Here is a 121,896-nt window from a genome sequence, read left to right on the forward strand (position 1 = left end):
GGGGCACACGCAGCCCCCTGGCTGCAGCAGTGTGCCGAGGCGAAAAGGGGCTTTGCGGGTAGCCGTGGCCAGTGCGGAGACCCTGCTGCCACTCCCACGTGTGACCCGGACCGCATGTCGTCCCGCGCACTTGACACTCGCTGCCTCTGGGGACGATCCAGCCCAGGAGGAGCCCACCCTCAAGCGGGCTGCCAAGGCTGTGGCGATCACCGGGGCATGAGCGTCGTCGCCACTCCCACCCCGGGACGGGCGGGGAGCGTTCACCAATGCTGTCCGAGGGATGCCCATACCCCACAGCGCCCCTGCCCTCCTCACGGCCCGCTTGGCTCCGGCCCCCCCACCCCCAGCCCCCCACGTCCCCCCCACCCCCGTCACCTTGGGGTCCTTGCCCCACAGCAGCAAGGATACAGCCTTGGCCCAGAAGCCACGGATGCCCTGCATGTGGGCGCTTCGCTGTTGCAGGCGATGGTGCCTTCTCTGACCCAGCCTGAGCTGGAACGGAGCAAAGGAGCGCCTGCCTCTTCCATTGGTGGGCTCCATGTCTGCCCGCAGCGCCTCGAGAGCCTCCAGCGGGCACTCCAACGGACTCGGCCCTGCCTCTGGATGCTCTGACCCTTGCTGCTGGTCTTGCAGCTCCCTGGCGCCTTCCTCTCCCTGGCCCTCCTCCATGGCCTCCTCCGGCTCATGTTCCTCTTCCTGAAGATTCGCCTCCTCCTCCAGCATGTACTCCGTCTCAGACATGACGGCCTCCTCCTCAGCCTCCCCCTCTTCCTCGTGAGCCATCGCCACATCCTCGGCGTCGTCCTGCTCGGAGTCATCGTCCACCTCAGGCCTGTCGTCTTCAGTCTCCTCGTCGTCGTCAGTCCCGGTCTCCTCATCAGATTCCTCGGGGTCAGTCTTCTTCTCATCGGCCTCCTGGTCGTCCGCTTCAAACTGCGTGCCCTGCTCAGATTCCTCCCCCGAGTCCTCCTCATGCTCACACTCCTCCTCCTCTCCCACCGCCTGAGACTCCCCCTCCCTCTGCCCCTCTTCCTCTGCCTCCTCACGGTTGTCAGCCGCCGCCCCGTCTACGACCTCGACCAGCACCATGGCGTCTTCCACCGCCAGCACCAACTCCACAAGCAGCGGGGCCTGCTCGGTCTCCCTCCCGGCGCTGGCTTCATGCACACGCTCCTCCACGGTCCCAACGCCTAGGGACTGCAGCGTCCCCTCATCCCTCGGGGTGCCTACGTCCCCGCGGGCCCCGGCTGCCTGAAGTCTCCATTCCAGCACGAAGCAGGGCCAGGATGCCGGGGCAAGCCCGGCTTCCCGGGACCCCGTCTCGCTCTCCATGGGGCCCCGGCCCGGTTCCCAACGCCCCCCCGCCCCCCGGCCCCCCCCCCCCCCCCACCGCGCCACCGGCCTGTAGGGAGCTGGGCCGCTGTGAGGGAAGGCGCTGGAGAGGTCCGAGTCCGCGAGTCCCCGCAGTGGCCCGGCTCGTGGCTGGCGGAAATACGCCCCCTAGGGCCGCCGCCGGGAGGCGCGGGCGAGAAGGCGGCGCAGGCGCAGAGCGGCTCCTGGCCTGCCGCCTGCTGCCAGGCACCTGTGCCCTGACTCACCGGGAGCTCCACCCCCGGGAGTGGAGTTACGTGCTGGACCTTGGCCCCAAGGAAGGCCCTGCCAATCAGGGGCAAGGCGGTGGGAGGGGCTCTGGGCGGTCCCGCCCTCCCACGACTAGCCCTGAGCCAGGGAGTCCAGGAGACCGAGCAGCCGCCTGGGCGGAGGTCGGGTCGGTGTCCTCCAGCCCCCGTCCGTGTCTCTGGCCATTTTCCTGGCCGACATCTGCCAGACGATGCCCAGGAGATCCCCGAGAGCGTGCCGCCCACTGCGTCCTGGGGCACCACCTGCCGGCACCGGAGCCTTTACATCCAGGAGGTCTCTTGAGGATGTGAAGAGCCAGAAAGAGTGTCACTCCCACTTTGCAGTTAAGAAGGAGAGCCGAAAACAAAGCCTTTGAATTCATAATTTGTCACTAACTCGTGAGGGATTTGAGGTTGCAGGGCAACCACGCGCGCGTCCTAAAGCCCGAGGAAAAGACGGGAGCTCTGGCTTACTTGGAGAGGACAACAGGCAGATGATGGTGACTAGAATTCATCCAGGGGAGTGTTCACTTGCAAGACAGTGAATCCCATGATGACCACAAAACCTGGGGAAGTCTGAAACATCTTGAGGGCTTTTCTCGCCTCGACCTTACAAGATGCATCACAGACAGCATTGGACAGAGTCCTTGCCGTGGAAAGTTCCCTTGACGGTACACACCAGGAGCAAAGGAACAGCAGCCGCCACGAGAGGAGCCGGAGCAAGGCTCAGATCATGACCCCTATTATCCATATTGAATAACATCCTTCCGTCTGGGCCGAAAGATAAATAGCGCACTGAAACTTAGGGCATTGGTGAAAATGTGTTGTTGTTGGAGAAAAGGAAGAGATTTTGTAAAAAAAATCTATTCGGGGGAGGGACAGGCATGAGTGCCGTTGTTGGAGGAACGTTGGAGGAAGAATCAGGAGACTTCTCAGTCCAGAGCCTTGAGAGCTGACCACGCTGTCTGCCTGGGAGGCACAGAGCAGGGTATGACGTGATCAATTTCCCATCCCTGGCGTTTTTGCCCAAAAAGAGAGCACAACTCCTATCTACACACGAGAAAGCATCAGATACAAGTGAACTGAGAGACAGTCTACAATCATCGGTTGCTAGTATTCTTCAAAATTGTCAACATCTTCAACAATTAGGAAAGACAGAAGAAGTGTCACGGAAACGAAAGCCATGTGACAACTAAGTGTAATGTGCTATCACACACAGGTGTCCAGCGGAAGAAGCACCTTCCTTGGAAAACCTGGCGGAATCTGAGTGCCGTCTGTAGTTTAGTCCTAGTGTACACATGTGGGTCTCTTCGTTTTTATCATTGGAGCGTGGTCAGGAGATGTTCACCTCTGAGGGAGACGGATGAAGGGTGTACAGAAACTTTCTGCACTGCGTTTACAAGTCTGCACTTTGAAAATCATCCCGACCATATGCAGTACCTTGTGGTCTCAGCTATGTATTTCAAGGGTTTGGGTTGATTCTGCCTTGCATTTTTTTATGTTTTATAGAGGGTGGCTGTTCAGGTTACCTGCTCTTTCTCTGTTGTTGGAAATAAAAGCACTCATCTACCAAAAAATGAATGAATGAATGAATGAATGGAAAAATCAATCAATCAATCAATCAATCAATCAATCAATCAACCAATCAGTCAGTCAGTCAATCGAGGAAGTCTGGCCGGAGGCAGGCGGCAGGCCATGCAGGAGCCCTTCCTTACTAGGCCTGGGGGAGGGCCCCGCATTCACTGGGCGGTGCCCCGGCCCCTGCGCCACGCTGTGTGGTTGTGTACCCCTCCTGGACCTGCACGATGGGGCAGGCAGTCCTAAGTGAGCCAGGTAGGATCTGGCTCCCACGGACACAGTCCCCCATCCACCACAGGCTCTCCTGCCACTCACCACCCTCAGCCACACAGCCAGGGTGGTGTGGAGTGTGCGGACCTTCAGGGGGATCGGGGGCCAGACCTCATGCGCTCTGCGAGGTCTGCTGAGTCCCTGAGGCCTCTATGCTCCCTGCCCCTCCTTGACTGGAACCATATGGGACGCCTCGGGCCGCCACCAAACAAGTAGTGCACCCCGTTGCAACAGTACAGGCACTGGGTCCCGAAAGGAAAGAATTGGGGTCTCCTTCAGAGGCAGACGGACTCAGACGCCCAGCTCATCTTGGTTATTTTTATTTACTCAAATTCTCGTTCGTTTGTTTATTGATTGATTGATTGATTGATTGATTAGTGAGATGCATACACACAAACACAAACACACACAGGATCTTGTGTTTCTAACTTTTAATGAAAGTTACATGGCTCCTGGAGCCCCATCATGTGTCTGACGTGTCAGCACCACAGCGTTGTCCTCAGTGATCTCCTCTGCAGGAGAGCCGTGTTGACCGCTGGCATCCATCTGTATGTGTGCGACGGCTGTGGACAAGTGTGCCGTCGCCTCATATTCATCTCGGCATCTTGAAGCTCCCTGGCAGGGACAGAAACACCCAGGGCCTCAGGTACACGCAGAGACACAGACAGCCAGGCGGCCATGACACAAGTCTGTATGGTCTCTGGGCCAAGGGGCCGACGCACGAGTGATTCTCGGCCTGGCTCCAATGGCTATGATTCTCCTGGCCCCCGCAGCGCCCCCACGAGCACGGGGGGTTCTGCCTTTAGGTTTCCTCCACGCACGCGCCCACGCAATTCAAACTCGTGCTCCTTAATGTCGGCATGCTGGCCAGGGTTCTCTGTGTGCCTTTTGGGCGGCGGAGGGGACGCCAATGGAGACTGAGGGGATCGCTGCAGTGATTCCACCCCCGCCTAGCGCCTCGTTGCAAAGTTTCGCCTACGCACGGTGTCAAGGGCGGCAGGGACACCTTGGCCGTGCCCACACGTCTGGCGGTACTCGGGCACCGGAGGACGGGGTTCAGGGCCCCGCCAGGACCATTCGCACAGGCGGTGCGGCTCGGCTGGCTTTGTTTCTCTGGCACGGCTCATTGCAATGACAGAGCCCTTTCCCAATGTCTTGAGCTTCCCCAGGCACGAGCCCTTTGGCACGGCCCTTCCCCAGCCTCCCGGGTTCAGGGGGATGATGCCAACTTGACCTGGGGTCACTCCCCGTCAGGGCCACCCGCAGCCTCAGTGTGTCAGCCAAAGTCCCCCGAGATCCCCCCTTTCCACGCCCACACCCTCGGCTCCTCACCTGTCCTCCTGTGGCTTCCCTCTCCCGGCGCCTTCTTCCTCTCGTAGTACTTGAGGACATTGGGCCACAGGTCATCCATGATGAGCTGGCAGGAAACAGAGAGCGGGACTCACATCCCCACCCGGAGCAGCTGGGGGACCCAGCGAGCTCACTGACCCAGTCTGTCACAGGGCCCCACCTCAGCGATCCTGCCTGACCCGGCAAGGTGGTGGCCACAGAACCAGTTGAAGAAGTTAAGGCCGTTGTCGTGGGTCTGGCGGCGGTAGGCCTCCCGTTCGTAGTGCTGCGACCACTGGATGGGAGTGGAGTGCGACGCTCTGTAGCCTGCAGGGCAACGGGCACGTGAGACGGTGCTGCACGGTGAACCCGGTTCCACCGTCCACCCGCCGCTTCCAGGCAGGCCTGCAGGCCGGCCGGCAGGCAGGCAGGCAGGCAGGCCGGCAGGCAGTCATGCCGAGCTGTCTTACCAGCAGCACTGACGACATACTCCTTCACGAGGACTTCGTTCTGGAAGTAGGAGTTCTTGCCAAAGAACAGCAGGATCCTGCGGCAGGCACTGGGAAAGGTGACTTCCTGCACCTGCCGACAAATGGGGGACACGGGGACGGGGTTGGGGGTTCCCGGGGAGCGTGGTGACACCTCTGTGCTGAGGCCTCCCCCTTGCAGCCTCAGCTCGCCAATCACGTGTCCTAGCCTCTCGCCTCCCGACCCAGGACCCTCTTCCGCGCCCTGGGCCTGACCTTCAGGTTCGTCATGAAGCGAAGCATGCGCAGATCTTGCTCACTGATCACGGCTGACAGCTGGGGGTGGTTCCCAAACTGCTTTAGGTCAAGGAGCCTTCCGGGGCTGGAGATGCGAGAGCTAGAACAACACCGCAGGCCCGCACAGCAGCGTGGCCCTGGCGCCCCTGCCCTCCCGCCGGCTCCCGGGCCATCCGCACAGGCTGCACCGAGCACGGCCCGCTGGGCCTCGGGCTGCTGCCCATGTGCGCGCTGCCACGGGACGGGAGCTGTGTATCCCGAGACACGCCCCTCCCCGCACCCCGTCCACCGCACATGCCTGTGGGCCCACGGCAAGGAACAGTGGGCTGCTCCCGGGACGGCGCACGTCCCTGGCTCTGGGCGACCAGGTCAGAGGGGGGCACACGCAGCCCCCTGGCTGCAGCAGTGTGCCGAGGCGAAAAGGGGCTTTGCGGGTAGCCGTGGCCAGTGCGGAGACCCTGCTGCCACTCCCACGTGTGACCCGGACCGCATGTCGTCCCGCGCACTTGACACTCGCTGCCTCTGGGGACGATCCAGCCCAGGAGGAGCCCACCCTCAAGCGGGCTGCCAAGGCTGTGGCGATCACCGGGGCATGAGCGTCGTCGCCACTCCCACCCCGGGACGGGCGGGGAGCGTTCACCAATGCTGTCCGAGGGATGCCCATACCCCACAGCGCCCCTGCCCTCCTCACGGCCCGCTTGGCTCCGGCCCCCCCACCCCCAGCCCCCCACGTCCCCCCCACCCCCGTCACCTTGGGGTCCTTGCCCCACAGCAGCAAGGATACAGCCTTGGCCCAGAAGCCACGGATGCCCTGCATGTGGGCGCTTCGCTGTTGCAGGCGATGGTGCCTTCTCTGACCCAGCCTGAGCTGGAACGGAGCAAAGGAGCGCCTGCCTCTTCCATTGGTGGGCTCCATGTCTGCCCGCAGCGCCTCGAGAGCCTCCAGCGGGCACTCCAACGGACTCGGCCCTGCCTCTGGATGCTCTGACCCTTGCTGCTGGTCTTGCAGCTCCCTGGCGCCTTCCTCTCCCTGGCCCTCCTCCATGGCCTCCTCCGGCTCATGTTCCTCTTCCTGAAGATTCGCCTCCTCCTCCAGCATGTACTCCGTCTCAGACATGACGGCCTCCTCCTCAGCCTCCCCCTCTTCCTCGTGAGCCATCGCCACATCCTCGGCGTCGTCCTGCTCGGAGTCATCGTCCACCTCAGGCCTGTCGTCTTCAGTCTCCTCGTCGTCGTCAGTCCCGGTCTCCTCATCAGATTCCTCGGGGTCAGTCTTCTTCTCATCGGCCTCCTGGTCGTCCGCTTCAAACTGCGTGCCCTGCTCAGATTCCTCCCCCGAGTCCTCCTCATGCTCACACTCCTCCTCCTCTCCCACCGCCTGAGACTCCCCCTCCCTCTGCCCCTCTTCCTCTGCCTCCTCACGGTTGTCAGCCGCCGCCCCGTCTACGACCTCGACCAGCACCACGGCGTCTTCCACCGCCAGCACCAACTCCACAAGCAGCGGGGCCTGCTCGGTCTCCCTCCCGGCGCTGGCTTCATGCACACGCTCCTCCACGGTCCCAACGCCTAGGGACTGCAGCGTCCCCTCATCCCTCGGGGTGCCTACGTCCCCGCGGGCCCCGGCTGCCTGAAGTCTCCATTCCAGCACGAAGCAGGGCCAGGATGCCGGGGCAAGCCCGGCTTCCCGGGACCCCGTCTCGCTCTCCATGGGGCCCCGGCCCGGTTCCCAACGCCCCCCCGCCCCCCTCCCCACCGCGCCACCGGCCTGTAGGGAGCTGGGCCGCTGTGAGGGAAGGCGCTGGAGAGGTCCGAGTCCGCGAGTCCCCGCAGTGGCCCGGCTCGTGGCTGGCGGAAATACGCCCCCTAGGGCCGCCGCCGGGAGGCGCGGGCGAGAAGGCGGCGCAGGCGCAGAGCGGCTCCTGGCCTGCCGCCTGCTGCCAGGCACCTGTGCCCTGACTCACCGGGAGCTCCACCCCCGGGAGTGGAGTTACGTGCTGGACCTTGGCCCCAAGGAAGGCCCTGCCAATCAGGGGCAAGGCGGTGGGAGGGGCTCTGGGCGGTCCCGCCCTCCCACGACTAGCCCTGAGCCAGGGAGTCCAGGAGACCGAGCAGCCGCCTGGGCGGAGGTCGGGTCGGTGTCCTCCAGCCCCCGTCCGTGTCTCTGGCCATTTTCCTGGCCGACATCTGCCAGACGATGCCCAGGAGATCCCCGAGAGCGTGCCGCCCACTGCGTCCTGGGGCACCACCTGCCGGCACCGGAGCCTTTACATCCAGGAGGTCTCTTGAGGATGTGAAGAGCCAGAAAGAGTGTCACTCCCACTTTGCAGTTAAGAAGGAGAGCCGAAAACAAAGCCTTTGAATTCATAATTTGTCACTAACTCGTGAGGGATTTGAGGTTGCAGGGCAACCACGCGCGCGTCCTAAAGCCCGAGGAAAAGACGGGAGCTCTGGCTTACTTGGAGAGGACAACAGGCAGATGATGGTGACTAGAATTCATCCAGGGGAGTGTTCACTTGCAAGACAGTGAATCCCATGATGACCACAAAACCTGGGGAAGTCTGAAACATCTTGAGGGCTTTTCTCGCCTCGACCTTACAAGATGCATCACAGACAGCATTGGACAGAGTCCTTGCCGTGGAAAGTTCCCTTGACGGTACACACCAGGAGCAAAGGAACAGCAGCCGCCACGAGAGGAGCCGGAGCAAGGCTCAGATCATGACCCCTATTATCCATATTGAATAACATCCTTCCGTCTGGGCCGAAAGATAAATAGCGCACTGAAACTTAGGGCATTGGTGAAAATGTGTTGTTGTTGGAGAAAAGGAAGAGATTTTGTAAAAAAAAATCTATTCGGGGGAGGGACAGGCATGAGTGCCGTTGTTGGAGGAACGTTGGAGGAAGAATCAGGAGACTTCTCAGTCCAGAGCCTTGAGAGCTGACCACGCTGTCTGCCTGGGAGGCACAGAGCAGGGTATGACGTGATCAATTTCCCATCCCTGGCGTTTTTGCCCAAAAAGAGAGCACAACTCCTATCTACACACGAGAAAGCATCAGATACAAGTGAACTGAGAGACAGTCTACAATCATCGGTTGCTAGTATTCTTCAAAATTGTCAACATCTTCAACAATTAGGAAAGACAGAAGAAGTGTCACGGAAACGAAAGCCATGTGACAACTAAGTGTAATGTGCTATCACACACAGGTGTCCAGCGGAAGAAGCACCTTCCTTGGAAAACCTGGCGGAATCTGAGTGCCGTCTGTAGTTTAGTCCTAGTGTACACATGTGGGTCTCTTCGTTTTTATCATTGGAGCGTGGTCAGGAGATGTTCACCTCTGAGGGAGACGGATGAAGGGTGTACAGAAACTTTCTGCACTGCGTTTACAAGTCTGCACTTTGAAAATCATCCCGACCATATGCAGTACCTTGTGGTCTCAGCTATGTATTTCAAGGGTTTGGGTTGATTCTGCCTTGCATTTTTTTATGTTTTATAGAGGGTGGCTGTTCAGGTTACCTGCTCTTTCTCTGTTGTTGGAAATAAAAGCACTCATCTACCAAAAAATGAATGAATGAATGAATGAATGAATGGAAAAATCAATCAATCAATCAATCAATCAATCAACCAATCAGTCAGTCAGTCAATCGAGGAAGTCTGGCCGGAGGCAGGCGGCAGGCCATGCAGGAGCCCTTCCTTACTAGGCCTGGGGGAGGGCCCCGCATTCACTGGGCGGTGCCCCGGCCCCTGCGCCACGCTGTGTGGTTGTGTACCCCTCCTGGACCTGCACGATGGGGCAGGCAGTCCTAAGTGAGCCAGGTAGGATCTGGCTCCCACGGACACAGTCCCCCATCCACCACAGGCTCTCCTGCCACTCACCACCCTCAGCCACACAGCCAGGGTGGTGTGGAGTGTGCGGACCTTCAGGGGGATCGGGGGCCAGACCTCGTGCGCTCTGCGAGGTCTGCTGAGTCCCTGAGGCCTCTATGCTCCCTGCCCCTCCTTGACTGGAACCATATGGGACGCCTCGGGCCGCCACCAAACAAGTAGTGCACCCCGTTGCAACAGTACAGGCACTGAGTCCCGAAAGGAAAGAATTGGGGTCTCCTTCAGAGGCAGACGGACTCAGACGCCCAGCTCATCTTGGTTATTTTTATTTACTCAAATTCTCGTTCGTTTGTTTATTGATTGATTGATTGATTGATTGATTAGTGAGATGCATACACACAAACACACACAGGATCTTGTGTTTCTAACTTTTAATGAAAGTTACATGGCTCCTGGAGCCCCATCATGTGTCTGACGTGTCAGCACCACAGCGTTGTCCTCAGTGATCTCCTCTGCAGGAGAGCCGTGTTGACCGCTGGCATCCATCTGTATGTGTGCGACGGCTGTGGACAAGTGTGCCGTCGCCTCATATTCATCTCGGCATCTTGAAGCTCCCTGGCAGGGACAGAAACACCCAGGGCCTCAGGTACACGCAGAGACACAGACAGCCAGGCGGCCATGACACAAGTCTGTATGGTCTCTGGGCCAAGGGGCCGACGCACGAGTGATTCTCGGCCTGGCTCCAATGGCTATGATTCTCCTGGCCCCCGCAGCGCCCCCACGAGCACGGGGGGTTCTGCCTTTAGGTTTCCTCCACGCACGCGCCCACGCAATTCAAACTCGTGCTCCTTAATGTCGGCATGCTGGCCAGGGTTCTCTGTGTGCCTTTTGGGCGGCGGAGGGGACGCCAATGGAGACTGAGGGGATCGCTGCAGTGATTCCACCCCCGCCTAGTGCCTCGTTGCAAAGTTTCGCCTACGCACGGTGTCAAGGGCGGCAGGGACACCTTGGCCGTGCCCACACGTCTGGCGGTACTCGGGCACCGGAGGACGGGGTTCAGGGCCCCGCCAGGACCATTCGCACAGGCGGTGCGGCTCGGCTGGCTTTGTTTCTCTGGCACGGCTCATTGCAATGACAGAGCCCTTTCCCAATGTCTTGAGCTTCCCCAGGCACGAGCCCTTTGGCACGGCCCTTCCCCAGCCTCCCGGGTTCAGGGGGATGATGCCAACTTGACCTGGGGTCACTCCCCGTCAGGGCCACCCGCAGCCTCAGTGTGTCAGCCAAAGTCCCCCGAGATCCCCCCTTTCCACGCCCACACCCTCGGCTCCTCACCTGTCCTCCTGTGGCTTCCCTCTCCCGGCGCCTTCTTCCTCTCGTAGTACTTGAGGACATTGGGCCACAGGTCATCCATGATGAGCTGGCAGGAAACAGAGAGCGGGACTCACATCCCCACCCGGAGCAGCTGGGGGACCCAGCGAGCTCACTGACCCAGTCTGTCACAGGGCCCCACCTCAGCGATCCTGCCTGACCCGGCAAGGTGGTGGCCACAGAACCAGTTGAAGAAGTTAAGGCCGTTGTCGTGGGTCTGGCGGCGGTAGGCCTCCCGTTCGTAGTGCTGCGACCACTGGATGGGAGTGGAGTGCGACGCTCTGTAGCCTGCAGGGCAACGGGCACGTGAGACGGTGCTGCACGGTGAACCCGGTTCCACCGTCCACCCGCCGCTTCCAGGCAGGCCTGCAGGCCGGCCGGCAGGCAGGCAGGCAGGCAGGCCGGCAGGCAGTCATGCCGAGCTGTCTTACCAGCAGCACTGACGACATACTCCTTCACGAGGACTTCGTTCTGGAAGTAGGAGTTCTTGCCAAAGAACAGCAGGATCCTGCGGCAGGCACTGGGAAAGGTGACTTCCTGCACCTGCCGACAAATGGGGGACACGGGGACGGGGTTGGGGGTTCCCGGGGAGCGTGGTGACACCTCTGTGCTGAGGCCTCCCCCTTGCAGCCTCAGCTCGCCAATCACGTGTCCTAGCCTCTCGCCTCCCGACCCAGGACCCTCTTCCGCGCCCTGGGCCTGACCTTCAGGTTCGTCATGAAGCGAAGCATGCGCAGATCTTGCTCACTGATCACGGCTGACAGCTGGGGGTGGTTCCCAAACTGCTTTAGGTCAAGGAGCCTTCCGGGGCTGGAGATGCGAGAGCTAGAACAACACCGCAGGCCCGCACAGCAGCGTGGCCCTGGCGCCCCTGCCCTCCCGCCGGCTCCCGGGCCATCCGCACAGGCTGCACCGAGCACGGCCCGCTGGGCCTCGGGCTGCTGCCCATGTGCGCGCTGCCACGGGACGGGAGCTGTGTATCCCGAGACACGCCCCTCCCCGCACCCCGTCCACCGCACATGCCTGTGGGCCCACGGCAAGGAACAGTGGGCTGCTCCCGGGACGGCGCACGTCCCTGGCTCTGGGCGACCAGGTCAGAGGGGGGCACACGCAGCCCCCTGGCTGCAGCAGTGTGCCGAGGCGAAAAGGGGCTTTGCGGGTAGCCGTGGCCAGTGCGGAGACCCTGCTGCCACTCCCACGTGTGACCCGGACCGCATGTCGTCCCGCGCACTTGACACTCGCTGCCTCTGGGGACGATCCAGCCCAGGAGGAGCCCACCCTCAAGCGGGCTGCCAAGGCTGTGGCGATCACCGGGGCATGAGCGTCGTCGCCACTCCCACCCCGGGACGGGCGGGGAGCGTTCACCAATGCTGTCCGAGGGATGCCCATACCCCACAGCGCCCCTGCCCTCCTCACGGCCCGCTTGGCTCCGGCCCCCCCACCCCCAGCCCCCCACGTCCCCCCCACCCCCGTCACCTTGGGGTCCTTGCCCCACAGCAGCAAGGATACAGCCTTGGCCCAGAAGCCACGGATGCCCTGCATGTGGGCGCTTCGCTGTTGCAGGCGATGGTGCCTTCTCTGACCCAGCCTGAGCTGGAACGGAGCAAAGGAGCGCCTGCCTCTTCCATTGGTGGGCTCCATGTCTGCCCGCAGCGCCTCGAGAGCCTCCAGCGGGCACTCCAACGGACTCGGCCCTGCCTCTGGATGCTCTGACCCTTGCTGCTGGTCTTGCAGCTCCCTGGCGCCTTCCTCTCCCTGGCCCTCCTCCATGGCCTCCTCCGGCTCATGTTCCTCTTCCTGAAGATTCGCCTCCTCCTCCAGCATGTACTCCGTCTCAGACATGACGGCCTCCTCCTCAGCCTCCCCCTCTTCCTCGTGAGCCATCGCCACATCCTCGGCGTCGTCCTGCTCGGAGTCATCGTCCACCTCAGGCCTGTCGTCTTCAGTCTCCTCGTCGTCGTCAGTCGCGGTCTCCTCATCAGATTCCTCGGGGTCAGTCTTCTTCTCATCGGCCTCCTGGTCGTCCGCTTCAAACTGCGTGCCCTGCTCAGATTCCTCCCCCGAGTCCTCCTCATGCTCACACTCCTCCTCCTCTCCCACCGCCTGAGACTCCCCCTCCCTCTGCCCCTCTTCCTCTGCCTCCTCACGGTTGTCAGCCGCCGCCCCGTCTACGACCTCGACCAGCACCATGGCGTCTTCCACCGCCAGCACCAACTCCACAAGCAGCGGGGCCTGCTCGGTCTCCCTCCCGGCGCTGGCTTCATGCACACGCTCCTCCACGGTCCCAACGCCTAGGGACTGCAGCGTCCCCTCATCCCTCGGGGTGCCTACGTCCCCGCGGGCCCCGGCTGCCTGAAGTCTCCATTCCAGCACGAAGCAGGGCCAGGATGCCGGGGCAAGCCCGGCTTCCCGGGACCCCGTCTCGCTCTCCATGGGGCCCCGGCCCGGTTCCCAACGCCCCCCCGCCCCCGGCCACCCCCCCCCCCCGCGCCACCGGCCTGTAGGGAGCTGGGCCGCTGTGAGGGAAGGCGCTGGAGAGGTCCGAGTCCGCGAGTCCCCGCAGTGGCCCGGCTCGTGGCTGGCGGAAATACGCCCCCTAGGGCCGCCGCCGGGAGGCGCGGGCGAGAAGGCGGCGCAGGCGCAGAGCGGCTCCTGGCCTGCCGCCTGCTGCCAGGCACCTGTGCCCTGACTCACCGGGAGCTCCACCCCCGGGAGTGGAGTTACGTGCTGGACCTTGGCCCCAAGGAAGGCCCTGCCAATCAGGGGCAAGGCGGTGGGAGGGGCTCTGGGCGGTCCCGCCCTCCCACGACTAGCCCTGAGCCAGGGAGTCCAGGAGACCGAGCAGCCGCCTGGGCGGAGGTCGGGTCGGTGTCCTCCAGCCCCCGTCCGTGTCTCTGGCCATTTTCCTGGCCGACATCTGCCAGACGATGCCCAGGAGATCCCCGAGAGCGTGCCGCCCACTGCGTCCTGGGGCACCACCTGCCGGCACCGGAGCCTTTACATCCAGGAGGTCTCTTGAGGATGTGAAGAGCCAGAAAGAGTGTCACTCCCACTTTGCAGTTAAGAAGGAGAGCCGAAAACAAAGCCTTTGAATTCATAATTTGTCACTAACTCGTGAGGGATTTGAGGTTGCAGGGCAACCACGCGCGCGTCCTAAAGCCCGAGGAAAAGACGGGAGCTCTGGCTTACTTGGAGAGGACAACAGGCAGATGATGGTGACTAGAATTCATCCAGGGGAGTGTTCACTTGCAAGACAGTGAATCCCATGATGACCACAAAACCTGGGGAAGTCTGAAACATCTTGAGGGCTTTTCTCGCCTCGACCTTACAAGATGCATCACAGACAGCATTGGACAGAGTCCTTGCCGTGGAAAGTTCCCTTGACGGTACACACCAGGAGCAAAGGAACAGCAGCCGCCACGAGAGGAGCCGGAGCAAGGCTCAGATCATGACCCCTATTATCCATATTGAATAACATCCTTCCGTCTGGGCCGAAAGATAAATAGCGCACTGAAACTTAGGGCATTGGTGAAAATGTGTTGTTGTTGGAGAAAAGGAAGAGATTTTGTAAAAAAAATCTATTCGGGGGAGGGACAGGCATGAGTGCCGTTGTTGGAGGAACGTTGGAGGAAGAATCAGGAGACTTCTCAGTCCAGAGCCTTGAGAGCTGACCACGCTGTCTGCCTGGGAGGCACAGAGCAGGGTATGACGTGATCAATTTCCCATCCCTGGCGTTTTTGCCCAAAAAGAGAGCACAACTCCTATCTACACACGAGAAAGCATCAGATACAAGTGAACTGAGAGACAGTCTACAATCATCGGTTGCTAGTATTCTTCAAAATTGTCAACATCTTCAACAATTAGGAAAGACAGAAGAAGTGTCACGGAAACGAAAGCCATGTGACAACTAAGTGTAATGTGCTATCACACACAGGTGTCCAGCGGAAGAAGCACCTTCCTTGGAAAACCTGGCGGAATCTGAGTGCCGTCTGTAGTTTAGTCCTAGTGTACACATGTGGGTCTCTTCGTTTTTATCATTGGAGCGTGGTCAGGAGATGTTCACCTCTGAGGGAGACGGATGAAGGGTGTACAGAAACTTTCTGCACTGCGTTTACAAGTCTGCACTTTGAAAATCATCCCGACCATATGCAGTACCTTGTGGTCTCAGCTATGTATTTCAAGGGTTTGGGTTGATTCTGCCTTGCATTTTTTTATGTTTTATAGAGGGTGGCTGTTCAGGTTACCTGCTCTTTCTCTGTTGTTGGAAATAAAAGCACTCATCTACCAAAAAATGAATGAATGAATGAATGAATGGAAAAATCAATCAATCAATCAATCAATCAATCAATCAACCAATCAGTCAGTCAGTCAATCGAGGAAGTCTGGCCGGAGGCAGGCGGCAGGCCATGCAGGAGCCCTTCCTTACTAGGCCTGGGGGAGGGCCCCGCATTCACTGGGCGGTGCCCCGGCCCCTGCGCCACGCTGTGTGGTTGTGTACCCCTCCTGGACCTGCACGATGGGGCAGGCAGTCCTAAGTGAGCCAGGTAGGATCTGGCTCCCACGGACACAGTCCCCCATCCACCACAGGCTCTCCTGCCACTCACCACCCTCAGCCACACAGCCAGGGTGGTGTGGAGTGTGCGGACCTTCAGCGGGATCGGGGGCCAGACCTCGTGCGCTCTGCGAGGTCTGCTGAGTCCCTGAGGCCTCTATGCTCCCTGCCCCTCCTTGACTGGAACCATATGGGACGCCTCGGGCCGCCACCAAACAAGTAGTGCACCCCGTTGCAACAGTACAGGCACTGGGTCCCGAAAGGAAAGAATTGGGGTCTCCTTCAGAGGCAGACGGACTCAGACGCCCAGCTCATCTTGGTTATTTTTATTTACTCAAATTCTCGTTCGTTTGTTTATTGATTGATTGATTGATTGATTGATTAGTGAGATGCATACACACAAACACACACAGGATCTTGTGTTTCTAACTTTTAATGAAAGTTACATGGCTCCTGGAGCCCCATCATGTGTCTGACGTGTCAGCACCACAGCGTTGTCCTCAGTGATCTCCTCTGCAGGAGAGCCGTGTTGACCGCTGGCATCCATCTGTATGTGTGCGACGGCTGTGGACAAGTGTGCCGTCGCCTCATATTCATCTCGGCATCTTGAAGCTCCCTGGCAGGGACAGAAACACCCAGGGCCTCAGGTACACGCAGAGACACAGACAGCCAGGCGGCCATGACACAAGTCTGTATGGTCTCTGGGCCAAGGGGCCGACGCACGAGTGATTCTCGGCCTGGCTCCAATGGCTATGATTCTCCTGGCCCCCGCAGCGCCCCCACGAGCACGGGGGGTTCTGCCTTTAGGTTTCCTCCACGCACGCGCCCACGCAATTCAAACTCGTGCTCCTTAATGTCGGCATGCTGGCCAGGGTTCTCTGTGTGCCTTTTGGGCGGCGGAGGGGACGCCAATGGAGACTGAGGGGATCGCTGCAGTGATTCCACCCCCGCCTAGCGCCTCGTTGCAAAGTTTCGCCTACGCACGGTGTCAAGGGCGGCAGGGACACCTTGGCCGTGCCCACACGTCTGGCGGTACTCGGGCACCGGAGGACGGGGTTCAGGGCCCCGCCAGGACCATTCGCACAGGCGGTGCGGCTCGGCTGGCTTTGTTTCTCTGGCACGGCTCATTGCAATGACAGAGCCCTTTCCCAATGTCTTGAGCTTCCCCAGGCACGAGCCCTTTGGCACGGCCCTTCCCCAGCCTCCCGGGTTCAGGGGGATGATGCCAACTTGACCTGGGGTCACTCCCCGTCAGGGCCACCCGCAGCCTCAGTGTGTCAGCCAAAGTCCCCCGAGATCCCCCCTTTCCACGCCCACACCCTCGGCTCCTCACCTGTCCTCCTGTGGCTTCCCTCTCCCGGCGCCTTCTTCCTCTCGTAGTACTTGAGGACATTGGGCCACAGGTCATCCATGATGAGCTGGCAGGAAACAGAGAGCGGGACTCACATCCCCACCCGGAGCAGCTGGGGGACCCAGCGAGCTCACTGACCCAGTCTGTCACAGGGCCCCACCTCAGCGATCCTGCCTGACCCGGCAAGGTGGTGGCCACAGAACCAGTTGAAGAAGTTAAGGCCGTTGTCGTGGGTCTGGCGGCGGTAGGCCTCCCGTTCGTAGTGCTGCGACCACTGGATGGGAGTGGAGTGCGACGCTCTGTAGCCTGCAGGGCAACGGGCACGTGAGACGGTGCTGCACGGTGAACCCGGTTCCACCGTCCACCCGCCGCTTCCAGGCAGGCCTGCAGGCCGGCAGGCAGGCAGGCAGGCAGGCAGGCCGGCCGGCAGGCAGTCATGCCGAGCTGTCTTACCAGCAGCACTGACGACATACTCCTTCACGAGGACTTCGTTCTGGAAGTAGGAGTTCTTGCCAAAGAACAGCAGGATCCTGCGGCAGGCACTGGGAAAGGTGACTTCCTGCACCTGCCGACAAATGGGGGACACGGGGACGGGGTTGGGGGTTCCCGGGGAGCGTGGTGACACCTCTGTGCTGAGGCCTCCCCCTTGCAGCCTCAGCTCGCCAATCACGTGTCCTAGCCTCTCGCCTCCCGACCCAGGACCCTCTTCCGCGCCCTGGGCCTGACCTTCAGGTTCGTCATGAAGCGAAGCATGCGCAGATCTTGCTCACTGATCACGGCTGACAGCTGGGGGTGGTTCCCAAACTGCTTTAGGTCAAGGAGCCTTCCGGGGCTGGAGATGCGAGAGCTAGAACAACACCGCAGGCCCGCACAGCAGCGTGGCCCTGGCGCCCCTGCCCTCCCGCCGGCTCCCGGGCCATCCGCACAGGCTGCACCGAGCACGGCCCGCTGGGCCTCGGGCTGCTGCCCATGTGCGCGCTGCCACGGGACGGGAGCTGTGTATCCCGAGACACGCCCCTCCCCGCACCCCGTCCACCGCACATGCCTGTGGGCCCACGGCAAGGAACAGTGGGCTGCTCCCGGGACGGCGCACGTCCGTGGCTCTGGCCGACCAGGTCAGAGGTGGGCACACTCAGCCCCCTGGTTGCGCAGTGTGTCGTGGCGAAAAGGGGCTTTGTGGGTTGCCGTGGTCAGTGCAGAGACCCTACTCCCATTCCCACGAGTGACCCAGACCGCATGTAGTCCCGTGCACTTGACATTCGCTGCCTCACCCTCAAGGGGGCTCCCAAGGCTGTGGCGATCACCGGGGCATGAGTGTCGTCACCACTCCCACCCCTGGACGGGCGGGGAGCTTTCACCAATGCTGTCTGAGGGATGCCCATACCCCACAGCGCCCCTGCCCTCCTCACATCCCGCTTTGCACAGCCCTGTCATCCTGGCATTCTTGCACATAGCATCAAGGATACAGCTTTGCCCCAGAAGCCACGGTTTCCCCGATATGGGCGCTTTCGTGTTCCAGGGAATGTTGCCATCTCTGACTGGGTCTGATTTGAACCGTGTAAGGGAGTGCCTGCCTTTTTCATTGCTGGGCTCCATCTCCCCGGAGTGCCTCTTTTGCCTCAGGGGGGACTCCAAGGGACTCAGACCTGCCTCCGGATGCTCTGAGCTTTCCAGCTTCTCTTGTATCTCTTGTCCTCCTTCCTCCCTCATGCCCTCCTTGGTGCTCTTTTCCCGCTTCTCTTCCTCCTCCTCAGCTTCTTCATCGGCCACTTCCCGCTTAAACTTAGCTGGGTCCACAGCTGCCCTCTTTTCTAATGTGACCTCCTCCTCATGTTCGTCCTCTTCCTGTCTTCTTGTTCACCCTCCTTCTCCTTTTCAGTGTTCTTCATCTCTCAGGCTCCTCCACCTTCATCTCCTCCTCAGCCTTCTCCCCAGCCTTCTCAAACTCTTCCTTCTCACCCTGCTCTTCATCTCCATCTTCCTGTTCCTGTCCCTCCTCAGCCTGCAGCTCCTTGTCCTCTTGTACACTTCTATCCTCCACCACCTCCTCAGCAGACTCCGTATCCTCCACTACCACCAAGTTCATTTCCCTGATTATTTCTTCAACCTCCGGCACCAAGTCCTCACTGGGGCGGGCCTCCTCTGTCTCCTCTCCGACCCTGGCTTCTGGTTGGGGCTCCTGTGTCATCCCAACCCCTAGGGATTGCAGCGTCCCAACCTCCCTTGGGGGGCTACAACCCCTTGGGCCCAGGTCACCTGATGTCCCAATTCCAAGAAGGAGGGCCAGGATTCTCATGCAGGTCCCAATTCCCTGGACCCTGCCCTGCTCTCCATTGCCCCCTTCCCAATCCCGAGTCAAATGTTTGGTGGCACCTGGACCCCTTGGAGCACAGGAGCTGAAGGTGCAAGTTCTTGGTTCCCGGTAACTAAGGGGAGGTTGGCAACTGGAACCCTGCCATTCGTAGCACTGTGCAGAGGCACGAGGCCGGAATGTTCGCACCCGCACAGTGGCTCATGGCCTAATGCCGCAGGCGAGCGGTGTTGTTATTGGCATAGCCCCTCATCAACTCCCCCAACCACATGCTGCCACCAGAGACTTCATATCTAGGAGGTCCCTTCGGCGGCAGCCACCCGCCATCCAGGAGCCTCACCAGGCCCTTCCTTACTGAGCCTGGGGGTGTGCTCTGGATTCACTCAGGGGTGGTCCGGCCACTGCACCTCGCTGCGCACACGTGTATCCCTCCTGGACATGCATAGGGTGGGGACGGCTGGGAGGGGGTGTCACAGGCAGCCAGGCAGGATCTGGCATCCAGGGACACGCTCCCCCATCCAGCGCAGGCTCCCCTGCTGTCCACCGTCCCCAGCCCCTGGTCCCAGGTTCCAGGCCACCAGCACCCCTGGCAAAGAAATAATTGGCCAGAAATTAGGAAGAGCAAACCCAGAGCAAGGTCCATGGGCCAGCGGGCTGCCTAGAAACCTAGTAACATAACCCCACTGAGGTTGGCGATTGGATATCAGTGGCATAATTAAAGGGCAGGATATGTCACCTAAAGCGTCATTCTGGATACTTGTCCTCAAAGCCAATGGTAGGACTGGCTAATACCACCTCCTTTTCTGTCTGCCCCTTTTGAAAGGCTTGGGTTCCTCCTTCCTTGTCTGACTTTCACACTAGGCTTCTCCTCTGGGTCATTACCAGTTATGATATACCTCCAGCATCCTGGTGCACAGAGCCCACTTCATCCACCTTCCTGAGGAGCACCTTTGCCCTCTCTGTTCCTCCCCTGTCCTGCAAGTTCTCCTACAGTGGTTCGGCCATGGAATGCAGGATCACCGACGGGCGGGATGGCAAAGGGAGCATTTGCAGCACACTTGCCATTCTGAGGTTCTCAGGGCCTTCAGGACTGTTACACAGCCCATGACGGTGCGCTGCAGCAGCGAAGGTAGAGGCATAGGATGCACACCTCGTGAGTTGCAAGGAAGGCCCCGTGGTTACTGGAAAGCACGTTTGTCATAGAAGGACCTCATTTCAAAGGAATGGGCCAGGATGCCTGGGGGATTTGGACTTAGCTGGGATCCAGTGCACCATTTTTGAGGGTCACAATGTCACTAGTTTAAAAATCTGCTTTCCAGGATGCTTGGGTGGCTCAGTGGTTGATGATCTGCCTTTGGCTCAGGGCGTGATCCTGGGCTCTAATGTTGAGTCCCACAGTGAGCTCCCTGTGGGAACCTGCTTCTCCCTCTGCCTGTGTCTCTGCTTCTCTCTGTATCTCTCATGAATAAAATGAATAACATCTTAAATAAATTAATCAATTAAATAAAAATCTAATTTCAACGAAAATGCGGAAGCCTGCGGGGAGGAAAACTGACACACTCCTGCAAGACAAATGGGAATATTTCTGACACTGTCCCTGGGAGAGCCCAGATTCTGGAAGTGCTGATACAATGAAAACCAATGCAGCTCTTGTGAGAGTGCCCCACACAGCCTCCAGAAAGGAGGGTCCTGAGGAAATATTGCACCTGAAACAGCACTACCTTGGGGAGCCAGAAGAGTGATTTTGATTGTGTGTGTGTGTGTGTGTGTGTGTGTGTGTTTGTCTGAGTGGAAGGGGTTTGGGGATGTTGGAGAGAGAGGGAGAAATAGGGAAAGGGTGGGAGGAATGGAGAGGAGGATTAGGCTGGGCAAGAGGCTGTGAGACAGAGGAGGATGGAAGCAGGCAGGGAGGGTGGGGGAAGGAAGCAGGATAGTAGTGACGGAGGGAGGGAAGAGGGGAAGAGAGGGGCATGGATGCACGAGGGGACTGTGGAGAGGAGGGATGGTGGATGGCAGGTTAGCAGGGCAGAGGGAGGGCAGGCCCGCAGGGTGGAGGGCCGCAGGCTGAATTCTGAACATTGCCAAGGACAGAGAATGATAGGAACCATCCCCTGCGAGACTTTAAGAGGATGAGAAGGAGAAACAAGGTGACAAGGACATGAAGCGCACGTGTCCTCCAAGGTCTGCAGGATCACCTCATGCCTACGATGAGCACTTGGGAAAACAGGACTGCCAGAAAGGGATGGGAAAGAGGAAAGGGCAGCATGTGCGTGAAGACCTAATGTGCCGAAGCTTTGCGAATTCTCTGGAAAACGCTGAGTCTGCCCATCCAAGGACCCCGGTGTGCTCCTGGCTGAGGGAATTACCATCCCAAGAGATGCCCTGTGCAACGGGCTCACCTCAGCTGGCTGAAAGGCAAAGAACGACTCTCAGAATCTGCATGGGCAGCAGTGACCCAGAACTCAGCCAGGTCCTTCTGAAGACCCTCAGCGGGAGGAAGAGACAACCTTCTGGTGGGATGCCTGGAGGCCAGAAGGCAGTGGTTGAGTGTTCACCAAGTTCAAAGTAGAATGCTGTAATATACGTTACATTAACTTACATGAACATAGGTGATATTGGGCAAGAATGACTGAGAAAATGCTCACCAGATGCAAGGTCAAGGAGCAAGAGAATGAGCCCAGGGGGCCTCTATGCTAAGGACTGTGTCATGCTGAAAAGAGCCTTGGTGAGACGGTTAACTGAAAGTGCTGGCCTGAACTAACGCCTCCCCAGAAAGTACTGGCAGAAACAGGAGAGCAGGACCTGCGTTTGGAAGTAGTCTGCATTGCCTACGTGGGCTGAAAGACAAGGGCGTCCAAGCAGACGTACATTTATTTTCCTCGGCTCGGCTCACACAAAGCTACATCTAGTAAAGCGAAGGAACATACATGGAGTAATGTGAGACACACAGGGGCCGGTTCCCCATGCACTGTGCTAACTACAAGTACACAGAGCAGCAACCCCGCATTCCCCCGGGGTAGTACGCTCACTGGAACTCTCTGTGGGGAGAGCCCTCAAGAAGGCCTGTTAAGCGTCATTATGGTAAAGCACTGTGCTGAAGCAGAAGAAGCCAACCCCAGAACGATGTGTGCTGGAGTTGAGCACCCATGTGGAAGGAAGGTAAAAGTGTCAAAGGTGCGCAATGAGCCAGAAGGGAGAGCAGTGGTTACCTGGTGTGTGTGTGTGGGGGGGGGGGGCGGGACCCAAGCAGAGGATGACGCGGTTGTGCACACCTAACCAGCACGGGGCGGGGGGGCAAGCAGTACGGAATACTTTCCCTGCCTACTTAGCGTTTTTGATTAGCCAGGTGTCTGCAGAGACATTTCAGAATGAAGGGGCAGAAGGACCTCCGAGAGGTGATGGATGCGGGCCCATGTGGGATGACCATCACGTTCCCCCCTTACCTACCACTTGTCACCAGCCAAGGGGAGCATAACCCACTGGTGTCACAGAAATCAGCGTGTTCCCCAAGTCATGAATCAGACACCTCAGTGGGAAGCCTTGGGGCTATTAAGGATTCAAACAGGAGCAGGGTACAGAGAACACAAACAACACAGTGGCACGAGAGTCTGTCCCAGTGAGCAAAGACCTTAGGCAGCAAAGACATGAGGCAGCAATGGAGGAAGGTGCATAGGAGGGCCCCACATTGTTGAAACCCTGGCGACGACCAGGCTGGGAGCAGCAGACAAACCTCTTAGGCCTGAGGCCACAAAACAGTGGAGGGTGGGGGCCAGGAGGGTGGGGACTCGGGGTGGGGTTGGGGTGTGCGGACCCTGTAGGGACATATGGGCCAGACAACTTGCACGCTGCAAGGCCTTCTGAGTCCTCTGAGGCCTCTTTGGGGCTCAACAAAATAAGTGGTGTACCCCGTTGGAACAGGAGAGGCACCTGGTCACGAAGGAAACCATCAGGGTCTCCTTCAGAGGTGCACAGACTCAGAGGCAGCAGCTCTTACACCTAAAGCCACAGGTCCCCCCAGAGGTACTGTGGCAGAGCAGAGACTCGCCAAGCCCAAGGCACTTTCGAAGGCACAGCTGTGCATGTCTGTGCACAGGCACAGCTGCTAGATTGCAGACGAACGGCATAAGCAGACAGAGGCAGGCAAGGGCATGGTCAGGGAATCAGGGACCCGGAAGCAATGGGGCGGGGGGCTGTGGTCAGACAAAATCCTTTCTCTATCTGGAGAAGAACATGAAGAACCCGAGAGGCTGGGGGTACATTCACGTGCTGCCGAACCCCAGAGCCCTATAAGCCTGCCAATTCCTATGGTGGGCCTCTCTGAACAGGCAGCACAAATGCCGGCAGGCGTGTGTGTGTGTGTGTTGGTTCTCGCGAGTGGTTGTGCCTGTAGGACGGTGTGATAGTAGCTTTAAGTGATGCCTCAGTATATGCTGGTGAGTGAGAGTGTGGGAAGGAGCATGTCAATGGGTCTGTCGCTACATGCAAAGCTATGCGTCAGTACAGGTGAGTGAGCAGGTGTGTCCTAGGAGCATATCAGCATGTGTGTCAGTTCCAGCAGGTGAGTGTGAGGGTCAGTTGGCGTGTATGAATGTGTCCGGCAGTACATGCGATTATGCATGTCGACAGGAGCAGGGGAGTGTGTGTTAGGCACACAGGCGCCCATGTGTGTATGTTTGAAGGTATGAGTGTGTACTTCAGGATGTGCGAGTATGTGTAACCATAGCCATGTGTGTGGGTGGTTTGTGTGCGTATGTGTGCGTGTGCCGGTGCGGGCGCCTCTGGTAAGTTTGAGCGTGTGGGTCCGTACCAGTGAGTGAGTGAGTGCCAGTATGGGAAAGCGTGTCACTCACCAAGGGCCAGTGTGTGTGTGTTTGTTGGTTTGAGCGTGTGACAGACAGTATGGGAATGGGTGTCCATTTGAGGGAGAGAGTGTGTGTTGTTAGGAACTGGTGTCAGAGAGCTGTAACGGGTAGGTGATCAAGTGCCAGTGTGAGTGTCAGCTGCAGTGTGCTGGTGAGGTTGTAGTAGGAACCCTCCACCTCCACTTTGGAGAACAACCCTAACACTGTATGCTAAGTAAACATGAACAGTAAATATCTCCTACCAAATATCTCTTAATCTTACCCCTGGTAGGGTGGGCCTCCAAAAATATCCCAAATTTCCACCTGAAAGTCCCCAAATCACACTGACTACACATCCTCTCCAAGGCAGACATCCTCTTAAATGGCATCCTGGCTCCTAGGCCCATATATACATGTCAGAGGGTTCCTGAAGTCCATCCTTCTTCCACAGAAGTTTCTCTTGGGCTTTAGGGGCCCCATTCTCCTGCTACTCCATGCACAGGCCAATGTGAGTCTTTCTGTTGGTCATAAACCAAAGCTACAAAGCAGCAAAGCCGCAGCTAATGCTGTCATCACCAGCAACACGGGCCTGGATTCAGCCAAGTTCAGCGCATGAAGCCAAAGAGGTCCCAGAGGCTGTCTGTCTGTTTACCAAACAGGGGCCTGAACCTTAGTATCCCTTCAAATCTACATACTATCATAAGGAGTGATTCTTTGTGGGTGTTGTACTCCTTCTAAACCATCTTCCCTAGGGTTCAAATGAGGGCTGTCGTAGGCACAGTGCTTTGGAAGTGGGCAGAGTCTACAAGACGACAAGACACAGTGGGCAAGACACAGGTAAGACTGAGGGTTCCTCAATGCCATCATGTCCTAGCAGCATGCTTAATTAATATGCCTCTTCATGGAGTGATATTCTAAATGAGGTGATGGGGGCAGTTTAGGGAAGTTACCAAGAAGGATTCCCGAGTTCACTGCGTCCCATGTTTACAATCAGGTGTCACCCACATCCAAGTCCATAAACCAGAGGGCAGTCTGAAGGCTGGCAGGGCAGAGTGTACTCCACAATGAAATACAGAGGAGAAGTTGCACCTGAAAGGTTAGGGATGTCAGAAAGTTGGTGGTGGGGGGGTTGCTGCGGGCAGGAGGAGGGAGGGAATCGCAAGAGGTGCAGGCAGAGAAATGGACCCTCCCACCAGGGGACTCAACGGGGATTAATAATCCCATAATATTGGGCTTTAAACACCAGAGGGACTAAATTCCATTAGTTCATATAACCAGTGGGACTGGGAGCCTCGAGATTTGGAGGTTGGTAGATGTGGCACTGGGAGAGCTGGATGGGCAAGTGATAGCTAGGTTACTGTGCTTAAGGAGACAGACCCTGCATGGAGAGACAGCATACACAAAGCAGTTTACACAGTGTCATGGGCAAACAGGGCATAGATCTGTTCAACTGATTTCAAAAACAAGGAGCTGGCAGCCCCATTATGCTCCCCCACTAGGCAACATAGGTACCGAGATGCCTGCAGGGGAAGGACTGCACAGACGCTGGCTATCTGACCTGCTGATAGTGCTTCATCCCCAAGTTCTCCTGGGGACTGCATACTGCAAGCATGCAAAGCACCTCAGCCTGAGGTTAGGGCAAATGTTGTTGAAATCATACGGGTACCATGCCCCTCTGCTGGGCACACAGCTGCCACACATGCCATGACCAGCTACCATGCTGCAGCTGGCCTCATACCCTGGTGCCGCGCACCAGACACCTTTGTGTTCAGGTGCCAGCTGCCACAGTGTGCTTCAGGACATCTAGCACAGGGCCAATGGCTCAGGGAGGCCTGGGTGGCTCGGTGGTGGAGCGTCGACCTTTGGATCAGGGAGTGATCCTGTGTTCCTGAGATGGAGTCCTACATTGGGCTCCTCCTGGGGAGCCTGCATCTCCCTCTGTGTCTCTGCCTCTCTCTGTGTCTCCCATGAATAAATACATAAAATCTTTTTTAAAAAACGACTAATGGCCCAGCATGAATTTTGACAACACAACCACTCTGCTCCCTAGTTGCCCGAAAGGAACCCCCTGACTGCCAAGACCTAGCCTGTCTGGGTCTTACGAACAGTGCACCACGAACAAGCACAGTGCACAACAGGCAGAAAGTCACTGCCTCCAATGGCACTGAACACAAAAGCCACTCAGACACAACAGTAGGCCGGGAGCAGCTAACATACAATTCTCTCCTGATTTGTCATGTTCTGGAACAGGGGACAGTGCACTGCGGGACACTCGTGATCTCTTCTTCAGAAAGTCACTACTTTCAAAACAACACAAGAAGTTGTTCCTGTCTCATGACCCTGAGATGAAGAGTCACATGCTCTGCTGACTGAGCCAGCCAGGCACCCTCAGAATGAATTTTTTTTTTAAAAAAAGGAGACCCAGCAATATGCCTCTTTGCTAGAGAATGATTTTGTACCCAAACAAAATGTTTGTTTCAATGTGAAACATTGAAAGTGAGGGAGTAGAGAACCTTGATAATGCAAAGGACATCAACGTAAAGCTACAGCAGTGTCGGACAAACTAGACTTTCAACCAAAGGCTGTAGTAAGAGATGAAGAAGGACATTATATCATTCTAAAGAGGTCTATCCAACCAGAAGATGTAACAATTATAAATACACTTATGTCCCTAATTAGGGGGTAGCCAAATTTATAAACCAATTAATAGCAAAATTAATGAAACTCACTGACACTAATATAGTAATAGTATGGGACTTTAACATTCACTCAGAGCAATAGAGAGGTCATCTAAGCAGAATGTCAACAAGGAAACAAAGGCTTTGAATAACACATTGGACCATATGGACTTTGCAGATATATTCAGAACATTTCATCATAAAGAAGAGGACTACACATTCTTTTTGAGTGCACATGGAAAATTATCCAGATGAAATCACATACTGGGCCACAAATTAGCTCTCAATCCCGTACAAAATATTGAGATTGTACTACGTGTATTTGCAGACCACAATGCTTTAAACCTTAAAGTCAAGGACAAGGAGAAATTTCAAAGGGACACAAATATACAGAATGCCAAAGAGCATCCTAGTAAAGAATGAATGGATCAACCAGGAAGTTACAGAAGAATTTAAAAAGTAGATAGAAACAGATAAAGATGGGTATGTGACAGTTCAGAACCTTTGGGATACAGCAAATGCAGTCCTAAGAGGGAAGTATATAGCCATATAGGGCATTCTCTAGAAACAAGAAAAGTCTCAAGCACATAATCTAAACTTAGCCAAAAGGAGCTATGGGAAAACTCATATAAAGCCTAAATCCAGCAGAAAAGTGATAAATTATAAAGATGAGAGATATAGAAAACAATGATATAGAAATATTTTAAAAAATGAAAAGCAAGAGCAGATAAACTAAGCTAGGAGTTATTACTTTGAAACAAGTACTAATACTCAATAAACCCCTAGCCAGACTTATCAAAAAAGAAAAGAGAAAGGACCCAAACTAATAAAATAATGAAAGAGGAGAGATCACAACCAACACCAAAGAAACACAAACAATTAGAAGAGAATATTATGAGCAATTATATGCCAACAAATTAGATCTAGAAGAAATTGATAAATGCCTACAAATATACAAACTATCAAAATTGAAACAGGGAGAAGTAGAAAACCTGAAACAGACCCATAAGTGGCAAAGAAATTGAAGCAGTAACCAAAAATCTCCCAACCAATGAGTCCAAGAAAAGATGGATTTCCAGTGGAATTCCACCAAACATTTAAAGAAGAACTAATACCCATTCTTCTGAAACTATCTCAAAAAATAGAAATTGAAGGATTACTTCCAAGCCCATTCAAGAAGACAAGCATTGCCTTCATCCCAAAACCAAAGACCCTACCACAAAGGAGAATTACAGAGCAATAACCCTGACGAACATGGATGCAAAAATTCTCACCAAGATATTAGCCAAAAGGATCCAACAGTACTTTAAAAGAATTATTCACCACGACCTACTGAGATTTATTCCTGGGCTGCAAGGGTGGCTCAACACCTCCATTTCAATCGATGTGTTACACCACATTAATAAGAGAAAGGACAGGAACCATTGATCCTCTCAATCGATGTAGAAAAAGCCTCTGACTATGTACGGCATCCTTTCTTGATAAAAACTCTCTGTAGTCTAGGGATGGAAGGAACCTACCTCCATATCATAAAAGCCCTCTATGCAAAGCCCGCAGCAAATATCATTCCCAGTGAGGAGAAACAGTTTCCCAGTTGGGAAAATCCAAATCAAAACCAGTGAGTTAAGTTACCACCTCACACGAGACGGGATGTCTCAAATCAACAATTCATGAAGGAAGAGACACTGGCAAGGATGTGGAGAGGAGGAACACTCTTACACAGTTGGTGGGATTGCAAGCTGGTCTAGCCATACTGGAAAACAGTGTGGAAGTTCCACAAAAATAGTAAAAAATAGAGCTGCCCTATGACCCAGCAGTTGCAATACTAAGGTATCAAAGGGTACAAGCATAGAGTTTTGAAAGGGGAACATGCACTGTAGTGTTTCTACAGCAACATCCACAATAGCCAAACTATGAGCAGAACCCAGATGTCCAATGACAGATGAATGGATAAAGAAGAAGTGGTATACATATACAATGAGATATTACTCAGTCAGTGAAAGGAAAGAAATCCTGCCATTTGCAATGATGTGGATGGAATTAGAGGGCATTATGCTAAGAGGTGTAAGTCAGTCTGAGAATGACATATGATCATATGATTTCACGCATATGTGGAATTTAAGAATCAAAACAGATGAACATGGGGAAACAGAGGGAGAAATAAAGTAAAACAAATTCTGAAAGGGAGGCAAATCCCAAGACAGGCCGCACTCTAGGAAACAAACTGAGGGTTGCTGGAGGGGGGGAGGTGGATGGGGGATGGGATAACTGAAGAGATGGGCAGTAAAGAGAGTACTTTAATGTATGCAATTGATGAATCATTAAGACCTACCTCTGAAGCTAATATAACAGTACTTTTTAATTAAATTTAATTTAAACATAAAATAAAATTTTACAAAAGGAAAACTTTGTGTTCCCAAAGGAGATGTGATAGAGGTTAAAGCAGAAAACTCATTTAGAGAAATAAGTGCTGAAACTTTACAAATCCAAAAACAAGAATTGAACAGAGAAGTCCGTGAATCTACTAGAACACCCTGTTATGTCAATGTGAAAATACCATCTTCAAAATGCATATATTAGAAACGTTAAAAAGCAAGAATAAATCAAGATTTATAAAAGCATCCAGGGAAACAAGGAATAAACTACAGAAGAACACCCATTAAGCTCTCAATGCATTATATGTAGAAAAAAACAGAACAGGAGAGATTGGAAATTCTTATCCAATGGATGTTCAAAGGGGATATTTTACACAGCAAATTTGTCTGGTCAGGACACGTGGGGTGGGCAGAGTTTTCTGCTGGTCCTCTGGGAAGGGGCTCCCATACTGGGACTGAGGCAAACTTGAGCCAGAAGGGTAATACTGCTGGTGTGCTTGGGTGTGGGACCTATTATAAGCAAGTAAGGCAGTCGTTGGCATTGTGCTTTACTGGAGGTATGTGGCTCTGTGTTTATGCAGAGGTACAGGGGAGGGAAAGGGTCCCAGCTAGCTCCTTTGTCCTTGGAGATGGATCTCTGGTGCTTGCTGCTCTCAGAGAAGCACTCCAAGGAGAGCAAATTATCTGTCTCCTGTGTGTCCCAAGTATTTTTCAGATCACTGTTCCTGTGCTATCTGGCTCCAGTTGCTCTTTGCCTGCCTTCTCTCCAGGAGCAGAACAGTGTCCTCTGGATCCCATCCCCCAGCCCAGCATAGTGGCTTGTAAAATTCTAGGTTTGGGACCCCTGAGTGATCAGTGGCTGAACATCTGCCTTCAGCTCAGGGAGTGATTCTGGGGTCTGAGATTGAGTTCTTCATGGGGCTCCCCGCAGAACTCCCCTCCCTCTGTGTCTCTACCTCTCTCTCTGTGTGTCTCTCATAATCAAGTAAATACAATATTTTTTAAAAACAAAAAATAATAACAAAACTCTAGATTTTAGGGACATGGTGTGGGCAAGGATCTTCACTGGTTTTCTGGGGCTGAGGGAGGTTTCAGACAGAAGGGCAGTCATGTCAAATCACAGGTGTGTGGGACTGAAGCATTTCTTCCCCACACCATGTCTCTACATTTCCCACCTTCTTCAGTGTACCTTCTTCTTGCCCTTCAGTTGTGGAGTTTGTTCTTTCTGTCTTCAGGTCCATACTAGGGTATTTAGGATGATTTGGTTGTTATCCACCTGTGGTAGAAGGATAAGAAAACCCTAGGGTCCTATATCATCATCATCTTAGCTCTTTCTCCACTTTCTTTGTTTTAAAAACAACAAACAACAACAACAACAACAACAACACCCTTAATTTCAGTGTTCATTCTATTGTTCCAATCTCCATTTCATTAATTTCTTCTGAATACTGTTACCTTCTTCCTTCTAACTTTGGTCTTAGATTGTTTCTTATTTTCTAGGTTCTTCTTTTTCCTTCTTGCCTTGCCTTTATTTTTATTTTTAGTATATTTTTAAATTTGATTTTGACTTGCCAACATATAGTATAACACTATACTCATCCTGTGATGTGCTCATCCTGTCCAGTACCCCCCCTCAGTCCCTAGGTTCTTGAGGTATAAAGTCAGGTTGCTTATTGATCTTCTCTTTAAAAAATTGGTATTTATTGCAGAAAAATTCTTTCCTAGAATTGTTTTTCTGCATTCCCTAGGTTTAGAATAGAAACATGCTTTATTGGTATTTCATTTGTTTAAACATATTTCCTATGTCCCTTATAAGTACTTTTTGGACTTACTGGTTGTTCAGGCAAATATTGTTGGTTTTCCACATACTTGTAAATTTCCTGGTCTATCTCCTGTTATTGATTTCTAATTTCATGGCTTTGTGGTCAGAAAAGGAGCTTCATATGATCTCAATCTCCTTAAATTTGCTGAGAATTGTCTTGTGGCCTCTCATACAAACTATTTTGGAGAATGTTCCATGCCAACGTGAAGAGAATAGTGTATTCCACTATTGTTGAATGGATTGTTCTATAAATGTCTGCTAGGTCCACTGGGTCTACAGCATCTTTCAGATCCAAGCTTTTGTGTTTATGATCTCTGAATGACTTATGCATTTATTGGCAGCTTGGCTCACTGGCTTGTCTGCCTTCCTCCCTCCCTCCCTTCCCTCCCTCCCTCCCTCCCTCCCTCCTTCCCTTCCCCCTTCCCCGCTTCCCTCCCTCCCTCCCTCCCTCCCTCCCTCCCTCCCCCCCTTTCCATCCTCCCTCCCTTCCTCCCTCCTACCTCCCTCCCTTCCTCTCTCCCTCCCTTCCCTCCCTCCCCCTTCCTCCTTTCCCTCCCTCCCCTCCCTCCCTTCCCTCCCTCCTTCCCTTCCTTCTATCCTTTCTTTTTGATGGTCTCTCTCAGTTAAAATCTTTTTGTTTTGAGATACATCCATTTGCTTATTTTTCCTTCTGTTTACCCTGAGAAAACATTTTCTAAAAACATCGCTAAGATCAATGTCAAAGAGCTTAAAGTCTATGTTTCCTTGCGGAGTTTTATAGTTTTCAGTCTTACATTTATTTCTTAATCCATTTTTATTCTATTTTTGTGTATAGAGTAAGAAAATAGCCCAGTTTCATTCTTTTGCGTGCACCTCGCACTTTTCCCAATACCACTTAGAGAAGAAAGTATCTTTCTGAGCTGTATTTTCTTACCTCCTTTGCCATACATAAAATGATGATATAAGTGTGAACTAATTTCTGGGCTCTGTACTCTTGAGCTGTCTGTTTTTTGGGCCAGTATCATACTGCTACAATCACTATTAGTATTGCAGTATATATCCAAATCCAAGAGGGAGATACCTCCACGTTAGCTTTTCATTCTGAATATGGCTTTTCTACACATCCATGCCAGTACCTGTTTGTTCTTGTGGAGTTAATTTTAGGCTGTGGAAATTTAGGCAGGTGTGAGATGAAATTACTTTTTAAAAAAAATTTAAATTCAATTGGCCAACATATAGTACATCAATAGTTTCAGATGTAGCTTTCAAGAATTCATCAGTTGTGTATAACATGCAGTGCTCATTACATCACGTGCCCATCACCCAGTTACCCTACCTCCCCCCCCCCTTCATCTCCCCTACGGAACCCCTCAGTTTTCTTCTCAGGAATAAGAGTCTCTCATGGTCTGTCTTCCTCTCTGATTTTTCTCCATTCAGTTTCCTCTCCTCCAATAATCACTTGCAGTGTTTCTTATCTTCTGCATATGAGTGAAACCATATGATAACTGAGTGGTTATCACTGAATGACTATTTCACTTAGCATAATACCATACAGGTCCATCTACATCAGTGTAAGTGGGAGGTACTCATTCTTTCTGATGGAGGAGTACTATTCCATTATATACATCTACATATCACATATACACACTCTGACACACCACATCTTCTTTATCCATTCATCTGTCAATGGACATAATGGCTCCTTCCACAGTTTGGATTGTGAACATTGCTGCTATGAACACTGGGGTGCACGTGCCCCTTTGGATCACTACATCTGTATCTTTGGGGTAAATAAGTGGTAGTGCAATCGCTAGGTGGTAGGGTAGCTCATTTTTAACTTGAGTAATATCCACACTGCTCTCCAAGTGGCTGCACCAGCTTGCATTCCCACAAACAGTGCAAAAGGATTCCTTTCCCCACATTCTCTGCCACCATTTATTTTTCCCGTCTGTTGACTTCAGCCATTCTCACTGGTATAAAGTGGTGTATCTCTGTGCCTTTGATGTGTATTTCCCTGAAGGCAAGTGAAATGGAGCATTGTTTCATGTACCTGTTGGCCATTGTTTCTGTTGGCCATCTGTCGGTTTTTTGTTTGTTTGTTTGTTTGTTTTGCAGAAATGCCTGTTCCTGTCTTCTTCATTTCTGCCCATTTCCTGACTGGATTATTTGGTTCAGGGCTGTTGAGTTTGATAAGTACCTTTCTTCAGAATTTTATTTATTTATTCATATCACACACACACACAAACACAAACACACAGAGGGAGAGAGAGGGGCAGAGGGAGAGGGAGGCTCCATGCAGGGAGCCCAATGTGGGACTCAACCCTAGGACTCCTGGATCACTCCCTGAGCCAAAGGCAGATGCTCAACCACTGAGCCACCCAGGTGTCCCTAACAAGTTCTTTGTACATCTTGGATACTAGCCATCTATCTGATCTGTCATCTGCAAATAACTTCTCCCATCCTGTAGGTTACCTTTCAGTTTTGTTGACTGTTTCTGTTGTTGTGCAGAAGATTTTTATCTCGTTGAAATCCCAAAAGTTCATTTTTGCTATTGTTTCTCTTGGCTTTAGAGAGGTGTGTAGCAAGAAGTTGCTGTGGCTGAGGTCATAAAAGTTGCTGCCGCCTTATTAAAAAGAAGAGAGAGAAGACTCAAATTAATAAAATCATGAATGAGAAAGGAAGATCACTACCAACACCAAGGAAATACAAACAATTTTAAGAACATCGTATGAGCAGCTATATGCCAATAAATTAGTCAATCTAGAAGAAATGGATGCATTTCTGGAAAACCACAAACTACCGAAACTGGAACAGGAAGAAATAGAAAACCTGAACAGGCCAATAACCAGGGAGGAAATTGAAGCAGTCATCAAAAACCTCCCAACACACAAAACTCCAGGGCCAGACATCTTCCCTGGGAAATTCTATCAACATTGAAAGAAGAAACAACACCTATTCTACTAAAGCTGTTTGGAAAGATAGAAAGAGATGGAGTACTTCCAACTCATTCTATGAGGCCAACATCAACTTAACTCCAATACCAGACAAAGACAACAACATAAAGGAGAATTACAGACCAATATCCCTGATGAACATGGATGGAAAAATTCTCAACAAGATACTAGCCAATAGGATCCAACAATACATTAAGAAGATGATTCACCATGACCAAGTAGGATTTATCCCTGGGATGCAAGCTGGTTCAACAACTCGTAAAACAATCAATGTGATTGATCATATCATCAAGAGAAAAAACAAGAAACATATGATCCTCTCAACAAAGATAAACTCAAAATGGATGATATATCTAAATGTGAGACAAGATCCCATCAGAATCCTAGAGGAGAACACAGGCAACACCCTTTTTGAACTTGGCCACAGCAACTTCTTGCAAGACACATCCATGAAGGCAAAAGAAACAAAAGCAAAAATGAATTATTGGGACTTCATCAAGAAGCTTTGGCACAGCAAAAGAAACAGTCCACAAATCTAAATGACAATCTACAGAAGGGGAGAAGATATCTGCCAATGACATATCAGATAAAGGGCCAGTATCCAAGATCTATAAAGAACTTATTAAACTCAACAGCAAAGAAACACACGATCCAATCATGAAATGGGCAAATGACATGTGAGGAAGACCTAGACATGGCCAAGAAGCACATGAGAAAATGCTCCACACCACTGGCCTTAAGGGAAATACAGATCAAAACCACAATGTGATACCACCTCACGCCAGTGAGAATGGGGAAAATTAACAAGGCAGGAAACCACAAATGTTGGAGAGGATGTGGAGAAAGGGGAACCCTCTTGTACTGTTGGTGGGAATGTGAGCTGGTGCAGCCACTCTGGAAAACTGTGTGGAGGTTCCTCAAAGAGTTAAAAATAGACCTGCCGTACGACTCAGCAATTGCACTGCTAGGGATTTACCACAAAGATACAGATGCAATGAAACACGGGGACACCTGCACCCTGATGTTTCTAGCAGCAATGTCCACAATAGCCAAACTGTGGAAGGAGCCTCGGTGTCCATCGAAAGATGAATGCATAAAGAAGATGTGGTCTATGTATACAATGGAATATTAATCTGCCATTAGAAACAACAAATTCCCACCATTTGCTTCTACATAATGGAACTGGAGGGTATTATGCTGAGTGAAATAATTCAATCGGAGAAGGACAAACATTATATGTTCTCATTCATTTGGGGAATATAAAAATAGTTTTCACTAAGGGAATAAAGGGGAAAGGAGAAAAATGAGTGGGAAATATCAGAAAGGGAGACAGAACATGAGAGACTACTAACACTACTAACACTGGGAAACGAACTAGGGGTGGTGGAAGGGGAGGTGGGTGGTGGGTGGGGGTGACTGGGTGATGGGCACTGAGGTGGGCAATTGATAGGATGAGCACCGGGTGTTTTTCTATATGTTGGCAAATTGAACACCAATAAAAAATAAATTTATATAAAAAATAAAAAGCGTTATGCCCTCGTTAAAATTTTTTTTATAAAGTTGTTGCCTCTGTTCTTCTCTAGGATTTTTTTTAAAGATTTTATTTTTTAAATTTTTATTTATTTATGATAGTCACAGAGAGTGAGAGAGAGAGAGGCAGAGACACAGGCAGAGGGAGAAGCAGGCTCCATGCACCGGGAGCCTGACGTGGGATTCGATCCCGGGTCTCCAGGATCGCGCCCTGGGCCAAAGGCAGGCGCCAAACCACTGCGCCACCCAGGGATCCCCTTCTCTAGGATTTTGATGGATTTCTGTCTCACATTTAGGTCTTTCAACCATTCTGAGGTTATCTTTGTGCCTGGTGTAAGAGAATGGTTCTTTTGCAAGTGGCTATCCAATTTCCCCAACACCATTTGTTCAATATTCTCTTTTTGGCATCATATATTCTTTCCTGCTTTGTCAAAGATGAGTTGGCCATAGAGTGAGGGTCCATTTCTGGGTTCTCTATTCTGTTCCACTGACCCATGTGTCTGTTTCTGTGCCAGTACCCTACTGTCTGGATGATCACAGCTTTGTAATACAGCTTGAAGCCAGGCATTGTGATGCCACCAGCTTTGTTTTTCTTTTTCAACATTCCTCTGGCTATGTCAGGGTCTTTTCTGGTTCCATGTAAATCTTAGGATAATTTGTTCCAAGTCTGTGAAAAATGTCCATGGTATTTTGAAAAGGATGGCATTGAACGTGTAGATTGCTCTGAGCAGCACAGACCTTTTCACATTTGTTCTGCCAATCCGTAAGTGTGGAATGTTTTTCCATCTCTTTGCGTCATCCTCAATTTCTTTTAGAAGTGTTCTGTAGTTTTTAGGGGACCTTTGCCTCTTTATTTAGGTTTGTTCCTAGGTATCTAATGGGTTTTGGAGCAATTGTCAATGGGATCAATTCCTTAAAGTCTCTGACTTCTGTCTCATTGTTAATGTATGGAAATCCAAATGATTTCTGTGCATTGATTTTGTGTCCTGTCACTTTGCTGTATGAGTGCTAGCAGTTTTGGGGTGGAGTCCTATGGGTTTTCCATATGCTGTATCATGTTGTGTGCAAAGAGTGAGAGTTTGCTTCTTCTTTGCCCAACATGAATGTCTTTTATTTCTTTTTGTTGTCTGATTGCTGACTTGTCTGATTGTTGTCTGACTGGCTGAGACTTTTAGCACTATGTTGCACAACTGTGCTGAGAGTGGGCATCTCTGTCACGTTCCTGACCTTAGGGGAAAAGCTCTCAGTTTTTCCACTTTGAGAATAATACTTATGGTGGGCTTTTCATAGAGGGCTTCTATGATACTGAGGTATCCTCACACTGTGGAGAGTTTTGATCAAGAAATGATGCAGTACTTTGTCAAATACTTTTTCTGCATCAGTTGAGAGGATCCTATGGTTCTTGTCTTTCTCTTATTAATGTGAGTTATCACATTGACTTATTGTGAATACTGAACCACATCCTTACCCAGGAATGACTCCCATTTGCTCATGGTGAATAATCCTTGGAATGTTCTATTGGAGCCTATTGGCTAGTATCCTGGGGAGACTGTTGACGTCCATGTTCATCAGGGATATTGGTCTGTAATTCTCCTTCTTGATGGGGTCTTTGGTTTGAGTATCAAGGAAATGCTGGCCTCATAGAATGAGTTTGGAAATTTTCCTCCCATTTCTACTTTTTGAAACAGCTTCAGCAGAATAGGTATTACTTCTTCTTTAAATGTTGGTAGAATTCTCCTAGGAAGCCATCTGGCCCTGGATTTTTGTTTCTTGGGAGTTTTCTGATGACTGTTTCGATTTCATTGCTGGTTATTGGCCTGTGCAGGGTTTCTATTTCTTCCTGTTTCAATTTTGGTAGTTTATAAGTTTCCAGGAATGCATCTATTTCTTCCAGATTGCTTATTTTGTTGGCATGTAGTTGCTCACAGTAGGTTCTTAAAATCATTTGTATTTCCTTGGTGTTGGTCACGATTGCTCCTCTTTCATTCATGATTTTATTAATTTGGGACCTTTCTCTTTTCTTTTTGATTACTCTGGCTCAGCGTCTATCTATCTCATTAATTCTCTCAAAGAAGCATCTCCTGGTTGTGTTGATCTGGTTTCTATTTCACTCATTTCTGCTCTAATCTTGATTCTTTGTCTTCTCCTGTTTGGGTTAGGCTTTATTTGTTGTTCTTTCTCCAGCACAGGTAGGTGTAAGGTTAGCTTGTGTATTTGAGATTTTTCTAATTTTTTTGAGAGAGGCTTGTGTTGAAATGTGCTTCCGTCTTAGGGACGCCTCTGCTATATCCCAGAGGTTTTGTACAGTTGTGCTCTCATTCTCCTTAGTTTGTATGAATCTTTTTAATTCTTCTTTAATTTCCTGGCTAACCCATTCATTCTTTACTAGGATGGACTTTAACCTCCAAGTGTTTGTGTTCCTTCCAAATTTCCTCTTGTGATCAATTGAGTTAAAATTTCAAAACACTGTGGTCTGAAAATATGCAGGGAAAAATCCCAATCTTTTGGTATAATTTAGACCTGATTTGTGACCCAGTATTTGATCTATTCTGGAGAATATCCTGTGTGTATTCAGGAAGAATGTAAACTCTGCTGCATTAGAATGGAATGCTTTGTATCGATCTGTGAAGTCCATCTGGGCCAGAGTGTCATTCAAAGTCCTTGTTTCCTTGTTGATCTTCTGCTTAGAATAATATGTCTATTGCTGTGAGTGTGGCGTTGAAGTCCCCCTACTATTAATGTATTATAGCCATATGTTTCTTTACTTTGGTTACTAATTGGTTGATATAATTGACTGCTCCCACGTTGAGGACCTAAATATTCGTAATTGTTGACTAGACCCTTTAAGCATGATATAATGTCCCTCTTCATCTCCAACTATAGACTATAGTTTAAAAATCTAATTTTTCTCATAAGAAAATTGCTATCCCAGCTTTCTTTTGAGGTCCATTTCCATGGTAAATGGTTCTCCCCCTGCCACACACACTCATTTCCAGTCTGATGGTGACTTTAGGTCTAAAATGGGTTCTTGTAGACAGCATATGGATGGGTTTTGCTTTTTATCCAGCCTGGTACCCTGTGTTTCTTAACTGGATCATTTAGCCCATTTACATTCAGAGTAACTAGTGAAAGATAGGAATTTAGTGCTGTTGTATTACCTATACAATCCCCGTTTCTGCAGATGGTCTCTGTTTCTTTGGGCTTCCCCTTCCCTTACAGGATCCCCCTTAACATTTCTTACAGGGCTCATTTACTGGTCACAATTTTTTTTTTTTTTTTTTTTTTTTTAGTTTCTGTCTCTCCTAGAAACTCTTTATCTCTCCTTCCATTTTGAATGAAAGCCTTGCTGGATAAAGTATTCTGGCTACATGTTTTTCTCATTTTCTACCCTGAATATATCATCCCAGTCCTTTCTGGCCTGCCATGCTCTGTGGATAGGTCTGCTGTTAATCTGATATTTCTCCCTCTGTAGTTAGGAACCTTGTCTCAAGCTGATTTTAGAATTTTCTCTTTATCTCAGAAATTTGGAAGCTTCACCATTATAATTTGGCATCTTGATTAGTTTTGATGATTTTGGGAGGTTTCTCTCTATCTCTTGGATGTGAATGCCTGTTTCTTTCCCCAGTTTAGGGAAGTTCTTAGGTAAAATTTTCTCCAATACACCTCCTGGCCCTCTACGTCCCTCCACGCCCTCTGCAATCCCAGAGGATTTATAATGGATTTTATAACGGATTTTTTAAAAATAATAAGTTTATTTTTTATTGGTGTTCAATTTGCCAACATACAGAATAACAACCAGTGCTCATCCCGTCAAGTGCCCCCCTCAGTGCCCATCTCCCATTCACCCCCACCCCCCGCCCTCCTCCCATTCCACTACCCCTAGGTCGTTTCCCAGAGTTAGGAGTCTTTAGTTCTGTCTCCCTTTCTGATACTTCCTAACAATTTCTTCTCCCTTCCCTTCTATTCCTTTCACTATTATTTATATTCCCCAAATGGATGAGGCCATACAATGTTTGTCATTCTCCGAATGACTTATTTCACTCAGCATAATACCCTCCAGTTCCATCCACATTGAAGCAAATGGTGGGTATTTGTCGTTTCTAATGGCTGAGTAATATTCCATGTATACGTAAACCACATCTTCTTTATCCTCTAATGCATTTTTTAAAACTATCACTTAACTCTCAGAGCCTGTCCTTATAGACTCTTACTTGTTTTTATCTTTTCCTCAGCTTCCTTATGTCCCATCAACTTGTCTTCTAAGCCACTTTTTCTCTCTATTGAGAATAACTACTCTAGCTACTAGAGCATCCAGTTTAGACTGCATCTCAGAGTGTTTTAACACTCTGATTGTATCTCATTTCTGCACTATGAGGTTCTCTAGAGTCTTTCAAGTTTATTTTCATGTCCAGTTAGTAACTTTATAATTGTGATTCTGAATTCTGTCTCCAACATCTTACTTAAGTCCATATCCATTAGATCTGTGGCAGGGAACATTACCACTGATTCTTTCCTTTGTGGTCAATTCTTTCTTGGATGTATGAGTGTGCAGAGTCAAAAATAGCAACCATGACCCAAGCAGAATACTGGGCAATTCTGAGGAGGTCAGGAACCAGAAAATAAAAGGAAACGACAAGAAAAATAAAAGCAAATTTTTAAAAAGGGGGAAAGTAAGTGGGGGAAAGTGAATACAATCTCATACACGGACCAAATTGGCGATCCATTTGTTGCTGAGTGTATTTTGGTCTGTACATGTTAGAAGGTACTAAATTCCCAATTTACTTTTTAAAAAGCAATATATATCTATATAATAAAATTGAATATGGTGAAAGGATGCTTTATCTATCTACATATGTCTATAACATGTAAGTGTAAAATAGGAAAGTTAAAAAAGAAAAAAATAATAAAAATAAAGGTTGATATAATTCTGTAGTGAAGACAAGAAAAGGGAAAGCATATTGGGTCATTTTAACCTTAAAGACAAAAAAAAAATCATAAGAGAAAAACTTGCATTCTATGTTCTCCAATTCTGAAGCTTTCCACCACTGTTTGATCAATAAACCTGCTGTTTTCCTGTTATTCCAGAAGGTCTTCTGGGCGAGAAGCCTGTTGCAGTACATTCTCATGTGTCTGTGCCTGGGTGGAGATGCACCACCCCTTGCCAGGTGGCAGGGCTCAGTTTAAGTTGTTTGTGAGGTCTTTGCTCCCTGGAGGCCATGCCTCTCTAGAGGGTGAAATGGGAAAATACGGCTGTTCCCAGATCTCCAGTCCTGGAGTAGGGAGATCCCACTGTATGCCAAACTGCAGACTGCTAGAGAGCCCAGTCAGTCACTCAGATCCTTCCTTGATACAGGTGGGAGGGAGTGGGGGGAACACTGATTTGCACGATTTCATGTTTTGCCCTCTCCTGCATGTACCTGCTCCATCCCTCCTGAGGAACCAGAGCGTTACCCTGCTTCTGTACATTGCAGGGCTCTGGCACAGAAAGAGTTCACTTTGGTGCAATGCACATCTGGTCTGCTTCTCCAGATGAGACTGGAGGTTGCTGTGTTCAGTCCTTTGCAGGGACCCAGCATGACAGCAGTTACCCCATCTGTCCACAGTTTGTAGTTTATGCAATAACAAGCTAAGTCTTCTTCCAGGCTCATAGACCTAAACCCATTTTCCCACTCCAATGCTTGAGAATTCTGCCAGCTTAGGCACCCATTTCTATTCCTCTAGGAATATTGAGACCTCACTGTCCCATCTGCGATTGTGCTGTTTCACCACTGAGGGAAATACCTCAGACGCAGATTTCTGAAGGTCTTGACTTTTGAGTCTCAGGACTGTACAGTTCTCTCCAGCCCCTTACAAAGGCTCCCTGCCCCAGCCCATGCTGTTTATCTTCCCATATATTCCCTCCATTTCTGCTCTTCTCAGTCCTACCTTTCAAGAAGTGGTCACTCCCATGTTTGTAGAGTTTCAGGTTTTGTTTCCTTTCAACGCAGGTTGAATTCATAGGTGTTCAGGATGTTTTGATAGTTATGTAGCTCAATTTGGCAACATCCCACACACTTGGGGAAGGTGAGTGTTCATTCACATGGTCTCACTTTCTGTGGGAGAAATCACAGGGTGATAAGATCTAAGTTCATATGAAATATCCAAACTGGTATTTTTGTCTGTTTATCTTAATTATGTGGTGAAACTTCTTCTCCGGACTTCCTCAAGTGTTATGTTGTCTGTGGGTGATTGTCTAAGACAGGGTCCACAGACATATCTGAGATCTATGTGCATATTACTTGACACTGAGGTGGGTAAAAACTCCTCTTGGATCTCTTGGCATGTGATGCTGGAATGTACATCTCCAATAGAAGCAATTGTGTGCACAAATGGATGCCAATTTCTTCTGATTAGAAAGGACAACAAACAAAGATATTCATGTCATCATTCTTAAATGATCAATTCTATAGCAGTCAGTGCATCCACAATATTTTACCACTCTGCATTTCCAGTTATTCCATCATTGCAAATAAGAACTCCATATTCAGTAAAAATTCTTCAAATTGGAAAAAAGTAGAAGTATTTTGAAGGTACCATTGGTAGAGATGACCCAATGACCATTTACAAGCAACATTCATAAACACTATGTAGATAGCCTACTCTGGATTCTTTAACATTCTGTACGTGACTAATAGTCCAAAGGAAATCTTTTCCCACCTTTGCTAAGTAAAATTGAGAACCATTACTTCCATTACCATGGAAGAAAGATAAATGAGTGTTTGGGAGGCACGCCCTTTTTAAAAAAAAAAATTTTTTTTTTTGAATTGGAGTTCAATCTGCCAACATATAGCGTTACACCCAGTGCTCATCCTGCCAAGTGCCCCTGCTCAGTGCCCATCACCCAGTCACCCCAACTCCCCTTCCAACTCCCCTTCCACTACCTCTCGTTCCTTTCCCAGGGTTAGGTGTGTCTTATGTTTTATCACCCTCACTGATATTTTCACTCATTTTCTGGGAGGCACTCCTGTAAAAGCTTGGATCAAACTATCCTATCACTAGACTGGAAGTAATTTCATTTCAGTTCATCAGACAGTGCATGGACGGAAGATATTTTCATGATGTCAGCAAGGCAAGGAGGTTATGTAGTTGTGGCAGTATATATCAGATACAAGAATTCTGGTAAGGTTCTCAAAGGATCAAAAAATTAATTGCAGGGTTTATGGAGAGTGTTGGGATATAGAGAAGGAAAGATTAAGTTTCTATCTGATCTAGCTGACTAGGACAAAATACTCCAGCTGTTTCATGCTCAAAATCATGTCCTATCTTTCAAACACCTGTTAAACTTGGAAGATGAAAAAAATACACATTTTGGATTTTCTTATAGGTTTTGTATTTCTTTTGGCTTTCCTCTTGACCTTCTCTCCCACTATAGAAGAATTTTATTACTTTTACAAATCAGTGAGAAAAGAAGTCTTTCCTTCTTTCTTTTATTATTTTTTTTTTTTGGTTTAGATTACGAGGAAAGAGAGGGTTTAAGTTGTATTGACGATGTTGAAATCTTAGTCACTCTTTCACCTGGATTTCAGAGGAAAAATGAAGTTCACTCATTAAAGCAATATATTGGTGAGGTAGATTGTCAAAAATATGATATGATTGTCTAAGAACAAAAACATGAGTACCACTGACTCCAGAACAGTCCATTGACTCGGTGTAACTTTTATCTCAACCTGCTAAATTCTTCAATCCAGAGAACATTTCTGTTATTCTAGGGATAAAGATGACTAATGGTTCCTTGTTAAGGGACATTTTTTATTATTATTTATGATAGTCACAGAGAGAGAGAGAAAGAGAGAGAGAGAGAGAGAGGCAGACACATAGGCAAGGGAGAAGCAGGCTCCACGCACTGGGAGCCGACGTGGGATTCGGTCCCGGGTCTCCAGGATCGCGCCCTGGGCCAAAGGCAGGCGCCAAACTGCTGCGCCACCCAGGGATCCCTTTTTTTTTTTTTTTTTCAATCTGAAGAGTACAGCTCTGTATGTGCAATTGTTTTATTTTTTGTTTTTCCCTTTTTAAAAATAAATTTATTTTGTATTGTTGTTCAATTTGCCAAGATACAGAATATCACCCAGTGCTCATCCCGTCAAGTGCCCACCTCAGTGCCTGTCACCCAGTCACCCCCCCCCCCGACCCCCCGCCGCCCACCTCCCCTTCCACCACCCCTAGTTCGTTTCCCAGGGTTAAGAGTCTTTCATGTTCTGTCTCCCTTTCTGATATTTCCCAGTTATTTTTTCTCCTTTCCCTTAAGGGACATTAATATTAACAATTTAGAGATTTAATAGCCTAACAGAAATTGAGGCGGACTTGGTGAAAAAGTCAAAAGTTTTTCAACCTGACTCTTGTTTTCCCTGGGAAATATGAGGGTCAGTATTTCATTCCATCTTCCTCAAGGTTGGAAACATGATTCACTTCACTTATTGAATATTTATTGTGCTAAGTAAGATTTTGAGGGATGGGAATATAGATGGCAATAAAAAGAGATAAAAGGCCTGAGCTTTATGATCTCACATTTTCTATAATGCCTTTGCTGTTATGAAGGAATGTAGGAGTGAGAATTAAAATAATCCATAACATTTTTAAGGTCAACAAAGGTACAGAGTAGTAGTATGTGTTATGTGAAAAGAAAGAAAAAAAAATTGGTATTATTTAGAGTGCAGTTAGTTAACATGACAGTGTAATATTGGTTTAAGGTGTACAATATATTGATTGAAATATTTTTTCAAGGGTTTGCCTGGGTGGCTGAGCGGTTTAGCGCCTGCCTTTGGCCCAGGGCGGGGGTCCTGGGGTCCAGGGATGGCGTCCCCCGTCGAGCTCCCTGCGGGGAGCCTGCATCTCCCTCTGCCTGTGTCTCTGCCTCTCTCTCTCTCTCTCTGTCTCTCTATTTCTCTCATGAATAAATAAAAACAAAATCTTTAAAAAAAGTAAAAAAATTTTTTTTTTCATAAGTGGATATGTACTTACGTTTAGATACATTAACTTTCATTGATTTAAAGGATTTAGTAACACAAAGTAGCAATATAAATTGGTGAGAGTAGCAATTACTGGCAGGCATTCAGATGCACCTGGGGAAAATGTTAATTACGTTTTCTAGCAAAATGAATTAATAATAGAAATGAAATGTTTCATTTACGCACGTACATGAAAATTCACAATGTTTACCCATACTGTTTATTGTGGTCCTAATAGAGGTTAATTTAAATAACAAAATTACCAGGACTTCGAGAACACACATAAAAGCTAATCAGAATAATTCTTTTTTTTTTTTTTTTTTAAGGGTGAAGGAGTTTATATCTTTAATTAAGCTGCGAGATGGTAATTGTTCCCTGTATCATCACTGATAACTTCGTTAGATACTGTCTAAGAAAGCAGTGGATGGAGAGGCTGAAGCATTAGGATATGCAATTGATTCATTTCTGTTCCACTACATTTCTGTTCTGTTTCTGGTCATTTAAATAAGTCAGTGCGAGGGGGATCCCTGGGTGGCTCGGTGGCTGAGCGTCTGCCTTCGGCCCAGGGCGTGATCCTGGAGTCCCGGATCGAGTCCCCCATCAGGCTCCCTGCGTGGGGCCTCCTTCTCCCTGCTCCTGTGTCTCTGCCTCTCTGTCCATGTCTATCATAAATAAACAAATCTTTAAAAATAATAAATAAGTAAATGTGTACATTTGGGGGCTCAGTAATGTACCCCAAGGTGCTTTCCTTTTTTTCCCCCCAAGACTAATGATCTGGTAATTGTAGGCTATGTTTCCATAGACATGGCTATAGCGCCTCTCTCTTACCCCTTGCAGTGCCCAGGATAAAACTTTGCTTACCATCCGTCGGTCATAATGGGATTTTAGACTCCCGTCATTTCCGGTGGAGACCGGTTGAAGTCTCGCATCGCGAGACCGTGGGGCCGTGGGGTAGTCCACCGGCGGTCGTTGCTGAGGTAGTTTTCCATCTTTTAGAGAGGCAAGTACTTTGCGCCCCAGCATCCAAAATGTGTAAATTATTACTAGTTCGTTATGCCTTAATCTTGAGAGTAACTTGTTGGTATTTTAGGTCACAGTGGTTAACAGGCTTCTGTCGTTGGCTTTGTAAGTGACTCTTTAAGAATGTGAATATTTATTTTCTTTATTGACCTTGCTTCCATCTTTTCGTTTTCGAGTGAACATCCTATTTTTCTCAGCCTTTCTCCTTTCCGTTTTTCTTTGCCTCTCTCTCTATATTGTGCGCCTTTTCAAGTTTGTTTTTCATTATATCTGATTTGAGCGTGTCTTCGACTCTTAGTTTGCCCGTCCATGCTGTGCCTTTAGTGCAGTTTATACGGGTATTTCACTTTGTATTTCTTAGGTTTCCACAGTTTGGTGTGGTTTCTCTCATATTTACACAAGTTGTTACTTTTATTTGTACATTTTGGTTTTTTATTTATTTATTTATTTATTTTTATGATAGTCACACAGAGAGAGAGAGAGAGGCAGAGACACAGGCAGAGGGAGAAGCAGGCTCCATGCACCGGGAGCCCGACGTGGGACTCGATCCCGGGTCTCCAGGATCGCGCCCTGGGCCAAAGGCAGGCGCCAAACCGCTGCGCCACCTGCGCCACCCAGGGATCCCCATTTTGGTTTTCTTTTTAATCCAGTTTTAAATCTCTGACTTTTTATGTACCCATTTTTTTTTTTTTATGTTCATCTGTTTCCATTTTTCGATGTCCTGTTTTTTATTTTAATGCTTTTATGTGGTAATCATCACTGGTTTCTTTCTGTTGATGTCATTTAGTTTGTTCATATACGTGTCCTCTCCAGTTCTTGAAGTACTTTGTTTTTCCCTACTTCTATTCTTTCCCTACTTCTATGTTAGGGAAAAGAGTTCTACAAATATAGAATGTTTACCTTGTGTCTCTGTATCTTCATGACACAAGTACTATTTTATTTGTTTTTTTGACTTTTCATATTTTTATCCCTCAGAAATATAGCCTGCATTTCATTCTCTGAGTCTTTTGTCTTTTCATTTTCTTTGTGTTAATGTCTTTATTTCTTCATGCCTGCTTTTAAAAATGTCTTGTTGAGCTTCTCGTACATTGCACGTTTGTTAGCGTCCACCATTGCTTCCCTCTCTTCCCCTGAATTTCTCTCGTGTTTATCCATATATTCATTTCTATCATAGTTTCTTTATGCCTTTCTCATTATGTGAGTAAATATTCTTTGCCTGATTCTTTTTTCTCTTTGGTTTTTCCCCACCATATTGTACAACCCCCTTTCTTACTGCTTCTACTGGTTTCCCGCCTTTAAACCCTTACTAGATGCAACTTTCTGCCCATGCATCAGTTTTTACTATTTTCTCATTTTCCATCTTATCTCTCAGACTTGCCATATTTTCTGCACCTTTATGATGAATATTTCATGAGAGTCCAGAGCGTTGTGTCTTTTGTGTACCCCTATATCTCATGTGTTCCAAACACCTGAATGGTACACAATAAATAAAAATCTTGTGCTCTGCCTTTCCTGACTTTCTATACTTCATTTCTTCTTGTCTGTTTAATATTTTTTAGCCATTCCTATGGTTTGTCTTTGTCTCTTTTCCTCTCAGGGTAGCTCTTTGTTGCAACAGGTTCTGAAATTTACATTTATGGGTGCCTTGCACTTTTCTTTCTTTCTGAGTCTGTTTCCATTTTCTGTCTGGAGTTTCTTTTATTTATGTATTTATTTTTTATGTATTTATTTATTTTTACCTTTTTACTTCCCGTTTTCTCTTGTTCTCTGATCTTTGTTCTTTCCTTGGCATATATGCCCTCTACACGTTACTCTAAAAAATATTCAGGATTATTTTCTCATTTACTACTACATTACCACTTCTTGTTTCAGTTTTCTTTTTCTTCTTCTTCTTCCTTTTTTTTTTTTTTTTGACTTTGCTCTTGATTATTTTTCTCTCTTGTTTAGATGGTTATTCATTTTTTCACACTGAGACCCTGGGGTAACAACCAGAGCCAAAGGCAGATACTTAACTGAGCATCCAAGTTGCTGTTATCTCCTGCTGTTCCTAAATTTCCTTCCTTAAGTCAGACTTCTTAAATCCAGCAGACAAAATTATAAACTGGAATTTTTATTTATTTATTTTTTACAGGACTTAATGTGAACATGGCTGAGGAAGACTCATTCTCATCATCTGCTACTACCTCTCAGGAACAAGAACAACTTGAAAACAGAAACTTGATAGTTCCCTCTGTGGCTGCAGACCATCACACAGATGACTTGACTGAAGCCTCCACAACTCTGTCTGGTTTTGCCGGTGTCAAGCTTGGCACAGGCTCTGTCAAGAAATTAGTAATCAGAAACTTTAAAGGTAACATAATGATCATTTTATAAAGATTTCAGTTTTAGCTCCACATTTCCTATTGCTGCTTTTTGATTTTTGAATTCTGAGAGATAAAGTTTTATTTTTTGTGGCACAGGTAAATTTTAGAAGATTTAGGAACATTGCTTTCCCAGCCACGATATAATCGTAACCCGTGACCTTTGGAAATTTGCTCCGTGCTTCACTTTTTTGTTTCCCTCTAAAATACATTTTCAGTTCTCTCTTAGATTTTGAAATACATTCTAGACTTCCAAACCTTTGTAGATTAGTTTCCCATCTTTTTAGTGACTAGATCTGTGTTATAGTGAAAAGTGGTCTTACACAGATAGTCAAAAAAGCAACAATTTAATTATTTGCTGACATAAAATATGTGGTAAAAATAATACACTTGGATGTGAATAATAAAATAATAAATAAGATCTAGTAGTAAGAATAAATGGATTTTATGCATTTAAAAATTTTTGAGAAGGGCAGCCCCGGTGGCTAGGCCGTTTGGCACCGCCTTCAGCCCAGGGTGGGATCCTGGAGACCCAGGATGGAGTCCCATGTCGGGCACCCTGCATGGAGCCTACTTCTCCTTCTGCCTTCGTCTCTGCCTCTCTCTCTCTTTCTCTCTCTCTCTCATGAATGAATAAATAAAATCTTTAAAAAGAATAAAAATAAAAAAATAAAATTTTTGAGGAAATATTAATATAAAAATTAGAGACTCAACAATTACTGAATCAAGTTTTTTCACGTAAGGTTTTTAAAAGTAAATCCTTACATTTGTATTTTTTTATTTTATTTATTTTTTAAGGATTTATTTATTTATGAGAGAGAGAGAGAGAGCGAGAGAGAGAGAGAGAGGCAGAGACACAGGAGGAGGGAGAAGCAGGCTACATGCCAGGAGCCCGACACGGGACTTGATCCCGGGACTCCAGGATCATGCCCTGGGCCAAAGGCAGGCACCAAAGTGCTGAGCCACCCAGGGATCCCCACATTTGTATTTTAAAAACCAACATTTTTGATATCCCATTAGGTTTCTCATTGTTTATACAGTTTAAAGGATGTATTCCAGCCTTGTTACTATCTTTAACTGTGAGGAATTTTGTTTGTTTAGAAATTCTCATATTCACTTCTTGTCTGCTTACAAAGTACAACTCTTGATTGTAGGGAAAATCTCAAATATTACAGAATTTCTGTAGAACACCCCACATTCTGTAGAACTTTTCAAAAATGTTTTTAATATTTTGCCCCCTAGTGGTTTTCTGTTTTATCTGTCTAGAACCTAGTGCATGCTACTAGGTGTATTACGCAGAAGTTTGACTTTCAATTGTTGCAACTGTAAAAAAGCAATCTTTAGGAATATTTCAAATAACATGAATTCATATTATATTCATGCGTCGTTGAATGAATGAAAATTAGGACTTCCAATATCTTTTGGTATATTTCAATATTTGTAGGATAAATTTCAGCAACTGAAATGCCTTGGTCTATACCTCTTGTTTTCGTTTTTTTTTGTTTTGTTTTCGTTTTTTAGTCGGTATTAGTCGATATTAGTAATTTGATCTGCTTTTTTTTTCATAGTTAAGGTTTAGCTGTATTAAATATCTCTTAAAGTTATTTAAATAATTTTGACTAATTTCACATTCCTACATGAAGGATTTAAAAAATATGCCTTTCTGTTTCACATTTTTAACACTAAAAACAAATTTAGAAAATACTCTAGTGCATTGAGTTGGAAGATTGAAATAGTATTCTACTGTTTTGAGTATCATCATACGGACTTTTGATTTTTTTGCTGACTTTTTTATATGAACTTGTAGATTTGAAGCAACACTTCCTCTTCTTTTTTCATGATATAATTAATAATGGTTTTTAGGCTTTTAAAATAACTCATTCTTTCAGGGGAAATTTTGTATAATAGTAAATTTCTTGAGAGTGAATGTGATGATTAAAAACAAAGCAAAACAAAACAAAACAAAACCTGAGGCACTCGGGTGGCTCAGTCAGATGGATGACTGACTTTTGATGTCATCTCAAGTCTTGGTCTCAGGGTCTTCAGTTCAGGCCTTCATTGGGCTCCATGCTGAGTGTGTAGACTCTCTTTTATTAGTTCTGCGCTTATATTTTTACTGAGGTGAAATTCACTTTACACAAAATTAGACTTTAACTGCTTTAAAATGGACACTTGTGGGTTTAGTAAATGACAATATTATGTAACTACCACCTGAGTCTAAACCTGAGACATTCTTTTAAATATTTTATTTATTTGAGGTAGGGGAAGGGAGATACCAAGAGAATGAATGAAAGAGTGTGTAAGGGGAGGGGCAGAGAGCGAGAGAGAAGCAGACTGGATTCTCAGCATGCTTGAGTGGGGCTCAATCCCAGGACCCTGAGATCATGACCTGAACTAAAACCAGGAGTCGGATGTTTAACTGACTGAGTCAACCAGACATCCCGGATTCTGAACTAAGTAATTTTAATCATTCTCATTTAGTCCTTTGTAATCACCTCAAACTGAAGCCCCATAAGCATAAACATTATCGTTTCCCTGCCCCTTCCTTTTGCTTTCCTATCTCCTCTCTACCAGATGGTCAGCAGTTTGCTTTCTGTCTCTATGGAATTACATATTCTGGATGTTTCATATAAATGAAATCATTCTGTAAGTGTCCTCTTCTGTCTGGCTTCTTTCACATAGTATAGTGCTTTTGGAGTTCATTCATGTTGTGTGGCATGTGTGATAGCTTCATTTTTATGGGCTAAATAAAACTCCATTGTATGGACATTCATGCTGCTATGAACATTTATGTCTAATATTTGTATGAATGCCTGGTTTTAATTCTCTGGCTGTATAGCAAGAAGGGAATTGTGAGGTTACATGGTAATTTTGTGTTTAACTAATTGAAAAACTGCTAAGGTTTCCCACAATTTTATATTCCCACCAGAAATGTACAAGTGCTCCGATATATCTACCTTCTCTCAAAAACTTGTCGTATGCTTCCTAGTAGGTGTAAAGTGGTTTATCATAATTTTACCTACATTTATCTATTTACTTACATTGACTGAGTTTTCATACGCTACTTGGCCATTTGTATAAATTCTTGAAAATGTCTCTTCACATTCTTTGCCTAGTTATTAATTGCATTTATCTTTTTTTGTAGTTGAATTGCAAGAGTTTTTATTCTAGGTGCTTGATACTTATCGGTTGTATGGTTAGCAAATATTTTCTCATATCCTCAGGGTTGTATTTTTGCTTTCTTGGTTTTTCATTTGGTGCACAAAAATTTTTACATTTTAGAGTAATGAGCTCCAAGAAATTTTCTTTTGTTGCTTATACTGTGGTGTCAAGAATGAATCTATTGCAAGATCCAGGATTATGAATATTTATCCCTATATTTTGTACCAAAATTTTGATAGATTTTTCTTTCATATCTATAGTCAGGCCTTTGATTTTGAATTATGTTTTGAATATGTTAGGTAGCAGTCTGTCTTCATTTCTTTAAATGTAGATATCTCGTTGTCCTAGTGTTATTTATTGGAGAGACACATTTTTACCTGCTCAGTGGTCTCCACACACCTGTTTAAAATAAATTTGTTTTAAGTGTATGATGATGTTACATTTCATCATTTGGACACCGTTAGTATTTGGCCATTGTCTCCTAAACATTTGATTCATAATCTTTTGTTTATTTATTAGATAAACCCTTGATACTGGAAAACTACACTGAAGAGGCATGGCAAAAACTAAAAGAAGCTGTGCAGGCTATCCAGAACAATACCTCTGTTCAGTACAGCTTGGAAGAACTCTATCAGGTGTGTGTTATTTTGGGATATATAAATACTCATTACTAGTAATGGAGACAGGACATATATTAGTAATTGTATTATATTTGCTTGCATCTATTTTATCATTATGCATTATAATCAGAGAATCCATCGAAGATTGCAATCATGAAGTTCAGTTTCTGAATTTATAATTGGTAGATTTATTTAGCTGCAGTTATGCTGTGTACACTCTGCTTTATGTATATTCTTATTCTTTGGTTATTTTAATTCAGTTTAATTTAGCAAGATTTTGTGTAAGTTTCTCTTGCTTTAAAAATAATCTAGAATGGCTTTTTATTAAAATTGGAGAGAAATGCATCGAATGACGAATGAACGTCAAGACTATCCAGGACCTTGTAAGTAGTTTACCCCATAAATAGATATTAGAAAGATAACTACATTGTTGAATACCAGTAGTTCTTTCTTTGTTTTATGTAGCATATTTACCTTTTTTCTCCATACAACTTTACATTAGCCCCCCCCCCCAAAAAATATTCCTCAAAGGAATACAGTAGAATTTTGGAGCTGTTATTCAGACTAATTTTTTTAACTTGATTTACTCTTTTATAACAACATAATCACTATTCATTTCCTTCTTTTTGTTACGATCCTAGCTTCATTCTTTGTGTTTCCTGGACTCTTACAAATTACAAGCTGTTAGCATTTTTTGGTTAGTTTTCCTTTTTACTCAAATCATCTGTTTTATAGGTAGTTGTATACCTTGATCTCATGTTTTAAATTCTCCTATGTGCACAATTTGAAATGCTGAACCTCAGTTCTTTTATATGAATACTTTAATCCACACTATCAGCTGATAGTCCTGATAAAAGCATTTGGCAGGAGATTCTATTCTTTCAGGCCTCAGTTTTCTCATATTTTAAAGTGCTAATAATAACACTGTAGTATTTAGAGCACAGTGTAATTTTGTTAGGTATAAGATGATGTATGATTGAGATAAATCATTTGAAACAGTATCTAATAGAGAGCACCTAAGTAATTTTGAAGCAGTCACTCTTTTTTCTCTAGCTCCTCCTTTGGACACGTGGAATAGTTTTACACTCATATATGCCTTCTGTATATTATATGTACAGTCAGAAAATTATCCTTTTAGAGATATATGTGTATATTTTATAAATAGGATATTACTTATTCTCAATAAGTCTCGTACACTTAAGTATTTGTACTTACTCTCTTGAATGTGAAGTTTTTGTAGTATACATATTCTTTTATCCTTTTTTTATTACAGTGAAACAAACATAAGATATTATCATTTTAGGTTTACGTTTCAGTGACATCAAGTACATTCACTGTGTTGTGCCATTACTAGCACTACCCTAGTTCAAGGACTTTTTTCATTCCCCAGAGGGGAAGCCCATGCCCATTAAGGATTCAGTCTCCATTCCCACCTCACCCGTCTTCTCAATTTCTTTTCTATATGTAGAGAGTTACCTAATCTTGGTATTTTGAATAGTGGGAATTATGCAACAGGCAAGCTTTTGGAACTACCTTTTTTCACACAGTATATATTTTCAAGGTTTGTTTATATTGTATCATGTTATACTACTTCATTCCTCTTATAGATAGGTAAATAACATTTCATTATGTGATACACCACATCTTTTTTACGAGTAATGAACATTTGAATTGTGGGTTGTTGTGAATAAGTCTTCTGTGAGCATTTGCGTGTAAAATTTTCTTTGACTGCTGGCTTTCAATTATTTTGGTTTTATATGGTGAAATGGAAGTGCTAAATCATGACACAGTTCTATACTTAAGTTTTTGAAGTATGGTCTAATTGTTTTTCACAGTGGCTGTCCCATAGTACTTTCCTGTACATTCTCTGTGAGGGAATGTACAGGATCCAGTTTTTCCACATCGTCCCTAACACTTGTTATTTTACATTTTTTCACTGTAGACATCCTAGCAGACGTGAAGTGGTACTCATTGTGATTTGCATTTTCTGAATGACAGTGACATGAAACATCTGTCTTCTCATGAGCTTGTCTCCTTGAGTGTGTCCTTTGAAGATTGTTTGAAAATGTGTTTTTCAAGTCTGCCTTTTATTAAACTGTATTTGTCATTTTGTTAAATTGTATGAGCTCTTGATATATTCTGGATGCTAGACTTTAAGATATATTGTTTGCAAGTATTTTTTTTTTTTTTTTTACCATTCTCTGGATTGTCTTTCTACTGTTTATGAGAAGAGATTTTTGAAAGTGAAATTTACATAACAAAAAATTAACTTTTTCTCGTTTCAGAAGAAGTAAAATTTAGTGATTCATCACTTATATATAGTGTTCCTTCCATCACATGCCCTCCTTAATGCCCATTACCCAGTTCCCTTATCGTCCCACCTCTCTCCCCTCCAGCAACCCTCAGTTTGTTTCCCAGAGTTAGGAGTCTCTCGTGATTTGTCTTCCTCTCTATTTTTTTTTTTTTAAAGTCTTTTTTTTTAAGATTTTTTTTTTTTAAATTTTATTTGTTTATGATAGTCACAGAGAGAGAGAGAGAGGCAGAGACACAGGCAGAGGGAGAAGCAGGCTCCATGCACCGGGAGCCCGACGTGGGATTCGATCCCGGGACTCCAAGATCGCGCCCTGGGCCAAAGGCAGGCGCCAAACCGCTGCGCCACCCAGGGATCCCTTCCTCTCTATTTTTATCTTATTTCCTCTTCCCTTCCCCAGTATTGACCAGTTTTGTTTCTTAAATTCCACATAAGTGAAATAAATGGAATTTGTTTTTCACTAACCTGTTTCACTTTGTATAATACTCTTTAGTTCCATCCACATGATTGCAAATGGCAAGATTTCATTCTTTTTGATAGGAATAATATTCCATTACAGGTATACATCGCTTCTTCTTTGTCTTTTCATCTGTTGGCGTACATTTGGGTTCTCTCTGTAGTTTGGGTAGTGTTGATAATGCTGCTGTAAAGATTGGGGTGCATGTGTGCCTTTTCAAATCAGCATTTTTGTATTCTTTGGATAAATGCTTAAGAGTGCAGTTGCTAGGTCATATGGTAGCTCTCTTTTTAACTTCTTGAGAAACCTCCATACTGTTTGCAGCAGTTTGCATTCCCACCAGCAGTGTAAGAGGGTTCCCCTTTCTCCACACCTATGTCAGGACCTGTGGTTTCCCGTGTTGTTCGTTTTAGCCATCCTTACCATTGTGTTTTTGATTTGTATTCCCTGATGCTGGAGTGACGTTTAGAATCTTTCCATATGTCTGTTGGCCATTTGTGTTTCTTTCTTGGATAAATGTCTTCTTCTATCTGTTTCTTACTTAACTGGATTGTTTATATTTGAGGTGTTGATTTTGTGCAGTTGTTTATAGATTCTGGATACTAACATTTTTACTGGTATATAGTGTATTTATAATGTTGTATTGGATAAGCAGTATCTTACTAAATTTAATTTTTATCACCCAGATGGAAATTAAACAGTTACATTTCAATTTTTATTCCCCACCTGTGGCCAACACTGATTTGGTTTCAATTTTTTAATTTCATTTTTAAGGATTATCTTGTTCAGGATATTTCATATAAATGCAGTTAAATAGTATGTCTCTCATGTCAGTTTTCTTTCAGTTGGCATTATGTTTTTAAGATTCAGCTATGTTGTGGCATGTACCTATACATCATACAGTATACATCATACATATACAGTATACATCATACTTTATTAGACTGAATAATAATTCATAATATGGATGTGCCAGAATTTATTTACTCACTCATCTCTTGATAGAGCTATGATCCCATTTTTGATTGTTGTAAATAGTGCTTTTATGAACACAAATGTACGTGTACTTGTTTGAGTGGGGTTCTCAATTCATTTGTGTATACCTAAAGGAGAATTGAGAAATCATGTGATAATTCCATGTTTAACTTGTTTAGAAGCCGCAACATTTGTTCCTCAGTAGATGTACCACTTTACATGGTATTGTCCATATATATGAAGGTTTTAATTTCTCCACACCCTTTTCAACACTTTTTTTTTTAGTTCTGTTGATAATAGTCATCAGAGTGGATTTTAAGTAGTTCACACTGAAGTTTGATTTACATTTCGCAAATGACTAATGATGTTCAATATGTTTATATAGGCTTGGCATATTTGTATATTTGATTTTTTTGAGAAATGTCTATTAAGTACTTATATTAATAATATCACCTTAATAAAAAATGAAGTACTTAATAGACATTAAATTTAACATAACAAAATTTCCCATTTAAAAATATGCAGTTGGTTTCAGCTCAGTCATAATCTCAACGTTCTGAGACATTGGGCTCTGGCTCAGGGCAGAATCTGTTGAGGATTCTCTTCCTCCTCTTCTACTTTCCACCCTCTTTGCCTGTCCTTCTTCCATTGCACATGCTGTTTAGATCTGGGTTCCATTCATATATACTGTTAGAAAAAGTTCCAACTTTGCTTACATGTGGTATCAATTCATTTAACCGATTATTCTCTTCTTGTTGAGTGGTATTAGTATCCTTGCCAAGTACCAGTGGAATTATGGATGTATGTGTGTATTTATAGTGTATTTCTGGTTTTTTTAGCTGTATGCCTGTCCTTATTCCAAAATTATACTCTTTTGATTATGCTAGGCTTTATCATAGCCTAGGCTTTATTGCTTTTCCTATTTCCCCAGACTCCTCCTCAGATAATTCTAATTGGCCTTAATTTCATGTTTGCTGATTTTAACTTCAGCTGTTATTTTCAGCTTTGGGTTTTTGCTTGTTCTTATGATATATTTTTATTGAAATTCTCCATTCATTGAGACGTGATTTAGCTTGTTTCCTTTGGGATTTTTTTTGGCCAAAATATAAAAGTCATTTTAGCATATGATAAAATGTATTGATTGTGGTAAGTCCAAGTCTTTGCTCCCTTGTGGGTAGCTTTCGTTAATTTCTGTATTCATAGAATGGGCCATATTTTCTTTTTCTTAAGATTTTAAATATTTATGCATGAGCGACAGAGAGAGAGAGAGAGGGGGGGGGGCAGAGACACAGATAGAGGGAGAAGCAGGCTCCATGCAGGGAGCCCGACCTGGGACCCAATCCTGGAAGCCTCCACCGAAGCCGCCCCCGCCCCCGCCCCCCCCCCGCCCCCGCCCCTCCCCTCCCCTCCCGGGGCCGCGCAGCCCCCTATGCGCGGAGCCTCCGCCTGAGCCGCGCAGAGCCCCCGCCTGAGCGGCCGCCTGAGCGGCTGCCTGTGCTGCTTCCGGGCCGCGCAGCCGCCTCCGCGGAGCCTCCGCCCGAGCCCCTCCGACCTGCTCCCGGGTCCAGCCATGCGCGCGCTGCAGCCCTTTAGGGAGCTCGGCCACGGGTTGTGGGGCTCTCCCCGGGGCTCAGGTGTCTGTTAGTGTCCCAGGGAGCCTGAGGGCATCCCCGCCCTCCAGGGATCCTGCTCTAACGCCCGGGAAGATTGTTGAAGCTCCTGCTTCTCCAGGCGGGGCTTTCCTGTCCTGGGGACACTCACCCCGGCCTTAGCCCGGCTCCTCGAGGGGCTCCTCCCCCTCGGATGCCTATGGTTTCTTTAACCCCCTCCTCCCCCCCTCCCCCCCCCCCACCCCCCGCGTCTTCCTACCTTGATAGAAGCGTGAACTCTTCTCACTGTATCATTCCGACAGTTCTGTCTAAATCTCAGGCCGAATTCGTAGATTTTCAGGACTTGAAGGTTATCTAGGTAATTTGGTGGGGACAGGTGACTTGAGGACTCTACTCTTCCGCCATCTTGCCCCATGCCCCCACAATTTTTTTTAAAGTTTTAAAAAATTAAGTTTTGGTTAATTATCATACAGTGAAATATTGGTTTCTGGAGTAGAATTCAATGATCCATCACTTAAATACACCAGTGCTCCTCACATCAAGTGCTGTCCTTAATGGCTATCAGTCATCCAGCCCATTGCCACCCATCTCCTTCCATCAACTCTCAGTTTTTTCTTTATTACTAAGAGTCTCTTATTGCGGTTTCCCTCTTACCTTTTGCCCCATCCCGCCCCCCCCGCCCCCCCCCCCGTCTTCATATGTTTTGTTTCCCAAGTTCTACATGAGTGACATCATATGATATTTGTCTTTCTCTGAACTTATTTCACTTAGCATAGTGTGTTCTAGTTCCATCCACATAGTTGCAAATGGCAAGATTTCATGTTGTGATGACTAAGTAATATTCTATTGTAAATACACCAGTTTATCCACTCAACAGTCCATGCACTTTTGGACCATCTCCATAGTTGTGCTCTTTCCATAGCTTGGCTTTTGTTGATAATACATCAGAACGCAGGTACCTCTTAAAATTTGTATTATTGTACCTTTGGGTAATAGTGCAGTTGCTGGGTCACAGGTTAGTTCTATTTATAACTTTTGAGGACCCTTCATCGTATTTTCCAGAGTGCCTGCACCAGTTTGCATTCTTACCAACAGCATAAGAGAGTTCCTGGTTCCCAAATCCTTGCCAGCCCCTATTATTTCTTGTGTTAATTTTAGCCATTGTGACAGGTATGAGGAGCTGTCTCATTGTAGTTTTGATTTGTATTCCCTGTTAATGAGTGATGTTGATTGTCTTTTGATTTGTCTGCTATCCATCTAGGCATCTTCTACTCAGTTCTTCTTCTTCTTTTTTTTTTTTTTTGCAAAGTTATTGAATTTATTGTGAGGGACATTAAAGAAATTTCCATATATCATAGAAACAGTTTACCCTTTCATGGCTTCATTTTCTTTCTTTTTTGATTTTTTTAATAATAAATTTATTTTCTGTTGGTGTTCAATTTGCCAACATACAAAATGACACTCATCCCGTCATTGACCCCCTCAGTGCCCGCCACACATTCACCCCCACCCACAGCCCTCCTCCCGTTCCACCACCCCTAGTTCGTTTCCCAAAGTTAGGAGTCTTCATGTTCTGTCTCCCTTTCTGATATTTCCTACCCATTTCTTCTCCCTTCCGTTCTATTCCCTTTCACTATTCTTTATATTCCCCAAATGAATGACAACATATAATGTTTGTCCTTCTCTGATTGACTCATTTCACTCAGCATAATACCCTACAGTTCCATCCACGTTGAAGCAAATGATGCGTATTTGTCATTTCTAATGGCTGAGTAATATTCCATTGTATACATAAACCACATCTTCTTTATCGATTCATCTTTCGATGGACACTGAGGCTCCTTCCACGGTTCGGCTATTGTGGACATTGCTGCTAGAAATATCGGGGTATGGGTGTCCCGGTGTTGCATTGCATCTGTGTCTTTGGGGTAAATCCCCAACAGTGCAATTGCTGGGTCGTCGGGCAGGTCTGTTTTTAACTCTTTGAGGAACCTCCACACAGTTTTCCAGAGTGGCTGCACCAGTTCACATTCCCACCAATAGTGTAAGAGGGTTCCCTTTTCTCCGCATCCTCTCCAACATTTGTGGTTTCCTGCCTTGTTAATTTTCCCCATTCTCACTGGTGTGAGGTGGTATCTCATTGTGGTTTTGATATGTAATTTCCCTGATGGCAAGTGATGCAGAGCACTTTTTTCATGTGCGTGTTGGCCATGTCTGTGTCTTCCTCTGTGAGATTTCTGTTCATGTCTTTTGCCCATTTCATGATTGGATTGTTTGTTTCCTTGGTGTTGAGTTTAATAAGTTCTTTATAGTTCTTGGAAACAGCCCTTTATCTGATCGGTCATTTGCAAATATCTTCTCCCATTCTGTAGGTTGTCTTTGAGGTTTGTTGACTGTATCCTTTACCGTGCCAAAGCTTCTTATCTTGATGAAGTCCCAATAGTTCATTTTTGCTTGTGTTTCTTTTGCCTTCCTGGATGTATTTTGCAAGAAGTTACTGTGGCCAAGTTCAAAAAGGGTGTTGCCTGTGTACTCCTCTAGGAGTTTGATGGAATCTTGTCTCACATTTAGATCTTTCATCCATTTTGAGTTGATCTTTGTGTAGGGTGTAAGAGAGTGGTCTAGTTTCATTCTTCTGCATGTGGATGTCTAATTTTCCCTGCACCATTTATTGAAGAGACTGTCTTTCTTCCCTTGGATAGTCTTTCCTCCTTTATCCAATATTAGTTGACCGTAAAGTTGAGGGTCCACTTCTGGATTCTCTATTCTGTTCCATTGATCTATGTGTCTGTTTTTGTGCCAGTACTTCACTGTCTTGATGACCGCAGCTTTGTAGTACAACCTGAAATCTGGCATTGTGATCTTGTTTTTTTAAAGCGTCCTCATACCCCGTATCTCTTATTGGATCATTTAATTCATTTACAGAGTAATTATTGAAAGATACGAATTTAGTGCCATTGTGTTACTGTAAAGTTGATGTTTCTGGTGATGTTCTCTGTTGCTAAGCTCTAGCCAGAAAGCATAAAGGCAAATTCCAGAGTCAAATACATTTATAGCTCTTTGAGAACAAAGTCTGTATTTACCCCCCACCATAACCAGTAAACTATACTGGATTAGATTTTCTAAACTATACTGGATTAGATTTTCACCGTGGTAAATGGGTTATGTTAATACCAAAAGGCGCTATTACTGAAATGTACCGGATTTTTTCTTCATTAAATGTTCCTTTAATTGTAAGGGTTTTGGTAAAATTCCAGAGCTCTGAAAAAAATTGGTTCTACAGTTTTGCTGACCTAATTTTTTCTTTAGAGTTTTTTTTTTTTTTTAATACCATGTTTGGTCACATCACTCTAGTGATGTGGGGTATATTTTAATATAAGCAAAATGGTTTATTTTATTGCTTATTGCAGGCATTTTAAGCCACACTTAATAAAAATAAAATAAAAATGGTTGTTGTTATTGTACACATTATTTTAAATTCCTTTCTTAATTTTTAAATTTTAAACAAAGATTATTATCTTTTAAACATTCCCGAAGGTAAGATATAGGTTAACTTACTGTTTAGCCAACTAGTTTCATGGAATTATTTTAAATTTTAAAAAGTTAATTATGGTGAATGTCTGGGTACTTAGAATTACTGCTTACAACAGGCTTGTATATACTCACTTGGATGGAAGAATTTTAAGAACATTTTCTTCATATACTATAAATTTTGAGATTGTTTTTTATTATTTAATAGTCCTTAATATGTTAAACTGTTCCTATTCATTTACATATTCATAAGAAATAAGTTCATGATCACTAGCCAGTTTTATCAATAAACGCAGAAGAAGTGAGCTTGGTTATTTTCAACTTACGCATATATGTTTCTAATTTTTCAGAGTGTTAAAAACCTTTGCTCCTACAATTTATCTGCAAACTTATATAAGCAGTTGAAGCAGCTTTGTGAACAGCACATCAGAGCAGAAATTCATCAACTCAGAGAGTATCCTTTTTTCCCCTTTGAGTTGTTTATCTTCTTTTGTCCAATTTTCTATATCGATATCTGAGTAAAAATACTAACTTGGCATACGGGGTTAATATTGTTTTTGTATTTTTATGTTCTGTTTAAAAATGAGGGGTGCTTGGACTTAATGGTTAGCATTATTCAGTTTTACCAAATGCTGTCTTTTAGTAGTCTTATCTTGCATTTGCAAGATCTCTGTTAGTTTTAGAATATAAACTTTTTCTTAACATTATCTCATATATTCTTTGGATACTGGCCCTTTTCTAAAGAAAATGGATAAATGCTGGCAAGATCATGCTAGACAAATGGTAGTATATAAAAACTGTACTTTTTAGCTAAAAGGACTACTATGGAATGTGTTAAGTGGTCTCTAAAAGAAAATCAAACAATATCGTTAACTCACACTATTTAAAAACATACTTGGAAATGCTTTTATGGTAGAAGTCTATTCTTAGTTCTTTAAGATTTGTTTTAGTTTATTGGTGTGCATAAAATTAGGAAGGGTTTTTTTAAGAGAGATATTATATTTTAGATATAGACAACTATAATATTTAACATAAATTTAAGATTAAAGAAGAGCTACAATATATATGCCAGATTTAGTCTCACTAAATAAATACTACTATAAATTAGTAATTGTCATTTGAGGTTTGAATATACAAGGGACTGTGCTATAAAGGCATTGGAGCTATAACAAAGGGAATTATACTAAATTAGGTAAATAGGCATTTTAAATATCTCAACGATATTTGAAAATGACATTTTCAAATGTATCAATGTTTCCATGTATATCTGAATATGAAAATATGCAAATTATGGCTGCTTTTTAATTTTGGCATGATAAAGTAAGTATAAGATAATATAATGTGTTAATACTCTTAGTATAAGTTTTGAATTTTTATTTAATGTGTAGAAGCAATGCTGTGAATTCAAATCTTCACTAATGAAAAGTGTATTTCTCAGTTTCGTACATAAAGATTAAAAGGTTTTGATGACTGCCTCATTTCCTCCCTGGTTATAGGCCTGTTCAGGTTTTCTGTTTCTTCCTGTTTCTGTACTTAGTGATTTTCCAGAAATGTGTCTATTTCTTCTAGATTTCCTAGTTTATTGGCACATAGCTGCTCATAAAATGTTTTTAAAATCATTTGTATTTCCTTGATATTGGTTGTGATCTCTCCTTTTTCATTCGTGACTGATTGTTTTTTTTATGGTTCTTTTACAAAACATCTCTTTGGGGGTATAATGTGATACACAATAAGGCACAGATACTTGACTATACAGTTCAATAAGTTTTGACATATATATCCTTGGTCATCCCTGCCTCTGAAACAGAACAGGAACTGAACATGGGTCCCCTCACTCTGAAAGAAAAATCTGTGGCTGCCTCCATTAAGAGAAGAAAGAGCTAATCTATGCTTCTTCTGTAGCTTACTACAGGCGATAGTAAGGGAAGGGAAGGGAAAGGGAAGGCGATATGAACTTTGATTGTTTAAATGAATTGCCCTTCATATTTGGTTGATTTAATTCTTTGTATTTGGAGTTAAGATCCATTCTCACTCATTTCCAGTTCTAACTCATGTCCTCGTTAGTCATACATGGCTACCATATCACAACTTTCTATTTTTCACCTTTATTTAAAAAACTGGCTGTGAGTTTTTTAAACTGGCTCAAAATCAAGGCTGTGAGCTTTGCAACTATCAGTGTCCTTTAATCTCCCACAGCACTGTCGCATGACAAGTTTCTCTGGACCTCATAATTAACTCTTCCTATAACAATTCGAAATATTTTGTGCAGAGTTCCAAGTGGAATCAGCAGAGAGGTGCTGTAAATGGTTTAAGTTAAAGCAAAAACACATATTTTCTAGAAACAGAATATCCATGAATACAATGATTGACAATGTTAAGGTTGTACAAGCACATTTTAAAATCTTATAAATGTAATTACATTATTTATAGTGACCGTAAAATTGCCACAAAAGTAAAAGTCTATAAAACCATATTGAGGATATCTTTGTGGTTTTGATCCTGATTAAAGGATGGTGTGTCAAGGAAAACATGCATGACTTGTATGTTAATTATTCCATGCAGTATTTAACCAGTCAGTTTGGAATATACTTTCTAGAAAATTCCTACTGCTTTACATAAAGTTCACATGTTATCACTTCTGTGCTGTTATCTCTTTATACCGCTCTGGTTTTCTCTTCTCTTTTAGTTTCTCCTGTTTATATAAATAAGTTTGTATTATACTTTAAAGGTGTGTTTAAATTATTAATGCTCTACTTATTCTTAGATTATAAATTCTTTAAAAAAATTTTTAGATATAATTGAGGCATAACATTGTGCAAGTATAAGATGTATGATGTGATAATATGATACATTTATATACTACAAAATGATTACCAGAGTGGCATTAACTAATTAATACCTTCATCACTTCACATAATTACTATTTGTTTTTTGTAGTAAGAGCATTTAAGGATCTATTCTCAGTACCTTTCAGATATTTTTCAAGTATATGGGTGATTAATTTTGATCACTAAGCTTTATATTAGACCCCCCCAATTTATTCATATTATAAGTGAAAGCTCATACTTTCACCAATTACTGTTTTAAATTTAAAACAATATGGGCAGCCCTGGTGGCGCAGCGGTTTAGCGCCGCCTGCAGCCCAGGGTGTGATCCTGGGACCCGGGATTGAGTCCCACATCAGGCTCCTTGCGTGGAGCCTGCTTCTCCCTCTGCCTGTGTCTCTGTCTCTGTCTCTCTCTCTCTGTATCTCTCATGAATGAATACATACATACATACATACATACATAAATACATAAATAAATTAAATATTTAAAAAATAAATTTAAAATAATATAAAAACATTTCCTAACAAATTAACTTTTTATTATGAAATTAATATAACTAATACTTAGAGTTTCTCATTTGAATTTTCTAGTGCAGTATTACTAGATAACACACTAGTGAAAATTATTTGATTTCATCAATAATTTTTAAAAATATAGAGGGTACTTGACATAAGAATGTTTGAGAACTGCTGTTCTTGTATATGCTTACATTGCAGTTAATTTGTACATAACCAATGTATTCATAGTAAAAAATTCCCTTGGTACTTTGTCTTCAAATATAAAGCATAAGATTTTATATTTGTACGTAGATTTTGTCGTAGTGCATATTCCTGTTAATTCTTCTTATTTCTTTTTGTTTACTCTTTACAACTCTAGCTCTTAGTCTTCTAATCCTCTATAGTTTTTAAAAAGATTTGTTAAGCAAACTGTACTTCTTACTAATAACTAATATTTTAGCAGTTTTTACAAAGTGAGAATAATCTACGTGGATAAATTTTATTTATGTATCTCCATTAATCTTTACTATTTAAAAACTAGCAATGTGGAAAAAGGGTGATAAATTGGAAAGTTATCTTTCTGGAATAAATATGTTGCTGCCTATGTTTGATTTAAAGATTGATAGCAATGTTTATATATAATGTACTTTTCTTAAGAATTAAGATTTTATTAGATGAATAATAGTTTAACCCCAGAATCTTTCAGACGTAATGTTTTACCTTGTTTTATTTCTGACAGAGCATGATTAGGAACATCTTTCTGTTCCTAGATAGAACTTACGTTTTTCAAATTTCGATGTTGTCTTCCATTTGGTAAGGATTCAATCATTACTTGAAAAATTATTATGTGTGACTTATGATCACTTTTTTATCTCCTAACTGAAAGAAGACATAATAAGATGAATTTATAAACTTTCAAATATAATTTTGAAAACCCGTTTTTCTCTATGTGTATCATGAAACTTAGAAATGTTTAAAATCATGTTAGAGCGCATGGTAACATAGCTTATGGGATAATTTATTATAAAATTATATTACTCAGTGTTAATAATTGTTTAGGAGACATATTATTTCTAAGTTAATTCTAGATAATGAATCATATTTCATACTTATGATGGAAACACTGGGAAGTTGTAAATTGATACCAAATTATGCTAATGAAGGCTAAAAAATCTAAAGGCAAGTGTAACAGTTTTAGAGTCACCCTGAATTTTGATTTATTTTTTAAAAATTATGGAATTATGCATGTCATCCAGTTGTCTTTATATACTCTGAAATCTTACGTTTATTTTAGTTGACTTCAGACTATCAAAAGACAAAGTAGAAGAATTTAACCAACTGTAGATAGAGTTCAGCATCAAAGTATAATTTTTTGAACTATGGATAATGCATTATTACATCAAAGTATAATGGCAAAAAGACCCCTAGAATTTACAGTTTTAAAAATATATTTATTTAGATAGGTTTTTTTGTTGTTGTTTCAGGGACATGGGCCTTGAATTATTTAAATCATATATAATTCGTGATCAGAATGTTCAGAGTAGGACCATAGATGGAATTCTTCTGTTAATTGAAAAAGAAAGAAATGGTGAGATGATTGATAGATGTCTGATTCAGAGGCTTTTAAGTATGCTTTCTGATTTGCAGGTAAGTAATGCTTAACTTCTATTACTTTGCAGCTAATTTCTAATCTGGTATTCTAAATATCAGTTTTAACTGAGTTTTAAAAATATATTGCATTTTAGATTTACCAAGTATCATTTGAGAATAAATTCCTAGAAGAAACAAACAGGTTCTATGCAGCAGAGGGAAGGAAGCTGGTGCAAAAAAAAGAGGTATTTGAAGACAATTATAAACTCTAACGTTATCTGTAAAACAGATCATTAAATACTTGGTGGAGAACCATGTTTATAATTCCTATTTAAATTTTGACATACTTTTCTTGCTAATACTTATTTTTTTTCTCTTCTTGGGCATTTGCTAAAGGTTTGTCAATTTTGTTGACCTTTCAAAGAACCTGTTTTTGGTGTTCCTGATTTTTCTTTTTTCTATTGTTTTTCTCCTTTCTGTTTCACTAAATTCTCACAATTACTTTCTTTACTTGCTTCAGGTTTAGTTTGATCTTTTCCCACAGTCTTTATGTGGAAAATTAGGTTTAAAAACAACAGAAAGAGTTAGTTTATTGTTTTAAGATCTTTCTTTTTCCAGTGTAGCTATTTACAAATATAAGTTGCCCACTCAGCATATGTCAGCTGCAGTCCTTAAATTTTGGTATGTTCTAGGTTCATTTTTCACATGGTAAAGTATGTCCTACTTTCGCTCTTAAGAAATGTCTTGTTTAATTTCCTCATATTTGTGAATTTCTGAAATTTTCTTTTTCCCCCCATTTCCACTTCATTATAATAAATGAGCACATTTTGTATGATTTCATTCTTTTAAAATATTTTCACTTGTTTTGTGGTTTGATGGGGTCTTGCAGAATGTTCCTTATACACTTAAGAAGACCATGTATTGTATTATTCAGTGGTGTTTTGCAAATGTTTTGTTAGTTCTTGTTTGTTTAGTTTTGTTAAAGCCTTCTGTTTCTTTGCTGGTTCTGGTCTTAGCATTTTAGCCATTATTTATCTTATATATGATTTACATATATGTCATTGGCTTTTGAAGTCACCAACTGTTGTTGAATTTTCAGTTTCTCTTTTCATTTCTGACAGCCCTTTGCTTCCAGTATTGTATGGTTTTGTTTTAGTTATATTAAAATTTCAAGCCACAGTGTTTCCAGTTACAAATTAAACTCAGTTTTATAATTCTTGGTATTCTGGCCATATGGAAATGAACTGAGGATGTAGCTGGGTCTTAATCAAACTAAATTTATTTAGGCCAGACATGTTTTTGTTTGCTTGCTTGTTTTGTTTGTAACTTTTGTGCTTTAAGTCCTATAATTTTTAGACATAATAAGTTTAAAATATTCTTTTCAGATTCCTGGGTGTCTTTACCATATCAAGAATCTCCTAGAAGAAGAAGTAGACAGAGTTAGAGCCTACCTAAGCCTTAACACACAGTAAGAACATATATCGTATAATTACACATAGGATTATTATATGTTTTTTACGCTTTGAGATTGCAACTATTTAAACACATCAATAATTACCGTGGGATATGATGAAATTATAAATTTATTTCCCTTTTTGGCTAAGTTCTTCTCTCCCTCTTTTCTTCATTTGTATCAAAGTAATGAAAATTCCTGACAAATAGAAATTTCTTCATAAGTTTATTTTTCAAGTTTTTGATGAGCCAAAGTAAAGAAACTAAGTTTGGAAAATAGGTTGTTGATCTTTTTGAATTATAGATGAAAGAATGGTCTTTTTGTTAGATAGACATCTGCTATTATTTAATTTTCTCCAATTAAGTAATGATAATTATAACTCATCGTAGAAGTTCAGGGGAACCTGAGTGGCTCAAAGGTTGAATGTTGGCCTTTGGCTCAGGTCCTGGAATCGAGTCCCATGTTGGGCTCCCTGTGGGGAGCCTGTTTCTCCCCCTGCCTACATCTCCATGTCTCTCTGAATAAATGAATAAAATATTTTAAAATAAAATTAAATTGAATCAGGAGAAGTTTATGAATAAAATTCAGTCTTCCTGAAGACCATCAGTAGCAATTTTAATTTTATGGCATAAGTTATAGTGGGAACAAGAAATCAAGATTGATAACAGTAATATATGCACTAGCATTCTGGAAAGCAGTTTTATCACTCCAGTATGAGAATCTTTTAGTGATGTAAAACTTTATTTTTAAAACAGGAAGCTACTGATTGCTATTGTAGAAAAGCAACTTCTAGGTGAACATTTATCAGCAGTTCTTCAGAAAGGTAAACAAGTATAGATACGTTTAGCTAAATAGTATTAAGGAAAATAATTTTCAATTTTTAAGTAATTTTAATTTCTGTGTTCTGTGCGATGTCTTCCTTTAAAATGATACATAAAATGAAGGTATACATACATCTCAAAAACAGTAATGTGGTAAAGTTTTTTTGGCTGTTCTTAAAAATAGTCTTTAAAACATCTTCCTGATGTTTTAAAATTTTAGATTATAAGTGCTCTTGAGCACATGTTTTGCTTTACTTCTGGTATTTTCCCATTCTTCACATAAGGTTAACATTTGCTTAACATATACGTATTGAATGTTTACTTCTTGGTGCAAAACAAGTAGATTTGATACAGGGTGAATGCTTCTTTAGAAGCCTTTATTAAAGTGAGTGCATGTAAACTAAAATTTAACTATTTTTTTTGGACAAGAGAGATCTAACATAGAATAAGAACACAAATACTGAACCTTTTTTTCTGTTTGATGTAGTTTTGGAATATAAGTGAGGCTTGATATGGGGTAAGGTCTGGAGCCAATGACCAACAAAGAATTCTTGTGACATCTTTGGAGCAAAAATGGTGGCTTTATTAAAGCACTAGGACAGGACTCATAGGCAGAAAGAGCTGCTGCCCCAGGGTTGTGAGAGGTGGCTGACTATATACTATGTGTTTGGGACTATATACCGTGTGTTTGGGGTAGATAGGAAAAGGAGGTTTCAAAAGGATTTTTGTACGCTAAAGAGAACTTACCAAAGACCTTACCATTGCCAAGGTAAGGTTGTTTTTCCTTCTAGTAAAGCATTAACAGTTGGGAGCTTCCTTCTGGAAGCTAGGTTATTGTTAAGAATGCTTTTTCCTTGTTAAGTCACTAAGACTTCTGGTAAATGGAGGGGGACTCTTGTCTATAGGACTGTAATCTCTAAAAATTAACTATTTGCTCCTTCCTTCCCTTAGTTTTACGGCAGCCAGGAGTGCCTGAGGAATGTCAAACACATCCCATCTCTGAGGGGCAGGCAGGTCCTCTGTGGGGTGTCAGCTTGTGCTTTGACCTCAGCTAGATCTCCACATCTTCATCAATTTTGCTCCTTAAATTTTTTGATTACCAAAATGGGAGGACTTCCTTATTCTTTTCCAGTAGGATTTATAACATTTGCCAACTCTTAGAATAAAATCCAGCAACTTTAAAAAGCATCCTCAATTTTATAGAATTAGGTGCTAAAAAAACTCAGTTTGACAAAATCACGGGGAAAAAGTATATAGAGTAACAAGTTAGTGGGAAGTGAGAGGTGAACTAATGTAAAACAGATTTTTAAATATTTGAAGTCGAAGAATGTTGATCAAGTTTGAAGCTTTATATTATTAATTATTGATTTATATGTTAAGTATGGAACATGTAATTCCAGGAAACCGAGTCGGCAGAAAATTTCTCTGAATAGTGAGGGCTTATTCTGTTAATGATGAGCTCAGAAAAGCAACATGTTGATACTGATGCTGAATAAATGACTTTTTAGTAACATATTCCTTTTTTCTTTTGCATTTGGGGGTTTTTACGTTTACTTATTGAATTAGTAGATTTGTCGACATATCTGGACGTATCGTATAACATCGTTTTGGACTTAATTATCTCTAACTGAATCATTTTATTCTCATGTGAAAATTAATATCTGCCTCTTAATTAGATATTTAATGTTTTCAGTTATTCATTTTAAATTATAAATTAAAATTCATAATTTTTTCTTTTTAGTAATGTCTGTCCTACAAATTTGTTTACTATATTTTTCTTTAATTTAGATTTTGGGGTAATAATTTGAAATGTGTTTATAAAGACCACAGTTAGAAGAATGAAAAAAGTAGTAGTCCAGAGGCATAATTATTTTTTTCATTATCCTCTAATTACTACTTAATTTAAAACTTACTGATATTACTTTCATTTGTAAAGTTTAGTACCGTACTATTTTGATCAAGTAAATATTTTAATCTCAAAATAATGCCTCACTGAATGTATATCTTGAGGAGGATATTTGTATTGCTCATTTTGCCTTCATGTTTCTAATATTCAGGCTTAAGCTATCTTCTTGATGAAAACAGGGTTGAGGATCTGTCTGTACTCTACCAGCTGTTTAGTAGGGTAGAGTTTGGAGTTCAAGTTCTTCTTCAACATTGGATTGATTATATAAAGGTATTATTTAAAGAAGATATCATTGAAAAATAACAGATTATTAATGGTTTATTTTCCCACTTTAATAATGTGCTTTTTTACCTTAATTAACTTGAAATTCATAAAGCATATTTTAAACGTTCTTTTAAAACTCTTTTTTTCCCAGTTCATAAATTCCAAATCCCCCAATAATATTTTCATTTGAAGGGAAAAGACGGGTACATTATTTATGGTATAGTATTTGAGTTTAGGCCTTTTGTTTGATAACAACAAATTATTATTGAAAGAGACCGTAAACATAAATTGTCTCAGAGAAGCAGAGAGAAAGGCGGCTTTCTTTTTTAAAAATTATTATTTTTTATTTAAATTCAATTTGACAACATATACTATAATACTCAGTGTTTATGCCCTCAAGTGCCCTCCTCAGTGCCCGACACCCAGTTACACAATCGCCTGCCTACCTCCCCTTTTGCAACCCTTTGTTTGTTTCCCAGAGTTAGGAATCTCATGTTTTGTCACCCTCTCTAAATTTTCCCACTCATTTTCTCTCCTTTCCCCGATAATCCCTTTCACTATTTCTTACATTGCCCTATGAGTGAAACCATATGATGATTGTCCTTCTCCAGTTGACTCTTTTCATTCAGCATAATACCCTCCAGTTCCATCCAGGTCAAAGCAAATGGTATTTGTCTCTTCTGGTGGTTGAGTAACATTCCGTTAGATATATAGACCACATCATTTTCATCCATTCATCTGTCGAAGGACATTATGACTCCTTCCACAATTTACCTGTTGTGCACAATGCTGCTATAAATATTGGGGTGCAGCTGTCCCAGCATTTCACTGCATCTGTATCTTTGGGGTAAATAACTAGTAATGCAATTGCTGCATGGGTTATACGGTAGCTCTATTTTTAACTTCTTGAGGAGCTGCCATACTGTTTTCCAAAGGGGTGGCACGACTTTGCATTCCAACCAGCAACACAGGAGGGTCCCCATTTCTCACATCCTCCCCAGCATTGTGGTTTCCTGTCTTGTTGTCATCATTCTCACTGGTGTGAGGTGGTATCCCATTGTGGTTTCGATTTGTATTTCCCTGTTGGCCAGTGATGTGCAGCATTTCCTCATGCACTTGCTGGCCATATGTAGGTCTTCTATGGAGAAATGTCTGTTCATGTCTTCTGCCCCTTTCATGATTGGATTGTTTGTTTCTTGGGTGTTGAGGTTAGTAAGTTCTTTATAGATCTTGGATACTAGCCCTTTTAACTGATATGTCATTTAGTTTGGTTGTCTTTTAGTTTTCTTTTGCTGTGCAGAAGCTTTTTATCCTGGTGAAGTCCCAATAGCTTGTTTTTCTTTTGTTTCCCTTGCCTTCATAGAAGTATCATAGATGTATCTTGTAAGAAGTTGCTGTGGTCAAGTTCAAAACGGGTGTTGCCTGTGTTCTCCTCTAGGATTTTGATGGATTCTTGTAACACATTTAGATCTTTCATCCATTCTGAGTTTATCATTGTGTATGGTGTAAGAGAATGATGCCGTTTCATTCTTCGGCCCATGGCTGTCCAATTTTCCCAGCACCCTTTATTGAAGAGACTGTCCTTTTCAATTGGGTATTCTTTCCTGCTCTATTGAAAATTAGTGGACCATAGAGTTGAGAGCCTATTTCCGGGTTCTCTGTTCTGTTCCATTGACCTATGTGTCTGTTTTTGTGCCACTACCACACTGTCTTGATGATCACAGCTTTGGTAGTACAACTTGAAATCCAGCATTGTGATGCCTCTGGCTCTGATTTTCTTTTTCTCTTTTTTTAATATTAAATTTATTTTTTATTGGTGTTCAATTTGCCAACATACAGAATAACACCCAGTGCTCATCCCGTCAAGTGCCCCCGTCAGTGCCCGCCACACATTCACCCACCCCCCGCCCTCCTCCCCTTCGACCACCAGTTTGTTCTCTGGTGGAACAAACTCAACGAACAAACTCTGTTCATTTCCCAGAGTTAGGAGTCTTCATGTTCTGTCTCCCTTTCTGATATTCCCTACCCATTTCTTCTCCCTTCCCTTCTGTTCCCTTTCACTATTATTTATATTCCCCAAATGAATGAGACCATATAGTGTTTGTCCTTCTCCGATTGACTTATTTCACTCAGGATAATACCCTCCAGTTCCATCCACGTTGAAGCAAATGGTGGGTATTTGTTGTTTCTAATGGCTGAGTAATATTCCATTGTATACATAAACCACATCTTCTTTATCCATTCATCTTTCGATGGACACCGAGGCTCCTTCCACATTTTGGCTATTGCAGACATTGCTGCTAGAAGTATCGGGGTATGGGTGTCCCGGTGTTTCATTGCATCTGTATCTTTGGGGTAAATCCCCAGCAGTGCAATTGCTGGGTCGTCAGGCAGGTCTGTTTTTAACTGTTTGAGGAACCTCCACACAGTTTTCCAGAGTGGCTGCACCATTTCACATTCCCACCAACAGTGTAAGAGGGTTCCCGTTTCCTGCATCCTCTCCAACATTTGTGGTTTCCTGTCTTGTTAATTTTCCCCATTCTCTCTGGTGTGAGGTGGTATCTCATTGTGGTTTTGATTTGTATTTCCCTGATAGCAAGTGATGCGGAGCATTTTCTCATGTGCGTGTTGGCCATGTCTGTGTCTTCCTCTATGAGATTTCTGTTCATGTCTTTTGCCCATTTCATGATTGGATTGTTTGTTTCTTTGCTGTTGAGTTTAATAAGTTCTTTATAGATCTTGGAAACTAGCCCTTTATCTGATAGGTCATTTGCAAATATCTTCTCCCATTTTGTAGGCTGTCTTTTAGTTTTGTTGATGTAAGCTTTGCCGCGCCAAAGCTTCTTACCTTGATGAAGTCCCAATAGTTCGTTTTTGTTTCTGTTTCTTTTGCCTTCGTGGATATATCTTGCAGGAAGTTACTGTGGCCGAGTTCAGAAAGGGTATTGCCTCTGTTCTCCTCTAGGATTTTGATGGAATCTTGTCTCACACTTAGATCTTTCATGAGCATGGAATATTTTTCCATCTCTGTGTCTTCCTCAGTTTCTTTCAGAAATGTTCTGTAGTTTTTAAGGTATAGATCCTTTCCCTCTTTGGTTAGGGTTCTTCCTTGGTATTTATGCTTTTGGGTGCAATTGTGAATGGGATTGAGTCCTTAATTTCTCTTTCTTCAGTTTCATTGTTAGTGTATAGAAACGGGACTGATTTCTGGACATTGATTTCATATACTGCCGCACTGCTGAATTGCTGTATGAGTTCTAGCAATCTTGGGGTGAAGTCTTTTGGGTTTTCCATTTACAATATCATGTCATCTGCAAAGAGGGAGAGTTTAGCTCGCTCTTTGCCAGTTTGAATGCCTTTTATTTATTTTTGTTGTCTGATTACTGAGGCTAGGACTGCTAGGACTATGTTGAATAGCACTGGTGAGAGTGGACATCTTTGTCATGTTCCTGATCTTAGGGGAAAGGCTACCAGTGTTTCCCCATTGAGAATGATATTTTCTGTGGGCTTTTCGTAGATGGCTTTTAAGATGTTGAGGAATGTTCCTTCTATCCCTATACTCTGAAAGGTTTTTGTTCAGAAATGGGTGCTATATTTTGTCAAATCTCTGCATCTATTGAGAGGATCATAGGGTTGTTTTTACCCCTGATGTGATCTGTCAGGTTGATTGTTTTACAAGTGTTGAACCAGCCTTGCATCCCGGGGATAAATCCTACTCGGTCATGGTGTATAAATTCTTAATGTAGTATTGGATCTTATTGCCTAGTATCTTGTTGAGAATTTTTGCATCTTGTTCATCAGGGATATCAGTCTATAATTCGTTTTGGTTGGGTCTTGGTCTGGTTTTGGAATTAAGGTGATGCTGGTCTCATAAAACAAGTTTGGGAGTATTCCGTCGCTTTCTATCTTTCAGAACAGCTTTAGTAGAATAGGTATGGTTTCTTCTTTAAACATTTGATAGAATTCTCCTGGGAAGCCATCTGGCCCTGGACTTTTGTGTCTTGGGAGGATTTTGATGACTGCTTCAATTTCCTTGCTGGTTACTGGCCTGTTAAGGTTCTGTTTCTTCCTGTTCCAGTTTTGTAATTTGTGGTTTTCCAAAAATACATCTATTTATTCTAGATTGCCTAATTCATTGGCGTATAGCTGCTCATAATATGTTTTTAAAGTCATTTGTATTTCCTTGGTTATTGGTTGTGATCTGTCCCCTTACATTCATGATTTTATTAATTTGAGTCTTTTTTCTTTTTAAAAGGATGACTAATGTTTTATCTTATTAATTCTTTCAAAGAACCAACTCCTGTTTTTTTTGATCTGTTGTACAGTTCTTCCGGTCTCTATTTCATTGAGTTCTGCTCGAATCTTCATTAACTGTCTTCTTCTGCTTGGTGTAGGTTTTATTTGCTGTTCTCTCTCCAGTTGTTTTAGGTGTGAGGTTAGCTTGTGTATTTAGTTTTTTCCAATTTTTTGAGGAATGCTTTTATTTTTATGTATTTCCTTCCTAGGACTGCTTTCTCCATATCCCAAAGCTTTTGAAGAGTTGTACCTTCATTTTCATTAGTTTCCATAAGTCTTTTTCATTCTTTTCTAATTTCTTTGTTGACCCATTCATCTTTTGTATGATGCTCCTTTTTTTTAAAAAAAAAAATGTATTTATTTATTTACTTATGATAGTCACACACACACACACACACACACACACACACACACACAGAGGCAGAGACACAGGCAGAGGGAGAAGCAGGCTCCATGCACCAGGAGCCTGACGTGGGATTCGATCCCGGGTCTCCAGGATCGTGCCCTGGGCCAAAGGCAGGCACTAAACTGCTGCGCCACCCCGGGATCCCTAGTATGATGCTCCTTAACCTCTATGTCTTTGAATTTCTCCCAAATTTCTTCTTGTGATTGAGCTCGTTTCAAAGCATTGTGCCGTGAAAATATGCAGGGTACAATCCCATTCTTTTGGTATCGGTTGAGACCTGGTTTGTGACCCAGTATGTGGTCTATTTTGGAGAAAATTCATTGTGCACTTGAGAAGAATGCGTATTCAGTTACATTTGATGAAAAATTCTGTGTGTATCTGTGAAATCTTACTTGGTCTAGTGTATCATTCAAGGCCCTTATTTCTTTTTTTTGAATAATAAATTTATTTTTTTATTGGTGTTCAATTTGCCAACATACAGAATAACACCCAGTGCTCATCCCATCAAGTGCCCACCTTAGTGCCGGCCACCCAGTCACCCCCACCCCCCGCCCTCCTCCCCTTCCACCACCCCTAGTTCGTTTCCCAGAGTTAGGAGACTCCCATGTTCTGTCTCCCTTTCTGATATTTCCCACTTATTTTATCTCCTTTCCTCTTTATTCCACTTCACTATTATTTATATTCCCCAAATGAATGAGACCATATAGTGTTTGTCCTTCTCCGATTGACTTATTTCACTCAGCATAATACCCTACAGTTCCTTCCACGTCGAAGCAAATGGTGGGTGTTTGTCCTTTCTAACGGCTGAGTAATATTCCATTGTATACGTAAACCACATCTTCTTTATCCATTCATCTTTCGATGGACACCGAGGGTCCTTCCACAGTTTGGCTATTGTGGACCTTGCTGCTATCAACATCGAAGGCCCTTATTTCCTTGGTGATGTTCAGAACATCCGTCTTTTCCTAAAAGCACTGTGTTGAAAATTCTTACTATTCATGTATTATTATTATCTATGTATTTCTTTCCTTTGGTTATTAATTGATTGGTATACTTGGCAGCTCCCACATAAGGGGCATAAATATTCATGATTGTTAGGTCCTCTTGTTGGATACAGCCTTTATTATGACATAGTGTCCCTCTTCATCTCTTACTACAGTCTTTGGGATAAACTTTTAAATTTATCGAATATGAAGATTGCTACCCCAGCTTTCCTTTGAGGACCATTTGAATGGTAAATGGTTCTCCAACCTTTTAGTTTCAGGCTGCAGCTGTCCTTACGTGTCAAATGAGTCTCTTGTAGACAGCAAATAGATGCGTCTTGCTTTTTATCCAGTCTGAAACCCTGCGTCTTTTGATGGGATCATTTAGCCTATTCACCTTCAGAGTAACTACTGAAAGCTATGAATTTAGTGTCATCGTAATACCTATTTAATCCCTGTTTTTGTGGAATATTCCTTTGGGCTTCCTCTTTCTTTTACCGGGTCCCCCTTAACATTTCTTGCAGAGTTGGTTCGGTGGTCACATATTCTTTCAGTTTCTGCCTATCTTGGAAGCTTTTTATCTCTCCTTCTATTCTGAATGCGAGTCTGAATGCTGGATAAAATATTCTTGGCTGCATGGTCTTCTCATTTAGTACCCTGTGTATATAGACCCTTTCTGGCCTGCCAGGTGTCTGTGGAGAGGTTTGCTGTTAATCTGATCTTTCTTCCCAAATAAGTTAGAAATGTCTTGTCTCTTGCTGCTTTAAGGATTTACTCTTTATGTTTGGAATTTGCAGGTTTCACTATTAAATGTTGCGGTTGTAATTGATTTATTAATTTTTGGGGGGACCTATCTCCTGAATCTGAATGCCTGCTTCTCTCCCCAAATTAAGGCAGTTCTCAACTATGATTTGCTCAGATATGCTTTCTGGACCTCTGTCCCTCTCAGCGTTCTCTCGAATCCCAATTATTTGTAGATGCTTTCTTGTCAGGCTGTCATTTATTTCCCTTAGCCTTTCCTCATGGTCTCTTATTGTTTTTCTCTTTTTTTGTCAGCTTCCTTCCTTGCCTTGTCCTTCCTTCCTTTCTTGACTTGTCTTCTGTGTCACTCAACTCTTTTCTCCACCTCCTTAACCAAAGCAGTCAGGGCATCCAGTTTGGATTGCATTTCATTTAATTGATTTTCAATTTCGGCCTGATTAGTTCTAAATTCTGCAGTAACAAAGTCTCTGGATTCCTCCTTTATGCTTTTATTCCAGAGCCACCAGTCGCTTTATAATTGTGCTTCTGAATTGGCTTTCTGACATCAAATTGTAATCTATATTCTGTAACTCTGTGTGGGAGAGAGCACTGTTTCTGATTCTTTCTTTTTCAGTGAGTTCTTCCTTCTAGTCATTTTGATCAGTGCAGAGTGGCTGTACGACCCAGCTGAGTCAAACATGTCAACCACAACCTAAGTTTCACCCTAGGTGATTCTGGCGAGGTCAGAGACCAAAAAATGAAAACAAAGATCAGAACAAAATAAAACAAAAGATCCGCTAAAGTGAGAAACAAAATTTAAAACGACGTAGTGAAAATAAACGGCCAGGTATCCAAAGGAGAAGAAAAAAGAAAAAGAATGAAAGAAAAAAAATAAAGTGGAAAAAAAAAGAAAAAAAAAGGAGGAATACTGGGAGATAGTGGTGGTGAAGAAGTTGTAGTGAAGGGAAAATGTAGTCTACAAAAGGGGTCCTAGAAGGTGATCCTCTTGGTTCTGAGTATATTAAGTTCTGTATGTTAGAAGATCCTCAGTCCCAAATGTATATAAACCAGCAATACTTGTAAAAGCCCCAGCATTGACCACCAAAACATAAACGAGATAAAAGAGGGGGGCAGAATGGGAATGAAGAGAGAATATAATCTCACAGAATGAATCATCACAGTATACCACTTGGTTCTGGGTGCATGCTGGTCATGTTTTAGAAGGTATTAATTTCCACCATTGTAGAACAAAACGAGTCAGAGAAAAAAAAAACACACACACACAAAATGAAATCTCAAGTGTCTCCCCAAATTGAACTGAGTATTTTGATGGGACTCTAGAAGGGAAAAATACATCTAAGACGTGTAATTATAGTGATATGAAAGTCAAAAAGGACGAAACAAAAATGAAGAGGTGGTACAATGTTGTAGTTAAGGTGGGAAAAGAGAAAAAACTTTGTAAATTTTTAGTCTGATATAAAAACGCGTTGTACTGGAAAAGGAAAAAAGGCGGTATATCTTCTAGTTCTATATACTATAAATCCTTCGACTTCCCCTGGAGCTTTCCAGCTCTGCTTGGTCAAGAACTTGCTCTTCCCCTGTTCTTCCAGCTGGTCTTCTGGCAGAGGGGCCTGCTGTGCTGATTCTCAGATAAATGCATCTGGGGAAGCTGCCCTGCCCCCTGCCGGGTGCCAGTCTCAGTGGAAGCTGTTTATCCTGTGAGGCCCCTGTTCCCTGGCAGTGCTGCCTCTCCCAGGCACAGGGGGAAACGAGGAGGAAGACAACAATGGAGGTGGCCAGAATTCCAGCTCTGGAGTCAGCTTTCTGCAGTAACTAACACAGGCTCTCAGTGTGCAGTGGCCTGATCTGCACAGCTTGCAGGGCACCTGTTGGCAAGAGAGTCCTCTCTGTCCTGTGCCCTCCCTGCTTCTGCCTGTCCCAGGGGGAGTGCAGGATCGTGGGCTTTGTCTGCATGGTGCCCTGGGGTCCAGGGCCCTGTGCTGCTGGGATCGTGCTCCTGGTGGCAGGGCTCCCGAAGGCAGCAGGACACAGACACCTCCGTCTGGAGCTGCCCACCTAACCAACTGGCTTCTCCCAAATGCCCCTCCAGCTAAACACTCCAGCACTTTACCCAGATGGTCCACAGTTTGTGTTTTGCTTTCCCCCTAGGAGCCCCTCCTCTGAAAGTGACTTAGAAAATTGGAGTCTTCACTGCCCCTCCTGCCATTCTGCCCAATTGCCCTGCTAAACACTTTTCTGTCCAGAAAGAATCTGTGCGGATTTTTAAAGTTCCTCCTTCTCCAGGGTAGGGCTTTCCTGTCCTGGAGGCTTTTGCTGCCTGCCAGGCTTCAGCCCACCTCTTCTTGGTGCCCCTCCCCCACTTGATTCTTTTTTATTTTATTTTTTTCCACCTGCCTACCTTGCTAGAATTGAAAACTCTTCTCTTTGTAGTGTTCCAGCTGTTCTCCCTTTAAATGTCAGGTCGAATTTGGAGGTGTTCAGGATGATTTGAAAGTTATCTAAGTAAGTTGGTGGGGCCAGGTGATTTGAGGACCCCTGTTCTTCTGCCATCTTCAGGCCTGGCCTGGTTCCATACAAATTTTAGAATTATTTGTTCCTGCTCTGTGAAAAGTTATTTTGATACAGATTGCATTGAGTGTATAGATTGCTCTAGGTGGCATAGTAGACACTTTAACGATATTTATTCTTCCAGTCCACGAACATTTTCCATTTTTGCGTCTTCCTCAAGTTCCTTCAAGTACATAAGGGTTTTATAGTTTGCTGAATATATATCCTTTCTTTAAAAAAAGGTTTTATTTATTCATGAGAGACACACAGAGGCAGAGTCATAGGCAGAGGTAGAAACAGGCTCCCCATGGGAAGCCCAATGTGGTACTGGATCCTGGGCCTCCAGGATCACACCGAGTCCAAGACAGACTCTCAACCACTGAGCTATCCAGGCATCCCTGATATAGATCCTTATCTTCTTTGGTTAGGTTTATTCCTAGGTATCTTTGTTTTTGATGCAGTTGTCAATGGGATTCATTACTTGATTTCTCTTTTTTCTAATTAGTGTACAGAAGTGCAACTGATTTCTGTGCATTGATTGCATATCCTGCCACTTGTTATATTCCTGTATCAGTTTAAGCATTTTAAGGTGGAGTCTTTTGAGTTTTCCATTTAAAATAAGTTGTTGTCTGCTAAGATTGAGAGCTTGATTTCTTCTTTGCCAATTCAGATGCCTTTTATTTCTCTTTGTTGTCTGATTGCTGAGACTAGGAGCTTCCCTTACTGTGTTGAACAACCGTGGTGAAAGTGGATATCTCTGTCATATTCTTAACCTTAGAGGAAAAACTCTAGTTTTTCCCCACTGAGAATGGTATTACCTTTCAGGTTTTTGTTGTTAGCTTCTATGATACAGACGTATATTTTATCTATCTCTGTACTGTGTCGAATTTTAATCAAGAAAGACTGCAGTACTTAGTCAAATGCCTTTGTTCTGCATCTACTGAGAGGACCGTATGGCTCTTGTCCTTTCTTTTATGGATGTAGTATATCACATTGATTGACTGATTTGTGAATGTTGAACCACCCTTGCAGCCCAGGAATAAATCCCACTTGGTCGTGGTGTCCATCCTTTTATTACTGCTTGATCCTGTTGTCTGTTAACTGGGTGAGAATTTTGGCATCACCCAGCGTTCATCAGGGATATAGTCTGTAATCCTCCTTCTTGGTTGGGTCTGTGTCTTTTGGGATCAAGATAATGCTGGCCTCATAGAATTTGGAAGTTTTCCTTCCATTTCTGTATTTTGAAATAGCTTCAGGACAGTACATATTAATTATTCTTCAGATTCCATTGGGAAGCCATACAGCCCTGAACCATTGTTTGTTGGGAGATTTTTGATGACTGTTTCAATTTCTTTGCTGGTAATGGGTCTGTTCAGTTTTTCTCTTTCTTCTTGTTTCTGTTTTGGTAGTTTATATGTTTCTAGGAATGCATCTGTTTCCCCAGATGGCCTAATTTTGTTGTATGTTCTTAAAATTGTTTGTATTTCCTTGGTGTTTATTGTGATTTCCTCCTGCATTCATGATTTTACTAATTTGGGCCCTTTCTCTTTTCTTTTGATAAGTGTAGTCAGGGATTTATCAGTCTTATTTTTTCAGTGAACCAGCTCTTAGTTTCATTGATTTGTTCTACTGGTTTTTTGGTTTATGTTTCATTGATTACTGCTCTATATGATTTCTCTTTTCCTGCTTGCGTTAGGCTTTATTTGCTGTTCTTTCTCCAGCTCCTTTAGGTATAAGGTTAGGATGTGTATTTAAGGCTGTTCTTTCTTGAGAAAGGCTTGTATTGCTGTGTACTTCCCTAGTAGGATTACCTTTTCTGCATCTCAAAGGTTTTGAACAGTTACGTTTTCATTTTCATGTTTCCATGAATTTTTAAATTCCTCATTAATTTCCTGGTTGACTAATTCATTCATTCCTTTTTTTTTTAATTGAAGTTCGATTTGCCAACATTCATTAGGATGCTTTTTCTAACATCCATGTATTTGAGTTCTTTCCAAGGTTTTTTTCTCATGATTGAGCTCAAGTGTCAAAGCATTGCCATTTGAAAATATGCAGGGAATTATCCCAATTTTTTGGTACCATTGAGACCTGATTTGTGACCCGTATGTGGCCTCTTCTGGAGAATGCTGCATATGGACTTGAGAAGAATGTGAATTGTTACTTTAGGGTGAAATGCTCTAAATGTATCTGTGATTTTCATCTGGTCCAGTGTGTCATTCGAAGCCCCTTGTTTTGTTGTTGATCTTCTGCTTCGATCATCTGTTTGTTGCAGTTAAAGGGGTGTTGAAGTCCCCTACTATCATTGTATTATTATCACTGTGTTTTATCTTATTGTTGTGTTATATAATTGGATTCTCCCATGTTAAGGATGTAAGTATATAGAATTGTTAGATCTTTTTTTTATATATGTTTTTAATATATGTTTTAATTCCGATATAGTGTCCTTTCCTCATTCTTACTGCAGTCTTTGGTTGACAGTCTAATTTGTGGGCTATAAGGATTGCTACACTAGCTTTTCTTTTGATGTCCATTAGCATGATTTAAATGCTTTTCCACCTCCTCCTCTCAGTTTCAATCTGGAGTTTGTCTTTAGGTTTAAATGAGTTTCTTGCAGACAGCACAGGGATAGATCTTGATTTTTTATCCAGTCTGATACCCTGTGTCTTTTGATTGGGACAATTAGCCCATATACATGCAGAGTAACTGTTGAGTGATAGAAATTTGGTGCCATTGTATAACTTGTGAAGTCACTCTCTGTGTATATTGTCTCTGTTTTTTTCTGGTCTGTATTACTTTCAAACTCTATTTCTGCTGAGAGGATCTCATTATGTCTTGCAGGGTTGGTTTATGATCACAAATTCTTTTATATTTTGTTTGTCCTGGAAGGTCTTTACCTCTCCTTCTATTTTTTTATAATAAATTTATTTTTTATTGGTGTTCAATTTGCCAACATACAGAATAACACCCAGTGCTCATCCCGTCAAGTGCACCCCTCAGTGCCCACCACCCAGTCACCCCCACCCCCCGCCGTCCTCCCCTTCCACCACCCCTAGTTCGTTTCCCAGAGTTAGGAGTCTTTAGTTCTGTCTCCCTTTCTGATACTTCCCACACATTTCTTCTCCCCTCCCTTATATTCCCTTTCACTATTATTTATATCCCCCAAATGAATGAGAACATACAATGTTTGTCCTTCTCCGATTGACTTACTTCACTCAGCATAATACCTTCCAGTTCAATGCACGTTGAAGCAAATGGTGGGTATTTCTCATTTCTAATGGCTGAGTAATATTCCATTGTATACATAAACCACATCTTTTTTTATCTGTTCATCTTTCAATGGACACTGAGGCTCCTTCCACAGTTTGGCTATTGTGGACATTGCTGCTAGAAACATCGGGGTGCAGGTGTCCCTCCCGGCATTTCATTGCATCTGTATCTTTAAGGTAAATCCCCAACAGTGCAATTGCTGGGTCGTTGGGCAGGTCTGTTTTTAACTCTTTGAGGAACATCCACAGTTTTCCAGAGTGGCTACACCATTTCACATTCCCGCCAACAGTGTATCAGGGTTCCCTTTTCTCCACATCCTCTCCAAAATTTGTGGCTTCCTGCCTTGTTAATTTTCCCCGTTCTCATTGGTGTGAGGTGGTATCTCATTGTGGTTTTGATTTGTATTTCCCTGATGGCAAGTGATGCGGAGCATTTTCTCATGTGCTTGTTGGCCATGTCTGTGTCTTCCTCTGTGAGATTTCTGTTAATGTCTTTTGCCCATTTCATGATGGGGTTGTTTGTTTCCTTGGTGTTGAGTTTAATAAGTTCTTTATAGATCTTGGAAACTAGTCCTTTATCTGCTACGTCATTTGCAAATATTGCTTCCCATTCTGTAGGTTGTCTTTTCGTCTTGTTGACTGTATCCTTTGCTGTGCAAAAGCTTCTTATCTTGATGGAGTCCCAGTAGTTCATTTTGCTTTTCTTTCTTTTGCCTTCGTGGATGTATCTTGTAAGAAGTTACTGTGGCTGAGTTCAAAAAGGGTGTTCAAAAGGGTGTTGGATGCCAATTTATTTTCCCAGATTAGAGTAGTTCTCCTCTAGGAGTTTGATGGAATCTTGTCTCACATTTAGACCTTTCATCCATTTTGCGTTGATCTTTGTGTATGGTGAAAGAGAGTGGTCTAGTTTCATTCTTCTGCATGTGGATGTCCAATTTTCCCAGCACCATTTATTGAAGAGACTGTCTTTCTTCCAGTGGATAGTCTTTCCTCCTTTATCGAATATCAGTTGACCATAAAGTGGAGGGTCCACTTCTGGGTTCTGTATTCTATTCCATTGATCTATGTGTCTGTTTTTGTGCCAGTACCACACTGTCTTGATGACCACAGCTTTGCAGTACAACTTGAAATCTGGCATTGTGATGCCCCCAGATATGGTTTTCTTTTTAAAAATTCCCCTGGCTATTTGGGGTCTTTCTGATTCCACACAAATCTGAAGATGGTTTCTTCCAACTATCTGAAGAAAGTCCATGGTATCTTGATAGGGATTGCAATAAACGTGTAAATTGCACTGGGTAACATTGACATTTTCACAATATTAATTCTGCCAATCCATGAGCATGGAATATTTTTCCATCTTTTTGTATCTTCTTCAATTTCTTTCAGAAGTGCTCTATAGCTTTTAGGGTATAGATCCTTTACCTCTTTTTAGGTTCATTCCTAGGTATCTTATGCTTTGGGTGCAATTGACAATGGGATTGACTCCTTAATTTCTCTTTCTTCAGTCTCATTGTTAGTGTATAGAAATGCCACTGATTTCTGGGCATTGATTTTGTATCCTGCCATGCTACCAAATTGCTGTAGGATTTCTAGCAATCTTGGGGTGGAGGCTTTGGGGTTTTCTATGTAGAGTATCATGTCATCGGCGAAGAGGGAGAGTTTGACTTCTTCTTTGCCAATTTGAATGCCTTTAATGTCCTTTCGTTGTCTGATTGCTGAGGCTAGGACTTCCAGTACTATGTTCAATAGCAGTGGTGAGAGTGGACATCACTGTCGTGTTCCTGATCTTAGGGGAAAGGCTCCCAGTGCTTCCCCATTGAGAATGATATTTGCTGTGGGCTTTTTGAAGATGGCTTTTAAGATGTCGAGGAATGTTCCCTCTATCCCTACACTCTGAAGAGTTTTGATCAGGAATGCATGCTGTATTTTGTCAAATGCTTTCTCTGCATCTAATGAGAGGATCATATGGTTCTTGGTTTTTCTCTTGCTGATATGATGAATCACATTGATTGTTTTACAAGTGCTGAACCAGCCTTGTGTCCCGGGAATAAATCGTTCTTGGTCATGGTGAATAATTTTCTTAAGGTACTGTTGGATCCTATTGGCTAGTATCTTGTTGAGAATTTTTGCATCCATGTTCTCTCCTTCTATTTTGAATGACATCCTAGCTGGATAAATATTCTTGGCTACATGTTCTTCTCATTCAGTATGCTGTATATGTCATGCCTGTCCTTTCTGGCCTGCCAGGTGTCTGTGGAGAGGTCTATTGCTAGCCTTATGTGTTTACCCTTGTAGGTTATCAATGTCTTATCCTGAGCTTCTTTCAGGATTTTCTCTGTCTCTGAAATTTGCCAGCTTCGCTATTCCATGTTGGGGTGCTGACCTTTTCTTAAAATTGATTTTGTCAGGGGGAGTTTTCTGTGCCTCCTGGACTTGGACGTCTATTTCTTTTCCCAGATTAGAGAAGTTCTCAGCTATAATTTGCTCCCCATACCTTCTGTCCCGTCTTTTTTCTCGAGGGTCCCAGTTATTTTAATATAGTTTTGTTTTATCACTTATCTTTTGAATTCACCCTTCCTGATCCAGTAGTTGCTCTTTTCTCAGCTTCTTTATTATTCATTGTTTTGTCTTCTATATCACTAATTCTCACTTCTGCCTCATTTTTCCTAGCAGTTAGAATCTACATTTTTCATTACATCTCTTTAATAGCCGTTTTGATTTTGACTTGATTAAATTGTAGTTTTATTTTTCTCCAGAAAAGGATTGTCTAATGTCTTCTCTGCCCTTTTCAAGCCTAGCTAGTATCTTAATAATTGTTATTCTGAACTCCAGTTCCGACATCTTACTTACATCCATATTGACTTAGGTCCCTGACAGTCAGTACTGCCTCTTGTTCTCTTTTTTGAGGTGAGTTTCTCCACCTGGTCATTTTGTCTGGAGCAGAATAGATGAACAGAAACAGAATTCTATTTATTTTTTTTTAATTTTTATTTATTTATGATAGTCACAGAGAAAGAGAGAGAGAGAGGCAGAGACATAGGCAGAGGGAGAAGCAGGCTCCATGCACCGGGAGCCCGATGTGGGATTCGATCCTGGGTCTCCAGGATCGCGCCCTGGGCCAAAGGCAGGCGCTAAAACGCTGCGCCACCCAGGCATCCCCAGAAACAGAATTCTAAAATGACAACAATGACCTCATGTAAATAAACACTATAAACAAATTAGAAAGAGACCCAAAATCTAAGGGAAGTTTTTTAAAAAAAGAATATAATCAGACAAGTGAACAGAACAGAGCAATATACCGAATCCTGTGTATATTTTGGTGTCTTAGAAAACACATCCCAAAATAGTAAAGAAAGAAAAACTTCTAAAAATGAAATTAAATACAATGAAAGGATAGAATATAAGAGTTAAAAAAAGATGTAAGAGTGTTGAAGTAAAGAAATTGAAAAGGAAAGAGAAAAAAATTAAAATTGAAAGAGTGAAGAATTATGGGGAAAAGGAACATGAATTCTACATGCTATATTCCTATCGTGCTGGGTTTTGCAGTTCTCAATGATTGGTAAACTTGGTCTTGATTGGATGTTCTTGCTGATAATCTTGGGAGGGCTCTGTTAGTTCTGAGTAGATTTGGACCACCCTTGCTAGGGGGCCAGGCTAAGTAAGCAGTTCTGAATTGGTGTAGGTGGCTTTTGTTTCTTGTGGGCTTTCCACGCAGCTTTAGAGGATGAGAGTGAAAATGGAGGCCTCCCCATCTCCAGCCTCCACTCCTCAGAGCACCCTCAGGGAAAATCAGTCAGTCACTCCTGTCTCCCTGATCTCTGTCCACACTCCTTACTCACCCACCCTGTGACCGAGCTCTTCTATTTCAGGCACGTGATCCCATTTCAAGTCTCCAAACACTGCAGACTTTAATGGTGTGCACCAGCAGGTCTCCTCTTGGGGACAATGGTTGTCTCCCTGGGGTGCTGGTGCTTGCTGGCCCCCTGCTTTCTTTTTTTTTTTTAATTTTTATTTGTTTATGATAGTCACACAGAGACAGAGAGAGAGGCAGAGACACAGGCAGAGGGAGAAGCAGGCTCCATGTACCGGGAGCCCGACGTGGGATTCGATCCCGGGTCTCCAGGATCGCGCCCTGGGCCAAAGTCAGGCGCTAAACCGCTGTGCCACACAGGCATCCCTTGCCCCCTGCTTTCAAAGTGGTTGCTGGACCAGGTCCTCGTTCACTGTTCATGGCAGCAATGAACTGACAGCCCACTCATAGGTTTGCTGACTGCAGGCAGCTTCCCTGTTCCAGTGAATTCCACCTGGGGATTCTGCCACACTCAGGCACCTCTGTTCTTCCTGTGACCCCAGGGATCCTGAGACCACAGTGTCCCATCTAAGACACTGTCCCCATTCGCCACCTGAGCACGTTTCAGGCAACGATGTCTCCACCACAGCAGGGTTCTTGGAATTTTGCACTCCCCTGTATATCCCTTTCCAGCAGCTGGCTTCTCGAAGCTCCTCCGCTGCCCCCAGTTTATCTTTTAGTATATCGCCTCAGATTCACTTCTTTTCACCTCTTACCTTGTAGAAAGTGGTCACTTCACTATTTGTTGCAGCAATTCTTTTCTTAGATCTCCTTCTGAGTTCGCGGGTGTTTAGAATGATGTAATAGCTATCTAGCTGAATTCCTGGGAGCAGAAGAAACTAAGGTCCTCTATTCCCCCCACCGTCTTGGACTGTCTCTGCCCTTTAGTACATAGGGCAGGTCTGTTAGCAAAGAACTATCTCAGCAGTTGCTTATCTCACAATTTCTTAATTTTCCTTCACTATTAAAGGATTCAGGTTCTTCTGGCTATAGAGCTTTTGGTGACAGTTTTTTCACCCAGCATTTTAATCATAGCTTTAAATCTTTTTTTTTTTTTTTTTTAATTTATTTATGATAGTCACAGAGAGAGAGAGAGAGAGAGAGGCAGAGACAGCAAGCTCCATGCACCGGGAGCCCGACGTGGGATTCGATCCCGGATCTCCAGGATCGCGCCCTGGGCCAAAGGCAGGCGCCAAACCGCTGCGCCACCCAGGGATCCCTAATCATAGCTTTTAATGACTTTATTATTAGTGAAGATCTGTTGCACAGGATGAGTTGCTTTTCTCTCACTGCTTTTAAGACCATTTAAGCAGTTGAAGAGGAGATGATAGCACACTGTCTTATTTCACAACTTTTTTTAGTAAGCATCACTTTGGTTTTAGTAGGTTTCTCATTGTATTCCAGAATTCTGAAAATCTGATGCTGACAAGCTCTGGTAGCTTAATCATTTCTTTAATGCACAGAGATGAAATAAACCCTTTTGAGCCCAATTGCTTTCTTCTTTTTCCGATATTTTCTTCTATTTATTCCTGTGACTCTAATATACTCCTTACTTGATTTATTGTTTTGGCACCATAGACTTTCATTACTAATATGTTTCAAAATAGTTCTCCACTCAAATAATCAGTTTACCTTTATTTCTCTTGGCTTCATTTCTAGAGCACCTTACCTTTTATCTAGTGCTATCTTTTCCTTTTGATGTTTTCTGCATATTTTCTATCCTGCACATTTGCTATTCTCAGTCTTGTAACTGAAGTTAAATTTATGTTGTTTTACTTGCTATTTTTAATAATAATTATCATCACCATCTAAGGTAATTGTATTTTTCAGAAATTTGGTAACAGCATAGTTACTAATCCTGTGAAAGATAAAACAATGGTGCAAGAGCTTCTGGATTTTAAAGATAAGATCGATTTCATTATTGCAACTTCTTTTCTGAAGAATGAGAAGTTTATTGTTGCTATGAAAGACGCTTTTGAAACATTTATAAATAAAAGATCTAACAAGCCCGCCCAGCTTCTAGGTATGGTTTTCAATTTTATGAAATACGTACTTTATTCTTTATTGCATTTCATTTAAATATGTGACGGGAGTTCAGTTTGACCTCCTAATTCATCATAATTATAAGATTGACTATCAGTGATTATAATAAACTATTTTTCTCAGGTTTAGTTTTCACAAGGCATTGTTCATTTGTTTAATTAATAGTAACCTAGCACTTTAGAAACTTCTGTTCCTTTAGCTTGTTTTAAATTCAGCATTTTTTAAATCAGTAGATAAAACAAAAAATTATAGATAGGCCTACTTCTTTTTCTCGTTCTTATTTATTTCTTATAAAATAAACGAAAGCTTTTCTTACAAGAAACCTAATGATTTTATATTTTAAGGTAATTTTTTTATTGACATGCTTTCTGAAAGTTGAAACAAAATGTCAAATTGATATTCTCTTGTTCTTTGAAATGAATAAATCACTTAATCTTTAAGATTTGGGGATTGATATAATCTGTTTTATGTAACACGTTACTTTTTTGCGATTTTTAAAAATAGATTGGGGACATGGGACTATATCGTATGAAGAAATGGCTACAACATTTGGACATTGAGGTTATAGAAATATTAAAAGCACTTAGAAGAAATATTTATTTCTCGTATTTTCCTTCCATTTCTCTATCCATCAGCTCAATTATTGGTTTTCTGTTTTATGAAAATGCGCCTTGCTCTGGAGGAAAATACTTATTTGAAAGGAAATTTTTTTTTTGTTTGTAGTATATATTTGAAAATGTAGCATTACTTAGAAAGTTATTTTTTACATTTTAGCAAAGTATGTGGATTCAAAACTTCGTGCAGGTAACAAAGAAGCTACAGATGAAGAACTTGAAGAATTACTAGATAAAGTAATAGTTTTATTTAGGTTCATTAATGGTGAGTAGACTGGTTTAAAATGTGTATTTAAAAGTTTGGAACAGGGCGCCTGGGTGGCTCAGTCAGTTAAGTGTCTGCCTTCAGCTCAAGTCATGATCCTAGGATCCTGGGATGGAGCCCTGCATTGGACTCCTTGCTGGAATGGGGAGCCTGGTTCTCCTTCTGCTTCTGCCTGTTGCTCCCCCTGCTTGTGTTTTCTGGCTGTATCTCTCATGCCTACTCTCTCTCTCAAATAAATAAATTCTTTTAAAAATAGTGTTTAAAACAATAATAGCATTTGTAGAAGAAATTAAAGAATTATGTGCAAATCCCAACATAAATTGCAATTGAATAGTTTTTATGGTTCTAAAACTGGTAAGTTAAAACAGTTTACAATTTAGTAATGGTAAGTATGTTCACATTGTTGGGCAGCCATCACAATTACCTGGCTTTTAACTTTTTAATCATAAACTAACTCCCTGCAAATTAAGCAGTCATTCATCATTACTTTCTTGCTTTCAGTTTCTGGCAACCAATAATTTGACTGTTCATGATGTGGATGTATGTATTTTCAGATATTTTATATAAATATAATCACATTAACGTGTGACCGTTTAGTTTCACTTGCTGTTAATATTTACATGATTTTCAAATATTATTGGATATAGCATGTCATTTCATTGGTATCTGGTATTATCATTTTGCATTTTCCAAGTCTAACATTCAGGTGCTTTTCCTTAAAACAGGAAAAGATGTTTTCGAAGCCTTCTACAAAAAAGATTTAGCCAGACGTCTCTTGCTTGGTAAGAGTGCTTCAGTTGATGCAGAAAAATCAATGCTGTCCAAACTGAAACAAGGTGTGTATCTTGACATGTATATTGTTTATTTTAGTCTTTTTTTTTTTGGTTCTGTGTTTCATGAATCTGCATGGAGAACAATGATTTCCTTTCAGTGTTGGTCGTGATCTCCTTTTCGTTCATGATTTTACTTACTTAGGTCCTTTCTCTTTTCTTTTGATAAGTTTAGCTAGAAGTTTATCAATTTCATTTCTTGTTTTAAGGAACCAGCTCTGACTTTGTTGTCCTTTCTACCTTTTCTCTTGTTTCTGTATCATTTATTTCTGCTCTAATATGTACTATTTCCCTTCTGCTGGATTTAAGCTTTATTTGCTGTTCTTTTTCTAAATCCTTTAGGTGCAAGGTGAGATTGTGCATTTGAGACTTTTCTTCTTTCTTAAGACAGGCCTGAATTGCTATCTACTTCCCTCTTAGGACTGCCTTTGCTGCATTGCAGATGTTTTGGACTCTCATATTCTCATTTTCATTTGTTTCTATGTATTTTTCAATTTTTTCTTTAATATCGAGTTAACCCATTCATTATTTAGGAGGGGAGTAATACCCTCCTTGTATTTGTCATCTTTCCAATTTTTTTCTTGTGGTTGACTCCAAGTTTCACAGCATTGTGGCTGAAAATATATATGGTATGATTTCAAACTTTTGTACTTGAACGGGGGCGATTTGTGATCCAGTATGTGATCTATTCTTGAAAATATTCCATGTGCACCTGAGAAGAATGTGTATTCTCTTGCAATAGGAATGCTCTGAATATGTCTGTTGACTACATCCCGTCCAAGGTGTAATTCAAAGCTCTCAGACTTTGTTGATCTCTTGCTTTGATGATCTGTCCATTGTGAGTGGGATATAAAGTCCCCTACTGTATTATTATTATTGTATTATTATCAGTCATTAAGTTTATGTTTGTGATTAACTGATTTGTATATGTGGCTGTTCCCATGTTGAACACAAAAATATTTGCAATTGTTAGATCCTCTTCATGGATACTTAAGATGTACTACCATTCTTCATCTGTCAGTTTTTGTTTTAAAATCCAGTTTGCCTGATGGAAAAGATGAGTACTTTAGCTTCCTTTTGAAAACCATTAAATTCCTTCCTTTTAATCTGCAGGTGTCTTTGGATCTAAAATGACTCTCTTGTAGGCGCCATATAGATGGGTCTTATTTTTCTTTTTTAATCCATTGTGACATCTTATGTCTTTTGATTGAAATATTTAGCCTACTTAGATTCTGAATGATTATTGATAGATACGAATTTAGTGCCCTTTTGTTACCTGTGGATTTGGTGTTTCTAATGATATTCTTTCTTGTTTTGGCTTTTTTTTCCTCCACTCAAGGATTCCCCTGTGAATTTCTTGCAGGGTTGGTTTAGTGGTTATGAACTCCTATCGTTTTTTTTTTTTTTTTTTCCTGGAAAACTCTTTATCTCTACTTTTATTCTGAATGACAGTGTTGTGGGAAAACTTGCGTTTTTCCACCTTTAGTATGTTGTGTGTATTTGCCACTTTCTTCTGGTCTGTAATATTTCTGTGGAGAGATCTACTGCAAACCTGATTTTTTCAGTGTCTTGCCTTATCGGTTAGGTATTTCTTTTCCCTTTTGCCTCTGGATTATCTCTGTATTTTGCAAAGTTTACTATAAAAAGTGTTGGTGTTGTACATTGTTTGTTGAATTTGATGGGATTTCTCTGTGCTTCCTGGATTTGGATGTCTGTTTCATTACCCAGGTTAGGGCAGTTCTCAGCTGTACATTGATGAAATTAATATTTTTTTAAAGATTTTATTTATTTAATCATGAGAGGGAAAGGGGAAGAGGGGGAGAAGAGAAAAGGGAGAGAATCCGGCTCCATCCCGGATCTCCAGGATCACACCCTGGGCTGAAGGCGGCACCAAACCACTGAGCCACTGAGGTTGCCTGATGAAATTAATATTCTGCCCCTTTTCCACTCTTTTTCTTCTGGGACTCCTCTATGAAATGGATCTTGGTGGTATCATTTTAAAGTTAAACCTTTTGTTTTCATTGTTTTATCTCTCTAGGAAGGGACTCTCTGGTGTCTTCCATGCTTTTCTCAAGCCCAGCTAGTACCCTTATGATTGTTTTAAATTCTTGCTCAGGCATGTTACTCACACATGTTTTGATTAGATCCCTGGCTGTGGAGTCTTACTGTTCTTTCCTTTGGTGTGAAATCCTCCATCTTGCCATTTTGTCTAGGCCACTCCGTGTTTGTGTGTGTGTGTGTGTGTGTGTGTGTGTGTGTGTGTGTGTGTGGAAGTCTGTTACATTCTTAGTACTGAAAGTAATAGTGATATATTAACTTAATAGTAGTAATAATCCATTAATAATTAATAGTACTATGTTAAGAAGAGTCTTATACTATCTTAGGCTTCATGCTTTAGGAAATGTTTCATAATGTGTACCGTGCTGTTGTGTATTGGCTGCCCCTACCTTCAGGTCAGTCCTTCGCAGAATTTCTCTTCACCTACAGTGGGGAGTATTTGGACCTTGTCCAGTGTGTGGCAGTCTTAAGAGGTGAGTTTTGGTCTGGTTGTTAAAAGAGGCTAGATCTTATTTCCAATAGAGTTGACCCCTTGCAGCAGTCTGTGATCAGTAGTCTTGGTCCTTGTAAGGGTTTTTTTTTCTCATCTTCTGTTTGAGGTCTTGCCTTGTTGGTTCTCATGCAGACAATCTGAGGAAAATGAAACTGCAGAGCACATGGTGGTGGGGCTTGTAAGTGGATCCATCCTCCACTGGAGTGCTGTATTGCTCAAGAGAGTAGATCAGTATTGATGGGTAAGGGAAATGGTGTCACCCCACTCTCTCATCCCTGGAGCAGATGTTACCTGCCACTCCTCATCCCTTAGAGAAAAGCAAACATTCTTCCCTCTTGTGTCCCAGATTTCCATCAGATTCTTGCCTTCACTCTATGCCATAGCTATATACCTGTCAGGCAGCATTTTCTTCCTGTGTTTTATCTCAAGTGTGGGCCTGAGTTTTATAACTCCAAATTTATGGATCTGGCACAGTGTGGACCTCCATTTACTCTTAGGACAGGGCACTGGCTCAAAGTTTATGGTACATAAAAAAGCCATTACCAGAGAATTATAGACCAGTATCCCTAATGATGCAGAAATTCTCACAAGGTAGTAACTAATCAGATGAAATGGTTACATTTAAAGTATTACTTACCATGACCAAGTGGGATTTATTCCTGGGCTACCAGGATGGTTCAGCATCTGCAAATCAATCAACACGGTACAGCACATTAATAAAAGAAAGGACAAGAACCTTATGATCCTCTCAACTGATACAGAAAAAACATTAGGTAAAACAACATCCTTTCTTGATAAAAGCCTTCAACAATGTAGGGATAGAGGGAACATACCTCAGCATCATAAAGGCCATATATGAAAGACCCACAAGTAATATCATCCTTAGTGGGGAAAACAGACCTTTTGTGCTAAGGAAAAGGACAGACACATCACAGGGATGCCCACTCTCTGCAGTGTTGTTTAACATAGTAAGGGAAGTTCTTAGCCTCAACAATCAGACAACAACACATATCAGGGGAATCGAATGGAGAACCCAGAAAAGGCCCCTCAACTCCATGGTCAACTAATATTTGACAAAGCTGGAAAGAATATCCACGGGAAAGAGGACAGTCTCTTCAATAAATGGTGCTGGGAAAATTGGACAGCCATGTGCAGAAGAATGAAACTAGACCACTCTCTTACACCCTACACAAAGATCAACTCAAAATGGATGAAAGATCTAAATGTGAGACAAGATTCCATCAGAATCCTAGAGGAGAACGCAGGCAAAACCCTTTTTGAACTCGACCACAGCAACTTCTTGCAAGATACATCCATGAAGGCAAGAGAAACAAAAGCAAAAATGAATTATTGAGACTTCATCAAGATAAAAAGCTTCTGCACAGCCAAAGAAACAGCACACAAAACTAAAGGACAACCTACAGAAAGGGAGAAGATATTTGCAAATAACGTATCAGATAAAGGGCTAGTATCTAAGATCTATAAAGAACTTACTAAACTCGATGGCGAAGAAACAAACAATCCAGTCATGAAAAGAGCAGAAGACATGAACATTTATTTCTTCATAGAAAACCTACACGTGGCCAACAAGCACATGAGAAAATGCTCCACATCACCTGCCATCAGGGAAATACAAATCAAAACCACAATGAGATACCACCTCACACCAGTGAGAATGGCGAAAATTAACAAGACAGGAAACCACAAGTGTTGGAGAGGATGTGGAGAAAGGGGATCTCTCCTGCACTGCTGGTGGAAATGTGAACTGGTACAGTCACTCTGGAAAACTGTGTGGAGGTTCCTCAAAGAGTTAAAGACAGACCTGCCCTATGACCCAACAATTGCACTGCTGGGGATTTACCCCAGATGCAGTGAAAAACCTGCACCCCAATGTTTATAGCAGCAATGTCCACAATAGCCAAACTGTGGAAGGAGCCTCGTTGTCAATCAAAAGATGAATGGATAAAGAAGATGTGGTCTATGTATACAATGGAATATTCCCCAGCCATTAGAAACAACAAATACCCATTTGCTTCAAAACGTGGGTGGAACTGGATGGTATTTTGCTGAGTGAATAAGCCAGTCGGAGAAGGACAAACATTGTATGGTCTCATTCATACAGGGAATATAGAAAATAGTGAAAGAGATTAAAGGGGAAAGGAGAGAAAATGAATAGGAAATATCAGTGAGGGTGACAGAACACGAGAGACTCCTCTAACTCTGGGAAAGGACAAGGGGTAGTGGAAGGGGAAGTGGGGAAGGACATGGGGTGACTGGGTGATAGGCACTGATGGGGGCACTTGATGGGATGCGCACTGGGTGTTATACTAGATGTTGGAAAATCGAACTCCAATAAAATATATATATTTAAAAACCCAATCAGACAGCAAAGGGAAATAAAAGGCAAGCACTCACATTGGCAAAGAAGTCAGACTTTCACTGTTTTCAGATAACATGATGCTATATAGAAAACCCAAAAGACTTCACCAAAAACATTGCTAGAATTGAGAAAGGAATTCAGCACAGGTGCTGGATACAAACTCAACTACAGAAGTCTGCACAACAACAATAAAATGAATTCAAGGAGTTGATCCCATTTCCAGTTGCATCAGAAACCATGTGCTCTGCCTAGGAATATACCTAGCCAAAGAGGGTCAAGATCAGGATTCTGAAAAGTATAAAACACTAATGAAAGCAATTGAGAAAGACATGAAAAAATGGAAGCACATTCCTTCCTCATGGATTGGAAGAACAGATATTGTTAACATGTGTCTAAGTGACTGGCTGTAGCCACGTACACATGGAAGGCAAACTCTATTAGAACCTCACCAGCATTTTTCACAGACCCAGAACAAACACTCCTAAAATTTGTATGGAACCAGAAAGTACCCTGTGAATTGCCAAAGGAACATTGAAAAAGGAAAAACAAAGCAGGAGACATCACAATCCCAGACTTCAAACTGTGTGTTAAAGTTGTGATCATCAAGACAGTATGCTACTGGCATAAAAACAGACACATAGATCATAAAATAGAGTACTTAGAAATGGACCTCAGATCTGTGCTTAAGTAATCTTCAAAAAAGCAGAAGAGAAAATCCAATGGGGAAAAAGACTTCTGTTCAACAAATGATGTTGGGGAAATTGGACAGTCACACGTATAAGAAGGAAGCTGGACCCCTTTTTATATAATACACAAATAGAAATTCAAAAAGGGTGGAAAGACCTAAATGTGAGACCGGCATCCATCAGCATCGTAGAAGAAAACACGATCAGCAACCGCTTTGACCTCCCCCACAGCAACTTCCTGCTAGAACGGTCTCCAGAGGCAAGAGAAACAAAAGCAAAAATGTACTATTGGCACTTTATCAGGATAAAAAGCTTTTGGACAGGAAAAGAAATGATCAGCAAAACTAAAAGGCAACTTACAGAATGGAGAAGATATCCAGAAATAACAGAATAAGGGCTAGTATCCAGAGTTTATAAATAACTCCTCAAAATCAATACCCCCAAAATACAAAATCCAGTTAGGAAATGGGCAGAAGATGTGAACAGACATGGAGACATGTCTCCAGAGAAGACATCCAGATAGCTAACAGACAAATGAGAAAATGCTCCACATCACATGCCATCAAGGAAATACGAATTAAAACCGCAATGAGATCCCACCTCACACCAGTCAGAATGGTTAAAATAAACAAGTCAACAAACAATGGATGTTGGTGAGGATGCAGAGAAAGGAGAATCTGTTGGTGGGAATGCAAAGTGGTGCACCATTGTGGAAGACATTATAGAGGTTTCTCAAAACGTTACAAATAGAAGTATTCAGCAATTGCACTATTAGGTATTTATTCCAAAGGATACAAGAAATAGTGATTTGTGAAGGCATATGTACCCCAGTGTCCACAATAGCCAAACAGTGGAAAGAGCTAAGCTGCCCATGAACAGATGGATTAAGAAGATGTGAAATATGCGATGGAACATGCTGTGGTCTTCTAAACCTTCAGCTTTTTTGCTCCCCTGCCTGTAAAATCTGTCGATAATCATCTGCTCTAATTTTCCCCTGGTTTTGTGGAAGTGTTTCTCTGGGGCAATCTGTATCCCCTGTTTTTTTCTGTTTCTTTCTCTATCCTCTCTCTGAGAGCAAGGCTCTCTGCTGTAGCTCCTGTGATTCTTTTCTCTTTGGAATCTCATCTCTGTATGTCCTAATTTTTCATAGTATGGCCTTCCCCCCCACCCCCGCCAGTTGTGCAGTTTGTTTTCTCAGCATTCAGATTGCGTTTGGAATGATTTGCTACTTATCTAGCTGAGTTCAAAGGATAAGGCAATCTTAGGGTCCCCCTATTGCTCTGCTATTTTACTTCTTCCCTCAGTTGGTATTTTTTAAAGAACCAACTCATTGATCTTTTCTGTTACCTTGTTAATCAATATTCAATTTATTTCATCTCTGATCTTATTTCCTCCCTCTTACTATCTTTTTTCTTCTATTTCTCTTCCTGTTGGGTTGAAGGTTTATGTTTTGCTTGCTTCTTTTTTGGATATATTTATTTTTTATTTTACTTCTGTATTCACGAGACACACACACACACACACACAGAGAGAGAGAGAGAATCAAGTCATAGGCAGAGGGAGAAGCAGGATCCGTGCAGGGAGCACGATGCAGGACTCGATCCTGGGACTCCAGGATCATGCCCTGAGCCGAAGGCAGATGCTCAGTGCATTGCTGCTATAAACATTGGGGTGCAGGTTTCTTGGTTTTTCACTGCATCTCTATCTTTGGGGTAAATCCCCAGTAGTGCAATTGCTGGGTGCATCTAGGTGAGCCACCTAGACATCCCTGTTTTGCTTACTTCTTAAGCTAGGCCTGTATTGCTGCAATCTTCCTACTTAGAAGAGGATTCACAGCATTCCAGGCCCTCCTGTTTTGTTTCTTCAATCCCACATTTGGTGAAGTTATGTGTCATTTGTTTTTCTCTGACATGTTTTGACTAGCCCTATATTCTCTATCATTGCAACAGGTAAGATTTCATTATTTTTGATGACTAACAGTCCATTTAATGTATATATCTCACATCATCTTTATCCATTAGTCAAGGTGAACTTATGCTGTTTCCACATTGCTGTAAGTCGGGTATTTAAGTCCCTTACTACTATTGTATTATTATTAATGAGTACCTTTATGGTAATCATTTATTGTATTATATATTAACATGTTTTTATGTATTAACATGCCACATTGAAGACATAAATGATTACAATCTTTAGATCTTTTTGTTGGATAGACCTCTTTATTTTGGTATAGTGCCCTTCCTCATCTGTTAATACAGTCTTTGGTTTAAAGTCTAGTTTGGGGGAACCGTTAGTGGCTCAGGGAATTAAACATCTGCCTTTGGCTAAGGTGGTGATTTCCAGGTCCTAGAAGTCGCACATGTGCTCCCTGCTCTGTGGAGAGCTTCTCCTTCTGCTTTCCACTTCCCCTGCTTCTGCTTGCTCACACACTGTTGGTAAAAATCAATCAATCAATCTTTAAAACATACAAATAAAGTCTAGTTTGTCTAGGGGAAGTAAGGCTACTGCAGCTTTCTTTGGACTTTCATTTGCATGAAAAATATTTTTACCCCCGCCCCCAACATTTAATCTGCAGCTGTCTTTAGCTCTAAAACAAGTCTCTTATTGACAGTTTACAGTTGGATCTTGTTTTTTTTTTTAAATCATTTTAACACTCTGTGTATTTTGATAGAAGCATTTAGTTTACTTACATTCAAATTCATTATTGATATAAAATGTATATTCTCATTGTATAGCTTGTTTTCTCCGTTCTGGAGATCTTTTTTCTGGTGTTTCCTTGTTTTATGTAACATTTTGTTTCTGCTTTGCCCTCCAAGAGGCAACTTTAATATTTCTTGCAGGGATGGCTTGTTTTATTTATTATTATTTTTGTATATTTTTATTGGAGTTCGATTTGCCAACATCTAATAAAATAACCAGTGCTCATCCCATCAAGTGCCCCCATCAGTGCCCGTCACCCAGTCACCATCCCCCTGCCCACCTCCTCTTCCACCACCCCTTGTTCTTTCCCAGAGTTAGGAGTCTCTCATGTTCTGTCACCCTCACTGATACTTCCCACTTATTTTCTCTCCTTTCCCCTTTAATCTCTTTCAGTTTTTTTATGTTCCCAGTAAGAATGAGACCATACAATGTTTGTCCTTCTCAGATTATTAAGCACTCAGCATAACACCCTCCATTTCTATCCACGTTGAAGCAAATGGTGGTTATTTGTTGTTTCTAATGGCTGAGGAATATTCCATTATATACATAGAGCACATCTTCTTTATCCATTCTTGTCCTCGACGGACACTGAGGCTCTTTCCACAGTTTGGCTATTGTGGACATTGCTGCTACAAACATTGGGGTGCAGGTGTCCGGCTGTTTCACTGCATCTGTATCTTTGGGATACCCAGTAGTGCAATTGCTGGGTCAGAGGGTAGTTCTATTCGTTTTTTTTTTTTTTTTTTTTTTTTTTATTTATTCATGAAAGAAACAGAGAAGCAGAGACACAAGTAGACGGAGAAGCTGCCTCCATGCAGGAAGCCCGACCTGGGACTTGTTCCCAGGACTCCAGGATCACACCCTGAAGTGAAGGCAGTGCTAAACCACTGAGCCACCATGGCTGCTGAGGTAGTTCTGTTTTTCACTCATCGAGGAACCTCCACACAGTTTTCCAGAGTGGCTGTATCACCTCACATTCCCACCAACAGTGCAGGAGGGCTCTCCTTTCTCCACATCTTCTCCAACATTTGTGGTTTCCTGCCTTGTTAATTTTCCCCATTCCCACTGGTGTGAGGTGGTACTGCGTTGTGGTTTTGATTTGTATTTCCCTGATGGCAAGCGATGCAGAGCATTTCCTCATGTGCTTGTTGGCCATGTCTATGTCTGCCTTGGTGAAATTTCGTTCATGTCTTTCGCCCATTTCATGATTGAATTATTTGTTTCTTTGCTGCTGAGTTTAATAAGGGCTTGGATACCAGCCCTTTATCTGATAGGTCATTTGCAAATATCTTCTCCCATTCTGTAGGTTGTCTTTTAGTTTAGTTTATTGTTCTTTTCCTGAGCAAAAGCTTTTTATCCTGATGAAGTTCCAATAGTTCATTTAGCTTCTGTTTCCCTTGCCTTCATAGAGGTATCTTGCAAGAACTTGCTGTGGGCAAGTTCAGAAAGGGTGTTTCCTGTGTTCTCCTATAGGATTTTGATGGATTGCGGTCTCCTTTTAGATCTTTCATCCACCTTGAGTTAATCTTTGTGTATGGTATAAGAGAATGGTCTAGTTTCATTCTTCTGCACATGGCTGTCCTATTTTCCAAGCACCATTTATTGAAGGGACTGTCCTTTTTCCAGGGGAAATTCCTTTCTGCTTTGTCAAATATTAGTTGACCCGAGAGTTGAGGGCCCGTTTCTGAGTTATGTATTCTTGTTTTTTTTTATCGGAGTTCAATTTGCCAACATATAGCATAATACCCAGTGCTCATCCCATCAAGTGCCCCTCTCACCGCACGTCACACAGGAACCCCACACCCCGCCCACCTCCCTTTCCACCACCCCTTGTTCCTTTCCCAGAGTTAGGAGCCTCCCAGGTTCTGTCTCCCTTTCTGATATTTCCCACTCATTTTTTCTCCTTTCCCCTTTATTCTCTTTCACTATTTTTTATATTCCCCAAATGAATGAGACCATATAATGTTTGTCCTTCTCCGATTGACTTATTTTCACTCAGCATAATATCCTCCAGTTCCATCCACGTCGAAGCAAATGGTGGGTATTTGTTGTTTCTGACGACTGAGTAATATTCCATTGTATACGTAAACCACATCTTCTTTATCCATTCATCTTTTGACGGACACCAGGACTCCTTCCACATTTGGCTATTGTGGCCATTGCTGCTATAAACATCAGGGTACAGGTGTCCTGGTGTTTCACTGGATCTGTATCTTTGGGGTAAAACCTCAGCAGTGCACTTGCTGGGTCGTAGGGCAGATCTATTTTTAACTCTTTGAGGAACCTCCACACAGTTTTCCAGAGTGGTGGCATCAGTTCACATTCCCACCAACAGTGCAGGAGGGTTCCCCTTTCTCCACATCCTCCACTACATTTGTGGTTTCCTGTGTTGTTACTTTTTCCCATTCTCACTGGTGTGAGGTGGTACCTCCTTGTGGTTTTGTATGTATTTCCCTGATGGCAGGTGATGTGGAGCATTTTCTTTTTTTTTTAAATAATAAATTTATTTTTTATTGGTGTTCAATTTGCCAACATACAGAATAACACCCATTGCTCATCCCATCAAGTGCCCTTGTCAGTGCCCCCCACCAAGTCACCCCCACCCCCGCCCTCCTCCCCTTCCACCACCCCTAGTTCATTTCCCAGAGTTAGGAGTCCTATGTTCTGTCTCCCTTTGTGATATTTCCTACCCAATTCTTCTCCCATTCCCTTCCATTCCCTTTCACTATTATTTATATTCCCCAAATGAATGAGAACATATAATGTTTGTCCTTCTCTGATTGACTCATTGCACTCAGCATAATACCCTCCAGTTCCATCCACGTTGAAGCAAATGCTGTGTATTTGTCATTTCTAATGGCTGAGTAATATTCCATTGTATACATAAACCACATCTTCTTTATCCATTCATCTTTCAATGGACAACGAGGCTCCTTCCACAGTTTGGCTGTTGTGGACATTGCTGCTAGAAACATCGGGGTGCAGGTGTCCCGGCATGGCATTGCATCTGTATCTTTGGGGTAAATCCCCAACAGTGCAATTGCTGGGTTTAAGGGCAGGTCTGTTTTTAACTCTTTGAGGAACCTCCACACAGTTTTCCAGAGTGGCTGAACCGTTGCACATTCCCACCAACAGTGTAAGAGGGTTCCCTTTTCTCCACATCCTCTCCGACATTTGTGGTTTCCTGCCTTGTTAATTTGCCCCATTCTCACTGGTGTGAGGTGGTATCTCATTGTGGTTTTGATTTGTATTTCCCTGATGGCAAGTGATGCAGAGCGTTTTCTCATGTGTGTGTTGGCCATGTCTGTGTCTTTCTCTGTGGGGTTTCTGTTCATGGCTTTTGCCCATTTCATGATTGGGTTGTTTATTTCTGTGGTGTTGAGTTTAGTAAGTTCTTTATAGATCTTGGAAACTAGCCCTTTATCTGATATGTCATTTGCAAATATCTTCTCCCATTCTGTCAGCTGTCTTTTCGTTTTGTTGCTGTATCCTTTGCTGTGCCAAAGCTTCTTATCTTGATGAAGTCCCAATAGTTCATTTCTGCTTTTGTTTCTTTTGCCTTCATAGGTGTATCTTGTAAGAAGTTACTGTGGCCGAATTCAAAAAGGGTGTTGCCTGTGTTCTCCTCTACGATTTTGATGGAATCTTGTCTCACATTTGGATCTTTCATCCATTTTGAGTTGATCTTTGTGTGTGGTGAAAGAGAGTGGTCTAGTTTCATTCTTCTGCATGTGGATGTCCAGTATTCCCAGCACCATTTATTGAAGACACTGTCTTTCTTCCAGTGGATAATCTATCCTCCTTTATCGAATATCAGTTGACCATAAAGTTGAGGATCCACTTCTGGATTCTCTATTCTGTTCCATTGACCTATGTGTCTGTTTTTGTTGTGCCAGTACCACACTGTCTTGATGACCACAGCTTTGTAGTACAACCTGAAATCTGGCATTGTGATGGCCCCACCTATGGTTTTCTTTTTTAAAATTCCCCTGGGTATTTGGGGTCTTTTCTGATTCCACACAAATCTTCAAATAATTTGTTCTAACTCTCTGAATAGAGTCCATGGTATTTTGATAGGGATTGCATTAAACGTGTAAATTGCCCTGGGTAATACATTGACATTTTCACAAGATTAATTCTGCCAATCCATGAGCATGGAATGTGTTTCCATCTCTTTGTGTCTTCCTCAATTTCTTTCAGAAGTGCTCTATAGCTTTTAGGGTATCGATCCTTTACCACTTTGGTTAGGTTCATTCCTAGGTATCTTACGGTTTTGGGTGCAATTGTCAATTGGATTGATTCCTTAATTTCTCTTCTTTCAGTCTCATTGTTAGTGTATAGAAATGCCACTGACTTCTGGGGATTGATTTTGTATCCTGCCATACTGCCAAATTGCCGTATGAGTTCTAGCAATCTTGGGGTGGAGTCTTTTGGGTTTTCTACGTACAGTAGTATCATGTCATCTGGGAGGAGGGAGAGTTTGACTTCTTCTTTGCCAATTCGAATGCCTTTAATGTCTTTTTTGTTGCCTGATTGCTGAGGCCAGGATTTCTAATATTGTGTTGGATAGCAGTGGTGAGAGTGGACATCCCTGTCTTGTTCCTGATATTAGGGGAAAGGCTCTCAGTGTTTCCCCATTGAGAATGATATTTGCTGTGCGCTTTTCATAGATGACTTTTAAGATGCTGGAGAATGTTACTTCTATCCCTATACTCTGAAGCGTTTTGTTCCCGAAATGGGTACTGTATTTTGTCAAATGCTTTCTCTGCATCTGTTGAGAGGATCATATTATTCTTGTTTTTTCTCTTGTTGATATGATCTATAGATTGATTTTTTTTATTGTTTTATGGGTGTTGAACCGGCCTTGTATCCCAGGGATTAATCCCACTTGGGCATGGTGAATAATCTTCTTAATGTTCTGTTGAGTCCTATTGGCTAGTATCTTGTTGAGAGTTTTTGCATCATGTTCATCTGGGATATTGGTCTATAGTTCTCTTTTTTTTGTGGTGTCTTTGGTTTTGGAGTTAAGGTGATCCTGGCCTCATAAAACGAGCTTGGAACTATTCCGTCCCTTTCTATCATTCTGAACGGCTCTAGTAGCATAGGTATCATTTCTTCTTTAAACGTTTGATAGAATTCCCCTGGGAATCCATCTGGCCCTGCCTGGACTTTTGTGTCTTGGGAGGTTTTTGATACTCCTTCAATTTCCTCGCTGGTTATTGGCGTGTTCAAGTTTTCTATTTCCTCTTGTTCCAGTTTTGGTCATTTAGGTTTTCCAGAAATGCATCCATTTCTTCTAGATTGCCTAATTTATTGGTGTATAGCTGCTCATACTGTGTTTTTTAAATCATTTGTGTTTCCCTGGTGTTGGTAGTGATCTCTCCTTTCTCATTCATGATTTTATTAATTGTCTTTTGTTTTATTTTTAATAAGGGTGGCTAATGGTTTATCTGTCCTATTAATTCTTTCAAAGAACCAACTCCTGGTTTCGCCTATCTGTTCTACAGTTTTTCTGGCCTCTGTTTCATTGAGTCCTGCTCAAATCTTTATTATCTCTCTTCTTCTGCTTGGTGTAGGTTTTATTTGCTATTCTTTCTCCAGTTCCTGTAGGTGGGAAGGTAGCTTGTGTATTTGGGTTTTTCCAATTTTTTGAAGGATGCTTATATTGCAACATATTTCCCTCTTAGGATTACTTTTGCTGGATTACTTTTGCTGTATCCCAAAGATTTTGAACAATTGTATCTTCATTTTCATTAGTTTCCATGAATCTTTGTAATTCTTCTCTAATTTCCTGGTTGACCCTTTCATCTTTTCGTAGGATGCTCGTTAACCTCCACATACTTGAGTTTCTTCCGGAGTTCTTCTTGTGACTGAGTTCTAGTTTCAGAGCATTGTGCTCTGCAAATATGTAGGGGACAACCCCAGTCTTTTGGTATTGGTTGAGACCTGATTTGTGACCCAGTGTGTGGTCTGTTCTGGAGAAAGTTTCATGTGCACTTGAGAAGAATGTATATTCATTTGCATTTGGATGGTAAGTTCTGTATATATCTGTGAAATCTATCTGGTCCAGCATATCTTTTAAAGCCCTTAAAGCCCTTGTTTCTTTGATGATGATGTTCTTAGAATATCTGTCATTTGCAGAAAGTGCCATGTTGATATCTCTTACTATTTAGTGTATTATTATCTAAGTATGTAGTTTTTGGTTATTACTTGATTAATGTACTTGTTAGCTCCCACAGTAGGGGCATAACTCTTCATGACTGTTAGGTCTTCCTTTGGATAGACTCTTTAAATATGAAACGGTGTCCCTCTTCATCTCTTACTACAGGCTTTGGGATAAACTTTAATTTATTTGATATAAGGATTGCTACCCCGGCTTTCTTCTGAGGATCATTTGAATGTTGCATGGTTCTCCAACCTTTCATTTTCAGGCTGGAGGTGTCCTTAGGTCTCAAATGAGTCTCTTGTAGACTGCAAATAGATGGGTCTTCTTGCTTTTTTCCATTCTGAAACCCTGCATCCTTTGATGGGATCATTTAGCCCATTCACCTTAAGAGCAACTACTGAAAGATAAGAATTTAGTTTCATCATAATACCTATTCCATTCCTGTTTTTGTGGATTATTTCTTTGGGCTTTCTCTTTCTTTTACAGGGTTCCCCTTAATATTTCTTGCAGAGCTGGTTCAGTGGTCACATAATCTTTCAGTTTTTGCCTATCTTAGAATTCTTTCTCTCTCCTTCTATTCTGAATGAGAGCCTTGCTGGATAACATATTCTTGGTTGCATGGTCTTCTCATTTAGTACCCTGTGTATATCTTGCCAGCCCTTTCCTTTCCTTCCAAGTCTCTTTGGAGTGGTATGCTGTGAATCTAATATTTATTGCCATATAACTTAGAATTCTCTTGTCTATTGCTGATTTAAGGATTTTCTCTCTATCTTTGGAATTTGCAAGTTTCACTATTAAATGTCAGGGTGTTGAAAGTTTTTTATTGATTTTGGGGGGAACCTCCCTCTCTCCTGGATCTGAATGCCTGTTTCTCTCCCAAATTAGGGAAGTTCTCAGCTATGATTTATTCAAATATGCTTTCTGGCCCTCTGTCCCTGTTGGTGCTCTCTAGAACCCCAATTATATGTATATTTTTCCTAATGAGGCTGTCATTTATTTTCCTTACACTTTCCTCATGGTCTTTCACTTGTTTTTCTCTTTTTTCCTCAGCTTCCTTCCTTGCCACCAGCTTGTGTTCTATGTCTCTCACTCTTTTTTCCACCTCATTAACCCTCGTCGTTTGGACCTCCAGTTTGGATTGCATCTCATTTCATTGATTTTTAATTTTGCTGATTAGATCCAAGTTCTGCAGTCATGGAGTCTCTTGAATCCTTTATGCTTTTTTCAAGAACTACAAGTAGTTTATAATTGTGCATGTGAATTGGCTTTCTGACTTCGAATTGTAATCCAAACTCTGTAACTCTGTGGCAGATTCTCCCGTGGTGAATTATTCTTTGTAGTCATTTTTCCAGTGCAGAGTGGCTGTATGAGTGGATTGAGTCAAGAATGTCAACCACGACCTACGTTCACCATAGATTATTATTTCGAGTTCAGAGACCAGAAATTGAAATCAAGTTCTTGGTCAAGAACTTGCTCTTCCCATCTCTTCTTCCAGCTGGTCATCTGGGGGAGATGCCTGCTGTGCTGATTCTCAGGTGTGTGCACCTGGAGGAGCTGCCCCACCCCCTGCCAGGTGCAGGGCTCAGTGGGAGCTGTTTACCCTGTGAGACCTCTGTTCCCTGGCAGTGCTTTCCCCCCAGGCACGAGGAAAACAACAAGGGAGGTGGCCAGAATTCCAGCTCTGGAGTCAGCTCCCTGCACTAACTGCCGCAGTCTCCCAGTCTTCCTGGGATTCTTCCTGGGATGGTGTGGGTGCAGTGATCTCACAGCCTGCAGGGGCCAGGTTTCAGGAAAGTCCTCACTGTCCTGTGCCCTCCCTGCTTTCGCCTGTCCCAGGGGAGTGCAGGATCGTGGTGCTTTGGGATCCGGGGCCCTGTGCTGCTGGGATCGTGGTCCCAGTGGCAGGGCTCCCGAAAACGCAGCAGGGCACAGACACCTCCGTCTGGAGCTGCCCTCCTAATCCACTGGCTTCTCCCAAATGCCCCGCTGGCCAAACACTCCAGCCCATTACCGAGATTTGTCCACAGTTTATGGTGCACTTTCCCAGAATGAACCATCACGGAGCCCCTTCTCTCATTGTGACTCAGAAAACTGGAGGCTTCACTGGTCCTCTTGCCATTCTGCCCAATTTCCGTGCTAAGCACTTTTCCTTCTGGGAAGAATCAGGGGTGGAATTTTAAACTTCCTCCTTCTCCAAGGCTGGGCTTTCCTGTCTTGGAGGCTTTTGTTGCCTGGCTTTAGCCTGACTCTTCACACATACCACCCCCCCCCCAACTTGATCATTTTTTCTTTTATTATTTTCCACCTTCTACCTTGCTAGAAGGGAAAACCCTTCTCTTTGTAGCATTCAGGCTATTCTCTCTTTAAATTTCACGTCGAGTTCATAGGTGTTCAGGATGATTGGAAAGTTATCTAGGTAAGTTGGTTGGGCCAGGTGAGTTGAGGACCCCTACTCCTCTGCCATCTTGCCTCTATCTCAATTTTTTTTTAATTTTTATTTATTTATGATAGTCACAGAGAGAGAGAGAGAGAGAGAGAGAGAGAGAGGCAGAGACACAGGCAGAGGGAGAAGCAGGCTCCATGCACCGGGAGCCCGATGTGGGACTCGATCCCGGGTCTCCAGGATCGCGCCCTGGGCCAAAGGCAGGCGCTAAACTGCTGCGCCACCCAGGGATCCCCTATCTCAAATTTTTTATTCCTGAAAATGACTACTGTTCCCAGTCTTTTGGCATGTCTTTTTTTTTTTTTTTTTTGCCCCAAACCATTACTTCTGTTTAGGCTGGAAGAGCTTATTTATTTATCTTTGAATGTTCTGGGGAACTTTCTGATAGAGTCCTGGGTTAGTTACTCTGGGAGACTTGAATTGAGTCCAGACAAATACAGTTTCTTGGGAACCAGATATTCAATTGGAACCATAAACAGTGATGCACAAGATTTCTTTTTGACAGGAAATTGGATAGAATATAGTAAGGTAAAATACTGCATACTTAAATTTATGTTGCCTTTATACTGGTTAATCAGTTGGTTTATGAGAACCTTCGAATATCTCTCAGAATTTTGGTAAGGTATAATTCTGATACTTCTGTAAGGTTTCTCAGTGTATATTTCAGGGAGCTGGGCTCTCAGAGTTCCCGATCTATAGTATTCCTCAATGTCACCTATAATTGTTTTAAAATATTTTACAGAATGTGGAACTGCTTTCACTAATAAACTTCAAGGAATGTTTAAAGACATGGAGCTTTCCAAAGATACCATGATTCAGTTAAAACAGGTATTTAATTAATTTCATTTTGAATGCAGGGTATATCTTTAGTGAGTAATTTATCATTAATTTATCAAGTTGTTTTTAGTAATGAATTTCTATTACAGAGTTATAACCATGTAGGGGTTTTTAAATTCTTATTTGATTGCATTCTTTTATTCTTACAGTATATGCAGAACCAAAATATACCAGGAAACATTGAATTGACTGTGAATATTCTGACGACAAGTTTTTGGCCAACCTATATCCCTAAGGAGATCCATTTACCCCCAGAGGTAAGAAATTCGTTGTTTATGACTATAAATATATCCCGTAGCAGATAAGTTTTAATGTAACCTTTTAAGTTTCTGTGCCATTTTTTATGTTAATATAAGTATCACTTTAATGTTGCCCATTTTGAAAGGTATTTTTTCAGGTTTTAGGATGGAGATTTAATCTGGCAACCAGATTAAACAGTTCAGTATTCAAGAAATTTAATAGTTTAGTTTGTTGTTATTATGTAGTCAGATGAGATTCTAAATCTATCATCCTGGCTTCCTTCTGCTTTCAGGCTGTGCTTTTTACTGGTATTGGCTTCTATTTTCTTTACAGTGTTTTAATATAACTATTTATTCATGTATCATGTAAATATATGATGGAAAAAGGATTCAGCACATCATTGTTCTACTCATTCCATTTAGTAATCATGGAAATTCGTGTCCATGTACCACCAATTTTCAGCATGCAGCTTTGGTTTTAGCTTTCTCTTCTCTGCTAAATCAATTACCCATCATCTTTTTAATGGTCCCCTTTTATTAATGTTGGCAACTCAGTTGCTATTATCTTTACTTTCTTTCTACATGGATTTATTTTTCATAATTATATTACCATGTTTGTCATTTTCCGTAAGAGCATATGTAAGCTATTGAACACATACATATAAACTAGAAGAAAATAACAATGGTTTGTTTTCTACTTTCAGAGCTCTCATTTTTCTCACTCAGTCCTTTCCCTAAAAGTCTCTTACATAGTCCTGTGTGAGGTGGTGATATACAATTTTAAATATAATACTCTAGGGCTGCCACTGGTACGATAGCTAGCATAAGTTTCAATACTGATGCTTTACTTCTTTCCTCCAGATGGAAAGACTTCAGGAAAATTTCAAAAATTTCTACTTAAGCAAACACAGTGGCCGGAAACTTCAGTGGCAGTCAACTCTTGGACACTGTGTTCTTAAAGCTGAATTTAAAAAGGTAAGCAAGTGATTTTTAAGGATAGCATTTTACTTTTAAATAATAGTTTTATCTTCATAAAGAATATTTTAATACATATTTTTCTTATGAAGGAAGTTCATTTATTTAATGATGAAGTGTTTGAACTTTGAATATGCTGATGCATGTTTCATTTTTGTAGAAATCAGTTATTTTTTTATAATAAATTTATTTTTTATTGGTGTTCAATTTGCCAACATGCAGAATAACACCCAGTGATCATCCCGTCAAGTGCCCCCTTCAGTGCCCGTCACCCATTCACCCCCACCCCCCGCCCTCCTCCCTTTCCACCACCCCTAGTTCGTTTCCCAGAGTTAGGAGTCTCTATGTTCTGTCTCCCTTCCTGATATTTCCCATGCACTTCTTCTCCCTTCCCTTATATTCCCTTTCATTATTATTTATATTCCCCAAATGAATGAGAACATATAATGTTTGTCCTTCTCCGATTGACTTACTTCACTCAGCATAGTACCCTCCAGTTCCATCCACGTTGAAGCAAATGGTGGGTATTTGTCCTTTCTAATGGCTGAGTAATATTCTATGGTATACATAAACCACATCTTCTTTATCCATTCATCTTTTGATGGACACCGAGGCTCCTTCCACAGTTTGGCTATTGTGGACATTGCTGCTAGAAACATCGGGGTGCAGGTGTCCTGGCGTTTCATTGCATCTGTATCTTTGGGGTAAAGATTGCTGGGTCATAGGGCAGGTCAATTTTTAACTCTTTGAGGAACCTCCACACAGTTTTCCAGAGTGGCTGCACCATTTCACACTCCCACCAACAGTGCAGGAGGGCTCCCCTTTCTCCACATCCTCTCCAACATTGGCTGTTTCTTGCCTTGTTAATTTTCCCCATCCTCACTGGTGTGAGGTCAAATCTCATTGTGGTTTTGATTTGTATTTCCCTGATGGCAAGTGATGCCAAATCAGTTTTTAAAACATTACTTATTTAAACATTACTTTTAAAACATTAATTTTAATTTCCTTTTTGTCCACTCTTGGATTTCTGTGATATTAAACCACACTCTTTGCTCTCTGATCGTTCAAAATCACTATCAGTAATTATTAGAGCCCTGGCCATTTACCACTCTGACCTCACAAGCCTGATGGAAGCTTGCACTTAATCAGCACAGTGTGAAATTTATTCTGACATAGTTGGGTGTGGAGTGTTTTATTGAAACTATTAGGATTAAAGGAAAAAAATAAGACCAGCACCAAAGCTCCTTGGATTGTGTAGCACATTAACTTTTTGATGCAATGAAAAAAATGAAGGAAAGAAGAAAAATGTTGACTGAGCTCTCAGAGATCAGTTCTTGATGCCTGGGACTTAGGAATTGATTTGGGACAAAATAGGCAATTAATTGCCTTGTGTGTTTAATGCCATTCATTGCCTGAACTTCTGAGATAATGACACAGCAATTAGCTGGCTCTCTTTTCTTATCAGTACTTTTAACTCTTGCCCCGGTGGTAGGTTGAAGATTGGGTCCCCAAGATAATATCCTATTATTCTCTGGAACTGTAACATTTCTTTATATGAAAAGAAGAAAAAGGTCTTTGCAGATGTGATGAAAGACCTTGAGGTAAAGTCTTAATCCGTAATCCAGAAAGTCCTCCTGGATTATCTGAATGGGCCCTAAATGCCATACCAAAGGTTACATACAAACTCACACACCATTCTCCCTCACCCCCTTCCCAAGACACACACACATGCATGTGCACGCGCGCGCGCACACACACACACACACAAACGGAGAGAAAGAGACAGAGAGAGAGGAATGGTATTGTGAAAATGGCTGGAGGATACTGTAAACTCCCTGAAGAGAGTATAACCCTGCCACACATTGATTCTTACCCAGTGATACTCATGTGAATTCCGGACCTTCAGAACTGTGATAGAATATATACTTGTTTCACTTTGCGCCACTGTTTGTGGTAAGTCTTATAGCAGCCACAAGAAGTTTATATATCCTCCAGAGCACTTCACTGTGTGACACTTTTTTCTTTTCATAGAAGCCCCAGGCATTGACAATCCATAGATAAATATCTCCAACATGTTTCTCTCTACCTTCAAAGAAGACTGAATCTATTCCTTAAGTGTATAAATTGAGTATGGTGGCTCAGTGATCAAAGTATTAAGAGATGATGAGAGATTTTGTCTTTAATTCTGTCTCTGCCAGTTTGGGAAAGGCCATGCTGAAAAGCAATAACTCACATTTGATTTGAACCTAGGAAAATGTAAACCATGTTTACATTTCAGGAGTGATAATAGTTAGACCCTTAAGGGTCTCAGGGTAATATAAGATACACTTGATTTCCCAAGGTAAAGTTGGACCTAGATGATGTAAATTCTCAGGTTACATCTGAATATTTAATATTATTGAAAGAACTTACACAAGAGGATGAATAATTACAACTAATTTTTATATGATATGTATGAATGCATTATTATGCTTGCTCTTACATACATATGGGAAACTCAATGTATACCTGATAACAAGTAAAATAGTACAGAAATGTCATTAAAAATGACAAACTTAATCATACTTCTTTCACTTCAGGAAGCCTGAAAAGATAAAGAATTTGCCTCCAACCATTTTGTCTTCTATCATGCTGCAAACATACAATTCGTTTTACTGATTTTTACTAATTTCACTAATATTAGAGATTTCTAATGTGCAATTTTCACTTCATTTTACTCTTCTGGATTCATCATGAGCATCTATATTAATTAATAAATGAAAAGTCAAATTTTAATTGCTTTCTATGGTGAATCTTCTTAACAGTTCAAAGTCCTTCACTTAGGAAAGAAAACACCGCTAATTATTAGTGACACTAACATTTGTAATACAATTGGAAAAGGGAATCAAGAAAGACTGTGATATTTTCCTGAATTATTCTATATGCTGATAATACCAGATTGAGTTAGATAGGACCAGTCTTCTTGCTGGTTGGACTCTCATTATTTGAGAAATTATAATATTTTCATAACTCCTTTTTTCATTAAAATGATTTGAAATTAAACTATACATGCATTCTCTTCAATCCAGCAGTGTAAGATTTAATGAAAAATTGAACAGAAGTCACAAAGTCTCCCTTGATCAGCACCTCCCACCAAACTGATACATTTATCATGCTTGACAATGTTCCATTGGCACATAATTATCTTCCAAAGTCTTTATATTGTATTAGTGTTCAAGGTTGATATGTTGCAGCTTACGGGTTTGGAAAGTGTATTAGGACACATATTAGCACACTGAATAATTTCAGGCTGTAAAAATCCTGCATCCCACCTGAATGTGACACGTATTTTCTTTAAAGATTTTATTTATTTATTCATGAGAGACACAGAGAGCGAGGCAGAGACACAGGCAGAGGGAGAAGCAGGCTCCATGCAGGGAGCCTGATGTGGGACTCAATCCCAGAACTCCAAGATCATGCCCTGGGCCGAAGGCAGGCGCTCAACCACTGAGCCACCCAGGGATTTCGTGACATCTATTTTAAATTAAAAATTCTGCAAGTACATATTTTCAGAAGTGTTACTTGTTTCCCAGTAAAAATTTTAAGACCTTTCTTTGTTGTTGTTGTTTTTTTTTTTTTTTGGTTTTGTTATTCAGCAAATTATACACAATGGATTCTTTATTAGGGAAATACCTTCCATTATTGTGGAGCATTTTTCATCATATCGTAATGATGTTAAAAAAAAAAAACAGCTCTGCTTAATTACTTTGTAAATTCACATCATAACCAAATTTGAGAACTATATTACAGATAATTTAATTATTTTCAGGTGTATTCATGCACAGACACGTACTTTTTCAAAATTTCATCCCAGAATGAACAAAGGTTGGGATAAAAGGGAACTAGTGCAGTATTTGCTGGAATTAATAATTAGTATCTCACTCCCTGGAAGCTATTTACCTGCATTCAGGATAATATGAATAACTATAGGTATTAAAAAGTTATGACTATATTCTGCCTTTTTTTAATACATTGAAAGGAAATAACACCTGTTGAAAACTAGATGATGCATATGTACCTGGGGAAAACCAATAAAAGCACAGAAAAAAAACCATACAAAAACAGAAATGTAATATTTAGCTGTGAATGCAAATTATGAAGTCATAATCAGTTATAATCTTGATAATGTAATCACCATATATGTTACTTTCCAGCCATAAATATGTTTATTCATTTTCAGTACATAGTTATTTAGCTGTATAACTTTTCATTTCGAATTAAATCATTTTTATTGAGAGTGGTCTCCAAATTGTGTAAGATTCCGATGCCACAAAAGCTGGATCTACTCCTGTTAATGGACCAAAGTCTAAACTTCATAGGAAGACATTTAGAGGACAGGCTTTAAGTGGAGAATGGGGAAGAACAGGGAAGACTGAGGTAATTGATAAGTAGATGGCTTGAAGTTGGAGGAATGGAGCTGAGTTTGAAACAGGAAAAAAAATAAAATTGGTGGGAAAAATGGAGAAAATAAAAATATGTAAGCCTGCAGCTGAAACCATTTAGTTAAGATTAAATTCTAACCTCTGCTGTTCAGCTAAATGTTGGCTGTATGCTTCTCATTTGTGGCCTTCATTATGTTGAGGTATGTTATTTTGTAACCACTTGTTTGAGAGTTTTTGTCATGAATTCACGTGAATTATTTTCAAGTGCTTTTTCTGCAACTATTGAGATGATCATGTGATTTGTATCTTTCATTCTGTTAGTGTAATATGTCACATAGCTTTGCATATGTTGACTCACCTTTGTATCATGGGGATGAATCCCATTGGGTCATGGTAGAAGATCTTTTTAAGGTTCTGTTAAATTCACTTACCCAGTATTTGAGAATTTTTGCACATGTATTCAAGGTATCTTGCTGTTTTCTTATAGTGTCTTTATCTGCCTTATTATGAGTGTAATAATGTTCGCCTACTGAAATGAACCTGGTACTGTTTCCTCATCTTATTTATTTATTTTTATTTTTATTTTTTTAAGATTTTATTAATTTATTCAGAGAGACACAGAGAGAGAATGAGAGGCAGAGACACAGGCAGAGGGAGAAGCAGGCTTCAATGCAGAGAGCCCGACGTGGGACTTGATCCAGGGTCTCCAGGATCACGCCCTGGGCTGCAGGCAGTGCTAAACCGCTGCGCCACCAGGGCTGCCCTCATCTTAGTTATTTATAAGAGTTTGAGAAGAGTTGGTATTATTTTTTAAGTAGTTTACCCCTTATGAAGTTAGGGTCTGTATTTTTCTTTGTAGAAGGATTTTGATTTACCTGTTCGATCTCTTTACTACTAATTGCTGTGTTCAAGTTTTTTATTTTTTTATGTTTCTGTGATGGTAAGTTATGTATTTTTAGAAATTCAGTTATTTTTTCTAGGTCATCTAATGTTTTGGTGTATTATTGTATATAGTAGTCTTCCGAATCTTTGAATTTCTGTGGTTTCTGTGGTAGTGTCTTGTCTTTATAATTTTTTGTCATTTCTCTTGATGAGTCTGTGTAAAGTTTTGCAAATTTCTTCTTTTCAAAGAGCCAACTTTTAGTGTTGTTAATGTTTTTTTTTTTTTTCTGTTCTCTTTCATGTATTTCTGCTCTGATACCAGGTCTCTCCTCCTACTAATTTGGACTTAGTTTGTTTTTGCTTTTCTAGTTCCTACTTGATATAAATTAGGTGAATTTGAGGTAATACAATAAATGTAGATATTTATTGCTGTAAAAATAATCCCTTTAACCACTGCTTTTGCTACAACTCATCAGTTTCATTTCCCTTATCATTTGTCTCAAGTAAGTATATTTATAAGATCTTTGAACCATTATTGTGTCGTGTAGCTTCCATATATTTGCAAGTTTTCCTTTTGTTACTGATTTCTGATTTCTTACTATTGTGGTCAGAAAATAGACCTGATAGAATTTCTATCTTCCTGCTTTTTAAAATTATTTAAATGGCATATATTATCTGTCCCCAAAAAAGGCTCTATTTGTCCTTGAGTCTACAGTATTTTTCAGCATTCCCTACTAATTGATTTTGCATCTGGATGAACGGTCTGTTCGTGAGAATAGTGTATGGAAAGTCCTTAACTGTTAACTTGTCACTTTTTAATTTATTTCTCCTTTTAGTTCTATTACTATTGCTTTATATATTAAGTGCCCCAATGTTGACAGCATATATATTTATGTATTTAAAGTTTCTGTCAAATACATATGTTGACAGCATATGTATTTAAAATTTCTGTGTTCTTTTTGGATTGCCCTTTCATTATATAATCACCTTTCTTTGTCCATTCTTGGCCTTATCTGTATTTTGTCTAATTTCTGTTAATTATTAATTAATTGGCTATTAATATAAACTAGGCAAAATCTTTTCACCTCTTCCTGTACATTCTGTGAAAGCTAAAATGCAGTTTTTGATATGCACCATATCATTGGATCTTATTTTTTCTTTTTTTTTTTTTTATTACTGTATAGGTTGCTCTCTCCTGGCTTGCAAAGTTTTGGTGAGAATTCTGCTCATATTCTTGTAGTCTCACTTTTGTATATGATGAGCGAATTTTCTTTTGTTGCTTTCAAAACTCTTTTGGTTTACACATTTGATAATTTCATTGTAATGAGTTTACTCCTTAAAAGTTTAACCTATTTGGAGTCTCTTGGGGCTCATGAGTCTGGACATACATTTCTTTTGTCTAGCTTAGGAAGTTTTCAGTCCTTATTACTTTAAATATATCTTCTGTCACATTGTCTTTCTCCTCTTTTTCTAGGATTCTCATAACCCCAGAAGTTCACTGAATTTTATTCTGCATAATGAGATAGCTATTGAATAAGCTCTAAACTGAATTCACTCACTCTGTTCTTCCACTGTCGAATTTTTGTCTTTAGTCATTTCTGTATCTTTGTTGCAATTATTTTCATGCATTGTTTTCTTAAATTCCCCTTAGTTGTCTTTCATTATTTGTAGTTCACTAAATTTTGTTAAGAGGATTGTTCTGAATTATTTGTCAGAATTCATATTCATTTTTTGACATCAGTTTTGGTGCTTTGTTAGTATACTTTGACCGTGTACTGTTCACGTGAATCTTTGATTCCTTGAGTTATCTGTATATTTGAGTACGCAGTTCTTTCTAAAGCCTTTACAGGTTTGTTTTGGCAGAAAAACACCTTCACTAAGGCAGCTCAGTTAGGGATATTAAATAGGCCAGATGTTAGCACTCATGAGCAGATGGGAATTAGTTTTGAGATATTAGTTGGGCACTTATGCTCTCAGACCGATGGGAATATATATTAGCATAGTATAATGTAAAACATGAGATCGTATGGCGTTTGATTTTCTGTTACTTATTTCACTTAGCCTCATGCCTTCCGTCCATCATCGTCAGAAAGGGTAGAATTTTATTTTCTTATTGATAAATACACATTGTATCTATGTATAATTAATGTATATAAAAACTGTATACCTACATAAACCTATCTAATCTGTGTATATATTTAATCTAATCTGTCTCATTTTCTTACACATTTTTCTATTCATAATACTTAAGTTGTTTCCATGTCATGGCTGTTGTAAACAGTGCTGCAAAGAACATGAGGGTACACAGATTTCTTTTACATAGTGATTTCCTTTCTTTCAAATAGAAACCCAGAAGTGGAATTGTTGGATTATAGAATATATTGTTCTAGGGACTCCGAGATGGCTCAGTGGTTGAGCTTCTGCCTTCAGCTAAGGGTGTGATCCTGGAATCCTGGGATCGGGTCCCACATTGGGTTCCCTGCATGGAGCCTGCATCTCTCTCTACCTGTGTTTCTACCTCTTTCTCTGTCTCTCATGAATAAATAAATAAAATCTTTAAAAAAGAAAAAAAAATATATATATATAATGATGATTGTATTGTTATTTTTATGATGAACTTCCATTTTGGTTTGTTTACAGTTTCCCTAGTGATTATTGTTTTTGAACATGTTTTCATGTAGTTTTCAGCCATTTGCGTATCTTTTTTGGAAAAACTGATTATTGACACCCTTTGCCTGTTTTTAATGAGCTTTTATTTTGGCTTTTCTTAAATTGAGTAGTATAAATATTTTATGTATTTGGATATTACCCTTTGTCAGATAAATGGTTTGCAAATAAGTCCTTCCATTCTGTAGGATTCCGTTCATTTTGTTGAATTGAACAATGAATAAATTTATTTCCTTTCCTTTGCAGAAAATTGCTGTTACGACAGTCCCATTTGCTTACTTGCTGTTGTTTTGTTTTTGTTGTTGTTGCTGCTGCTACTGTTGGTATCATATCCAAAAAGTTGTCAAGACCAGTGTCAAAGGGGTTTTTCTTCCCCCCATGCTCAAAGGTTTAACATTAAGTATTTAATTGATTTCAGTTAAATGTTTAGAAGGAGTACAACGTAATTTTCATAATTACTATCAGTGAATGGTAACTGAAAGAAGCAATTGGGAAATTATTTAGCCAGAGTTATATTAATGTGAATAAGTGACGAATAGATAATTAACGCATATTTTCCTGTTATTTTTTAAAATATATCTAGTGTGTTCTGAGGTTTGAGATGGAAAGTGTGTTTTATTTATTTGTGGAAACAGTAAATTCTATTATTTTCTAGTTAATATTCACCTACTTTTAGCTCTACTTTGCTTCCACAGGACTTATTTTTCAATTTAATACTTTAATACAACAAATGTAGACCATCTTATGTAACTAAAGTCCTACCTGAGTCATCAATAACATGTTATTGTTCTATAAATTAATACAATATTGCTTCTAATAGGGCAAAAAAGAACTTCAGGTGACTCTTTTCCAAACATTGGTGCTGTTGATGTTTAATGAAGGAGATCATTTCAGCTTAGAAGAAATTAAGATGGCTACTGGATTAGGTAAGTTTTTTTGTTTTTTTTTTTAATTTTAAAACCTTATTTAAAAAAAAATTTTTGTATATATTTTTTATTGGAGTTCGATTTCCCAACATATAACACCCAGTGCTCATCCTGTCAAGTGCCCCCCTCAGTGCCCATCACCCAGTCACCCTAACCCCCCGCCCACCTCCCTTCCCACCACCCTTGTTCATTTCCCAGAGAGGTGTTGCTCATGTTCTGTCACTGTCACTGATATTTTCCACTCTCCTTTCCCTTTAATTCCCTTTCACTATTATTTATATTCCCCAGATGAATGAGACCATATGATGTTTGTTCTTCTCCGATTGACTTATTCACTTAGCGTAATACCCTCTGGTTCTAACCATGTTGAAGCAAATGGTGGGTATCTATTTCTAATGGCTAGGTAATATTCCATTGTATACATATACATATACCACATTTTCTTTATCCATTCATCTTTCGATGGACACTGAGGCTCCTTCCACAGTTTGGCTACCACCACACCAGTGAGAATGGTGAAAATTAACAAGACAGGAAAGAAATGTTGGAGAGGATGTGGAGAAAGGGGAACCCTCTTGCACTGTTGGTGTGAGTGTCAACTGGTTTAGACACTCTGGAAAACTGTGTGGAGGTTCCTCAAAGAGTTAAAAATAGAACTACCCTATGACCCAGCAATTACACTGCTGGGGATTTACCCCAAAGATGCAGTGAAACGGCAGGACAGCTGCACCCCAATGTTTGTAACAGCAATGTCCATATGGACTAAGTAACTTTTGATTATATTCATTAAGTGTGTGATATAAAAAATTCTAAACATTTTTTTTTCTCATTCAGAGGATAGAGAACTAAGAAGAACTCTTCAGTCATTAGCTTGTGGCAGAGCTAGAGTTCTCATCAAAAACCCCAAGGGCAAGGACGTGGAAGATGGTGACAGATTTTTTTGTAATGAGGAATTCAAACACAAACTCTTCAAGATAAAGATCAATCAAATCCAAGAGAAAGAAACAGTATTTTTTTCCTCTTAATCTTAATGTCTCTTTTAAATTTTCTGAGACCTTTCATAAGTCTTTTGCTTTTGGATCAGCAGTAACTCTAACGGCACATTTTTTTTATTGTGGTAAAAACATGTAAAATTTGCCATCATTACCGTTTTGAAGTGTAAATAGAATGCAGTGTTAATACATCTACACTATGGTGCATTGTGTCCAGAACTTCTTCATTTTAAATAACAAAAAAAAACCCTGTCTTCTTTAACAATACTCCTCTTTTCTTCTTAACCCCAGCCTTGGTAAACAATAGCTTTACTTACTTTTTTATTTTCTATGAATGTGACTAATTTTGGTAACTTGTATGAGTAGGGGACCACACAGACTGTGTCTTTTTGTGACTGGCCTAATTCGCTTAGCATAATGTCCTAAAATTTCATACATGGAATATGTGATAGCATGTAACAAGATTTATTCCTATTTACATCAAATAAATGTTCCAGGGATCCCTGGGTGGCGCAGCGGGTTAGCGCCTGCCTTTGGCCCAGGGCGCGATTCTGGAGACCCGGGATGGAATCCCACGTCGGGCTCCCGGTGCATGGAGCCTGCTTCTCCCTCTGCCTGTGTCTCTGCCTCTCTCTCTCTGTGTGTGTGACTATCATAAATAAATAAAAATAAAAATAAATGTTCCATTTTATTAATATGTCACATTCTGTTTATCCATCTACTTTCATGATCCTTTGAATACTGTTGCTGTGAATGTGAGTGTACAGTGTATACAACTATCTTTAGAGATAACTATCTCAAAACTATCTTTTTGAGACTCTCCTTTCAATTCTTTGTCCATAGGATCCGACACAACTGGATCCTACATTGGATCTATTCTCATTTATTTTGAGGAACCACTATACTATTTTCCATAGGACTTGCAAGCTTTACAAAAGATTACCACCAGTGCACAAGGGTTTTAGTTTCTCTCTATGTTTTGCAAGACTTATTTTCTGCATTTATTATTATTATTATTACAGACTTTCTACTAGGAAGAAGTGATATCTCATGATCATTTTGATTTGCATTCTGTAGATTGATAATATTGACCACATTTAACTGTATGTTAAATATTGACATTTAACTGTATGTTAAATTTAAACTTTAAAAAAAGTGGTATTATCACAGTACAGTGCAGTATTGGTTTCGGGAATAGAGCTGATTCATCCCGTACATACAACACACAGTATTCACAAGCACCCTCTTCTTCTTCTTTAGTGTTTTTAAAGATTTTATTTAATTGAGAAAGAGAAACAGAGACTATACCCACACCACTCAGGGGAGAGGCAGAGGGACAAGTAGACTGCCCACTGATTAGGGGGTGCTCAATGAGGGCTCACTCCCAGGACCCTGAGATCATGACTTGAGCTGATGTCAGACACATAATTGACTTAGCCACCCACGTGCCCACAAGTGTCCTCTTTAATAATCATGTCCCATTTAGCCCATCTCCCTACTAACCTCCATCAAAACTGTTTGTTTTCTATAGTTAATGATATCTTTTTTCTCTCCCCCTCTCATTCCCATATATTCACTTGTTTTCTTTCATTTTTTAAATATTTATTTATTCATTCATGAGAGACACACACAGAGAGAGAGAAGCAGGGATGTAGGCAGAGGGAGACTTAAATACCACATATGAGTGAGATAATATGGTATTTATTTGTCTTTGTGACTGACTTATATTGCTTAGCATAATATACTTGAGCTCCATCCACATCCTCTCACAGATCACAAGATTTCATTTTTTTAAAATGGTGAAGTAATATTGCATTGTGTATCTGACATATCTTGTTTATCCATTCCTCACCTGATGGACATTTAGATTCTCTCCATAGCTTGGATATGTTGATAACACTGCTATAAACATCAGGGTGCCTGTAACTCTTCAAATATATTTTATTTATTTTTTGGGTAAATACCTAAGAGTGCAATTGCTGTCTTTGGGTATTTCTATTTTTAACTTTCAGAGGAATTTCCACACTCTGGTGCACTGTTGGTAGGAATGCAAACTGGTGCAATCTTTCTGGTAGAGAGTGTGGAAATTCCTCTGAGAGTTGCACCAGTTTGCATTCCTACCAAGAGTGCACCAGTGTTTTCCCTTTCTCATGCATGCTAATCAACATCTGTTGTGTCTTGTGTTGTTTATTTGAGCCATTCTGACTGCTGAGGGGTGATAGCTCATCACAATTTTGACTTGTATTTATTTGAGAATGAGTGATGTTGACCATCTTTTCATGTGCTTGTTGGACATCTGGATGTCTTATTTGGAAAAGTGTCTATTCATATCTTCTGCTGATTTCTTAACTGGACTATTTGGGTTTTTTTGGGTGTTGAGTTTGATAAATTCCTTCAGATTTTGGATACTAGCCCTTTGTCAGATATATCATTTGCAAATATCTCCTCTCATTCCATTAATTGCTTTGTTGATTCATTCCTTCACCGTGCAGAAGTGTTTTACTCTGAAGACCCAGTAGTTCATTTTTGCTTTTATTTCCCTTTCCTCAGCATATCTTTTTTTTAAATAATAAATTTATTTTCTATTGGTGTTCAATTTGCCAACATACAGAATAACACCCAGTGCTCATCCCGTCAAGTGCCCCCCCTCAGTGCCCGCCACCCAGTCACCCCCACCCCCCACCCTCCCCCCCTTCCACCACCCTAGTTCGTTTCCCAGAGTTAGGAGTCTTCCATGTTCTGTCTCCCTTTCTGATATTTCCTACCCATTTCTTCTTTCTTCCCCTCTATTCCCTTTCACTATTATATTCCCCAAAAGAATGAGAACATATAATGTTTGTCCTTCTCCGACTGACTCATTTCACTCAGCATAATACCCTCCAGTTCCATCCACGTTGAAGCAAATGGTGGGTATTTGTTGTTTCTAATGGCTGAGTAATATTCCATTGTATACATAGACCACATCTTCTTTATCCATTCATCTTTCGATGGACACTGAGGCTCCTTCCACAGTTTGGCTATTGTGGACATTTCAGCATATATCTGAGAAGTTGCCACAGCTAGTGTCAAGTTGCTACAACTTGTATTCTTCTCTGGAATTTAGGTGGTTTCCTGTCTCACCTTTAGGTCTTTCATCCATGGTGATTTTGTTATGCTATTCTTCTGAGTTTTCTCAACACTATTTGTTGAAGAGACTGTGTTTTCTCCATTAGATATTCTTTTTGCCTTGTTGAAATTTAGTTGTCCACAGAGCTATAGGTCCATTTCTGGGTCTTCTGTTATGTTCCATGGATCTGTGTGTCTGGGTTTCTGCGAGTATCATACTTTCTTGATGACGACAGCTTGGTGTAATACAAATTGGTATCCAGAATCATGATGCCTCCAGTTTTATTTTTCTTTTTCACAATTGCTTTGGCCATTGCGGTCTTTTGTAGCTTCATAAATATTTGGTGTTTTTTAAAATCTACATCTGTGAAAAATGCTTGTAGAATTTTGGTATGCATTGAATGTGTAGATTGCTCTCGGTAGTATAGACATTTTAGCAATGTTTGTTCTTCCAGTATATCAGCATAGACAGCATACTTTTCCATTTCTTTATGCCTCCACAGTTTCTTTCATAAATGGTTATAGTTATCAGA

At 42.3% G+C, this 121,896-nt stretch overlaps 1 protein-coding gene and 1 long non-coding RNA gene across 9 annotated transcripts; one reads left to right on the forward strand and one right to left on the reverse strand.

Annotated features, from left to right (window-relative positions):
- Nucleotides 1–17,376: 17,376 nt before the first annotated feature.
- On the reverse strand, nucleotides 17,377–45,034 carry LOC140629023 (uncharacterized). 4 transcript variants are annotated; one of them, XR_012026894.1, is made up of 6 exons: nucleotides 44,955–45,004; nucleotides 41,068–41,234; nucleotides 33,131–33,281; nucleotides 30,033–30,133; nucleotides 18,119–24,893; nucleotides 17,377–17,456 (listed from the first exon to the last, which is right to left on the reverse strand). It is a non-coding gene; the product is annotated as an uncharacterized lncRNA (long non-coding RNA). The 4 variants fall into 4 exon arrangements; XR_012026895.1 differs by lacking the exons at nucleotides 17,377–17,456; nucleotides 18,119–24,893 and adding an exon at nucleotides 29,349–29,367; XR_012026893.1 differs by lacking the exons at nucleotides 17,377–17,456; nucleotides 18,119–24,893 and having other exon boundaries at nucleotides 29,891–30,133; nucleotides 44,988–45,034.
- Nucleotides 45,021–118,463, forward strand: LOC140629022 (cullin-4B-like). Of its 5 annotated transcripts, XM_072818414.1 has the most exons (19): nucleotides 45,021–45,126; nucleotides 47,278–47,496; nucleotides 51,188–51,303; nucleotides 60,523–60,626; nucleotides 60,886–60,955; nucleotides 64,237–64,310; nucleotides 64,982–65,144; nucleotides 65,243–65,332; nucleotides 66,473–66,555; nucleotides 67,296–67,363; nucleotides 69,419–69,537; nucleotides 87,472–87,664; nucleotides 88,459–88,563; nucleotides 89,289–89,399; nucleotides 107,062–107,147; nucleotides 107,306–107,413; nucleotides 108,257–108,370; nucleotides 117,161–117,266; nucleotides 118,101–118,463. In XM_072818414.1, exons 2-19 carry the CDS (start codon nucleotides 47,292–47,294, stop codon nucleotides 118,289–118,291), a joined length of 2,106 nt encoding a protein of 701 aa, XP_072674515.1. In that variant the 5' UTR covers nucleotides 45,021–45,126; nucleotides 47,278–47,291; the 3' UTR covers nucleotides 118,292–118,463. The 5 variants fall into 5 exon arrangements, with proteins under 5 accessions (XP_072674515.1, XP_072674510.1, XP_072674512.1 ...); XM_072818409.1 differs by lacking the exons at nucleotides 60,523–60,626; nucleotides 60,886–60,955; XM_072818410.1 differs by lacking the exons at nucleotides 60,523–60,626; nucleotides 60,886–60,955 and having other exon boundaries at nucleotides 45,116–45,251.
- The last annotated feature ends 3,433 nt before the right edge of the window (nucleotides 118,464–121,896 follow it).

The sequence above is a fragment of the Canis lupus genome, chromosome Y (assembly GCF_048164855.1).
Source record: "Canis lupus baileyi chromosome Y, mCanLup2.hap1, whole genome shotgun sequence".
In the NCBI taxonomy this organism is placed as follows: Eukaryota; Metazoa; Chordata; class Mammalia; order Carnivora; family Canidae; genus Canis; species Canis lupus.

Excerpts from the sequence above, each read along its gene's own strand:
- LOC140629022 (XM_072818414.1), top strand. The coding sequence starts at position 47,292 with ATGGCTGAGGAAGACTCATTCTCATCATCTGCTACTACCTCTCAGGAA. Across the intron at positions 65,333-66,472 it reads AGCTGGTGCAAAAAAAAGAG|ATTCCTGGGTGTCTTTACCA; the intron begins GTATTTGAAGAC and ends TATTCTTTTCAG. Across the intron at positions 108,371-117,160 it reads TTAAAGCTGAATTTAAAAAG|GGCAAAAAAGAACTTCAGGT; the intron begins GTAAGCAAGTGA and ends TGCTTCTAATAG.